A 121,343-nucleotide genomic window follows, 5' to 3' on the forward strand; every position below is an offset into this window, starting at 1 on the left:
GTTTTTCTCACTGTTGAAGGCCGTACTGTGACCTATGGTTGCTAGTTTCAGTGTCATTTGGTCTCTTGTTGAGAGTTGAGTGTGAATGGCAATCATACCACATCTTATTTTTATCAACAACTCACACAGCTTGAAGGACATAGGATCTTCATATTAGTCTTCTTTCCACTAAATACATTTAACCTTTAACTCCTTAAAGAAAAACACAACACAAACTTATGTTTGTTGACTAGCTCGAGTACAGCATATTGTGAGCTGCCAATTTAATAACTTATTAAAGACAAATAATAAATATAAACATACACTATACAATATGAATTCAATAACTTGTACCGGTACTAGAAAAATAATCTCATGTGAACCTTATGCATTTGAATAACTATACAATACAATACAATACAAATATTTTTGTTGGCACCAACTCATTAACAATAAATGGACTATGGCATAACATATAATTATATTAATTGACATGGTAGAATAAAAGGTTACATAACATATGCTAGAATAAAAAGCTACATATTGATGTATCATCTCGGTTCACTATTTTTTATATTTAGACACTCTGCTATGAAAGAGGAAGACAGTCTAAGTAATAATGCTGAGCTATTATTAACCAATAAAGATATTTTTTCATCAGTGGTAATGTTACGATGTATTTGAAATACAAAATGTATAACATTTATTTTATTTTCTAATATTTCTCGTTTTGAAGTAAATCTATTACATTTTAATAAATGTTGTTCACCCTCAATTTCCCCATTTTTACAAACAGGACAGTATCTTTCCTCTCTAGGAATGTTAAGATGTCTTCCCCTATCAATCATTAAAGAATGTGCACTTATGCGTATTTTGCATATTGCTGCTTTATCATTTAAATTGTTTAGTGAATCAACAAAATATGATGGTCTTTGAACAATTTTGTAGACTTGACGAAAGAAGCTGAGCTTAGAAGATTCTTGTATGTTTGCATTTTGATTTTGCAAGCACTGATCATAAATTCTGTGTTTTACTTGGCCCAAGTGCTGCTTTGTTAAACAACTTTTTTTCAGCAAGATATGAATATCATAATTTTTGTAAAATTGCACTTTGTTTTTATGATCCAGAGGTTTGAAAATTTTGTTTCACAGAAAATTTGATTTACAAGTGTATTTTCTGATAAAAAAATTATGCTTGAAAATACAATTTTATATAAGGGTGGAATTCTACCAAGCTCAGCACGACAAGCATCATTTGAAGCCTTGCAATGAACACCAAGTGCTTCTTTGATAAATTTAATGTGTAGTTTTTCAAGGGGTTCAGAGTCCCTTAAGGATGAGTAAATGCCCCAAATTTCACAACAGTACATAAGTATAGGTGATATTAATGTATCAAACAATTTTTATACGACCGCAAATTTTGAAAAAATTTTCGTCGTATATTGCTATCACGTTGGCGTCAGCGTCGTCGTCGTCGTCGTCGTCGTCGTCGTCGTCGTCGTCGTCGTCCGGCGTCCGAATACTTTTAGTTTTCGCACTCTAACTTTAGTAAAAGTGAATGGAAATCTATGAAATTTTAACACAAGGTTTATGACCACAAAAGGAAGGTTGGTATTGGTTTTGGGAGTTTTGGTCCCAACATTTTAGGAATTAGGGGCCAAAAAGGGCCCAAATAAGCATTTTCTTGGTTTTCACACTATAACTTTAGTTTAAGTTAATAGAAATCTATGAAATTTTGACACAAGGTTTATGACCACAAAAGAACGGTTGGGATTGATTTTGGGAGTTTTGGTCTCAACAGTTTAGGAATTAGGGGCCAAAAAAGGGCCCAAATAAGCATTATTCTTGGTTTTCGCACAATAACATTAGTTTAAGTAAATAAAAATCAATGAAATTTAAACACAATGTTAATGACTACAAAAGGAAGGTTGGTATTGATTTTGGGAGTTTAGGTCCCAACAGTTTAGGAATTAGGGGCCAAAAAGGGACCCAAATAAGCATTTTTCTTGGTTTTCGCACCATAACGTTAGTATAAGTAAATAGAAATCTATGAAATTTAAACACAAGGTTTATGACCATAAAAGAAAGGTTGGGTTTGATTTTGGGAGTTTTGGTCCCAACATAATAAGGGGCCCAAAGGGTCCAAAATTAAACTTTTGTTTGATTTCATCAAAATTGAATAATTGGGGTTCTTTGATATGCTGAATCTAACTGTCATGACTGTGTATGTAGATTCTTAACTTTTGGTCCCGTTTTCAAATTGGTCTACATTAAGGTCCAAAGGGTCCAAAATTAAACTTAGTTTGATTTTGACAAAAAATGAATCAGTTAGGTTCTTTGATATGCTGAATCTAAAAATGTACTTAGATTCTTGATTATTGGCCCAGTTTTCAAGTTGGTCCAAATCGGGGTCCAAAATTAAACTTTGTTTGATTTCATCAAAAATTCTTTGATATACCAAATCTAACTGTGTATGTAGATTCTTCATTTTTGGTCCTGTTTTCAAATTGGTCTACACTAAAGTCCAAAGGGTCCAAAATTAAACTTTGTCTGATTTTAACAAAAATTGAAATCTTGAAGTTCTTTGATATGCTGAATCCAAAAATGTACTTAGATTTTTTATTATGGGCCCAGTTTTCAAGTTGGTCCAAATCAGGATCTAAAATTATTATATTAAGTATTGTGCAATAGCAAGTCTTTTCAATTGCACAGTATTGCGCAATGGCAAGAAATATCTAATTGCACAATATTGTGAAATATCAAATTTTTTTTTAATTAGAGTTATCTTTCTTTGTCCAGAATAGTAAGCAAGAAATATCTAATTGCAAAATATTGTGCAATAGCAAGATTTTTTTTTAATTGGAGTTATCTTTCTTTGTCCAGAATCAACTTAAATCTTTGTTATATACAATATACAATGTATATTCACTTTTTACTACCAACTGATAAATTAAAATAATCTTTACCATTCAGTGATAACAAGCAGTTTTTTTTACATCTTAATATTTTATGATGTATTTAAATGAGTAGTTATTGTTGCAAACTCCATTAGAAATTTTAATTGAGATTAGTTTTGGAATAAGGGAAAGGGGGATGTGATTAAAAAAATTGGGTTCAATTTTTCTCATTTGAAATTTCATAAATAAAAAAGAAAATTTCTTCAAACATTTTTTTGAGAGGATTAATATTCAACAGCATAGTGAATTGCTCTAAGAGAAACAAAAATTTTAAGTTCATTAGAACACATTCATTCTGTGTCAGAAACCTATGCTGTGTCAACTATTTAATCACAATCCAAATTTAGAGCTGAATCCAGCTTGAATGTTGTGTCCATACTTGCCCTAACCGTTCAGGGTTCAACCTCTGCGGTCGTATAAAGCTACGCCCTGCGGAGCATCTGGTTCAAGTAGTCTACATGGATTATTGAGACCAACAGTTTTCTTTATTTTGAAATAGGCCTTTCTTGCCTTTTCCATAAGAACATTAATGGCTAAATTGAAATTACCATTACATTTTATAACAATACATAAATAAGAATAATGACTAACAGTTTCAATACAAGAATCATTGTAAGTCAATTCGTCCAAAAAAGTTTTACTATTTGAATTAAATACAATAACTTTTGACTTATCTGTGTTGTGTTAACTTATAGTTTCCAACAATCGCAATTATCATATACAGCATCAATTAGATATAGGAAGATGTGGTGTGGAGTGCCAATGAGACAACTCTCCATCCAAATAACAATTTATAAAGGTAAACCATTATAGGTCAATGTACGGCCTTTAACACGGAGCCTTGGCTCACAGCGAACAAAAAGCTATAAAGGGCCCCAAAATTACTAGTGTAAAACCACTCAAACGGGAAAACCAATGGTCTAATCTATATAAACTAGAGGCTCTCAAGAGCGTGTGTCGCTCACCTGTTACTGTATTTACTGATGTCGGCCATCTTGGTCGGCAGGCAGGGTTATTAGACACTTTTTTAAAATAGATACACTTGTAATGATTGTGGCAAAGTTTGGTTAAATTTGGCCCATAGTTTTAGAAAAGAAGATTTTTGTACAAGTTACAAAAATGACGAAAAGTTGTTCAATATTGACTATAAAGGACAATAACTCCTTAAGGAGTTCTCTGACAATTTTGGTCATTTGACTTATTTGTAGATCTTACTTTGCTGAACATTATTGCTGTTTACAGTTTATCTCTATCTATAATAAAATTCAAGATAATAACCAAAAACAGCAAAATTTCCTTAAAATTACCAATTCAGGGGCAGCAACCCAACAACCAGTTGTCCGATCTATCTGAAAATTTCAGGGCAGATAGATCTTGACCTGATAAACAATTAAACTCTGCCAGATTTGCTCTAAATTCTTTTGTTTTTTAGTTATAAGTCAAAAACTGCATTTTACCCTTATGTTCTATTTTTAGCCGTGGCGGCCATCTTGGTTAAATGGCCGGGTCACCGGACACATTTTTTAAACTAGATACCCCAAAGATGATTGTTGCCAAGTTTGGTTAAATTTGGCCCAGAAGTTTCAGATGAGAAGATTTTTGTAAAAGTTTACGGACGACGGACGCCAAGTGATGAGAAAAGCTCACTTGACCTTTCAGGTCAGGTGAGCTAAAAACAAGAAACGAGAAACACGTATAAATTACATAAACAAACGACAACTACTGCACATCAAATTCCTGACTTAGGACAGGTGTAAAGCATTAGCAGCGGGATTAAAACGTTTTATAAATGGTACCAAACCTTCTCCCTTTTTCTGAAACAATTAAAATCTCAACTCAATCAAAAAACGTAAATTAACACACTATGAACGAATAAATTTGATCTGCGATACCTGAATGCAAATGCACAGTTAATTAAATATTTAGAACAAACATACAAGGCCAAAAAGCAAACAAAAAAGTCCAAACAAAGCCATGGCAAAACACCACTGCGAAATATTTAACCTTTCGGAAATAATCACTTTTGAAAAAACGGTTTTCATAATATCTACAGGTAAATGAAAAATAACTTTGTCGTTTTAGGTATATTACTTCTGTGTATAAAATTCTTCCAATAATTAGGAATACCAAGAAAGTTATGTCATATGAATACATAATTTAACACTAGATACAAATTGGGGTGAATATCAACAATAAAACTATACAATTAGAGCTATTAAGCTAAAACTTCCCTGTACAGATTTAAGAAGAATAATCTTGAGAGGTTCATACAAATGTAGTACGGAGAAGTCAAATTTAGAAGATATTCCAAATAATCAAAGCTGGTATATAGACAAGATCCATATTAATATAAAATAATAAAAAAGCATTATTAAAAGTATCAACAGGTCGAATTAACAAGAAAATATGATTTTCGTAGTTACTGACAGCTAGTTAAAAGCCAAAAACAATTAATAATAAAAAATCATGCATCAGAGACTAAAATCAACTAAAACACATCCCAGGGATTTAGTATTTTAATGTCATGAACAGTGAGAAGACATGACTTGTGCAATGCCAAAAATATAAAATGAATCGACAGGTATAGTAGGATAGTGAGGAGCAACTTCTTTACAGATAAAAATTAACGTGTTTGTGTCTCTATACATCCCGCCTCAAAAGAAGATACAATTTAGTTATGTTTTAATTTGCTAATGACAAAATCAATATTAGTGCCAATGTAAACTATATTCAGAGATCTAATTACAAAATTGGTACGATAACCCTTACTTATAAGTTTGTTTAAAAGGATCACATAGCAATTTCCTCGCTTTATGTACAATATGTGAAATACAATTTTTAATAAGTTTTCTACAGGTACAGCCAAATATACTAATCAAATCTGATTGCAAAACCAAAACATAGTCTCAGCAAATCATACCGTCTTAAAGCAGAAAGAAAGTTAGAATAGATAATAATATTTATTAAAAAATCATTTAATTTTGGCCCTTGAGAAACACTCAGCATACAAACGGAATTTTGAGTTCCTGCCTAAGCAAGTCAGCTTGCAACCTTCAGTGTAAGGAAGAACCTGCCTGCCCGACAATGTGCCAGCCGGGGAATGTGAAGCGAGGGTTCTCCACTTAGGTGATGAGACTAGGCGTCTCATCGGCAGCCAGATAGTGCAAGGTTCTGCCTGGGGGATAGCCCATGTACTAGTGAAGTAGCAGCGGTCTATAAAACTGGCACTGGAATAAATTTGATAAAATTTGCCCCCGAAATGCTTGGGGATGAATGAAATTTTAGAAATGACCAGTGATAAAATTCCATTAAGGTCCAAAAACTCAGATGGAAACTATTTTGTGATGATATTTTGTTCCATTCATATATGTACATTTGAAAATTTAGAGTATGTGTGGTGTCTGTGTCTCATCCAAAATTGTTGGTCGGAGGTCAAAAATATTGTCATCTCACAGTACAATAGTAACCAGATGCTCCGCAGGGCGCAGCTTTATATGACCACAGAGGTTGAACACTGAACGGTTGGGGCAAGTATGGACACAACATTCAAGCTGGATTCAGCTCTAAATTTGGATTGTGATTAAATAGTTGACACAGCAAAGGTTTCTGACACAGAATGAATGTGGTCTAATGAACTTAAAATATTTTTTTTGCCTTTGAGCAATTCGCTATGCTGTTGAATATTAATCCTCTCAAAAAAATGTTTGAAAAAATTTTTCTTTCTATTTATGAAATCTGAAATGAGAAAAATTTAACCCCCCACCTCCCATTTTTTTCAAATCCCCCTTTCTCTTTTTCCAAAACTGATCTCAATTCAAATTTCTAATGGAGTTTGCAACAATAACTATTCATTTAAATACATCATAAAATATTAAAATGTAAAATCAAGTGCTTGTTATCACTGAATGGTAAAGATTGTTTTAATTTATCAGTTGGTAGTAAAAGTGAATATACATTGTATATTGTATAAAACAATGATTTCAGTTCATTCAACTACTATTCTGGACAAAGAAAGATAACTCCAATTGAAAATTTCTTGCTATTGCACAATATTGTGCAATTAGATATTTCTTGCTATTTTGCGATACTGTGCAATTGAAAATATTTGCTATTGCACAATACTGTGCAATTGAAGATTTCTTGCTATTGCGCAATACTGTACAATTGGAAATTTCTTGCTATTACACAATATTGTGCAATTGAAGATTTCTTGCTATTGCTGAATACTGTGCAATTGAAAATTTCTTGCTATTGCACAGTACTTAATATAATAATTTTGGATCCTGATTTGAACCAACTTGAAAACTGGGCCCATAATCAAAAATCTAAGTACATGTTTAGATTCAGCATATCAAAAAAGCCCAAGAATTCAATTTTTGTTAAAATCAAACTTAGTTTAATTTTGGACCCTTTGGACTTTTTAATGTAGACCAATTTGAAAACGGGACCAAAAATCTAAGTACATTTTTATATTCAGCATATCAAAGAACCCCAAGGATTCCATTTTTGTTAAAATCAAACTAAGTTTAATTTTGGACCCTTTGGACCTTAATGTAGACCAATTTGAAAACGGGACCAATAATTAAGAATCCACATACACAGTTAGATTCGGCATATCAAAGAACTCCAATTATTCAATTTTTGATGAAATCAAACAAAGTTCAATTTTGGACCCTTTGGGCCCCTTATTCCTAAACTGTTGAGACCAAAACTCCCAAAATCAAACCCAACCTTTCTTTCATGGTCATAAACCTTGTGTTTAAATTTCATAGATTTCTTTTTACTTATACTAAAGTTATAGTGCGAAAACCAAGAAAATGCTTATTTGGGCCCTTTTTGGCCCCTAATTCCTAAACTGTTGGGACCAAAACTCCCAAAATCAATCCAACCTTCCTTTTGAGGTCATAAACCAATTGTGTTTAAATTTCATAGATTTCTATTTACTTATACTAAAGTTATGGTGCGAAAACCAAGAATAATGCTTATTTGGGCCCCTTTTTGGTCCCTAATTCCTAAACTGTTGGGACCTCAACTCCCAAAATCAATCCCAACCTTCCTTTTGTGGTCATAAACCTTGTGTTAAAATTTCATAGATTTCTATTCACTTTTACTAAAGTTAGAGATAAGTGATACCAATATACGACCAAAAATTTTTCAATTTTTGCGGTCGTATAAAAAGTAAACTTGCACCAATTTTGACTCAATAAATGTGTTTTTTTTTTAATATATTTTTTTTTTTTTATATATTTCACAAATAACAAAAATCCTTCCCCAGGTTGAAGCTGTTTCTCGTTTCTCCTAGTTCTTTACAGCCTTTACAATGAACAAAAAACAGCCAACAGTTTGCACAGAAAAGGGGCAAAAAAGTATTAAACAGGCTTACATACTTTGATAAACTATATATAAAATTGTAAACTTTGAATCCAACTTCTCATCTCTGATCATCTCACATTATAGCTACATGTAGCATTGGCAGTCATATGAAAGCCAATAAAGGTATTTAAAAACATGAAGTATTTTTACATTTGTTTATTTTTTAAGCATATTCACAATTAATGTATCTGTAAAATTGAAAGAGTAAGACTACATTATTAGATGTGTATCTGATTTAGTAGATACTAGATTTCACTTTTTTCTTCATGTCAAGGAACACATTACTGGATCCCACTTTTTTCTAAAAGTATCCCCCCCCCCCCTTCAAATAATTTTAGGGAGACAAAAAAAAAAAGAGAAGAAAAACTCGATCCTCCCTCTTGTATAAAATTATAAAAACAAAGCCTGGCCTCTCATTCAAAAATTTAGGAAATTGTTTAACTAAAAAATTGTAACTATAAATTATTATGTTCTTGAAATGAAGTATATATAAATATAAAACTACTTACATGCACCAATAGGCACTACAAGGCCAGTTGAAGTAAGAATTTTATACATAACATACTTTGTTATTTTTCTGTCTCCTTTTGCTAGACCTTTGTGTGCTGATATTGATGATGGAATGCAACTTTCTTCTGACCCAAGAAAAACGATTTTCTTCTTCTACATACTTTAAATGTTCACCACAAATGGTATACTCCTCTGTTTTGTAGGTGTTTAACAGACCGATTTCAGATAACAGAAGATCTGCATTGTTGGATTTTTGGAAATGCTAGTAGAATAATCTGTCCATCACAGATCTTAATCAGTGAATATTTACTAGGCCTAGCTTTAAATTTACAACTCATGCAAGTCATATATGAACTTACAGATTAATTTTTTTCTACTTTTGTGTCAACAGCTTCTCATATGGCTTTTAACTAGGATCTCTTTTGAAAAATTAACAAATGTTCCAAGACATTAAAACCATTAAATTGCAGGAGTTTCATTCACAAGATATTAAGTAAATTTGAGTTTACAAAAATGTTGTAGTTTGTTGCTATACATATGAATAGCTATAACCTGATGTTCTGTTGTTGTCGTTCATTTGTTTCATGAGTGTTTTTCGTTTTTTAAAAAGATTAGACTTGATTTTCCTATTTGAATGGTTTTACATAAGTCATTTGTAGGGCTCTTTATATCTTGCTATTTAGTGTGAGCCAAGGCTGTGTATTGAAGACCTTACTTGTGACCTATAAAGGTTTACTTTTAAAAAATTGTGACTTGGATGGAGAGTTGTCTCATTGGCACTCATGCCACATCTTCTTAAATCTATATTTAACAATACAAAGTAAAAATATATCATAAAACTGTCAGTTTTATTTGTAAAATGGTTTATAATAAAACAAACTATTACAAAATAAATTACATGTTCTTTGTACAATTTTATCACAGAATTACAAAATAAAATATGCTAATATACTTTTACAGAGTTATAATCATTCATGTCAGAATTATAGAGAATATTCTTTCTCATATAAATTAGTACATAATGGAAACAAAATTTGTTCATTGTTCTTCCCTTAGCCTACTTCACCCTGCTCAGTCACTCTGTAATTCTCATATCTGGGCCTTTTTAAAAAAAATGTGGATTTTCTTGTACAATCAATATTTCTAAAAAAGTGTAAATATTTTTATCCAATTTTTAGATACACAATTTAGTTTTTGGTGTGTGTAACAAGTTCCAGCAAATTCAATATGAAATTTAGCTACAGAAATTGCTTCCAGTGGGTTTCAAAGGGTCCAAAAACCCCAAAATTGCTTGTACGAAATTGAAAAACTAGTCTTTTTTAAAGGCTGGTTTTAATACCCAGCTGAAATTAATATTTTTCTTTTGTTATTATAAATATATAGGTATCACTGCAGGTATGTATACACAAATACAGGGAATTCTTAGATTTTATTAGCATTTTTTTTTAATTTTCATTTCGTACTTAAAAAAATGTCAACTACATAACACAAATGAAATAATGTTGCCAATAAACAACTGATTATATCCCGTGTAACTAAGGAAGTGCTCTCTACTTACTCTTCATCCTCTGATGACGTGCTTAAAGTTACAGGATGACATCATTGATTCATTTCATTATAGATTAGTTTTGGTGAGTACAAATTACTCCGTAATTTTATTCTATGTCAACTTTGTAACGGCAAAAACATTGATAAATTTTGGCATAAATATTTTTTTTTACATAAATTATTCAAAGTCTGTAATACTGACTCTAATTCAATAAAAACCATTTATCTGGTAGTATTAGGGTCAAGAAAAACATCCAAAAACCACAAATAGGTCAACTACATAACGGTCAACTACATAACGCAGTGAATCGTTATGTAGTTGACAAAAAGCATTATGTAGTTGACAATGCTGAATTAAATTCACTTTAAAATATGTTTCTAAAAAGTGTTATTTCAACCATGTTAACTGTTTTGAAAAAAGTGTGATGATTTTTATGGAAATATATATCAAGCAAAATGTAAACATTATTAAAAAAAAATTAGGGACCGAAACTAAATCCGTTATGTAGTTGACATATGTCCCATACTTGTTTCTATGTTATTTTTTAAAATATTTTTGTAGTAGCATTTAAGATTGCATATTTTTATTTCAGGTTGTATTGTTGTTAAACTATTCAATTTCACATATTAATTTGAAAATTGAATATTTTTTTGTATTGTTATTTCACAACTGAAATATCCACATTTTTTGAAAATGACCCATCTAGGCTTTGAGACTAGAGCAGACATTATCAGCCACGTTACAATGTGTTGGGAGTCTTTATCAAGCTTAATTTCGTCAAGTGTATAACTGTCTATGGGACTGGGAAAAACAGTTATAGAATGATAAACAGATGATTGAATTTTCTACGTATAGATTTTTGTAAAATATCCAGCTTCTCTTAATAATGTGAAGCTTTTCCTCATTTGTCGCACACACTCGATTGTGGCTGATATTTTACAATGTCAGTGTAGTTAACTGAATAAAACAGGCTATTATTTGAACTTGGAATTATTTTTAATTATGGAATTTGCATAATTTCTTGTGATGGAAATTTTTACTAAGTTCCATGTTTATTCTGTACTCAAATGTTCTGTGCTGTGCACAACACTTTCTATTACAAAGAAGATAGTACATTTTCAATAGAATGCTCTGTGCCGCGCACAACACTATCTATACAAAATACATTGTATGGAAAGTGTTGTGATCCTCTCAAAACATTATAATACATTTTTTTACTAAATAATCATGGAATTTATTAAAAATTTCCAGCACAAGAAATTATGCAAATTCCATAATTAAAAATAATTCCAAGTTCAAATAATAGCCTGTTATAATCTATACTTATCTGTCAGAAATAAAGGCAATAATAGAAATGATGTTAATCAGACTGAGATCAGGTCTTAAAATATATTTTTCGGTCTTTGAAAAGTCACATACAAGCTTATATATAGGATGCTAATCCCAACAGCACTTACATAATGATATATTATTGTAAAATGGTTTGCATTAAATACAAACAATATTGCTTTTATTTTAGTGCAATCAAAGTAGAATAAATATATTATACAAATACTCATAGTATGGCTTTAGGCATAAGCTGAAAAATTTCTAACATAGTTATTTCATCAATGACTCTTACACAACAAAGTATGATACAGTTCCTGAGATAGAGGCAATCAGGCTTTGCAATCATAAAAATTTCAAGTACAATAACAGCACTCGAACTCAGAAATCAAAATACTGGATTTGCTGATTCGCGAACAAAAGTTGTATTTGTAGTACTTTGAGAACTGAGTTGAGTTTATTCATCTGAAGTCTAGGATTTGAGGTCTATATTTGTTTTACTATTTCTATCATTTTGTCATAAGAATCTGATTCTGTACTCATGTTTATTAGGTGAAATGTTATTTGTTTTATTTTCACATCAGTTTAAAATTGAATGAACAAAAAGTAAAATCAAACTGAGGTTCACATTATCCATATTTGAATTATTTTTTTTGGGTCATGTGAGTTAACCGTTACTTAACGGTCACATATGAAATAAATATTAAACATCTTTGTTTCAATATTACAGTCTTACAAAACTGTTACTTTAAATATATAATTTCATATATAATAGAAGTATAAAGATGACTCTTAGCAATTTTGTTGTAAGAGCTACAATATGAAATGTTGACCAAATTCAACAACATGTATTCAAATCAACCCTAAGACAAATCTGTCTGTGTTGTCAAATCTTTGGTTATCTAACTTCCTGAAATATTGAATAGTTTATAGATCTTTCTTTATAAAGTAAATGCATTATTTACTAGTAATCTCTCTTATAAAGTTTGCTTTGTGTTTTGTTTTCAGAAGGTTACCAATTTAAAATGGTTCAACTGTACTTAAAATGCATTTTGAAACATATCAAACTGATCATGTGTAATTATTTTATATGTTAGGATATGTGTAATTATGACATATGCAAATCACAATTGTAACAAAATTGCTCCTAAATTTTGTTTTTTTGTCAATATACCATGAATTAGAAAATATCTGGTAAGTGTGCCATGATTATAATGAAGAAAAGAAAGGAGATTTTCTGCAAGCTGATCAATAAAAAGCAACAATCACTGCACAGTATACTGTAAAAAAAACCCTGGTTAAAATAAACAAAAGTTCACAGTCAGCATTAAACTGAGCTGTGAGAATACAAAAAGATTAGCAAACACAAGTGTCCTATCCCAGGTAGTGACAAATGGTATGTGCATGGCCTGAATAAACTCATAGCAAATACAAGTGTCCTATCGCAGGTAGTGACAAATGTTAAATGTATGGTCAGCATTAACACATCACACAAACATGTACTTCCACCCTACAGTAAGTACATGGGCCTTATAAAAAGGCAAAATTTACAAATCCATAAAAATAATCACAACTTTGGAAAACAAGTACAAAAAAGAGACAGTTATTCCTTATATTGGATATTCTTTTGTTCAATTTAAAAGCTCCAATTACCATTGGAAAATTTCTTTCCAGTAAATCTCACTGAATTTTAGCAAGCAATGTTAGAAAAGTAATTTTAAACTTTGTTATATACAGTATTTGACCTTGTTTTTAAAATGTCTGACATTTGTGACCTCTTTGATATATCTAGGTGTGACATTAACATGGTTTTTGCAGGAAGATTTGGCTAATCACTTTTGAAGTGATTAATATTGCATCTATTTCTAGATAAACTTAATTCAAACTGTCCTATTTTGGATAAATATCAGTTAAGTGGAATAATTTTCTTAGTAACAGCTGCAAAATGTTTGCTTTACATAATATACAATCTAGTAATCTGTGATTTTGTAATAAATTTATCAATATATATGAACTATAACAACAATCACTTACTAACATTGGGAATTGAACAAAATTTTCATCATGGACTTTAGGTGAAAAATGAGACCAATCGGAATTTATCAATTCTATAAAAAAAAAATATGATGATGAAATAATGCTGATGATGAACAAAATCAAAGAATATATCCAAAATGAAAAATTTAACTAACAAATATTCATTTACAGTTTTCTCTCGTGAGCTCAATTCAGATTAATTTAAGATTCACGAATTTATCTACAGTTATGTATCTGTACAAAGTTAGATTCAACAGGGAATGCATCCAATCATATTACGAGAATTTTTAAAATGTCCATGGTTTACTTCTCCAGCATGGCAAAAACTGTTGGGTGTTCAAGTTTTCACAGCTTTAAACTTGATGGGCAAATATGTTAGTGTTGAAGCTTTAAATTCATTTAACTTCATGTATGATACAAATATGAACAGTAAATTTTCAAATTAAGTCACAATAATGTAATCTACATTTTCAATTCATTTATATTTGGACTCTTAAAGGATTATGGAAAATTTTATTCTGTATACCCAATAATGAAAATAACATTACATTGTGTTGAATTTACATTGTTAAAGACTTTTTGGTGTGTGTTTTTAAAAACATTACCATGAATGCATTAGATTCTGAAAAAATGAATTGATTATTTGGTTAACTCATGAATGAATCTAACTGTTAAGAGCTTCTGAATATGAAATGATTAAAATGATACATGTATGCATATAAAATAATACTGAGGATTATAAAATGATTATTACAACATTAACAACACACATGGTCTGGCATTCAAGCCCTAACTATATAATAAATATCTTCTCTATGGAAAAATAATATATCTATTGCTATCTAAAACTCTGAACTCTTTATTCTAATTGTATAAAAATAAATAAAATTAAGGAATGTCTGCACCATCTATTTGAAAAAAAACTATCTAAATATTTTAAATCACTATCTCCATATCTCCATGAAGCAAGAACATGAGCAAGAATTAAAAAAATAATTTTGTGAGCAAGAATCCACACTTAACGAAAAATATTTTTTTACTTTAACTTAGCAGTTTTTTTTCATCCCCTTAAAAGGTAGCATGGGTTTTAATGATATACAAAAATTCTATCTTGTCTGAAGTTACATCATCAGTTTTCTATCGCATCTGACAGAAAATATAAACCTTGAGAGTGAAATGTAATAACAAGGCAACCAGCATTCTTTTCTGATATAAATAATTTTAAAATATAGCAAGTTTACAAAACCAATAAATGAAATATCCTTTTGACAGGTATTAATTATTTTTTCTTGTTTTTACTGCCACTTATAATAAAAAGAAACAAATACATTTTATTTCACTTTTACAAAATAACTTCTTCAACTTTTTGTTTGCATACTCTAATGCTGAGTTCACACGTAATTCGAATTCGATTCGCATTAACTGATTCCAATTAGTTTAATTCGCATTCGAAACGTTTAACATCTTAACGTCAATTCTAATTCGAATTACAATGCGCATCAAATTCGCTAATACTGTCTAAACGACGTTAACTTTTAATTCATATTAACAAAAACATATTTCTAATTTAAATCATAAAGTTCTTATATCAAATCTATACATAGCCGAAAGAATCTGACAGAATTACCATAATAATACTGATCTACCAAATTGTACTTACAAAAAAAATATCTCTGAATATACTTCAGGTGCTTTTTGTTAATGTCTCATAAAATTTAGAAGATAAGTTTGTTTTATTGTAGGTCAGCATCGCAATGATACGATATATATATTTCTAACTTAACATCAGCTTTGCAATGATAAGATATATATATTTTCAACTGGACAATCAATCCACCAATTTAAGTATGGTATAAAATCAGTAATGAAAGAAGAAGTTTAGATTTCTTATTTCAACCAGGGCGCAGCTTTATACGACCGCAGAGGTTGAACCCCTGAACAGTTGGGGCAAGTATGAACAAAACATTCAAGCGTGATACAGCTCTGAATTTGGATTGTGATCAAATTTTTGACATTATATGGGTTTTTTACACAAAACAAATGTCAAGATTTTACAAATCAATTAAAGATTTCTTCTTCAAACTTATTTGAATCTAAAATTAAATAGTTGACGCAGCATAGGTTTCTGACACAGAATGAATGTGGTCTAATGAACTTAAAATTTTTTTTTGCCTTTGAGCAATTCACTATGCTGTTGAATATTAATCCTCTCAAAAAAATGTTTGAAGAAATTTTCTTTTTATTTATGAAATCTGAAATGAGAAAAATTTACCCCCCCCCTTTTTTTTTTCACATCCCCCTTTCCCTTTTTTCAAAACTGATATTAATTCAAATTTCTAATGGCGTTTGCAACAATAACTACTCTTAAATACATCATAAAATATTAAAATGTAAAATAAAGTGCTTGTTATCACTGAATGGTAAAGATTGGTTGGTAGTAAAAGTGAATATACATTGTATATTGTATAAAACAATGATTTAAGTTGATTCAACTACTATTCTGAACAAAGAAAGATAACTCCAATTGAAAATTTCTTGCTATTGTACAATATTGTGCAATTAGATATTTCTTGCTATTGCGCAATACTGTGCAATTGAAAATATTTGCTATTGAACAATACTGTGCAATTAAAGATTTCTTGCTATTGCGCAATACTGTACTTAATATAATAATTTTGGATCCTGATTTGAACCAACTTGAAAACTGGGTCCATAATCAAAAATGTAAGTACATGTTTAGATTCAGCATATTAAAATAGCCTAAGAATTCATTTTTTGTTAAAATCAAACTTAGTTTAATTTTGGACCCTTTGAACTTTAATGTAGACCAATTTGAAAACAGGACCAAAAGTAAGAATCTACATACACAGTTAGATTTGGCAAATCAAAGAACCCCAATTATTCAATTTTTGATGAAATCAAACAAAGTTTAATTTTGGACCCCGATTTGGACCAACTTGAAAACTGGACCAATAATAAAAAATCTAAGTACATTTTTATATTCAGCATATCAAAGAACCCCAAGGATTCAAGTTTTGTTAAAATCAAACTAAGTTTAATTTTGGACCCTTTGGACCTTAATGTAGACCAATTTGAAAACGGGACTAAAACTTAAGAATCTACATACACAGTTAGATTCGGCATATCAAAGAACCCCAATTATTCATTTTTTGATGAAATCAAACAAAGTTCAATTTTGGACCATTTGGGCCCCTTATTCCTAAACTGTTGAGACCAAAACTCCCAAAATCAAACCCAACCTTCCTTTTATGGTCATAAACCTTGTGTTTAAATTTCATAGATTTCTATTTACTTATACTTAAGTTATGGTGCGAAAACTAAGAATAATGCTTATTTGGACCCCTTTTTGGCCCCTAATTCCTAAACTGTTGGGACCTCAACTCCAAAAATCAATCCCAATCTTCCTTTTGTGGTCATAAACCTTGTGTTCACATTTCATTGACTTTTATTTACTTATACTAAAGTTATTGTGCGAAAACCAAGAAAATGCTTATTTGGCCCCTAATTCCTAAAATATTGGGACCAAAACTCCCAAAATCAATCCCAACCTTCCTTTTGTGGTCATAAACCTTGTGTTAAAATTTTCATAGATTTCTATTCACTTTTACTAAAGTTAGAGTGCGAAAACTAAAAGTATTCGGGCGACGACGATGACGATGCCAACATCATACCAATATACGACCAAAAATTTTTCAATTTTTGCAGTCGTATAAAAAGCTAGTTGAACAGACTAAAACCTTATAGTTACATTTTAAGCATCAAGCAATATTACACTTTATTAAGTTTCAGTGACAAATAACTACCACTGAAAATTTATCCCTGATCACTAAACAACTGTACACACAGGGTTTTGACTTGAACCAGATTATTACTTAATTATTGTAATTTTAGGAAATTCTGCACACAGATGCATACATAAGATTTCGGAATGCTATTTCTATTCATTGCAATACTATCATAGTCACACTATTAACATTAAAAAACTAGAGGCTCTAAAGAGCCTGTGTCGCTCACCTTGGTCTATGTGCATATTAAACAAAGGACACAAATGGATTCATGACAAAATTGTATTTTGGTGATGGTGATGTGTTTGAAGTTCTTACTTTACTGAACGATTTTGCTTCTTACAATTATATCTATAATGAACTTTGCCCATTAGTAACAGAGAACTATATTTGGTAAAAATTTACATATATTTACCAAATTAATGAAAATTGTTAAAAATTTACTATAAAGGGCAATAACTCCTTAAGGGGTCAATTGACCATTTAGTTCATGTTGACTTATTTGTAGATCTTACTTTGCTGAACATTATTGCTGTTTACAGTTTATCGCTATCTATAATAGTATTCAAGATAACCAAAAACAGCAAAATTTCTTTAAAAATTACCAATTGGAGGGCAGCAACCCAACAACCAGTTGTCCAATTCATCTGAAAAATTCAGGGCAGATAGATATTGACTTGATTAACAATTTAACTTCTTGTCAGATTTGCTCTAGATGCTTTGAATTCATAGTTATAAGCCAAAAACTGCATTTTACCCCTATGTTCTATTTTTAGCCGTGGCGGCCATCTTGGTTGAATGGCCAGGTCATCGGACACATTTTTCAAACTAGATACCCCAAAGATGATTGTGGCCTAGTAGTTTCAGTGGAGATTTTGTAAAAGATTACTTAGATTTATGAAAAATGGTTAAAGATTGACTATAAAGGGCAATAACTCCTAAAGGGGTCAACTGACCATTTTGGTCATGCTGACTTATTTGTAGATCTTACTTTGCTGAACATTATTGCTGTTTACAATTTATCTCTATCTATAATAATATTCAAGATAATAACCAAAAACAGCAAAATTTCCTCAAAATTACCAATTCAGGGGCAGCAACCCAACAACCGATTGACCAATTCATCTGAAAATTTCAGGGCAGATAGATCTTGACCTGATAAACATTTTTATCCCACCCATGTCAGATTTCCTCAAAATGCTTTGGTTTTTGAGTTATAAGCCAAAAACTGCATTTTACCCCTATGTTCTATTTTTAGCGGTGGCGGCCATCTTGGTTGGTTGACCAGGTCACGCCACCCTTTTTTTAAACTAGATACCCCAAAGATGATTGTGGCCAAGTTTGGATTAATTTGGCCCAGTAGTTTCAGAGGAGAAGATTTTTGTAAAAGATTAATTTAATTTATGAAAAATGGTTAAAATTGACTATAAAGGGCAATAACTCCTAAACGGGTCAACTGACCATTTTGGTCATGTTGACTTATTTGTAGATCTTACTTTGCTGAACATTATTGCTGTTTACAGTTTATCTCTATCTATAATAATATTCAAGATAATAACCAAAAACAGCCAAATTTCCTCAAAATTACCAATTCAGGGGCAGCAACCCAACAACCGATTGACTGATTCATTTGAAAATTTCAGGGCAGATAGATCTTGACCTGATTAACATTTTTATCCCGTCAGATTTCCTCAAAATGCTTTGGGTTTTGAGTTATAAGCCAAAAACTGCATTTTACCCCTTTGTTCTATTTTTAGCCGTGGCGGCCATCTTGGTTGGATGACCAGGTCACGCCACACATTTTTTAAACTAGATACCCCAAAGATGATTGTGGCCAAGTTTGGATTAATTTGGCCCAGTAGTTTCAGAGGAGAAGATTTTTGTAAAAGATTACTTTAATTAACGAAAAATGGTTAAAAATTGACTATAAAGGGCAATAACTCCTAAACGGGTCAACTGACCATTTTGGTCATGTTGACTTATTTGTAGATCTTACTTTGCTGAACATTATTGCTGTTTACAGTTTATCTCTATCTATAATAATATTCAAGATAATAACCAAAAACAGCAAAATTTCCTCAAAATTACCAATTCAGGGGCAGCAACCCAACAACCGATTGACCGATTCATCTGAAAATTTCAGGGCAGATAGATCTTGACCTGATAAACATTTTTACCCCATGTCAGATTTGCTCTAAATGCTTTGGTTTTTGAGTTATAAGCCAAAAACTGCATTTTACCCCTATGTTCTATTTTTAGCCGTGGCGGCCATCTTGGTTGGTTGACCGGGTCACGCCACACATTTTTTAAACTAGATACCCCAATGATGATTGTGGCCAAGTTTGGTTTGATTTGGCCCAGTAGTTTCAGAGGAGAAGATTTTTGTAAAAGTTAACGACGACGGACGACGACGACGGACGACGGACGCCAAGTGATGAGAAAAGCTCACTTGGCCCTTCGGGCCAGGTGAGCTAAAAATGCGATAAAGGCTGAATTTACAGTTTATGCTATTAATATAAGTTCAACTAGCATCATGTGACTAATGTCCCCAAAAAACACCTTCAGGGTCGGTCAGGGGCATTAGAGACATCCTGGCAACTGTCTGAAAGTAGTACCATAAGTAGTACGAAAAGTAAACAATAAAAATAAATAGGTCTGTGCATGAGTTTAAACATTTGGACTATTGGCAGAGTTCAATTTCGACTGAAAACTGAGTATTTCACTCTATTGATATAAACAGACTATAAAAAAAATCAAATGTAAAAAAAAACAAAAACGAACACAAATAGACATGATTGTCTGCATCCCCAAAATAGCATAAGAAAAATAGGGATAATTACTGAAATTATGACATCAACGTTATGAAAGAAATGAAAATAATATAAATTAGATATGAGTCAATAATAACTGTAAATCAACATGATGTGAAAATGAAAATTAAATAGTAATATAGTTAGTTTAATTCTATTCTCTTGCAACTATGAAGATGAACTTTATAGAAGTCGGGTTGATTCAATCCATAATTTAAATTTTAACACTAAAAATTCTTCAAAACTCACCCTAAAATATCATGAGCTGAAAATATGCAAGAAATTAGACCAAAAAAAATCATTTCTTCAATCCTAGACCTAAAAATGGTAAAGGAATAAGACAAATTTTCATTTAATAAGTTCCAATCATATTAGAAAAACTGTGTTTTGATAGTAACAAATAATGCTGAACATAAGGTTCCAGTATAAAACTACCTGTAGTCCTGTATCAGGAATTAGAGGTACTGTGGATTCATTTATTTTCGTGGGTACTAATTTTTTCGTGGATTGAGGAAAACTTACATGTTCGTAGATATTTGATTTCGTGGTTTTGCCATTGTCTGCATACAAGCCATAAGAAAATTTGTCATTCGTTGAACATTTAATTTCGTGGTTCAACTGTACCCGTGAAATCCACGAAAATTGGTATCCAACGAATAATAATGAATCCACAGTACATATATATATCATTGCATTATTTATTTATAAAGTGCCAAGTGGAATAAATAAAGGCTTGCTGTCTAACTACCCCAAAGCAAACAAAAAAAAATAATAAACTTACAAACAACCATCCCAAATATTTATCAATACAGACTTTGTCTTTTATCATTATGTAAAACCCTCATATCCAAGTCTAAATAGTAAGTACTAATAATACATTTTTAAAACAAAAATTATCCTGGAATCATGCAGTTGATTTACAGTGAATTAATCAATTGATGCAATTTTTAACAAATAAAAAGATAAAATTGATCAAAACAACACAGAATAAGGATAAAATCTTTAACACTTCTGTTGTCATGCTGTGTCTTCCTGTAGCCTGTTTATCAGCTCATCAAAAATTTGGTATCATTGCCACCGTCACAACAAAACCCATGAAAAATGTAAATAACATAAATGGGGTGAAAATACTCCATACTGGCCACAATCCAACTGTTACACTGAAAAATACAATGAGAAAATAATTTTTTTTATACTCTTTGTTAAATAGAACAGTGTGATACTTATTACTTTATTATAGAAAACAATATGTTGACCCTAAGATGTTTGTTTCAACTGTGTGATGTTGTGCTGCTGTCTCACTAGCATTTATCACTTTCATTCTTTAATTACAACACTGCCAACAGCTTATGCAATAGGTTATATCTTGTCACAAAAATTGTCATAAAATATTCACCATATCCTTTTTTATTTGAGTTTATTGGTGGAATGCTGTTTCCTTGATGTTTACTACCAGATATATAACCTTTATTCATATATCAACTTATCAAATATTGTCAAACTTATAATGAAGCTATCTAGTAAACTTATACACAATGACATCCATACTTTTCTGAGTAGAATGTAATTACTGATTTTTCAATTCAATTCCTAATAATAATTTCAACAGCTCCTGTAAAAATACAGATAAAATGAACATTATTTGCCATTATTTATGAAATTTCTTCATTAATTACCAACTACTGTAAGGAACATTCTACATGGTCTAAAAGATGACAAAACAAAAACTAGATGTGTCAAAGCGACGCGAATGGCCCTGTCTCAAAAATTTGAAAAATCTGCAATTTCAATAACACATGTGGACACAAACATGATGGTAGTCTCACATATCAAAAATCAGCTCAAAATCTTGAGGCGTATAGAAAACAAGAGGCTCTCAAGAGCCTGAATCGCTCACCTTAATTCTTTTGGTTAAATCTCTCATCAATGATTATTTTGGCTTTTCAATTTATTTAAATGTTTTTTGGATCGTCCTATTTTCTTCGAAAGCCAAAAAAAATAATCATTTTCTCCTATGTTCTATTTTAGCCATAGGAGCTATGTTTCTTGACATACAAGGAAATAAAATATAAAATTTATACTAGATACTCTGAAACTCATTTAGCCTAAGTTTGGCTGAAATTGATACAGCAGTTTCAAAGGAGAAGATTTTTTAAAGCAAGTCAACATGATGAACAAATTGTGAAAAAAGGTTTTAAAGGGCAATAACTCCTTAAGGGGTCAATTGACAATTTTGGTCAAATTGACTTAATTGAAGATCTTACTTTGCTGAACATTATTGCTGTTTACAGTTTATTTCTATCTATAATCATATTCAAGATAATAAACAAAAACAGCAAAATTTCTTTAAAATTATCAATTCAGGGGCAGCAACCCAACAACAGGTTGTTTGATTCATCTGAAAATTTCAGGGCAGATAGATCTTGACCTGATAAACATTATTACCCAACGTCAGATTTGCTCTAAATGCTTTGGTTTTGAGTTATAAGCCAAAAACTGCATTTGACCCCTATGTTCTATTTTTAGCAATGGCGACCATGTTTGTTGATAGATCATAACTTCGGATACAATTTACAAACTAGATACCCTAAGGAACATTCAGTTAAAGTTTGGAAGTATTTGGCCCAGTAGTTTCAGAGGAGAAGATTTTTGTAAAAGATTACTAAGATTTACGAAAAATGGTTAAAAATTGACTATAAAGACCATTTCCGTCATGTTGACTTATTTGTAAATCTTACTTTGCTGAACATTATTGCTGTTTACAGTTTATCTCTATCTATAATAATATTCAAGATAATAACCAAAAACAGCAAAATTTCTTTAAAATTACCAATTCAGGGGCAGTAACCCAACAACAGGTTGTCTGATTCATCTGAAAATTTCAGGGCAGATAGATCTTGACCTGATAAACAATATTACCCCATGTCAGATTTGCTCTAAATGCTTTGGTTTTTGAGTTATAAGCCAAAAACTGCATTTGACCCCTATGTTCTATTTTTAGCAATGGCGACCATGTTTGTTGATAGATCACAACTTCGGATATAATTTACAAACTAGATACCCTAAGGAACATTCAATTAAAGTTTGGAAGTATTTGGCCCAGTAGTTTCAGAGGAGAAGATTTTTGTAAAAGATTACTAAGATTTACGAAAAATGGTTAAAAATTGACTATAAAGGGCAATAACTCCTAAAGCGGTCAACTGACCATTTTGGTCATGTTGACTTATTTGTAGATCTTACTTTGCTGAACATTATTGCTGTTTACAGTTTATCTCTATCTATAATAATATTCAAGATAATAACCAAAAACAGCAAAATTTCCTTAAAATTACCAATTCAGGGGCAGCAACCCAACAACGGGTTCTGATTCATCTGAAAATTTCAGGGCAGATAGATCTTGACCTGATAAACAATATTACCCCATGTCAGATTTGCTCTAAATGCTTTGGTTTTTTAGTTATAAGCCAAAAACTGCATTTGACCCCTATGTTCTATTTTTAGCAATGGCGACCATGTTTGTTGATAGATCAAAACTTCGGATACAATTTATAAATTAGATACCCTAAGGAACATTCAGTTAAAGTTTGAAAGTATTTGGCCCAGTAGTTTCAGAGGAGAAGATTCAAGAAATAGTTTACGACGACAGACGACGACAGACGATGGACGCCAAGTGATGGCATAAGCTCACTTATCCCTTCGGGACAGGTGAGCTAAAAAGTCTGTACAACTGTGATTTCCAACAATTTTTAAAGTTGCAAACCCTTAATTTTGGTAAAAATTAGCGGAGCAGAACACAACTTAAACTTGATCTGTATCTCATCATGGTTAGCTCACATACCAAAAATCAGCCCAATATCTGAAAGCATTTAGAAACCAGATGCTCCACAGGGCGCAGCTTTATACGACCGTAGAGGTCGAACCCTGAACAGTTGGTGTAAGTATGGACACAACATTTAAGCTTGATACAGCTCTGAATTTGGATTGTGATTAAATAGTTGACACAACATAGGTTTCTGACACAGAATGAATGTGGTCTAAAAACTTAAACTTAAAAATTTAAATTGGACATTTACCTATTATGGTCCAATATTCAAAATCTAAATACATGGTTAGATTCAGCATATCATAGAACCCCAACAATTCAATTTTTGATGAACCAATTTAATAACCGGGCCAAAATATTAACAAGAGGCTGTCAGAACGACAGCAAACCGGATTTATTAACATTTATTTGTGTCCTGGCAATATCACAAGAACCATAACTGATGAATGCTGAAAGTGAAAATCGTCAATATCAAATTTGACCTCCATTTTGTAGTCAGTATCAACATAAATTTGAAAAGCTTAGATTGAATGGTTCATTAGTAAATGCAACAACGTGAATGGAAACACCATTTTACGATCTTTCAAGAACCATAACTCCTGAACGGTAAAAGTCAAAATCGTCATTATTAAACTTGACCTCTATTTTGTCATCAGTAACAACATATAAAAATTTCAAAAGCTTTGGTTGAATGGTTTATGAGAAAATGCACGGACACGACTGGAAACACCATTTTCAATCTTTCAAGAACCATAACTCCTGAACAGTAAAAGTCAAAATCGTTATTATTTTACTTGACCTCCATTTTGTCATCAGTAACAATATATTAAAATTTGGGAAGCTTTGGTAGAACAGTTCATGCGTAAATGCACGGACACGACTGGAAACTCCATTTTTCAATCTTTCAAGAACCATAACTCCTGAACCGTAAAAGTCAAAATCGTCATTATTGAACTTGACCTCCATTTTGTCATCAGTAACAACATATTAAAATTTGGGAAGCTTTGATAGAACAGTTCATGCGTAAATGCACGGACACGACTGGAAACTCCATTTTTCAATCTTTCAAGAACCATAACTCCTGAACGGTAAAAGTCAAAATCGCCATTATTGAACTTGACCTTCATTTAGTTGTCAGTAACAACATATTAAAATTTTAAAAGCTTTGGTTTAACGGTTCATGAGTTAATGCACGGACAACATTTGATTGCCGCCCGCCCGCCCGCCCTACATCCCCAAATCATTTATCGACCTTTTTGTCACAAAAATCCGGTTTAAAAATCTAAATAAATGGTTCGATTCAGCATATTGAAAAACCCCATATATTCAATTTTTGTTAAAATTAAGCTAAGTTTAATTTATTGGACCCTTTGGACCTTAATGTAGACCAATTTGAAAACAGGACCAAAAATCAAGAATCTGAATACACGGTTAGATTTGGCATATCAAAGAACCCGAATAATTCATTTTTTGATGTAATCAAACAAAGTTTAATTTTGGCCCCTTTTTGCCCCTAATTCGTTGGGACCAAAACTCCCAAAATCAATCCCAACCTTCCTTTTGTGGTCACAAGCCTTGTGTCAAAATTTCATAGATTTCTATTTACTTAAACTAAAGTTATACTGCGAAAACCAAGAAAAATGCTTATATGGGCCCTTTTTGACCATTAATTCCTAAACTGTTGGGACTTTTATGGTCATTAACCTTGTGCTTAAATTTCATAGATTTCTATTTAATTTTACTAAAGATAGAGTGCGAAAACCAAATGTCTTCGGTCGACGACGACGCAAACATGAAACCGATATCCTTCCAAAAAATTTTTAATTTTTTGCGGTCGTATAAAAAGATCCGTATAACTGTGATTTTTAAATATTTATAAAAGTCCAAAGCCCCAAATTACAGCAAAAATTAGCGAAGCAGAACGAAACTTAAACTTCATCTGTAACTCATCTTGTTTAACTCACATGCCAAAAACCATCCCAATATCTGAAAGCATTTAGAAAAAAGTCTCTATAACTGTATTTTCAAGAATTTTTGAAAGTCAAAAGCCCGTAATTTCGGTAAAAATTAGCGGAGCGGAAGGAAACTTAAACTTGATCTGTCACTCATCATGGTTAACTCACATACCAAAAATCTGCCAAATATCTGAAGGCATTTAGAAAAAAACTCGGTATAACTGTGATTTTCAACAATTTATCAAAGCCCATAATTTTGGTAAAAATTAGCGGAGCAGAACGAAACTTAAACTTGATCTGTAACTCATCATGGTAAACTCACATACAAAAATCAGCCAAATATCTGAAGGCATTTAGAAAAAAACTCTGTATTATGGTTTGTTGTGGAATGACGGAATGACGGCATTACGGAATTTCAGAATTTAGGAATTACGGACAAGGGTAAAACTATATGGCACCGACAACTTCGTTGCAGGGCTATAACAAGTGCAAAATTATTTATTAATAGTAAACCAAATCTCAATGAGATGACTTACCGGTAAATTATTTCTTTATAAAAAGAAAAAAAATTTGACCTTTAATTCCAAACTACTGTTTAATTTTAGGACAAAAAGCTTTCATTGCAATTCATTAATTGCAAATCTGACATTTTCCAGACCCAAGGGGTCACTGCCCATCAACTTATGATATTGTAGGATATGATTTATGTTGACTTCTTACCACACTCCTCCCATTATAAAAGCTCCTGTAGCTATAGGTATTGCTGCAGGACAAGTCTTTTCCCAATCATCAGAACTCATTTTCTTAATCCAGGATAAATAAACAATTAGGAATCCTGCTATTCCAATATTGATCAAAATCAAAATGGCACCAATGTTGAACCATAATCTATAAAATTATAAAAGAAACTCTAAGGTAATCTCTGGATTCAGTGATTTAGATATCTAACCAATTTAATCTAAGCTATATATATAATTTACATTGATATCCCTTTGATTCAAAACAAAATGAATTAGATATCTGAAAAGTTTCAAAATAAAATCTGCAATATGTTAGATAATATTTAAATATGGAATCTGCTTAATTTTGGACATAACTTATATAGCAGGACCTATATTTTCTCAAGACTTGACACAATGTAGATCCATTTATATCTTAAGAAAATATATACACATCCATTAAGCAACTTGCATGTTCGTATAGATCATATTCTTACGAGGGATTTTTATATTTTTGAAAATAAAAATATAGTGTTCAGTGCAAATACAGGGTTCTCACTAAGCTAAGGCAAATCCATGAGGGTTGGACTCATGACAATCAATCTCGAAATGGTTAGTCCAAAGATGCATCAAGATTGAAAAGTTCGTATAAAATGAATACACATAGTGACACATCATCATTTAATATCAAAAGTTTAAAAGTTATCTGAATTTATTGACACTTCATAGCTCTACTAGGTCATAAGGACTAAATTAATAAATTAAATTGCAAAAAAGTACCTTCTTTTTACTGTTGGGCTAAAAATGATGAGTCCCTTGACTTGCCTTATAAAATCCCTAGTGAGAACCCTGAATATAATGTCGCAAAAATGTAAAACTGGAATATTTGAAGTTTCTTTATTAAACTGTGTCAAGCAAACTTATACATTGCTAAATTATATCACTGTGAGGTGGGTTACAAAAGGCCAAACATGACATAAAGTATCTATGAAAATTAGATGGTTTATAGTATATTTTATGCGTACCTGTTTACCCTGGGATCATACCTCACGGCAACATAGAAATCTGTGTAGTAAAACAATGCAATAGAACCTATGAACCATAAAATATTCTGTATGCTGTATGGATAGTCTTTAGTTCTGTATTTTTCAAACTTTTTCTCAAACTTTTGCTGTGTCTTACTGTCCATATTCTGACTCAAAGTATATTTTTCATTAGGCTTCTCTTTGTCTAGAGCATCTAAAATAAATAAATGCACGACTTAATTGAGTCATATGTCTTCACATAGTCAACAGCCAGGGTAATATACTTTAATTTATTATTTTGATAATCATAGACGTTAAAAACATAAAGGAGTAGGGGCTTTAAGGCCTGGTTTTGGCCCAAGAAAATAAAAGATGTAATAAATGTTTCAAATTGGCACATAATGTTTTGAAATGCATATGGTAAAGAAATATAAAGGAAAATCATCAAGATTTTTATCTGATGACATCACAATTACGTCATAATATGTACTGTTTTCACAAAAACAATGAAAATACAGAATTTATGCAGTTTTCTATCTTTATTTCTGTTGTGGAAACATCGTGCGCAGCCAAGAAACAACAAAATAATTTAACAGAATCCTTATTATAACTATTGACATTATCTCACCAAATATAAAGTTGTTTCTTGGGTGCGCACATACTTTTTCAATCTAAAATATACTTAAAAAATTTGATGAAACCAGATGCTCCACAGGGCGCAGCTTTATACGACCGCAGAGGTTGAACCCAGAACGGTTGGGGCAAGTATGGACACAACATTCAAGCTGGATACAGCTCTAAATTTTGATTGTGATTAAATAGTTGACACAGCATAGGTTTCTGACACAGAATGAATGTGGTCTAATGAACTTAATTTTTTTTTTTTTGCCTTTGAGCAATTCACTATACTGTTGAATATTAATCCTCTCAAAAAAATGTTTGAAGAAATTTTCTTTTTATTTATGAAATCTGAAAAATTTAACCCCCCCCTCCCCCCCCCCCCCATTTTTTTTCAAATCCCCCTTTCCCTTTTTCCAAAACTGATCTCAATTCAAATTTCTAATGGAGTTTGCAACAATAACTACTCATTTAAATACATCATAAAATATTAAAATGTAAAGGTGTTTGTTATCACTGAATGGTAAAGATTGTTTTAATTTATCAGTTGGTAGTAAAAGTGAATATACATTGTAATGGTATAAAACAATGATTTAAGTTGACTCAACTACTATTCTGGACAAAGAAAGATAACTCCAATCAATTGAAAATTTCTTGCTATTGCACAATATTGTGCAATTAGATATTTCTGGCTATTGCGCAATATTGTGCAATTGAAAATATTTGCTATTGCACAATACTGTGCAATTGAAGATTTCTTGCTATTGCGCAATACTGAGCAATTGAAAATTTCTTGCTATTGCACAATACTGTGCAATTGAAGATTTCTTGCTATTGCTGAATACTGTGCAATTGAAAATTTCTTGCTTTTGCACAATACTTAATATAATAATTTTGGATCCTGATTTGAACCAACTTGAAAACTGGGCCAATAATCAAAAATCTAAGTACATGTTTAGATTCAACATATTAAAGAACCCCAATTATTCAATTTTTGATGAAATCAAACAAAGTTCAATTTTGGACCCTTTGTGCCCCTTATTCCTAAACTGTTGGGACCACAACTCCCAAAATCAAACCCAACCTTCCTTTTATGGTCATAAACCTTGTGTTTAAATTTCATAGATTTCTATTTACTTATACTTAAGTTATTGTGCGAAAACCAAGAATAATGCTTATTTGGGCCCTTTTTTGGCCCCTAATTCCTAAACTGTTGGAACCAAAACTCCCAAAATCAATCCCAACCTTCCTTTTGTGGTCATAAACCTTGTGTCAAAATTTTATAGATTTCTATTCACTTAAACTAAAGTTATAGTGCGAAAACCAAGAAAATGCTCATTTGGGCTCTTTTTGGCCCCCAATTCCTAAAATGTTGGGACCAAAACTCCCAAAATCAATCCCAACCTTCCTTTTGTGGTCATAAACCTTGTGTCAAAATTTCATTGATTTCTATTCACTTTTACTAAAGTTAGAGTGCCAAAACTAAAAGTATTCGGACGACGCCAACGTGATAGCAATATATACGACGAAAAATTAAAATTTTTGCGGTCGTATAAAAACAAGGAAAATTTTACAAAATATGCAAATTAAGTCATGATTTGTTGCCATGGTAACTTGTTCAGTGTCAAATTTGTTTTTGTTTATCTGAAAAGCTTGAACCTTAATCAAGTTTTCAATAATTTAGGAGTATGTATGATAACTTCTATATTTGCAGTAATTTTTGGGCCAAATAAGGGCCTTAGCTAATTTGTTTAGCGAAATATTGCGTAGTTCTATTTAACATCTAATAGAACTTTTTAATGTATTAATTAGTGTGTTTAAGTTATATTCTTAGACATTTATATAATTTTAATTCAGTAACTGTATCAGTTTATTTTCACAAACTGATCCACGCTTAAATAGATTGAATGTTGATTGTTGCTATTTTTAGACAATATATATGTTGTGTACAAGTTGCGATTTTGTACAGGTTGTAACATGTACAAAAATATTATACATGTTATAACTTGTATAATGCAAAAATACAAGTTATAACATGTACAAAAGTACCTCATACATGTTATAACCTGTACAAAATATTGCTTAAAAATGGTTTTAACTTGTACAAAATCGAAAAAGGATATTTTTCTATTACCGCAACAGATGATATTGACCTCAAAAACATTTTCATAACTTTTTTATTATTCTTTCATGTTAGTGTGTTTTGTCCTTTTTTGATACAGTTAATGTCCAGGGGTCGGTATTACGAATCATTACCTAAAACCTGTCATAAGATATATCTTAGAACATGCCTTATGATCCTCTTATGACTATCTATGGACATATCTTTATTTGATGAATTATAATTGTGAGTGTCCACTTTGAAGGCAATAGTAAAATACTTTAAATTCATTCTAGTTGACACTAAAAGACATAAGAGGATATACAGGATAGATATGTCTACAACTATTTTTGGAATTGAAATGGGGTATGTGTCTAAAAGACAACAATCCGCTCATGGAGCAGACAACATCTAAAGGCCACAAATTCATGCTTTCATAGTAGAGGATATATATTAAAAACATCAAAATGAAATTCGCCTCATGCAATGATCTTATAGTTAATAAACAAAAATTGAGTTATAAATTTACATAAGTCATGCTGAAGGCCAAAAATGTTGAAGAGTAGATCCAAAGATATCGATAATGAAGCGTGGTACAATGAAAACTATTTCAGCTCTATTGCTTTTACAGAGTAAGCATATAAGACTTTGTTTTAGCTATAAAGTCGAGAGGGAGGAGTATTTCCCAAAATTATAAGGAATCGTTCTTAATTTTTTTGGAAGAATTTAGTTACTAGTATATAATGTAATTGTCATTGAGGAATGCAAGCTTTTAGTAAATAGTTTCACACTTATCTTAGCCATGATGGACTGCATAAAACATACAATTACATGAAAACACATTTTGCCAACATAAGTCATGAACCATATATTTCTGAAACTTTGTGATCATTGTCCTCTACAGAAAAAGACACTTTCTGGCCTATTTATTGTTGTTCTTTATGCATTGGTGAATTTAAATGTATATTTTACTTCATTAAGATTGATTTTAAATTTCGTACAAGTTAAAACCATTTTTAAGCAATATTTTGTACAGGTTATAACATGTATGATGTACTTTTGTACATGTTATAACTTGTATTTTTGCATTATACAAGTTATAACATGTACAATATTTTTGTACATGTTATAACCTGTACAAAATTGCAACTTGTACACGACATATATATACATGTATATACTGATATATATATATCCTTATCTAGCAAAAATTTAAAAAGATTTTGTTTATATCAAAAAGGAAAAGAAAGTCGTTAGATCAATTAAAATTCAATTTAAAATGTACAGTACAGATAGAGATTTATTATTATGGATGCCTTAATCCATCTAGATGTCAGACTGGTCCAACAGTTGTTCCAGTGTAATTATTGCGAACCCAATTGAACCTTTTCATAGATTCACCTGATAACTACCTGTCCATTTAAACTTTTGGCAGTTCTATTGTCCCATTGAACAAATACAACAGGTATTATTATACCTTATGTATATTTCAAACAATTCTATTGGGTGAAACGTAATCACGTGACATGGAATAATTCAGTTAATTTTCATTCAATTCAAGGAAGGACGAATAACCCTAAAGAATTTACACCCGCGGTGAATAACCCTATTATTCACCGGTGAATAACCTTTTGAGTTTGTTTATTTGTACTTGAGTTACCTCCAATAAAAATCACGTCACAAACGTAAATAAACAAAATGGCAGCCTTCACGTTACACTGGAAGCCCATCGAGAGACCAGGAAATACGGCATTGGACATAAATAGAGCTGAGAGTGGCAGCAGCCGATGATGTCACTTATAAACGGTCCTTTTCAGGGCCATCACCATCTTACAAAAAGATTCTACTTTTGTTGTATATTCGAGAAAATCGAACACAAATGTATTTTCAAACGTCAGTCTGTGTTCGAAATGCACTTCCACTGTTAGTTCGGTATAATAAAACAATTGTGGCCCCTTAGAATCGATGAATATCCAAAATTGTCAACCCTGAAAAGTTATTTCTCTTCGGGCTGCGCCCTCAATGAAATAACCTTCTCGTGTTGACAATTTTGGATATTCACCTCTTCAACGGGCCATAATTGTATATTGTTCTCTGTATAGTTTATTCACTCAGACCTTTAAATTTCTTCTAAAAGAAATCTATCATTCATTGATTAATCTACCAGACCAAAACTCCCAAAATCAATCCCAACCTTCCTTTTATAGTCATAAACCTTGTGTTTAAATTTCGTAGATTTCTATTTACTTAAACTAAAGTTATAGAGCCAAAACCAAATGTCTTCGGACGACAATTTTTGAGGTCGTATAAAAATTAAGGATTAAATGAAAATGTATGTACCCTTTTTTTGTTTCAATGTTAAACATATGGAAATTTTATAGAAAATCCACAGCCTTTCCCCTTGTATTCTAATTTTAGTTCATTTATATATTGTGGAGTTTAGAATGACAACCATTGTCACTGAACTAGTACACAATTTTGTTAATGGGCCAGCTGAAGCAGGCCTCCATGTGCTGGAGTTTCACACTGTGTTGAAGACCCATTGGTGGCCTTCAGTTGTTTTCTGCTCTTTGGTCGGGTTGTTGTCTCTTTGACACATTCCCCATTTCCATTCTCAATTTATATTTGACAATTAAGAGCTAGATAGATAAAGGGTTGGTTCTTGAATAAAGTGTTACATGTGTAGCAATGATTTCATTATAACAAGTTTATAAAATAAGATACAAAAATGTATTGGTTAAAATAAATATAAATATGGCCCAATTCAAGTACAGCTTGTAGGATGTGCTCAACTTAAATAATTTAGCACAAGTTTTTTTTTAGAGTGTTTAAGACTATTTGTAAACAACAAACAAACACTAGCACATCTATGTTTAAAACTTTAAAACAAAGATATTTGCAATAAGGTCCATGTATTTTCTGAAAAATAATTGGGTTTATTTGCCACAAAATCCCCATTTTCAATAAAATGCAATAAAACACATTATTGCTTAGAACGAAGTTTCCCTTTGTACCAAATGGCACATCTCTATTATTCATTATTATATATTTGCACTTAAGATATAACAGTCAGGGGTACTAATTGAAGATGTAAAAAAAACATACTTTCATTTTGTACATGTACATAAGTTAATTATAAAGTTTGAATAATCTCCCCTTAATTTTCTCAAAAAATCACTTGTAAGTGATTTTTTTTTACAATCCCACAAATATTCTCAAGTTTCGAAATGTAAAAACATGCTTTTAATGATTTTTCCCAGGTTAGCTAATAATTTTTTATTAGAACTCAATTCATCAAAGAAACTGATTGTGCAAAGATCTTAATATTCTTATAAGTATTGTGCAAGGACTTCAAAAATTGCTCCTTGGGGCTTTGTAAATCAGCAGTGTTCTGAAGATAAAAGACAAATGTGATTTTCATTGTCCATGAAATTAGACTTAAATGATTAATAAAGACGTCTGCAAAGGGCAGACAATTTAAAATTCTATTAGAGCAAATAATTCCTAAGAATTTAAGAAAAGAAGATAGGATGACTTTTCACTTACATGTACATGTATATAAGTAAAAAATCTGAAGGTCTAAGTAACCTTACTAAGCCAATTTTTTTTACCTATACTTATAAGTATCCTAAAAATTTACTTATATGAGTATATTTATATTACTTTTATGAGTATTATAGTAATATTACTTCTTCAAGTAAAAAAAAATAGTACCAGGTCTGATGTATAATTTCACTTTAAAATAAAAAAAAATGTTTTACACATGTCTAAAGAACTGTCAAAAGGAGTCATTATTCAAAAAGAAACCAATGAAAAGGGTGCACACAATGTGGGGCTCAAATGTGAAAGGGGCAAATATGAATGGAATCCGGGTCCATTCGCACCCAATCGTGTTTGCGGCAGGGATGGGGTCGATTACTTTAAAATGTAATCGATTAAATTACAATTACTTTGCTAATAAAATGTAATCGATTACATTACAATTACACCCTTTTTCATATGTAATCGATTACATAAGATTACTTTTCTTTAAAGTAATCATGATTACTTTAGATTACATTGTATATTGCAATATCAAAGTTTTTTTTATAATTTTTTTATCCTCACAAAAAAGCTAATTTTGGACTTGGTGATTTTTTTTAAAGCCTTAAATTATTCATCTTAATTAAAAGAGTTTATAGACAAGTACGTATACAGTGTAACATGTGTAATTTGATAAAATAGCTATTACAGACAAGTGCATGTCCTTTCTCTAAAGATATAAGTTAACTTTATTTTTTTTCTACAAATTTTAACCAACTGCCTAATTAACCTAAAACCTGAACAAATAAGGAAAAATTAATTAAGTATAGTTTTATTGTCTGTTGGGACATAATTGACACATCAATTAATGTTTTTACAGGTGTTAATCACCACTTCCATTTTTTTTAACAAACAATAGGTGAGCTTGGGTATTAAAATTTTATTGTCTTAATAACAATATCAATAAAGTTAAAAGTGGTTGATTGTCATTCTTTTGTTTGAAATTTTTTAATACCTTATCTAATTAATAATTATCGTCAGGTGAAAACACAAAACAGCTTTGTAACTTAGGAAAGTATATACATTTCTCTTTAAATTAAGAAACAGTTTATTTTAATAAAATATATTTTGTACTAATGAAACTTCTGATATGATGTAAGCGGCAAGCAGAAAATAGGGTTAAAACGTCATTTCTTTAGATTGTAACATAATAGCTGGACATTAAAAAAGTTCAGGTGTTCAGTCGAGACTATCAAATCATTCATATTTTGCAGATTATCTTAAACCTCTGGTTATGCACATTTTGAATACCAAGTCATTTTGAAATAAAAAAAATTGCAATTACATATTTTTTCTTGCCGATTCTTCCAATCCGATTATTAGTCCTTCCAAATTACTACTTCTTACACATAACGAAGATAATTCCAAACTTATCTACCATGATCGTTTTTGATTTTTTTTCGATGAATTTCGTGTGATGTCCGAGTCCGAATCCGAACAATTCTGTAATACGAAAATGCAGGGAAATATGTTGAATTTGTATAAGTTTTAGGTCAAAAACTCTAATTTATGCTTATTTAATGTTACAAGTTACACCGTATTTTTGCCGTTTTCTATATGTCCGTTTCATGCTGTATAGATTAAATTTTAATTTAGCTTACTATTAATGTGGATTTTAATGGCATGCATTTATTATTTTATCATAAAAAAATTCTTATTCTTATTTTTATTCAAAAATATTTTAAACACCATTGTTTAGAACTATTTAAAAAGCCCATTTTACAGTTGCCATCAACTTTGTGCAAGCCGTCATGACACAATTCGTAAAATATATATTTATAACAAAAACGCCGGAGATTTTCATGAAAATTTCAGACATGAAAATAGAAAAGCAATATCTTTGTTATAATACAACGAGTGTCAACAATTTGTTTAAAATAAAACTAGAGGGTCTAAGGACCCTGTGTCGCTCACCTGATATTTTTATTTACAATTGATGCATGATAAATGCAACTGTTGTACTGTCTTTAATTTCAGAGATATAATACTAAAAAGTGCGTTTGAAACCTATGTTTTATTTCAGCCATGTGGGCAGGCAGGGTAATCATACACAGTGGTCCCTGGATATCCTAGTGGTGATTTAAACCAAGTTTGTTTTAATTTGACAGTTGTTTCAGGGGAGAATTTTGTAAAATTTATCTAACGAGAAATGCAAAGTAATGAGAAAGTTGTGAAGTTGTTTTGTTGTTGCGCAACCCCCCCGCTCCCTCTTTGCCAAAAAAACCAAAAAGGTAATAAAAAATTATCATATAAGGGCAATCTATCCTATTAATGATTTCTGCAAAATTCAGTTGATTGTGCCAGGGTTGTATAGCCAGCTGATGTCGTAAAAAACCCTCTTTTGTTGTTGCAGATAGATCTTGACCTGTTAAACAATTTTTCCACATGTCAGATTTGCTCTAAATGCTTTGGTTTTTGAGTGATAAACCAAAAACTGCATTTTACCCCTATGTTCTATTTTTAGCCATGGCAGCCATCTTGGTTGGTTGGCCAGGTCACCTGACACAATTTTTAAACTAAATAGTGGTAAATACCCGAATGATGATGTGGCCAAGTTTGGTTTAATTTGGCCCATTAGTTTCAGAGGAGAAGATTTTTGTAAAAGATAACTAAGATTTACGAAAAATGGTTAAAAATTGACTATAAAGGTCAATAACTCCTAAAGGGGTCAACAGACCATTTTGGTCATGTTGACCTTTTTGTAGATCTTACTTTGCTGAACATTTTTGCTGTTTACAGTTTATCTCTATCTATAATAATATTCAAGATAACCAAAAACAGCAAAATTTCCTTAAAATTACCAATTCAGGGGCAGCTACCTATCAACGGGTTGTCCGATTCATCTCAAAATTTCAGGGCAGATAGATCTTGACCTGATAAACAATTTTACCCATGTCAGATTTGCTCTAAATGCTTTGGTTTTTGAGTGATAAGGCATAAACTGATTTTTAACCCTATGTTCTATTTTTAGCCATGGCGGCCATCTTGGTTGGTTGGGCGAGTCACCGGACACATTTTTTAAACTAGATACCCTAATAATGATTTTGGCCAATGTTTGGTTAAATTTGGCCTAGCAGTTTCAGAGGAGAAGATTTTTGTAAAAGTTAACGACGCCGGACGCCAAGTGATGAGAAAAGCTCACTTGGCCCTTTGGGCCAGGTGAGCTAAAAATGGGATCGAAATATGATAAATATTGTTTAAACAAAATGAATTGTTTCAAAGAGACTAACGGGAAATATGTCAAAATATAAAGCACGACCAAATTGTTTTACTTGCGACAAATGATTGACAGGTGTGAATAGATGTAGAGGCTCCAACAGGGAAAGTTGTATCAAAAGGAAAATATAACAGTTTATTCACAATGCCTATACATATTTTATAAATACGATATGTTGGCCTTATTTTTAGAATTGTGTTTCTAATAATAACATATAAAAGAACAGGACGTTAAAAGGGGGAAATACTATAACCATCAACGAAAACTCTTATAATTTACGGGATTGATGTCTCAACAATTTGATTTAAACTTCGACTGAAAACAGTCCTGGTTGTTATAATTTTGAATTAGATGAAATATTTACGGTATACAAATACAAAATAGTTTATTAGCACAAAACTATTACAATAATTGGCAACACAATATATTGTTAAAATCGTCTTTATTTCATTTTCAAGTTATAAAAAAAAATCCCAAATTCATGATATTTAATTTGAATTTGAATTCTTTCTCTTTGAATACAAAACAATATTTTACATTTATCTATCCTCCATAAATACTAATATATCTGTACAGGTAAAATTTAATTCTAATCAAGCTGGAACAGATTGATTTACGACCTTCCACTTGGATATTGCACAGGTTAATATCACAGCAGGTGTTTATTACACTGGGACAACTGTCCGACCAGTCTGACATCTAGACGGATTAAGACATCCATAAAAATAAGTCTTTAACCGTACTGTACATGTATGTGCTAATATTTAAATTTCAAGTGTTATTCGGTCATTACAAGTGTTATTCGGATAATAACAGTGTTATTCAGTCATTCATGTTACCCCTGGCCTTGTTGTAAGCTAACAGGAACAGGTAATAAACGTAACTGGACAAAAAGTTGCATACCCGGATCATCTATAATTTGCCATATCAATTATCATGTTTAATTTTGTGTGCATGACTCAATATATATTGTAACATTCCGCTGTTTTCTTGTCAGGATATACTTATACATGTAATTGCTATGCTTATACCGACTCGAAATAAAGCTTTATGACTTATGAGCCACAAGAAGAAGAGTCACTGTTGAATATTTTTTGTTATGATTTAATTATTGTTAAACAATTCAAAGGGATTTAAACATTTAAGAATTGAAATTAAAGCACCCTAAATAAAATTAACCTGGGTCTATAACTTCTAAATAAGCCCCAGCAATTTTTCTTTGAACCCGATGTCTGATATTTTCCATATTAGTACCATCAGTCACCAACAAATTTTCGGTCTCTGCCATTTTTTATTTTCCAATAAATATTCTACCCTAATCTTCTATGCGTTTGAATAATGACAGAGAGACGAACAAATTTAAGCTTCAAAAAAACTTTGATTTGATATTACCCGACAGACGACTGTCAATATTGACTCAGATTCTGCATTTGTACTTTTCATCTTGTATTTTGTAAGTAAAACTAGTTGAACTCACGACCAAAGGTAATAATAAGATACTTTTTTAGGAAAATACTTACCGGGGTAAGTGAAATTATATATAAAAATCTAACCATAAACATTTTTATGCACTAATAGATGATTCTCTAACGAAGTAAACTTGAAGGTGGATTCATTGACAACCAATCAGCATACCACCCGAAGGACACACCTCCAGTTGCAACATCACAGGTGTAAATACTAGAAAACTTGATATTGATATAAATCAGAGTTCAGGTCAGTATTTAGTACATTTTACATACCTTTAATCTAGTAAATTTATCTGTTTCATTGAACAAGACTGTGACGAATTATTGCATCATTTTATAAACCTTTAACAAATGACATATTTTTTTTTATAATACATGATTTATTTACAATTAAGTGTTAAATTGCCTTTATGCAAATGATTTTTTAAGCTGTGGAGAGAAAGGTATTCATAAAACAAGATTTGTCTACCCTTGCTCAATTTGCCTTTTTTTTTTTGGCACTGGCTACACATAAATGTAACATGAGGGTCTGAAAAAGGGGGGGTGTCTGTTATTCTGTAAACATTTAATTTTCACCCCTTTTTTCTCTAATCTTCAAAAAATTTAATTAACCCCTTTTTTCTCTAATCTTCAAAAAATTAGACCACACATTTCTCTTATCTTCATTTTTTTTGGCCCGTTATTTTTTTTAAGGGCATTATTCTTTAATCATTTAACCCCATCCAAACCCTCTTACATGGAAATGTAACAATAATAAAATAATCATACTGGTAGAGAGGGTTCTGCCTGTGCTTTCGTAACAGGACTTCTGACAGCATACTGACAATACAACGAAACAATAAATTCAATAAATTAATGACAGGTATAAGAAACCTAAAAAATGACTAGTGATGACAATTTGCCAAGCAATGTATAAATTGCTCATATAACAAACGACAAAAATTCATAAAACAGTTTCATATTTAATACATTAATAAACAAAGAGAATATAAATACATAAATATTGCGTTATCTCCATGTGAAAATTTAAACTCTTTAGAATTTCCATACATTTCGAACTTCCCCTGAAAAATACCCATAACAAGTGAACCAATTCAATGAAGCGTTTGGCCTTAGAGCTATCTAATTGAATAAAATAATATGATACTAGAATTTGGAGGTGTCCATTTACTTAAAATATTGAGAGCTGTTCACTAGTCGTCTTTAACTAAAATATTATTCAATCAATCAAGTTATGACGTCAACCTTCCAAGACAAAATAAATATACCCACTGGTTCCCACCGACTTTGTTAGACTAGATCATGAACCTCGTATTTGCATGACAGGAAAAAAATCGATCCATTAAAAAAAAACCATTGCATTAATTCTATTCCCAGAGCAATATTCGAAACACATTTTTCAATATCATTGACCAGTTCCAGACCCAAAAATAAAACATGCAATAAAACAAAATTCTATTCCTGAGTTAGGCACGAACTATTCTGAAGATTGACAACATTTACTAAAAAATATCCTTTGGATTAACCATCTTTCTAAATATCGCTATCAAAATGAACCCCATCTGTTTATAAACCTGAAATCATGAAATATCTAGCTAGTGTACAATTCTTTCTATTTTTTTCTGAAACCGAAACATTAATTAAAATTTTAGAACTGTTTGAATATAAGACAGAAAAGAAATATATCAAATGTTAAGAATTAAATATTTAAGTCAAACGTCGAAATACAAAATAAAATATAATTTTAAAGTACAACATACCAATAAGAAAGTTTTCCTCAATCTAAAGAAATACTGCCCTGATGAGGTTTAAATATATCCAAGTCTGGACATTTAGTCTCAAGCACGAGAAAAACGATCCCCACGAATAAAATGACTGGATAACTATAGTTATAATATCTAAAAATAGAGAAAGGGGAATTTACGATGACCCATAAATGTTACAATATATCCCTTTTTGAAGTTAAGAAACTTTCAATGTCTGTCATTATTATACAAAATACAAATACAAATATTTTATTGGCACAAACTCAATTACAATAATTGGCAACGACCCATACAACTAGTATACTAAAATGTAATAGCAATGATATCGATGCAGCAATTAAACAATACTACATAGCATATCATTGTGCACATTTCGAACAATGAAAATGTGCAGTTATAAATATCAATATATATAGGTTAACTTAATTTGTAAGAATAGACTACTGACATAAGTATATTGTATGTTATAGCTTTAAATTGTTCATATTACTCATTTATAAGTACATTTCAGAGGCGGATTTATTTATGTGAAAACATATTTTTTTAATCTTGCAATGTTTATATCATATTGTGAAGGCAATTCAGTAATGTTAACATTTGCCGAAATGTTGAAACTGATGGAATCAGTGCTTTCATTTTCCAAGTCCAGATATTTATGTGATCGTAATTTCGTTCTTATTGACCAAAAAATTGAGCATCAAAACTATAAAGTTTATGTTTAAGACCACTATCCTGTATGCTTTAAAAATAGAAAAATCAATATAAAGATAAAGAAAGATAATCGTATCGAAATAAAGTATAGGTGTTTCAAAAAATTTAATGAAGGTGCCTTTTGTACAGACTTACATCAAACCCCTTTTTATATTTTTGAAATGGAAGATGCTATTGATATTGCTGTCGACAAATGGACTAAAAGAGTAAAAACATTTAAACAAGCGGAATGGTTCAATGAAGAAATTAAAAATTCCATTCAATATAGGAATATGTATCATTCAAAAAAAGATTGGGTAAACTTTAAAAAGTAGCGTAATAAAACAACGTCGTTAATATTTAATGCAAAAAAGGAAAATTATCAAAACGCTGTAACTAGTTCCAAAAATAGTAAAGAACTTTGGAGTCTTTTTAAAGAGTTAAATCCAAAAGAGGATAATATTTTTCCACCTAAAATGCGGTATGAAAGTCAATCTGTTTATAACAATCAAGATATTGTTAATACTCTTAATGCTCATTTTTCATCCGTAGCTGAAAAACTTGTTGGAAATAATACTTTAGATATGGATTTTTCTATGCTACAAAATTTTACTAGTAAAAAATTAACAAAAGCTGAAAATTTTAATTTAAAACTCATTTCCTTTGGAGAGGTGTGTTCTCAACTAAAACATCTTAATATTAATAAATCTGCAGGTTTAGATGGAATTGGTCCCAAATTTTTAAAGCTAAGTGCAGAAATAATATTGCCATCATTAACTTTTTTAATAAATAAAAATATAATTCAAATCGTTTTCCGCAAAAATTAAAACTTGCAAGAGTTACTGCTATACATAAAGGAGGACCAAGAGATATTCCCTCAAATAATTGTCCGATTTCAATTTTAAATACCATATCTAAAATTTTCGAGAGACATGTATGTACACAGTTATATGAATTCCTAAACAATAAAAAATTGTTACATATCGCCCAGTCAGGTTTCAGACAAGGTCAACAGCGCTAACTAAACTAATTGACGAATGGTTAAAATATTTAGATAATGGAGAAAAAGTTGGTAGTGTTTTTAGATTTCAGTAAGGCTTTTGACCTTGATAACCATGCCATACTTTTATAAAAGTTAAAATTTTATCATGTTGGAGAACATGTTATAGACTGGATAAAATCATATTTGTCTGAAAGACATTAAATCTGATCAATCGTTTGTATAGTATGGAGTAATATATATAAATGATTTACAACTTCATGTTAAACAATCTAACATGGATTTATATGCTGATGATTCAACATTGCATTTTCATGATAAAATCATTGAAAAAATAAACAGCATATTGCAAAATGATTTAAATGCTCTAAAATCTTGGTGTAACATTAACAGTATGAAAATCAATGCAAAAAAAACTAAGTGTATGAAATTGGGTTCAAAACAAAAACTTGCACAACTGTCAGAATTATGTATTACTGTCAACAAAACATGTATTGAGAATGTCCATTCTTTCAAATTACTTGGAATTGACATTGATGAAAATTTAAGCTGGGAAGATCATGTTAATGGTATATGTAAAATTATCTCATCTAAAATATCCCTTTTATATAAAAATTAAACCAAAAGAATAAAATACCAACAATCAATTCTAATGTATAAAATTGTAAATGGACTAACACCTGATTACTTAGCAATGCTAAATATTGATGATGTGCAACACCACAACTTACGATTTGTCTCTAATAATGATCTTTTTGTTCCAAGACCAAATACAAATTTTTATAAAAAATCTTTTCATTATTCTGCAACAAAAGTATGTATAATTTACCACACGAAATAAAAAAATGTTTTATTACATTGGTTGCAATGAATTACATTGATTTCCCAGTCAAATAAAAACCGATAATTTCACATGTGAAATAAACATGGTTATTTCACTCTCTGACGTCATACAAAAATAGGCGTTGTCAAGACGTCGATAACGTCTGATCAAAACATGCGTAGGAAAAACATATAGTTCCTTACATTTTCTACATTAATTTCATAAAAAAAGAGCCATTTGCCAAAGTAATAAAAAGAATACTAATCAAAGAATTCAAATATTGAAAAATATTCAACTCGTGACCGAACAACACTGATAATTAACTCATGCGCTACGCGCATTCGTGAATTAATGTGTTGTTCGGTCACTCGTTGAATATTTTTCTCTATTTGAATTCTTCGATTAGTTATTCTATAAGTAATGTGGAATTATTCAAGAAACATTGTTATAATAATTTTCTTGAAAATTATATGCAAGTCAAATAATTTGATTTCCTTTAACAAAACTTGATCAAATATTGCCATTTATGACCATTTGTATATTTGAATAATTGAATTGTGAATATACTAGTAATATATATTGCAATATATATTGTATTTTAATGTATGAATGTATGAATGCTAACTGTATGCAAGTATTTTGTTTGAGGGCCTCAATGAAAATTAGACTAGTTCTAATTATTATTATTATTATTATTATTATTATTATTATTATTATTATTATTATTATTAGCTCACCTGGCCCAAAGGGCCAAGTGAGCTTTTCCCATCACTTGGCGTCCGTCGTTCGTCGTCTGGCGTCGTTAACTTTTACAAAAATCTTCTCCTCTGAAACTACTGGGCCAAATTACACCAAACTTGGCCAAAATCATCATTGGGGTATCTAGTTTAAAAAATGTGTCCGGTGACCCGGCCAACCATCCAAGATGGCCGCCATGGCTAAAAATAGAACATAGGGGTAAAATGCAGTTTTTGGCTTATAACTCAAAAACCAAAGCATTTAGAGCAAATCTGACGGAAATGGTCAGTTGACCCCTTTAGGAGTTATTGCCCTTTATAGTCAATTTTTAACCATTTTTCGTAAATCTTAGTAATCTTTTACAAAAATCTTCTCCTCTGAAACTACTGGGCCAAATACTTCCAAACTTTAATTGAATGTTCCTTAGGGTATCTAGTTTGTAAATTATATCCGAAGTTGTGATCTATCAACAAACATGGTCGCCATTGCTAAAAATAGAACATATTATTATTATTAATCTAGCGTACATTCGGAAGTGCATAATTAATATGTAAAGATAAAGCAATGTATCCAGCAATTAGTCTCCAATGTAACAATAATTTTATTATTATTGTTACATTTCAATGTAACCATGACCAATGCCTATTTTTTTGTTTTGATTGATGAATATTTGAAATACTTGTTTTTGTTTAAAGAATTTTTAATATGAACAAGAGGCTCTCAAGAGCCTGAATCGCTCACCTTTTTTTGCTTAAATCTTCCATCAATGATTATTTTGGGTTTTCAATTTATATAAATGGTTCTTGGATTTTGTCATATCTTCTTCAAAAGCAAAAACAAGAGTGGACACACTGAAATGTCTCGTTTGTTTCGTGTTCATAATATAATTTATGATGAAAGTATAAAAAAACATTGTATACCCCAAGAATTACATTATTGCTGTTTACAGTTCTATTTTTAGCCATGGCGGCCATGTTTTTTGATGAAATGGGAATTAAAACACAAACTTTATTCTAGATACCCTAGGAATCAGTCAGATGAAGTTTGGTTTGAATTGGTTCAGTAGTTTCAGAGGAGAAGATCTTTGAAATAGTTTACGACAGACGGACGACGACGGACACCAAGTGATGGCAAAAGCTCACATTTCCTTTCGGAAAGGTGAGCTAAAAATGAGGGAAATATATATAAGATCATATACATGTACATGTATATGTCTTTGATAAAATAAAGTGCAGGTATATGAAAAGAACAAACACAATTAATAAAACCCAGAATCCAACAAAATGAATTGGCAAGGATCAAAATGAAGTTGACTACATTTTTGTTGCGCCTTCAACTTTAGTTGAAAAAGCGAGACATAACAATCCTACATTCTGTTAGCGGCTCAGATGGCGTCCACAAATATTATTTCTGTTGTTAAAGTTTTTGAAGTTTTAATAACTTTCTTATGCTACCCTGGATTTCTACCAAACATGGACAGAAGCTTGTTTATGATCATAAGATTGTATCCAGAAGTAAATTTAAAAAAAATAAAATTCCTGTTTTTCTGTATTTATTTATAAATGGACTTGGTTTTTCTGCTGGGAAACATTACATTCACTTTGTGGTTAAAGTTTTTGAAATTTTAATAACTTTCTCAAACAATTCTGGATATGTACCAAACTTGGACAGAAGCTTAATTGTTTATAATTATAAGTTAGTATCCATAAGTAAACTTTGTAAAAAATAAATTCCATTTTTTCTGTATTTTATATATAAATGGACTTAGTTTTTCTGCCAGTTAACATTACATACAGTCTGCAAATAAAGTTTTTAAAACATTTATTAGCTTCATAAACTATCCTGAATTTTTACCAAACTTGGACAGAAGCTGCTTATTTTATAAACAATCAAAAGACAGTATGGAGAAAAAATATCTTTATTAATATTTTTTCCTCATTAGCTCACCTGGCCCAAAGGGCCAAGTGAGCTTTTCTCATCACTTGGCGTCCGTCGTCCGTCGTCCCTAACTTTTACAAAAATCTTCTCCTCTGAAACTACTGGACCAAATTTAACCAAACTTGGCCATAATCATCATTGATGTATCTAGTTTAAAAAATGTGTCCGGTGACCCGGCCAACCAATCAAGATGGCCGTCATGGCTAAAAATAGAACATAGGGGTAAAATGCAGTTTTTGGCTTATAACTCAAAAACCAAAGCATTTAGAGCAAATCTGACATGTTTACATGACATAATATGGTTCATCAGGATAAGATCTATCTGCCCTGAAATTTTCAGATGAATCAGACATTTCATTGTTGGGTTGCTGCCCCTGAAATGGTAATTTTAAGGAAATTTTGCTGTTTTTGGTTATTATCTTGAATATTATTATAGATAGAGATAAACTGTAAAGATCAATAATGTTCAGCAAAGTAAGATCTACAAATAAGTCAACATGACCAAAATGGTCAGTTGACCACTTTAGGAGTAATTGCCCTTTATAGTCAATTTTTAACCATTTTTCGTAAATCTTAGTAATCTTTTAGAAAAATCTTCTCCTCTGAAACAACTGGGCCAAATTTAACCAAACTTGGCCATAATCATCATTGGGGTATCTAGTTTTAAAAATGTGTCCGGTGCCCCGCCCAACCAACCAAGATGGCCGCCATGGCTAAAAATAGAACATAGGGGTAAAATGCAGTTTTTGGCTTATAACTCAAAAACCAAAGCATTTAGAGCAAATCTGACATGAGATAATAATGTTCATCAGGATAAGATCTATCTGCCCTGAAATTTTTCAGATGAATCGGACATTTCGTTGTTGGGTTGCTGCCCCTGAATTGGTAATTTTAAGGAAATTTTGCTGTTTTTATATGACCGCAAAAATTTTAATTTTTCGTCGTATATTGCTATCACGTTGGCGTCGTCGTTGTCTTGCTTCTTGCGTCGTCGTCCGAATACTTTTAGTTTTCGCACTCTAACTTTAGTAAAAGTGAATAGAAATCAATGAAATTTTAACACAAGGTTTATGACCTCAAAAGGAAGGTTGGGATTGATTTTGGGAGTTTTGGTTCCAACATTTTAGGAATTAGGGGCCAAAAAGGGCCCAAATAAGCTAAGCATTTTCTTCGTTTTCGCACTATAAGTTTAGTTTAAGTGAATAGAAATCTATGAAATTTTGACACAAGGTTTATGACCACAAAAGGAAGGTTGGGATTGATTTTGGGAGTTATGGTTCCTACAGTTTAGGAATTAGGGGCCAAAAAAGGGCCTAAATAAGCATTATTCTTGGTTTTCGCACAATAACTTTAGTATAAGTAAATAGAAATCTATGAAATTTAAACACAAGGTTTATGACCATAAAAGGAAGGTTGGGTTTGATTTTGGGATTTTGGGATTTTGGTTCTTACAGTTTAGGATAAAGGGCCCAAAGGGTCCAAAATTGAACTGTTTTTGATTTCATCAAAAATTGAATAATTGGGGTTCTTTGATATGCCGAATTTAACTGTGTAGTAGATTCTTAATTTTTGGTCCCGTTTTCAAATTGGTCTACATTAAGGTCCAAAGTGTCCAAAATTAAACTTAGTTTGATTTTAAGTAAAATTGAATCCTTGGGGTTCTTTGATATGCTGAATCTAAAAATGTACTCAGATTTTTTATTATTGGCCCAGTTTTCAAGTTGGTCCAAATCAGGGTCCAAAATTAAACTTTGTTTGATTTCATCAAAAATTGAATAATTGGGGTTCTTTGATATGCCAAATCTAACTATGTAAGTAGATTCTTAATTTTTGGTCCTGTTATCAAATTGGTCTACATTAAGGTCCAAAGGGTCCAAAATTAAACTAAGTTTGATTTTAACAAAAATTGAATTCTTGGGCTTTTTTGATATGCTGAATCTAAACATGTACTTAGATTTTTGATTATGGGCCCAGTTTTTAAGTTGGTTCAAATCAGGATCCAAAATTATTATATAAAGTATTGTGCAATAGCAAGAAATTTTCAATTGCATAGTATTCAGCAATAGCAAGAAATCTTCAATTGCAGAGTATTGTTCAATAGCAAGAAATTTTCAATTGCACAGTATTGCGCAATAGCAAGAAATCTTCAATTGCACAGTATTGTGCAATAGCAAATATTTTCAATTACTCAGTATTGCGCAATAGCAAGAAATATCTAATTGCAATTTCAATTGGAGTTATCTTTCTTTGTTCAGAATAGTAGTTGAATCAACTTAAATCTTTGTTTTATACTATATATATAATTAATATTTCAATTGGAGTTATCTTTCTTTGTCCAGAATAGTAGTTGAATCAACTTAAATCATTGTTTTATACAATATACAATGTATATTCACTTTTTCTACCAACTGATAAATTAAAACAATCTTTACCATTCAGTGATAACAAGCACTTTATTTTACATTTTAATATTTTATGATGTATTTAAATGAGTAGTTATTGTTGCAAACTCCATTAGAAATTTGAATTGAGATCAGTTTTGGAAAAAGGGAAAGGGGGATGTGAAAACAAATGGGGGTGGGGGGTTAAATTTTTCTCATTTCAGATTTCATAAATAAAAAGAAAATTTCTTCAAACATTTTTTTGAGAGGATTAATATTCAACAGCATAGTGAATTGCTCAAAGGCAAAAAAAATATTTTAAGTTCATTAGACCACATTCATTCTGTGTCAGAAACCTATGCTGTGTCAACTATTTAATCACAATCCAAATTTAGAGCTGAATCCAGCTTGAATGTTGTGTCCATACTTGCCCCAACTGTTCAGGGTTCAACCTCTGCGGTCGTATAAAGCTGCGCCCTGCGGAGCATCTGGTTGGTTATTATCTTGAATATTATTATAGATAGAGATAAACTGTAAACAACAATAATGTTCAGCAAAGTAAGATCTACAAATAAGTCAACATGACTAAAATGGTCAGTTGACCACTTTAGGAGTAATTGCCCTTTATAGTCAATTTTTAACCATTTTTCGTAAATCTTAGTAATCTTTTAGAAAAATCTTCTCCTCTGAAACTACTGGGCCAAATTTAACCAAACTTAGCCATAATCATCATTCGGGTATCTAGTTTAAAAAATGTGTCCGGTGCCCTGCCCAACCAACCAAGATGGCCGCCATGGCTAAAAATAGAACATAGGGGTAAAATGCAGTTTTTGGCTTATAACTCAAAAACCAAAGCATTTAGAGCAAATCTGACATGAGATAAAATTGTTCATCAGGTCAAGATCTATCTGCCCTGTAATTTTCAGATGAATCAGACATTTCGTTGTTGGGTTGCTGCCCCTGAATTGGTAATTTTAAGGAAATTTTGCTGTTTTTGGTTATTATCTTGAATATTATTATAGATAGAGATAAACTGTAAACATCAATAATGTTCAGCAAAGTAAGATCCAGAAATAAGTCAACATGACCAAAATTGTCAGTTGACCACTTTAGGAGTTATTCCCTTTATAGTCAATTTTTAACCATTTTTCGTAAATCTTAGTAATCTTTTAGAAAAATCTTCTCCTCTGAAACTACTGGGCCAAATTTAACCAAACTTGGCCATAATCATCATTGGGGTATCTAGTTTTAAAAATTGTGTCTGATGATTCGGCCAACCAACCAAGATGGCCGCCATGGCTAAAAATAGAACATATGGGGTAAAATGCAGTTTTTGGCTTATAACTCAAAAACCAAAGCATTTAGAGCAAATCTGACATGGGATAATATTGTTCATCAGGTCAAGATCTATCTGCCCTGAAATTGTCAGATGTATCGGACATTGGTTGTTGGGTTGCTGCCCCTGAAATGGTAATTTTAAGGAAATTTTGCTGTTTTTGGTTATTATCTTGAATATTATTATAGATAGAGATAAACTGTAAACATCAATAATGTTCAGCAAAGTAAGATCCAGAAATAAGTCAACATGACCAAAATGGTCAGTTGACCACTTTAGGAGTTATTGCCCTTTATAGTCAATTTTTAACCATTTTTCGTAAATCTTAGTAATCTTTTAGAAAAATCTTCTCCTCTGAAACTACTGGGCCAAATTTAACCAAACTTGGCCATAATCATCATTGGGGTATCTAGTTTTGAAAATTGTGTCTGGTGATTCGGCCAACCAACCAAGATGGCCACCATGGCTAAAAATAGAACATATGGGGTAAAATGCAGTTTTTGGCTTATAACTCAAAAACCAAAGCATTTAGAGCAAATCTGACATGGGGTAATATTGTTCATCAGGTCAAGATCTATCTGCCCTGAAATTGTCAGATGAATCGGACATTGGTTGTTGGGTTGCTGCCCCTGAAATGGTAATTTTAAGGAAATTTTGCTGTTTTTGGTTATTATCTTGAATATTATTATAGATAGAGATAAACTGTAAACAGCAATAATGTTTAGCAAAGTAAGGTCTACAAATAAGTCAACATGACCAAAATGGTCAGTTGACCACTTTAGGAGTTATTTCCCTTTATAGTCAATTTTTAACCATTTTTAGCTCACCTGGCCTGAAGGGCCAAGTGAACTTTTCTCATCACTTGGCGTCTGGCGTCCAGCGTCGTCGTCCGGCGTTAGCTTTTACAAAAATCTTCTCCTCTGAAACTACTGGGCCAATTTTTACCAAGCTTGGCCACAATCATCATTGGGGTATCTTGTTTAAAAATTGTGTCCGGTGACCCGGCCAACCAACCAAGATGGCCGCCATGGCTAAAAATAGAACATAGGGGTAAAATGCAGTTTTTGGCTTATAACTCAAAAAACAAAGCATTTAGAGCAAATATGACATGTGGTAAAATTGTTAATCAGGTCAAGATCTATCTGCCCTGAAATTTTGAGATGAATCGGACAACCCGTTGATAGGTTGCTGCCCCTGAATTGGTAATTTTAAGGAAATTTTGCTGTTTTTGGTTATTATCTTGAATATTATTATAGATAGAGATAAACTGTAACAGCAAAAATGTTCAGCAAAGTAAGATCTACAAATAAGTCAACATGACCAAAATGGTCTGTTAACCCCTTTAGGAGTTATTGACCTTTATAGTCAATTTTTAACCATTTTTCGTAAATCTTAGTTATCTTTTACAGAAATCTTCTCCTCTGAAACTTATGGGCCAAATTAAACCAAACTTGGCCACAATCATCATTCGGGTATTTAGTTTAAAAATTGTGTCCGGTGACCTGGCCAACCAACCAAGATGGCCACCATGGCTAAAAATAGAACATAGGGGTAAAATGCAGTTTTTGGCTTATCACTCAAAAACCAAAGCATTTAGAGCAAATCTGACATGTGGTAAAATTGTTTATCAGGTCAAGATCTATCTGCAACAACAAAAGAGAGTTTTTAACGACCTCAGCTGGCTATACAACCCTTGCACAATCAACTGAATTTTGCAGAAATCATTAATAGGATAGATTGCCCTTATATGATAATTTTTTATTACCTTTTTGTTTTTTTTGGCAAAGGGGGAGCAGGGGGTTGCGCAACAACAAAACAACTTCACAACTTCTCATTACTTTGCATTTCTCGTTAGATAAATTTTACAAAATTCTCTCTTGAAACAACTGTCAAATTTAAACAAACTTGGTTTAAATCACCACTAGGATATCCAGGGACCACTGTGTATGATGACCCTACCTGCCCACATGGCTGAAATAAAACAGGTTTCAAATGCACTTTTTAGTATTATATCTCTGAAACTAAACGACAGTACAACAGTTGCATTTATCATGCATCAATTGTAAATAAAAATATCAGGTGAGCGACACAGGGTCCTTGGACCCTCTAGTTCGTAAATCTTAGTAATCTTTTCGAAAAATCTTCTCCTCTGAAACAACTGGGCCAAATTTAACCAAACTTAGCCATAATCATCATTGGGGTATCTAGTTAAAAAAATGTGTCCAGTAACTAGGCCAACAAACCAAGACGGCCGCCATGGATAAAAATAGAACATGGGGGTAAAATATAGTTTTTGGCTTATACAATGTAACTCAAAAACCAAAGCATTTAGAGCAAATCTGACAGGGAGTAAAATTATTGATCAGGTCACGATCTATCTGCCCTGGAATTTCCAGATGAATCGGATAATTGGTTGTTAGGTTGCTGCCCCTGAATTGGTAATTTTGAGTAAATTTTGCTGTTTTTTTGTTATTATCTTGAATATTATTATAGATAGAGATAAACTGTAAACAGCAATAATGTACAGCAAAGTAAGAACTAAAAATAAGTCAGTATGACCAATATAGTCAATTGACCCTCTAAGGAGTTATTGCCCTTCATAGTCAATTTTTAACAATTTTCTTAAAATTTGAAGATTTTCAATAACATTTTCCACAGAAAGTACTGTTATAGATAGAGATAATTTGTAGGGCCTGCGATTCACAGCAAAAGTAGGCGAGACACTGAGTTAGGCGAAACCCTTTCACATTTTTTCTTTTATGAACCATATTTTTTTTAAGTCATAAAATTTCAGAACCCTAGGCTATATATATAGTACTGCTATATTATCATATTTTGCATAAATAAGAAGACGTGGTATGAGTGCCAATGAGACAACTCTACATAAAAGTCACAATGTGTAAAAAGTTATCAATTATTTTAAACATAGATATGTAAAACCCATCCAGACCCTCAAACATCTTAATCCTAAAGTTTTATTCCATGCACCTAATTCCATGTATAAATAATATTGCCTCAGATCAAGATGATTTATATATGTTTAGTTTAAACATATTTATTTGTAGTGGATTGGGAAGCAAGTTTTGCAACTTATATTAATCCCTTTCCACTTTGCAGGTGCGAGTGCTGCCTTGTCGAGGCATTAGCCTGCTCTTTTTGAAATCTACAAGGGTGTCTTTTATGTACAAGAGATATGGCTCCTGGGGGTCCTAACCCAGGACAAAAGGGGGGGGGGGGGGGAAGGTGGGGGTTCCAACTACATGTCCCCATTCAAATGCATTGATCGTTCAAAAAAGGGGGTCCAACCCCCTCCCTCCTTGGATCTGCCACTGAGCGGGTAGGGTATATAGCTAAATAATACATTTTGTATGGCTTCATCCATCCATAAAGTCTGTTTGTTGCTAATTTTATCACAAAATATACCTCAGAGGTTTTTTATCGTTCGGCTGCTGTCATGTTGACATATGTGAAATATCTCAAATACTTAAAGCCTCTGGATCACAGCGGGTGCCATATTACCTATTATTTTTATTCTTAAACATGCTTTGTATATATATAGAAATAAGAAGATGAGGTATGAGTGCCAAATGAGACATCTTTCCAAAAAAGACATAATCTAGTAAAGTAAGCAGTCATAGGTTAAACAGGGGCGTAGCTAGAAAGAAACGATCTGCAAGCAACTACCGCCGAGCGAAGCGAGGCAAAGCGAGGCGAAAAATTTTTGGGACACTTTTATGCAGAAATTTTATTTGTTTTCGGTTTTCGGTCATTGAACGGTTAAAAGAGGAGCTACATGTTGTGATGTACATAGGACTTATAAACAATTCATGAATGCAAAACTATTTAGAAATCTTGACTTCTGAATAGAGTAAAGCATGATTAATTGAATATTTAAGCAACACATTTTTGTGATACAGAATTAACTCAAAATTGTCCAAAATCTGCTCTTCGGGAACGTCTCTATTACTTTGTCAATATTCACACTGAAATCCCGATGAATTTAATGCAGTAATGCTAGCGATAATAACCTAGCTGTAGTTGTTCATGGTTAATCATACATATGTTTTCAACAGATGTGGTACACTGAACGATCTCTCCGCGGTAGCACTCGTGTTCGCCATCGAGCGACCTCCCGATTGCATTTGACAAATTATATGCCAGGCCAGTTTCGTATGTCTCAAACAATGCAGAGATTTGTTCGTTTGTTGTATTACCGACAACACAAGGAAGCAGATAATGCGCATAGAAGCGATTTCCTGATGATATCAGACGCGACTCCAGTTCCATTATCATGTGGTCTATGAACGCAAAATATAATGAGACTTTCCAATACTGTTTTAGCGAGTTTGCTGGGGGTTTGGCTCTGGTAGTCTGTCGAACACATCGCCCTGGCATACTTTCAACGATATCGAAGGGTAATGATAAATCTAATGTCAATTGGTACATCGCAGTCCAAACAGTGAAACCGTACTCTGTAAAATGTGCCCCGAAACTACTAGAGTATAACAAATTCAAATCTTGTAATAGATGCAAGTTACTGTTTGTCTTTTTATCTCCAATAAAACTTTAATTTTGAAACCAAATGCCGCTATTTAATGACATTACATCATTTAAAAAAGCGATTACATATATGTGTTTCCTTCAAACATTTAATTTATAAATTTTATTTTGCCATTTTTTTTTTGCATGCCGAATTGATGTGCACGCAACTGCGTGTTGGCGTATAGGGAGCTACGCGCCTGTTAAATGCTGAAATGTACACTATAAATGACCCAAAAATTACTTGTGTAAAACAATCCAAAAAAAAAAAAAAAAAAAAACCGATCCAATATAATATATAAAAGGAGAAGAAATCTATCTAATAAATAAAAACGTATAAAGGTTTGTATATATAGGAGCCAGCTGCCTGTATTTCAGTGGTTGTCGTTTGTTTATGTGTTACATGTTTGTTTTTCGTTCATTTTTTTATATAATGAAGGCCGTTAGTTTTCTTGTTTGCATTGTTTTACATATGGTGACCTATAAAATCATTTTATGGTACATAAAAACATTTTTGTCAGGAAATTATTCTTATCAAGAGTAATATGAAACTGTAAATTTGCATGGGGTTGTCTAAATTTTTGATTACAGGCAAAGATCAGTGGGGTCATCTCTAGATCAGGGTCAAGATTAATTACTAAATGATTGTTTAATGATATTTAATTGACCATTGAGGATTAGGGGCATGTTATCTCTTCACATGTGTTTAAGCCAGCATTCTCGCAATTTCACTGATTGCTAGCGGACGCCATTTTAGTTTTCTCAAGAAAAGTGAAGATTTTTAATTTCCCACCCACCTACAGCTTTGATTCTTTAACAGATTTATAATCATAGGTATTATTTTTTAAATCAAAAATTTGAATTTCATATGCTGATGATTTCAATCTTTTATTGTACAATATTTGTTTGCTTATACATTTTGTAAGTTAGTTATTAAGGGTGGCGGTATTTATTTCCCACCTTTGCAAATTATTGTCATTTATTCAGTTTTGGTTTATTACATAATTGTTCATAATATTCAGTTGTATTATGTTTTTATGGTTTCTGAATAAATGACCTTTATCGCAAACCTTGTGTTAGATATTTTGCAAATGAACTCGAATCCTTGACGTATTTCCTTCTCACGTCATCAGTTTAAAAGAAAAATTTGGCTGACAAAAATGTTAATTTCTGTGTCATTTTGGTCTCTTGTGGAGTGTTGTCCCTTTGGCAATCATACCACATCTTCTTTTTTATATTAGATCCAACGCTGCAATTTTCACAAAACTTATCAAAGTTTCCACCTCGTCACACATACATATAAAAAAATGTACAAATGGCATAACATTACATTTTATTTCCTAATGCATGTAGAGCAAAACTTTGGTTAGCTTGCTTGCTTTGTTTGTATATTGTACAATCATATTAGGATAACAACCAATTAAATTCAAATATAAAATATACAATATAATTTATTTACTCACATGAAACAAACCGGGGTGTGGTATTCAGTGCGTAGGAGAAACTGGACGATATTTATCTAAACGCACTCAAGAACATCTGTATCGTTTTAAAAGACCCAATAAATTCAAAAGTATCATTTACCAACACCTTAAGAAGCACAACCATCCTTTTAAATATTTAGCAGTTCAACCTTTAGAAGTAGTAAATAAGCAGCCTAGTGAATCGCATTCAAAGTTTGTAAGATCACGGAAAATAATTGAATTAAATTGGATTAAAAAATTACAGACAGTTTACCCTCTCGGTCTAAATGATAATATCATGGGAATTGGTAATATATCTAGAACCAATTCCGTTAACATTTTGGATATAGTTTCTAAAACTGTTCGTAAAAAACGTTCTCACAGTCGTAGAACAAATCGCAATCAAAGAAAATTTCGGGCCAATCATACCAATATTTCGGACCTAATTTCTATCTCAAAAAACAACGGCAGACATTATCTGTTAACAAAACTCTGTTCGTTACCCGTTAATAAGTTAAATAAAATTTTGGAGGATTGCAACACAATTTCATATAGCAGTCCTAAGTATGAAATTGTTCAAATTATTATGGCATATTGTTATTCTAAATTATTTCCCAAAATGGATCGCCCTGAAGATCATAAAAAACATTTTATTAAAATTAAGTATGTCAATAAAGGCTTTGATTTTGTAAATATTGCCGGTATATTTAACGACCATTCTATTAAAGAACAAATTCCTGGATATTTTGACAATACTGAGCTACCTCTTATTTGTTATATTTACAAGAAATCTACCCGGAAATTTGTGTTTAATTATAGTCAATTGTGTAAAGATGTTAATATCAGTGAAAATACACCTACTTCGTGTAATTGCAGTAATTCCGAATATATTTATGGACCCATTTCCCATGTTATAACAGGAGATCTTAACATCGTTCAAGACCGAGAGTTAAAATCATTCCTCAGTAAAGGACCTAAATATCGCCCCCCGTCAATTATTAATTGGAATGAGTCTCGTAATATCATCTACGACTCACTCCATACTTACTGTCATCTTCGCTAGCCAAGGGTTACGATTCACTCCCGCTCTCTTCACCCTTGGCGGATTGAGCCAACATTTGTGAAAACAATGTTGCGCCATCTGTCGGAAGATTTAAGTCACGCCCATTCCGAATACATTATTCTTGACCAATGGTAGCACTTGAACTCTTCAATTTGGAGGTAAAATCACGGTAGTGTCTAGATTCTACACACTTGGTAAAGCCGGAAACGAAAATATACGCCAACATTCATGCATTTGTGCATGAAACATACACAGGAACTTCTATTAGTTGATTAAAAACATTCAAGTTGTCACTAAATATAGTCGTATGTTTAGGGATGTAAAGACTTGTTGCACAATAAACACGTGGCAATTGTTTACAAACACTTTCTACATTTACACGTGATCATGTTAAAGGCGCTTTTTGATTGGATGCAGCGAGTTTCGACTGCAACCAATAAAAATCCTTACCCTGTGTCTCCGAAATTTTATCTCAATCCGCCAAGGGTGAAGAGAGCGGGAGTGGATCGTAACCCTTGGCTAGCGAAGATGACTTACTGTATAAAATGGATAAAACGGGAAAAAGCTGACAAAAAATCTTTGGACTCTTTTTTTAATTCAGTAATGAAGATAGTTGATATACGTATTCAACATTTTAAAGAACATTTTACTATAAACAATAACCACAATAAACCTATTTCTCGTATCAAACATAAACTAAAAGAACTAGCCAAGGAATTTGTTTTTGTCCCGGCAGATAAAGCTGCTAATAATATTATTATTGTTTGACGTAAATTTTACATTGAGGTTCTGAAAAAGGAAATCACCAATTCACCAACATTCCAACTGACTCTATTTTCAGAAAACGAAATCTGTAACAAACATAAACTTTTAGCCACTGCTTTACAAGCAGAGCCAAATACAATGAAAGTCCCAACTATGTATTGGCTTCCGAAGCTACACAAAACCCCTTACAAATATAGATTTATTTTGTCTTCAAGCCATTGTTCAACTACTAAATTGTCTATTCTTCTTACCAGCACACTTGGTACAATTAAAAACCTGATAATAAATTGTTCAAATAAGGCCTTCGAAAATAGTGGAATAAATTACTTTTGGAGTGTCAAGAACTCGTTGGAAGTACTTGATAAATTGCATGCTTATATTGGTGATTTTGAATCTGTTCAAAGTTTTGATTTTTCTACCCTGTATACCACATTGCCTCACATTCTCATTAAGAAAAAATTCACACACCTAATTAAATGGGCATTCAAAAAATCAGAATGTGAATATATATGTTCAAACTCTTTTAGGTCATTTTTTAGTAGCAATAAACAAAAAAAATATGTTAATTGGACATGCTTTGATACTATATATGCCCTTGAATTTTTACTAGATAACATTTTTGTTCGCTTTGGGGATTCCGTATATCGTCAGATTATCGAAATTCCAATGGGGACTAACTGTGCACCACTTATTGCGGACCTGTTTTTGTATTGTTATGAGTTACAATTTATGACAAAAATAAGCAAAGACCCATCGAAACAACATCTGATAAACAAATTTAATAATACTTTTAGATATTTGGATGATATTTTGGCTCTCAATAATGACGACTTCAGTATGTATATTAATGAAATTTATCCTGTTGAACTTACTTTAAATAAAGCTAATACTAACAATGACCACTGCCCTTTTCTCGATCTTGATATCTATATCACTAATGGAAAGCTGAATACTAAAATTTATGATAAAAGGGATGATTTTTCATTTCCTATCGTTAATTATCCGTTTTTAGATGGTGACGTTCCCTTGTCACCATCTTACGGTGTTTATATATCTCAACTTGTACGATTCGCTCGTGTATGTAACACTGTTTTAGATTTTAATGAGAGAAATTTATGTATTACTGAAAAATTATTACACCAGGGTTTTCGATATCACAAACTAGTCAAAACATTTACTAAATTTTATCATCGGTATAAAGACATCATTCGTAAATAAAGCTCAACATGCAGACTTCTAATACATTCAGGTATTTCACATCCAATTTTTTATGGTAATATTCTTTATAAAGCACAAAGGTGTCAGTATTCACCTCAGAAACTTACAAAACCTTTGAATAGACTTATTAAGAAGGGATATAATTACGATACTGTTGTCAAGTCATTAAAGATTGCATATTTTGGCGTTAATATTGAGTCACTGATAAGGTCTTTGCATCGGAACTAAACACATTTATTCTAAAAACAGTTGTTGGCATGACACGGGTTATGTTCTTTTCATATATGTTATGATGGTATGATACTAAACCCCTAACGGGAAGGATTGTGCCTGATGTTCATATGATGAAATCATAATCTTTCAGTCAGTTTAATTGAAGTCTGGAGCTGGCATGTCAGTTAACTGCTAGTAGTCTGTTGTTATTTATGTATTATTGTCATTTTGTTTATTTTCTTTGGTTACATCTTCTGACATCAGACTCGGATTTCTCTTGAACTGAATTTTAATGTGCGTTTTGTTATGCGTTTACTTTACTACATTGGTTAGAGCTATAGGGGGAGGGTTGAGATCTCACAAACATGTTTAACCCCGCCGCATTTATGCGCCTGTCCCAAGTCAGGAGCCTCTGGCCTTTGTTAGTCTTGTATTATTTTAATTTTAGTTTCTTGTGTACAATTTGGAAATTAGTATGGCGTTCATTATCACTGGACTAGTATATATTTGTTTATGGGCCAGCTGAGGGACGCCTCCGGGTGCGGGAATTTCTCGCTACATTGAAGACCTGTTGGTGACCCTCTGCTGTTGTTTTTTATTTGGTCGGGTTGTTGTCTCTTTGACACATTCCCCATTTCCATTCTCAATTTTATAAGTTAAACTATGCCTATATATGTAGGACTCAAATCCATGGTGAGTTCCAAATCTATGGCAGATTCCTAATCTATGGTAAATGTGACGTCATGCCATTCCAAATCTATGGCAGATTTTTTACAATCCTAATCTATGGCAAGTTTTGTAGTTTCCTAATCTATGGCGGATTTTTATTGTTTCCAAATCTATGGCATTTTTTTTGCAAAAAGAAAACAATGCAGTACATATTCGACCAATGACTTGTCTTACGAAAGAGGAAGTATACAACAACGGGAACATGTCTTTAAACATTTGTGAAATAAGCATTCCATAATGGTAAACCAAAAAATGTCATAAATTGTAAATTCATAAACCTTAATACAGACTTCAAGATGAAATGGTGTGCTCTGTAAAAAATAAACATTTTTTTAAACTGTGCATGGTATCTGTTTAATCCATTCATTAAACCAACTAATAAGTCGTTTAACAAACAAGAAGACCGCTTTTTATAAATAAAAATAAAAATAAATAAAAAAGTAACAAATAAAAACAAAATACAGTTTGAATTTTGAAATAATATTTATTTCAGCGATATCGTTAATTCATCTTTTTTATTTGATGTGGATTTAAATCAAATTTGTATCCGGTAATTTGATCTTTCACATTATAAACTTTGCCAGCCGTAGACCGTAGAATAGTACCAGAACTCCTTTTAAAAATATGCGATACTGAAAATAGCGGTGCCCTTATTCATCGCGGGCATTGACCGGTACAGCACATCTTGTCCCTCTTCGGGAATAGTAGGTCACATTTTCCTTAAAACCACCGGCAAATTTTTGTCAGGAAAATAATTTCATCTTGAATGGTGTTCAAATCTATGGGTTCCGCCATCGTTAGCTGCAGCGAAGATGTAATATGGCGTTATTCAATTGTGACGTTATCTGTTACTCTCTCCCCCAGATCTGCCATAGATTTGGAGGAAACAAAAATCTGCCATAGATTTGAGTTGTTTGGCGTTTGTAACGTCACATTTACCATAGATTAGGAATCTGCCATAGATTTGGAACCCGCCATAGATTTGAGTCCTACATATATATTGTTTAAAGATGTCAATATTACTTTCAAAGCTTGTATAAACAACGATACACACAAAGCAAGCAAGCCAACCAAAGTTTTACTTTGCAAGCATTAGGAAATCAGCTGTAATGATTTTATTCAGTTTGACAAATGTCCGAGCCCGTTAAAAAACGAAAACAAAATGAAAAAACAGTTGCTGACTTCACTACCTTCAAAACAAAGAGAACAGTTTGGAAGTCTAATATTCTGAAATGTGACAAAAATAAATACTTATAGATTTTGTTAACACTGCCATGTATGTAAATATTTCTTTGCCTTTTTTACGAACACAAAATTCAAGGATCACACATTTGCCTTTGATTATCTATACGGAAATTGCTGTACTCGTGAATATTAGCACCGGCTTCTATCAACGGCTTACTTTACACTTGTAAGTTTGTCTCATGGGTAATTGTGTTTTTGGCTGTTGTTTCGTTGCTGTCTGGTGGGCGAATACATGCAATCTCCGTGCCATCATCAAACATATTATTGGCTATATATTGGGTAATTCAAACCCTTTTCTCTTCGCATAGAAACAACTCTTCGTTAATCTGAGCATAGAAGGAATACTTTGTAACAAGAACAATAAATGTAGGATACACAAAATGAAAAACTAAGCGAAATTGTGAATCCTGCATTGCACATAAAATGTGTTGTATTTCAGTAAATAACATGTGTTCTCGGTTGATTGTAAACACGTAGTAGTCCATCATGCATTGTTACTCATTTAGTGGATTGGTCAAAAACCTAGGTAAAAATAAATTGCGTCACATGTAAATAAACAATAACATGTGCCGGAACATTAATTAGTATGCTAATTTATGTTTTTCCATATAAGGTAGTGGTCCAGACCTGTTAAATCACCTGTTGATAATAGCTCTAACAATACCTATTGTACAATTTAAATGGACAAATTGTATTGACAATTTTTTTAACTGGTCTTGCAATAGGTAATTCACAACGGCAAAGGTTATTGGATAAGCACAGTAAAATTTTTGACATCACATTGTTTAATATCATGAACATACACAAATCTAGGAATTAAATTCCGCGAGGTGAACCAACGCCTGTGAAATCGTTTTGGTAGAGTCCCTGAAGTGGATACCTTGGTATGCCGGGTTGTCAAATCATGCAAATAAATGCAATCCTTAAATAATAATTAAAATTGACAACAACACTTCAAAAGATCTGCAATTTTATTATCTATGTCTACATGTTTCGCCTGCAAGGCAGGCTTCATCAGGACAATTTTTATACAGAAATTGAGCCCCTGAAGTACTCAAAGTGGTGCATTAAAATTTAATGCACCACTTTGAGTACTTCAGATTAGATAATAAAATTGCAGATCTTTTGAAGTGTTGTTGTCAATTTTAATTATTATTTAATTATAAATCTAGGAATTGTAGAAACAGTATTAGCAATTTAAAATTTCATGTTTCTCTATACAGAATAATGCAGACTGAGAAAAGAATAAACCTAGAGGAACCTCGGTATGATCAAGGAACATTTACTGGTAGAGCCAGGCATTTTTTTATAACAACCAATCCATTTAATATACTTGCAACCTCACAACAATTGGAGGATGCAAAAGCAGTGGTAGAAAGATATAGGTAGGTATATAGAAAACATAATTTTGATATATATAGAACTACATGTAAAGGTGTCCGATTCCCCCAAACATGTCCATAATATGCAATATTACCGAAACGTATCCATAATATGCAATATTACCCAAACGTGTCCGATTTCATAACCCCAAAACGCGTCTGATAATTGTTATTCGCCCAAATTTGTCCACTTTTAAATTCCAGAATATCTCACGTCTTTTTACATGTATGTCCATAATGACATCAATAACGTTCATGGCAGTTCTATGATGGGGACACAGTTGATTACATGATCATTTATAAGAATTAGTGTGTTCAATGCAGGTTGTTAATGATTATCATAACTGAAAATTTAATCTGTAGCATATGCATGAACTTTTGACTGAAATTGCTTATTGTCCAGTTGCAAGTATTGCATGCTCATTAAGAGCGAACATACAAATAATTTTAGTACAGTTAAATTAATCATTTACTATGTAAATTATTGTGTACTTATTAACTTCAAGAATATTGCACGGCAGGCTTTCAGTAGAATTGACCTCCCTTTTTTTAACAGTTCTGGTATTTTAAAATTAATTTTTGGTAACAAGCATCACTAAAGACACAAGAAGAAGAGACATAACGTCCAGTGTCAAAATATTTTATTTGGTATTTGAACGACATCATGTTAACGATATATACTGTATATAGGTTCTATTATCATACCGGGAATTTAAGACTAGGCTTTAATTTTTTACGGTTATTTGGGATTAACACTAGTAGGGATTTTAATCTAAAAAGAAGAAATGCGAGTAAAAACTAATTTGTTTATGACCTCAGTAAGAAACTACTTCAATTTCTGTTATGGTATAGATACTGTTTAAAATAAAGTTGCTGAAATTTAAAAAAAATGTTGCCTTCCAAAATACAACTGATGGCACATTATAAAAAGTGAATGCTACAAAGCTTTTAATGCTCAGAGAAAAAGGCATAAAGTGATTTATTTTTTTATCTTTTAATGAAATAGTAAAAGATCGTAAAATGAGTATACAATAATAAAAAACAATAACCACATAACCTACATATTTATAATAAACACAAGAATGATAGTTCCAGTAAAAGAAAATGCTTGATGGACATGTTTGGGTGAATAGACACATTTGGGCATTTATACAAATGACGCCTTTTTACAACTAAACATGTTTTGCAGTTCTTTGACGTTGATGTGGACACGTTTGGGGGAATTGGACACGTTTGGGGGAAGGACACATTTCTTAGTGTTGCATATTTATTGACCTTTTTTTATATGATTATTTTAATATTAAGTATTGTACAAGTATTTTTATATTTTAATCTATCACTCTTTCAGAATAGTCCCTTATTCATGTACATATATCATTGTTTGTTGGGAAAGAAGACAACTTTTAGTAAATCTTAATGTACATATATATATTCAATGCGAAAACATTTTTTTTTATTACAACTAGACCTTTTGTGCATTTTTTTAACATCAATAAGGCCGTTTGTTTTCTTGTTTGAATTGTTTTACATTGTCATTTTTGGGCCTTTTATAGCTGACTATGTGGTATGGGCTTTGCTCATTGTTGACGGCCGTACAGTGACCTATAGTTGTCAATTTCTGTGTCATTTGGTTCCTTCTAGAGACTTGTCTCATTGGCAATCATACCATATCTTCTTTTTTATCTTTATAGCTTGCTGTTTGGTGTGAGCCAAGGCTCTGTGTTGAAGACCTTATTTTGACCTAATCCTATAATGGTTAACTTTTTAAAACATATAATGACTTGGATGAAGAGTTGTCACATTGTCACCCATACCATATCTTCTTATATGAGACAATATTGGAAAAAGTCTAATTTCCATGTTCCATCTTTCACCAGCAATTATTTTTTTATTCAACCATCTTTTTGGAAAATTTTAAGTTTCAGTATTAGCTAGAGTATATACCGGTAATGCATCAACTTTTGCCCTTTAAACATTCTTTCTTATATTCTTTCCAATAATATTATAATTTAAACAAGTACACACCCGTGATATCGCGGGTCCGTGACTGAATTAAAGTATATAACTATGCCTAAGCCTTATTTTAGTAATTGGTATTGTCATCTGATAAAGTCATGTCGATTATAAGATACACAGTTTTCTCTGCTTTCAAATCTTTCTGTTTGAACCCGTCGACCTTGAACTTATCAATTATTGGAAATATTAATTATTTGGAAAACAAAATTCCAGGCTATCCAGGAATGGGGTATTTTTTAATCAACAGCATTGTCCTATATTAGTTATCTTAGAAAGTCTTGCAGATTGCTGAATAAAGCTACAATAGGGAACAATTTGACAATGATTGAATTTAGTAGTGTAAGCCCTTTGATTATGACCCATGTATATAGCATAATCCTAAATACACCGTTTGGTGGTGCGCCTGTCAAATACGGAACGTACAGATAAGGTAATAGCTAACAGGTGAATATACTATTGGTATCGGTATCTGATTAGACTGGGAACTTGTTAATTATTGGCAATATTAATAACGTGGAAAACAAAAGGGTCTGGAGTGGTGTAATTTTTAATCTACACCATTGTCCTATATTAGTTATATATAGAGTTGAATTCTTTGATTTGTCGTTTTTTTCCCGATGTCGGCTGACAAATTGGACCTCGTAATTTTAGTATTATAGATGTTCAACCCCTCCCTCCTGTTACCACTGGGTTTTTCACCAGTGGAAATGTTTGAAAGACCAAGATTTGACTTTTTGTAATGCAATGAGAAGAGCATCAATTCCTGAATGTATGACTCCACATGTATAGGCGATTGGCAACCAGTTTGAAAAATCCCAACTCCCCAAAGATTTTAGAGAAGAATACCCTTAATATTGTTGTTCTTTCCTGTTACAGCCTTTTTGTGTACCTTCTGAGAATATTCCGTTGTCAGCACTATAACAGTACATGTGTTTTTATAGTATCTTATTGATATGTAGATGGAAGTAAACTTCAACACAATTTGAATAAAAGGACAAAAAGCACTATGCAAGTCCTTTCTGTTACGTTCTGTCATGTTACCTGATAAAAAGTAACAGCATATCCATAATCAGTAACAGGAAGTATGTTAAGATAATTTCACTGATGAATCACAAAGTCAATCTACTATATGCCAACCATTTCATTTAATATAAGTTATGAAATCATATTAAATAAATCTCAACATAATATATAGTATATTGAATGAAAAAAAAAACAGGTTTTTAACTTTTGATAACAGCAGAGAACATTGTGCAATTCAAGTATAGTAGATGGTAACAGAAAAGAATATTTTAGAATTTTTCATTACCTAGGCAGATTTTCCATCTTGCAAATACAGTTTCAAAAGATAAATGACATTGTTTGCTATTATCTTCCAATTGTGACCAATTTGAAATGATGTATTTTTCTTAAACTATGAAATAATTAAAGCACTTGTTTTGAAAAAAAAAAAATCCTTCCTGTTACCAACACTGTCCTATTACTTGTCCTGTTACTCATGATTCTTTCATGTTACCGACATATCAGACTATATTTTAGTATATTTCTTAACCTTTTGTATTGAAAATGCTAAAATAGATAATTGGCATTTCATTTTTTAATAAGCTATTGCAGGATATACCACAAATAGTATCTTTAACTTATTTCTTATTCCCATTAGAAAATTTATAAAATTTACTTTGGTAGTTCATGAAAGAACTGGAATTTGTTTGTACCATTTTTAAAATTACAATTATTACCTTATTTCACAATTGTTTGAATTACAAACAACAGTTCCTATATCCTTAATGTGTGTACTTTGATTTGAGCTATTAAAATACCGGTTCAAAAGACATTTTTTTTGGAGTTTTCCTATACCAAAAATTAGACATTTTCAGATATTGTCTCATATATCCACTGTGCTTAAACGGCTGTGGGTAACTTAAGTTACCGACAGCCCAAGATGGCGGACTCTAAACTCGTTGATATTTAATTCATACAAAATGTACCTTTTGCGACGTTTTTCATGCAGAATGTAAATATTAATAGGATTATTGAATAAAGAAATGACTAACAATTACCATAAATTTGTTAATATAGAGTTCACTAAAGCGCAAGGTCAACTTTAAAAAATGCATAAGATGTCCGTAACTTTTTGATCGAAACTAAGTAGACTGTCCGTAACTTTATTTTTAGATGTGGGTAACTTTTGATTTAAAATTTTAAGAATTATAATTTCAACAATTAGAAGACAATTAACATCATATTTGTAACCTTCGCGGCCGTTTATACTACTCATTCACCACTAAATGTGATTTTATTAACGCATCATACTTACACCACAGAAGTTTTATGTGGGGTTTGTGGTACTCCATCCTGGTTATGGTTTGAACTTTTTATTTACTGATGTGCGTCTTATCGACGTTTTTCGCTTGTCAGACCAAGGCTTTTCCATACTCTTTAATGTTTTGAATTTAATTATATGTTTGCGGTTTACCTTCACCTCTGTTTCTTTCTATGTGTATTTTGATGAATACTCTTTGACGCGGCTCGGTATTTATACATCCCACCAGTTAGTTATAGTGTTATGATTTTTTGAATATGTTTCCTAGTATGTTTTTTTTCTCTCTTTGTATGTTATCAGGGGTTGTTAGACTATTAAATTACCCTGTTGTCCTACGTAGTTATTTATATTTTTATATACTATGTCGAATTGTTACACTATGTTGACTGCTCTTTTCCTTTTATTGTCACATCCCACCAGTTAGTTATAGTGTTATGATTTTTATACGACCGCAAAATTTGAAAAAATTTTCGTCGTATATTGCTATCACGTTGGCGTCGGCGTCGTCGTCGTCGTCGTCGTCGTCGTCGTCGTCCGAATACTTTTAGTTTTCGCACTCTAACTTTAGTAAAAGTGAATAGAAATCAATGAAATTTTAACACAAGGTTTATGACCACAAAAGGAAGGTTGGGATTGATTTTGGGAGTTTTGGTCCCAACATTTTAGGAATTAGGGGCCAAAAAGGGCCCAAATATGCATTTTCTTGGTTTTCGCACTATAACTTTAGTTTAAGTGAATAGAAATCTATGAAATTTTGACACAAGGTTTATGACCACAAAAGGAAGGTTGGGATTGATTTTGGGAGTTTTGGTTCCAACAGTTGAGGATTTAAGGGCCAAAAAAGGGCCCAAATAAGCATTATTCTTGGTTTTCGCACAATAACTTTAGTATAAGTAAATAGAAATCAATGAAATTTTAACACAAGGTTTATGACCACAAAAGGAAGGTTGGGATTGATTTTTGGAGTTGAGTTCACAACAGTTTATGAATTAGGGGCCAAAAAAGGGGCCCAAATAAGCATTATTTTTGGTTTTTGCACCATAACTTTAGTATAAGTAAATAGAAATCTATGAAATTTAAATACAAGGTTTATGACCATAAAAGGAAGGTTGGGTTTGATTTTGGGAGTTTTGGTCCTTTCAGTTTAGGAATAAGGGGCCCAAAGGGTCCAAAATTGAACTTTGTGTGATTTCATCAAAAATTGAATAATTGGGGTTCTTTGATATGCCGAATCTAACTATATATGTAGATTCTTAATTTTTGGTCCCGTTTTCAAATTGGTCTACATTAAGGTCCAAAGGGTCCAAAATTAAACTTAGTTTGATTTTACCAAAAATTGAATCCTTGGGGTTCTTTGATATGCTGAATTTAAAAATGTACTTAGATTTTTAATTATTGGCCTAGTTTTCAAGTTGGTCCAAATGGGGGTCCAAAATTAAACTTTGTTTGATTTCATCAAAAATTGAATAAATGGGTTCTTTGATATGCCAAATCTAACTGTGTATGTAGATTCTTAATTTTTGGTCCAGTTTTCAAATTGGTCTACATTAAGGTCCAAAGGGTCCAAAATTAAACTAAGTTTGATTTTAACAAAAATTAAATTCTTGGGCTTATTTGATATGCTTTATCTAAATATGTACTTTGATTTTTGATTATGGGCCCAGTTTTCAAGTTGGTCCAAATCAGGATTCCATATCAAGTATTGTCCATAGCAAGAAATTTTCAATTGCACAGTATTGCACAATAGCAAGAAATATCTAATTGCACAATATTGTGCAATAGCAATTAATTTTCAATTGGAGTTATCTTTCTTTGTATAGAATAGAAGTTGATAATATATGTTGGAAATTTGCCAGACATGACTATGATGTCATTTTCTATTTTTATTTGCCAATAACTTTATGTAAATAACTTCATTGGAAATTTGCCAATATAAAATGTTGCTGATGAAGCTTTTTTTCCTTATCTTATCTAAAATGTTTTTAGATAATGTATGTTGGACATTTGCCAGACATGACTATGATGTCATTTTCTATTTTTATTTGCCAATAACTTTATGTAAATAACTTCATTGGAAATTTGCCAATATAAAATGTTGCTGATGAAGTTTTTTTTATTGTTTTATACAATAAACAATGTATATTCACTTTTACTACCAACCAATCTTTACCATTCAGTGATAACAAGCACTTTATTTTACATTTTAATATTTTATGATGTATTTAAAAGAGTAGTTATTGTTGCAAACTCCATTAGAAATTTGAATTGATATCAGTTTTGGAGAAAGGGAAACGGGGATGTGAAAAAAAGGGGGGGGGGGGTTTAAATTTTTCTCATTTCAGATTTCATAAATAAAAAGAAAATTTCTTCAAACATTTTTTTGAGAGGATTAATATTCAACAGCATAGTGAATTGCTCAAAGGCAAAAAAAAACTTTTAAGTTCATTAGACCACATTCATTCTGTGTCAGAAACCTATGCTGTGTCAACTATTTAATTTTAGATTTAAAAAGTTTGAAGAAGAAATCTTTAATTGATTTTTAAAATCTTGACATTTGTTTTGTGTAAAAAAAAACCATGTAATGTCAAAAATTTGATCACAATCCAAATTCAGAGCTGTATCACGCTTGAATGTTTTGTCCATACTTGCCCCAACTGTTCAGGGTTCGACCTCTGCGGTCGTATAAAGCTGCGCCCTGCGGAGCACCTGGTTTGAATATGTTTCCTAGTATGTTTTTTTTCTCTCTTTGTATGTTATCAGGGGTTGTTAGACTATTAAATTACCCTGTTGTCCTACGTAGTTATTTATATTTTTATATACTATGTCGAATTGTTACACTATGTTGACTGCTCTTTTCCTTTTATTGTCACTGACTTTTACCTATTGTGTCTTTTAGTTTTATTCAGTTTAATGAGATTTAATGCAACTTGCATACAAATGGAATATGCAGCTGCTGTAAAACTAGGTTTATTCATTTATACAAAATGTCCTTTTTAAAGTTTTCCCATTTACTGTAAATCTTGGTTTTTGTGGGGATGAGAGAAAAGTGTTTTTGGCTTTTTCAAAAAGACGGAAAAAGTTTGTGCACTTAAGTCTCGTATAGTCTATCCACTGCATGCCTGGGCAATTTGGGTTCCCCTCCAAAATCCAAAATCACGCTACCCTTGTCGTTGCTGGCAGAAAATCAGTAAGTGTATACATGCTACATGTATGTGTAAAAAATACTTGTGTAGTTTACTTGTTCAAAAACAAAAACGAACAATGATATGTTTCAACAGTTTATCATACTGCTATGATCGGAAACAACCCTCCGAACTTGGCGATTCGGATACCCCGACGTTATACAAAATGAGACCAGAGTTTTGCGGATTTATCGTGATTTTTTTCATATTTTTCCCAATTTTGTCTGCCATCGATACAATGAATTATATCATACCAGACATCTACTTCGTTTTGTGAATATGTATTCGATGCAATCTCTATCATCAGTTTAAACATTACATCCGCATATGTCGATTCTTTGAAAGTTACGGACATCTCTATTGGTATGATGAAAAAAGTTACGGACAAGTTGTTTTGAAGTTACGGACAGCCTAAGTGTTTTTTAAAATCGTGCTGTGATCGTTTATTTTGTAGAATTTAATCACCTTTCCAGTTTAGGGGTTTCCCTAAACGATTTATACAACTTTTAAATTCAGTTGTTTAATTGATGCATTCGTGGTATTGTTATTCTATAGAAAAAAAGAATCTAACCGACGCAAGGCGACTCCATTTTGGGCTGTGGGTAACTTAAGTTACCCACAGCCGTTTAAGCACAGTGATATCTATAGACTATAATATGATAAGGACTTTGTACATGAAGTGCTAGCATACTACATTGTAGTAATATTTTTATTTTGGTCTATTTATTTGTATTACAAGATTTAAGTCTGAGGAACATAAGCCGATAAAAAATTGTGCCACCAAGCTTATCCTTTTCAATGGTAATATGCAGATCATAGACTATGGATGAAGTCTCTTTTCAAATATTTTACTAAAACATATACAGTTATGCTACAATTTCATGCTTTTTCAATGTATTATTTACTTTTAGAAAAGGGGACACATTAGGTGCACTCAATGTATCACCTGATCAGTTGTGGCAGGCAAAACATTTATATGATTCTGCTTACCATCCGGATACAAAGGAGAAAATGTTCTGGGCAGGAAGGATGTCAGCTCAGGTTCCCATGAATATGATCATCACTGGATGTATGATGACTTTTCACAAGTAAGTTAGATTAGATTTTTATACTACTGATAACGTGGATTCATTTTTATTTGGGATTTTGTGGATACATTTGAACCATGAATTTAAATGTTCAAAAAGTAAAAAAAATTGGCTAGTATTTACTTTCAGGTGTCTGATGTTAACAGGTTTAACTGGTGTTTATACAAAATTCTCAGAAATGATCCTGAATATGTTTAATTGTCATTTGTTCCATGTTTGCATTGTGTTCTGATTCTTTGTAAATATTTTTCGGGTAAATTTATTTCTGTTTGATGTGATGCTGTTCTAATCTTATTTTAATTGTCTGTTGTTTATACTGTATCTTTTCTTTGGTAATCTGTTATGTAATAGGGAATTTCCCGGAAATGTGTGTTAACACCTGAGCAAACATCCAACCTCATATCTTTTTGCAAATTCTTTGACCTGACAATTAAACCATCCTAATGTAACTTTCTGCCCTATATTTCAATTTTGCAAATAAATGTGTCAGTGAACAAGATCCCCAAAGTCACACATAATGAGTTCATAGTAATTCATAGTAATTTAAATAATTTAATTACCCCTGATTTCTTTCAGAACACACCATTTGAACTCATGATATGTAAAATTAAGGATTTAGTGCTCACATTATTATCGACCTAATTTTTCCTGCTATGACCTATCTTGTAAATAAACTCCTGGGAAATACTGTGTAGCAATGCCATTGGTATCCATGTTTGAATTAAACATAAATCATAATTTAATTACAACTTTTATTTATATATATATACATCACAATTATAATTTGGCCCTTGGGGAAACTACTCAGCTAAAAAATTTAATTTTTTGCTCCATGCCTAAACCAAGAGCCTAGCTATGTGCATACTGAAAGTAGCAAAGTATAGACCCCTGGCTTGACATCACACCAATCCAATTGGAACGATGGTTCAAAATAAATGCATGAGGCTATGAGGAAGCCTATGAGGCTATCATTCCTAGAGGCTATCATGCCTATGAGGCTATGAGGAAGCCTATAATGAGACAATCAGGAAGCCTATAAGGAGGCTATGAGGAAGCCTAGAAGGATTGATGTTGAATTGGTGTTGGAATGAATTTGTATGTAATTTGACAGTTTTCCCCAGAAATTCTTGGGGGATGAGTGAAATTTTTGAAACAACCAGTGATAAAATTTCATAAATGTCCATAACACAGATGGTAACAGCTGATGACATGATTTGGTGGATTTTATTGATATTTAATGAATGGCTATTATCTATTTTGAATTTATTGAACCATAAAACTAATTTTTGACTCTTCACATTGAATAATCCGCGAAGCGGATTATGTAAAATGTGAAGAGTCAAAAATTAGTTCTATGGTTCAATAAAATCAAAATAAATTATTGCCATTCATTATAAATAAATTTCTATCAAAAATAAGGCTCAACGAACTTTTTATATTATGTATATTAACAATAACAACGTACACACATGTTGGCGTATGAATACACAACGTCAGAGTGGGCGTGTCGCCATCAAAATTGACAACATTGAAAATAAAACTAATAATTTTAACCAATCAGAAGACAGTAAAAATACCAAATTTATTTATTTGGTAATGAATAGAAACCATAAATAAATTCCATATATACAATATTTTGTTTTTGGTAAAAAGATATGAAAAATTCATGTAACTTATCTATTTCTCAATTATGTGAATGCTAAGTCTGACTTGTTGCATTAAATTGATTTAAAAAAAGAGAAACTGGTCTTATGCTTTCTAGTTTTTTATGCCCCACCTACGATAGTAGAGGGGCATTATGTTTTCTGGTCTGTGCGTCTGTGCGTCCGTCCGTTCGTCCGTCCGTCTGTCTGTTCGTTCGTCTGTCCCCCTTCAGGTTAAAGTTTTTGGTCAAGGTAGTTTTTGATGAAGCTGAAGTCCGATCAATTTCAAACTTAGTACACATGTTCCTTATGATATGATCTTTCTAATTTTACAGCCAAATTAAACTTTTGACCCCAATTTCACTGTCCACTGAACATAGAAAATGAAAGTGTGATTTTCAGGTTAAAGTTTTTGGTCAAGGTAGTTTCTGATGAAGCTGATCAAGTCCAATCAACTTGAAACTTAGTACACATGTTCCTTATGATATGATCTTTCTTATTTTAGTCAAGTTAAATTGTTGACCCCAATTTCACGGTCCACTGAACATAGAAAATGAAAGTGTGAGTTTCAGGTTAAAGTTTTTGGTCAAGGTAGTTTTTGATGAAGTTGAAGTCCAATCAACTTGAAACTTAGTACACATGTTCCCTATGGTGTGATCTTTCTAATTTAATGCCAAATTAGATTTTTTACCCAATTTCACGGTCCATTGAACATGTAAAATAATAGTGCGAGTGGGGCATCCGTGTACTTTGGACACATTCTTGTTCTCACATAAAATATATTATCTCATAAGAGATATTCAAATCATTAAAAATTCATGTAATTTCTTCTGAAGTACAGGTGTATTGTAAATGTAAGATATGCAAACACACAACTATAATGTCACGTTCATTGGAGCTTATTTTCTCTAACCAGAAAGTCACTGGCAAATTGTTTCTTTCTATTTGTTGATATAATGAGAAAATTGGACAATATTTTTATCATTTATTGTACAATCTTTAAAATTGTTATCATCGAGGGCACAAAACTTACATAACAAAAGCAATAAAAAAAAAATTAAAATACCAAAAAAGAACATCTAAACAGACAGAGTGACATCTACTCACCACAAGGATAACCTTGATATTAAGAAGTAAATCTGATATATTGCAGGTCCCCACAAGGCATCATATTTTGGCAATGGTTTAATCAGAGTTTTAATGCTGTAGTAAATTACACAAACAGAAGTGGAGATGAGCCTATATCTAAAAAGTAAGTTACAATACGTCATACTTTTTTTGGTTTGATTCATAATACAAATGTTTTTTTCTTTATCATTGAATGAAGATAATCAATGCTTAGGATATAACTGTATTGTATTTTAAGCTCCGACGGCATCAATTGTGGATTTGATGGCCGCAAATTAAGTTTACTGGCGACGCGTTAGCGGAGACAGTAAACGGGTATTTGTGACTATCAAATCCCCAATTGATGCCATCAGAGCTTAAAATACAATATTGTTATCTCCATTCTAATGAAACTGACAGAAAACAACGTTAAAACATGTTTTTAAAATCTGTCATATGCCGTCTTGCGCGTACATCCCATAGCATCAATAGTCAATTGATGCCATGTAAATAAGTGACGTTATCCAATCAAAATGAACGTTACAAACGTTGTTGCATTAGAATTTAAAATATTCTAATGAAAAAATACTTCTTACGTTTGAGAATTCAGAATTCTACCTAAGTTCATATGAATGAAAGTTGAATTTAAAGGCTTTTTATGTTTTGGGAGGCGACTTTCCTGATATGGAACTTGCGCCCTATTTAATGGTTTTTTATGTCCACTGGCAAATTTAAATGCATATTCAAAATCAAGATGATAATTTTGTTACTGTAATGTGAATATAAGCCGTGCTTTGCACTAGGCTGACATACCAACATGCTGGTGCACAAGGTAACAGTAATTGCGAACCCTATGATAGTTTTCCATAGATTCACCTGCAAGTTACCTCTTGATTTAAACTTTTGCAAGTTCTATTGTCCCATCTAACAAATACAATAGCTTTTGTTCTCTGTGAAGTTTATTCAACAGGACCTTTAAATTTTTTCCAAGAGAAATCTATCACTCATTGATTAATTTACCTGAACAAAAAATTGAACTGTCAATGATGAAAATACATGTACAAATAAGGAATTACAAAACTGCATGTGATGTTGTATTTATTCAATATCAATAACACATTTTCAATTTGTTTGATATAAACACTGATATAAAAATTAAAAGTTGATTTCTGATCAAATTTCAATATTTTACCTATAAAAATTTGCTTTTTTAGTGTGTTCACAATTAAAATTTGAAAATGATAATGTTTGAATTAAGATCTTCATAAATGTATTCTTTATGCATTTACATGCGAGTACATATGTTCAAACTCTTTTAGATCATTTTTTAGTAGCAATAAACAAAAGAACTATGTCAATTGGACATGCTTTGATACTATTTATGCACTTGAATTTTTACTTGATAACATTTTTGTTCGCTTTGGAGATTCCGTATATCGTCAAGTTATTGGAATTCCAATGGGGACTAACTGTGCACCACTTATTGCGGACCTGTTTTTGTATTGTTATGAGTTACAATTTATGACTAAAATTAGCAAAGACCCATCAAAACTACATTTGATACAAAAATTTAACAATACTTTTAGATATTTGGATGATATATTGGCTCTAAATAATGACGACTTCAGTATGTATACTAAAGAAATTTATCCTGTAGAACTTACTTTAAATAAAGCTAATGATAACAATGACCACTGCCCTTTCCTCGATCTTGATATCTATATCATAAACGGGAAGCTTAATACAAAAATTTATGATAAAAGAGATGATTTTTCATTTCCTATTGTTAATTATCCATTTTTAGATGGTGACGTTCCCTTGTCACCATCTTATGGTGTTTATATATCTCAACTTGTACGATTCGCTCGTGTATGTAACAATGTATTAGATTTTAGCGAGAGAAATTTATGTATTACTGAAAAATTATTACACCAGGGTTTTCGATATCACAAACTGGTCAAAACATTTACTAAATTTTATCATCGGTATAAGGAAATAATTCGTAAATATAACTCAACATGCAGACATCTTATACGTTCAGGTATTTCACATCCAAAATTTTATGGAAATATTCTTTATAAAGCACAAAAATGTCAGTATTCTCCTCAGAAACTAACAAAACCTTTAAATAGACTTATTAAAAGGGGATATAGTTACGATACTGTTGTCAGGTCATTAAAGATTGCATATTTTGGCTTTAACATTGATTCACTGATAGGGTCTTTGCATCGGAACTAAACACATTTATTTCTAAAAAAACAGTTGTTGGCATGACACGGGTTATGTTCTTCTCATATATTTTATGATAGTATGATACTAAACCCCTAACGGGAGGGATTGTACCTGATATTCATATGATGAAGACATAATCTTTCAATCAGTTTAATAGAGGTCTGGAGCTGGCATGTCAGTTAACTGCTAGTAGTCTGTTGTTATTTATGTATTATTGTCATTTTATTTATTTTCTTTTGTTACATCTTTTGACATCAGACTCGGACTTCTCTTGAACTGAATTTTAATGTGCGTATTGTTATTGTTTTACTTTTCTACATTGGCTAGAGGTATAGGGGGAGGGTTGAGATCTCATAAACATGTTTAACCCCGCCGCAATTTTGCGCCTGTCCCAAGTCAGGAGCCTCTGGCCTTTGTTAGTCTTGTATGATTTTAAATTTTAGTTTCTTGTGTATAATTCGGAGTTTAGTATGACGTCCATTATCACTGTACTATTATGCATATTTTAGGGGCCAGCTGAAGGACACCTACGGGTGCGGGAATTCTCGCTACATTGAAGACCCATTGGTTGCCTTCGGCTGTTGTTTGCTCTATGGTCGGGTGGTTGTCGCTTTGACATATTCACCATTTCCTTTCTCAATTTTATTTATAACTGAATAACCACAAAAAACATGCATATTCTTTGGAACAGTAGTAAAAAAAAAATCAGAAATAAACTTTTTATAATTGAATCAGTGTTTATATTGAACAGATTGAAAATATATTATTGATATTGAATAAATACTGTATCACATGCAGTTGATGCGAGTTTATACATGTTTTTCAATCAACAAAGAGGATATTATTTTGGTCAGGTAAATTAATCAATGAGTGATAGATTTCTCTTAGAAGAAATTTAAAGGCCCCAAATGAATAAACTACACAGAGAACAATAGCTTTTGTATTGATTCAATGGGACAGGTAAACTTTCAAAAGTTTAAATACCTTGGTCAAGAGCAGACCGCTCTGTAGTAAACTTCGTTTTGGTCTGAATAACAGGAGAAATGTCACTCAGCACAATATTCTAACTTCAAACAAGCCTGTCTTTGCTTTAATCTGGAATGCTGTTTGTTAAGAATGAAAGCAGCAAATCCTAATTTTCGTGTTTGGTTTGACCACTTGGAGAATTGAGAACTGAACCCAAATATGATGAGTTGATAACAAGCATCTGGGCAGTAGGAAGGTTTTGTCAAGAGGGGGTGCAAAGGGGGTGGATGTGGGAGGGGTAATGGATAATCCAATTTCAGGGTTTTATGTGTTTTCAGAACGTTAAATACATGATTATCCATACTCTTCCAATAAGCTTTTAAACGGTTAATAGGCTGATATTTAATTGAAGAAAACGTAGACACCATTGATCGCACAGAAGGTACTTTTCATTTTAACATGTTAAATATATATATAACAGTGGTACCTTTCAAAGTTAACATTACAATTTCATATATATGATAAAAACAATGCACACATCACTTTTGTTCCGTAATTATTTTGGATAAAATATATTATTCTTATATACACATAAACCTACTGGCATTTTATCATGATCTATTTGGAGATTTTAAAGACAACATGATTTCATATGTCTTTCAAGTTTACTTTTATTATGCACACATAATGTGTTCATAATTAAAGTAAACTTAATAAGACGAATTCCATGAATGACGTACGTGTATCTTATTACAATATGATGGATTATAAAAAAAACAAGCATCTTTTAAAATCCTTAAAAAAAAACATAGTTGATTCTCTCTGAAAATTTCTCAATTTAAGATTTTGTCCTTTGACGGATACATGATAAGCTTGGCAAGGGGCGATTCTAATCCCACAAATCTCATTTTAACACCCTCCTCGGTCGCCTTTATATTCGCCTGTCCCAAGTCAGTAGTATTTTGGTCATTGGCGAAGCATTTAATTTTTTATAAGTTTTGGAAAAGGAATACCAACGATACAAGAAGCGTTTTTTTAATAAGAATTTGGGAAATTATGCTGTGCTTTAAGGTTAAGGCTTTTGGGTTTAACTTTTGTTTTATTTGACCTACAGAACTGTAAGTAAGAAGTTCTTGTTCTTTTGAGAAGTAGTTTACGTTGCCAGTTCTAAATAACTTTTTTGTGTTACATTTAGTAGATAGGGGATTGTGACTGTCTTCGTGTCATATTGGGTCTTTTTTCAACATGTTCTATGTGATAGAAAAAAAGATTAAGCTATTAAATTGTATGTCAATGTCACATCTATTACAAGTAGTTATTTAACCCTTACCAGAATACGGCGTATTGGTGCAATTTTGACGCATTACTTAAAATTTCCAACATATTAAATGAAAAAAAAATATCATTTACATTGTACTAATTACATTTAGCATTCGTAATTTAAACGAAACTGTAGAAAAATATTTCTTCTTTAAAATTATATCCCATTTTCTCGCTTTGTTCTTTCTGCTTTCCAATATTTAAAATAAATTGTATTACACTCCCAAATTGAAAGACATGTTTTGACAGAATAATAAAATTAAAAACTGAAATTTCGAAAAATCGTAGAAAATTCAGAAATGTTACCAGAAACTAAAAAAAAGTGCTTAATGCTTAGTATAAGGTTTCAGCTTCATAATGAGGAATCAACTATTTTGTTTTGCACTTCGTAGTTGTCGAGCTTTAAGAGAAAAATCAAAACACTGTATTTTTTGTTTTGCAATCCGGATGGAACTCAATCAAGTTTCAAGACCGAGGTCTATATTAATAAGAATTTGTATGATAAATATTACAAACATATGTTCGATGAGGCATTAAAATGATTCCTAAGTCCTTGCCGTTTCACGGAATAGTCTCTTGATTTTGGGCTTCTCACTCCTTTATATCTTCTCAAGCAAGATGACCCCGTGAATTTAAAAGATCGATCTATATAACAGGAAATGGACCTCCATCATGATTCTTTATATAACGAGTCAGACATGGATTATAGGTGTATTCCTCGAATGCCAACATTTTATATGTTACCTATTCCTTGAATGCCAACAAAAATATTTCAATAGATGTTTATATAATAACAATAGGTGTTTTTATAAGTATTTAACTGTTAAAAATAACTAATGAACTTTATAGAAATGCAACATTTTATCACTTTCTCATAAGGAAAAATAGTAGATTTTAGGGGTAAAATTATAATGAATTTTAAAGAAATAAAGAAAATTAAAACGTTTTATTACTTTTTATCAAAAAAATATGTTTGGAATGAATATGTTAATATCATAAGAAATATTAAAATTTTTAATGAAATTTTAGTTTAATACAATTTTTTCAAACTAAAAAAAGGATATAAGAGAATTGTTTAGTTCCATATCATTTTAAATATTTTATTAGTTAATATAAACTATATGAAGATTGCAGTTGTACAATTAATTAAATTTAAAAAATAACTAATATAAAAAAAGAAGATGTGGTATGATTGCCAATGAGACAACTATCCACCATAGACCAAAATGACACAGACATGAACAACTATAGGTCACTGTACGGCCTTCAACAATGAGCAAAGCCCATACCACATAGTCAGCTATAATAGGCCCCGATAAGACAATGTAAAACAATTCAAACGAGAAAACTAATGGCCTTATTTATATAAAAAAAATAAACGAAAAACAAATATGTAACACATAAACAACCGACAACCACTGAATTACAGTCTCCTGACTTGGGACAGGCACATACATGAAAAATGTGGCGGGGTTAAACATGTTAGCGGGATCCCAACCCTCCCCTAACCTGGGACAGTGGTATAACAGTACAACAAACTATAAAAATCAGTTGAAAAAGGCTTAACACATCAGATGGACAAAATACAAGTGGACGTGGCTGGGTACTTATACATCCCGACACAAAAAGACGCAATGAACAGATCTGAGAGTACTCGCAGTTATCTGACAGCTAGTTCAAAGCCAGTTAATTTGATAACTTCTAAGCTGGAAACTCTACAATAGTTTCAAGAAAATTCATGAAATATGGTAAAAAGAATTCAGATGAGTTGCGAACATGACAAACAACTAAACAATGTTATTTTACGAATCACTTACAATAAAAAAGGGTGTAATTATATAACCAAGAAAAATATCCTGAACAAACTGAAATAAACAAAATAGTAATCGAACACGAGCTACAAAGTTTCAAGAAATTTAATCAGTCATATGGTAGGATATTACAGCACACACAACTATAAAAATATTGAAAACAAACCTTCAAAGTCCAAAGAGTCTATTGTAAAATGTGTGCAAACTGGAATTCCTTACAGTCCTGACAATATGCACATATTGACTTTGTGATGCAACACTTTTGACAGTTTCATTTTAAGAGAATCCATTCTGTTCAAGCAGGAGCAGCAAAATATGATTTTTAACAACTTCACAAACATGAACTAGATTTAGCTAACTGTATTTACCTATCTGTTTAATTAGTATGATTGTTTTGATAAGCATGCACTTTTGTTGTGATAACTACTTGCACATATATTCCTTGAACGCCAACATAATTTTAAAGGTAAATTGTCGGTAGATAAAAGGATGTTGGCATTCAACGAATAAACCGGATTATTATCTGGTATCCCGTGTGATCTCGAGCCGCGTTTCCATTCCTTTTAAATATACAATTCCTTGACCCCAATAAACAATTTTGAGATTAGGAGAATCTTTACTACAAGGCTACCATAGGTACTTCTTTGTATAGATTGCAAATATGAGTTGGCAGATCTAATGTAATTTCTAGATAATAAAATTGAGAATGGAAATAGGGAATGTGTCAAAGAAACAACAACCCGACCATAGAACAGACAACAGTAGAAGGCCAGCCATAGGCCTTCAATGCAGCGAGAAATTCCCTCACCCAGAAACGTCCTTCAGCTGGCCCATAAACAAATGTATATGTTTGTCAGTCAGTAATAATGGACGTCATACTAAAGATGATCTCTCAAACTGTATCATTATTCTGTGACAGAAAGATCACGGTAACCCGTCAGCGTCGAGGACAACTGCTCATCCATGCCTGAAAATTCTTCCAATGTTTTTTTTTTTTTTTTTGAAAGAGGGGGTGCAATCACACCCGACGGCCTTGAGCATGCTGTTAAAAATTGCATTGCTTAAAAAAAGTAATTGTCACATCTTTAGCCAGAAAATGGATTTTAGCAGTGTATTACAAATAAGTATTTATAACCATTATTTCAGACAGTTGGGCTTATCTTATGTAGGAGCTTCAGCAGGTGCTATTGGTACAGCTATGACTATTAAGAGTCTTGTAAAGGTACTTATACATTTCTAACAAATAACAATCAAACATACATTCATAACTTCATACAATTATCTGAAAAAACTGAACATCTTTTCCATCCTTGGATCACAACCATTGTGCCATTTACTCATCAACCTCATTACAATCTAATGTATTTAATACAACTTTGAATTTATTTGAAATGGGTTAAAACAAATAAACTCAGAACCTCTCAGTATTCATTGATATGTCTAAAATTAATACTTGAGCTTATATCAGAATGACATTGAATATTTATTAGCAATTTTATCTACATTAACTTACCACCTCTCTAATTTGTATATTTTATAAGTAAAGAAATGTTTTGTTGATACTAATTTTTAGCTGACTATTCCGAAGGAAATGTGAGCTTTTGCCATCACTTCTTGTCCGTAATCTTCCATCGTCATCGTCCTTAAGGTGTAAAATATTTCAAACATCTTCTTCTCTGAAACTACTGAACCAATTCCAACTAAACTTAAGCTGAATGATCCTTAGGGTAACTAGAATAAAGAATGTGTTTATTTTCTGTTTTGCCAAAAAACATGGCAACTATGGCTAAAAATCGGGTATAATGCAGTTTTTTTGCATATCTCAAAAACAAAAGCATTTAGAGCAAGTCTGACAAGGAGTAAAAGTGTTCCTATTGTTAAGTTCTATCAACCAGAAATAATCTATTAATCCATTGTTAGAATTGGTAATTTTATGGAAATTTTGCAGTTTTTGGTTATCTTGAATATTATTATAGATAAAGGTAAACTGTTAACAGTAAAAATGTTCAGCAAAGTAAGATCTACAAATAAGTTTTATATAATCAAAATTATCAATTGACCCCTAAAGGAGTTATTGCCCTTTTACACAATTTTCTTTTACTTACAGAGATTTCCACCAATTGTTGCCAGATTTGTTCCTTTTATTGCTGTGGCATCTGCTAATTGTATTAATATACCAATGATGAGAAGTAGGTAAGTCAATGGCATATGATAACTCCTGCTAACAGAATACCTATTCCTATGATTTGAATTAGGTAAGTCACGGGCAATAACTGTTGATTTCAGTCTACCTATACCTATGACATGAAGTAGGTAATTCAAGGTCAATAACTGCTGCTAACAGTAAAGCAATGATGTGAAGTAGATAAGTCTAGGGCAATAACTGCTGCTTACTATATACCTATTCCTATACCTATGATGTGAAGTAGGTTTGTCAAGGGCAATCAATAACTGCTGCCAACTGGTTATACATACCAATGATCAGAAGGAGATGAATACTTATAGATTATAACATGGCATTTTCCATATTGGCCCTGTTTCAGCCCTAGACTCCCATATTAAGCCAGAGGGCTTTAGCCTGAGGGTTTGATATGGGTTGAAGACTAATACCAGGGCACATATGGAAAATGACATGTCATAATCTATTTATGACATATTTTCAAGCTGTAGAAAAAAGAGAGCTAATATCAAATTATGTTTAATAATAAATAAATATTTGAAGAAAAAGAATTCTTGGCACGATATGGGTTTTGACCCAGAGGGCAAATAACCAACTTATAAATAGTTTTTAATTGACAGGTTACAAGAATTCAAAGTTTGGGGATTAATATGGATTTTCGAGGGCTGATATTGATATTGGCCCCAAGGGTAAATAACCAACCTTGATTTCCGGCTATTATTGGGCATGCAAAAACGTACATGTGAGAACAAAATGTTTGATAAAGGACAATAACTGCTGCTAATATACAAGTTTACCAATGATGAAAAGTAGGTTAATGTACAGCTTGTAAGAAGAACAATCTTTGAAACAGGTGACCACCATTCTTTATTTTAAAAGCAACACCTCAGCTTCAATACTACAAGAACTAACTACCATTCAATTGCTCAAACTAAGAATAGATGATAGATGGTCAGATATAAAAATGAATAATGCCACACTGTAGTAAGGTAAAGAACTTACATTGCAGAGCTGTTAATCGTGACAATGAAACTGCTTAGGCATACGTTTTGGATGTTTGGTAAAAAGAAACCAACATTTTAATTTACAGTGCTTTGTCACTGAGACTAACCATTGCTAGTTGCTCTGTATATTTCCAGTATTTGTCTATTCATTTTTGGTTATAACCTTAAAACATATCTGACTATTAATTTTTGGTTATAACCTTAAAACATTTTCCTAGGAACATGCAATTCGTAAGTATAATGCATATGGGTAGTGGAGTAGCAATTTTATAGTTAAAGTTCAATCAACACTAAAAGTAGACTGTTGAAAGGAGTGAATACAGTCATAGATTTCATTAGTAGAAATAATATCTGGTTTAAATGTTCATCAGATGGTGGTTTCAGAAATTAAAAAAATTACGAAATTTCATTAAGGTGAAGTACCACAAATAACTACCTGGCAGGTAAACATACTGTTTTGGGGCATAGTGATTTTATTTTCTTACTGAAGATTTTAAAATTTTGACATAGTAAAAAATATGTGTTGATGATACTTAAGGGTATTAATTATACATGCATGACTTGTATTTATTACAGGGAATTATTAGAAGGTATACCTGTGTATGATGCTGATGGCAACAGAGTTGGAGAATCTAAAAAGGCAGCAGAAAAGGCCATAGCATTAGTTCTGTTTTCTAGAATTTGTATGGCAGCTCCTGGAATGTGTAAGTGTATTACATTTTAATATTGAAACAAATTTTATTATTCCAGTAATTGTTATAAAACATGTGACATGTAGGGGCCTTGGTGGCCAAGTAGTCTAAGTAGTTTTTTATTCGCTAGTCAGTCAACACTGAAGTTGTTAGTTCAAACCACGCTCTTGTGGTTGCACTTGACTCAAATCTTAATTGACTCAGATTGTCAGTTTTCCTATAGAAGGTCAGGTTTTCTCCGGCACTCCGGCTCCCTCCAACCATAAAAACTGACTGCCACAAAAAAGCCAAAAAGTGGCGCTTAAAAGTGACATAAAACATCAACAATCAATCAATCAATGTGTCATTTAAGAATGATACTAACAAAATATAAAATATATGACATAATTGACATTAAAAAAAAATCATCTCTTTAACAATAGTCATGAGTGCAGTGACACATGCAGGTGAATGAGGCATAGGAGAAGTTTTAAAAGTTCTGTTTATGATGCCCTGGAAAAGGTTATCACAATTAATTGTTTCTATAGATTTGATGAAGTAATTTGGTGTTTTACAGGATCATATGTTAAACTGTAGTAAAGAAGACTGAATCTTTGTCCTGGTCATTTAAATGATCACATAGTGTATTATGACAATGAAGCTTTTATTTGTAAATCTCATAACTGTATTGTGAAATTGTGATAAAATAGATATGTAGAAATATTTTTTTATTTTACAGTAACCCCACCATTTATAATGCATGCTCTGGAAAGCAAAGCTTTCATGAAGGTAAGTTAATATGACTTTTATATGTGATAAAAAAGCGTTTTTCATAAATTATGTGAACCAACACTAACTTACTCCACAGACTAGTTTGACATCTTTTTTCATCTGCTCTTCAAAAAAGTACAATTTGTTAAGCTCAGTCAATTATTGAAATAGCATCATGTGCAATATCATTTTCATATTCTATTTATAGTTGTGTTTCTCATTTGAGGTGCATAATAGTCCATTTGCCAATTTGATTCTGTTATTACACACTTTTTACACGAATTATCTCCCTTTGTCACCTGTAGACTGGTTCTATACCGGACAAAATTGGCTATTGCCAATGCAAAGCATGATGAATTGAAAGTGATGTATCGGCGGTTTACTCACTTTTCATGAAAAGTAATTTCTGATGTCAAAAGTATTAAGCTGAACAACAAATTAATGTAATTAAAAGATTTGAAAACATTAAAGATTACTCACATTACGCACAGGTAAATTTTCTCTTTCTGCTAGCTCTCCATTGTAAATAAAAATTAGTGTCTCTCATAAGGGAGACAACATTTAAAATAGGGATCTCTAAACACAGGGTTAATAACAGTAATTGGCAAATGGAGTATAAGGGATATTGGCCAATATAATTTTCTCTGAAGTTGGGAATATTTTTTAAAGTTATAACTAGAATGACTATGAAGTACTGATAGCATGATAACAGCTCCAGAATATGAGCTGCATAGATTTTAATTTAGTATTTGACCTTCAAATTAGAGCATGTTTTTCGTTCAGATATTATTGCAAAGCTGTTATATTGTAAATGGCTAAATCTCTTTTAGCTGATCCATATATATTTTAAATTCAAAAAAATAAATTAAATACAAATTACTCCATCTATGTGTATGCATATTTCATCTATTTATATGTAAATGCTTATATAATAAACTGCAGTCAAATTTTTAAGGTGCTTATCATATTCTTGCAATTGTAAAAAAATATATATACATAAATATCTAGAAATTGGTTGCGGTGGGAGTTAACTACCCTTATATCTAATCAGTTGGTGCTGCATTTCATTTTATGCAGCTAGAAACACCATGTCTATTTAAAGGGGAATAATCCTTACATAAATTGATTGTCTCCCATATTAATTTCTCTTCCATGTGTTCAGTGTTCTATTGTGATGTATTTTATTTTATTATTTCATTGTTATAATACAAATCATTGTAATCATTGTATGAAATTTATAACCCACAAGGGTCCATAATTGGATTATTAAAGTATTCTTATTCTTATTCATATTCTTTAATATTGTGATTCAACTGATTCAATATAAGAGCAACGAAATGTTTATAAAATATAATTTTGATTGTTCTGTAATGATGACAATTATATGTACTACAGATTTATGAAGTAAGAAAAGGGAAACTTATGTAAAAAATCAAATAAACACATGAATTTTCAGTCATATTATTTTGTTTTCTTTACAGCCATGGTTGAATGCTCCAGTGCAAATTGGACTTGTAGGATTTTTGTAAGTTATTGCGAACCCTATGATAGTTTTCCATAGATTCACCTGCAAGTAACCTCTTGATTCAATCTTTTGCAAGTTCTATTGTCCCATCTAACAAATACAATAGCTTTTGTTCTCTGTGAAGTTTATTCAACAGGACCTTTAAATTTTTTCCAAGAGAAATCTATCACTCATTGATTAATTTACCTGAACAAAAAATTGAACTGTCAATGATGAAAATACATGTACAAATAAGGAATTACAAAACTGCATGTGATGTTGTATTTATTCAATATCAATAACACATTTTCAATTTGTTTGATATAAACACTGATTTAAAAATTAAAAGTTGATTTCTGATCAAATTTCAATATTTTACCTATTAAAATTAGCTTTTTTAGTGTGTTCACAATTAAAATTTGAAAACTATAATGTTTAAATTAAGATCTTCATAAATGTATTCTTTATAACTGAACAACCACAAAAAAAACATGCATATTCTTTGGAACAGTAGTAAAAAAAAATCAGAAATAAACTTTTTATAATTGAATCAGTGTTTATATTGAACAGATTGAAAATATCTATACTATTAAACGAGAAGACCTCATTTTGGGTGTCGCTTCTCTTCTTTCCACAATACATTAATCAACACGCCTCTGTTTCATATAGGTACAGTGCATAGTCGCATTTGTCATCCATTTATGTGATTATTCAGATTGAGTTATTTTGGGAGAAAAACGAGAAAAAAGGCATCCGGATATTGTCCCGTCATTGGACGAAATTTTAAGTCAGATTAGACTTCCGGTTTGCGTTTTTCTGTACACTTTGAACATACATATACTACGAATAAAGTGTATTTTAATTCTATCTGCTATCATTTTCAAGTTAACTATCCACGGCGGTCACAGAGTTTATTAAATGGAGAGGGTCTGTATACTATATCAACTGACCACCATGGATCGATTAGTAAACTTGGAATTGAAAGTAAATACACTTTATTTATATAGCAATGAATGTTCATAATATACAGATAAGCGCTAAAATTATTCATGTGAACTTTTGATACCTTTTTTGAAATTCTCCAGTCATTAAATCTTTTACAAAATTCATTTATTACAACAACAAAAAAAAGATGTAGTATGATTGCCATGTTGAGACAACTCTCCACAAGAGACCAAAATGACACAGAAATTAATAACTATAGGTCACCGAACGGCCTCCAACAACGAACAAAGCCCATACCGAATACTCAGCTTTTAAAGGCCCCGAAATGACGATGTAAAACAATTCAAACGAGAAAACTAGCGGCCATATTTATGTACAAAAAATGAACGAAAAACAAATATGTAACACATAAACAAACGACAACCACTGAATTACAGGTTCCTTACTTAAATGTTCATAACATACTAAATGTATGTTCATATTGAAATTGATAGAAAACCAAAAATTGGGAATTTTGGAAATGAAGAAGGAGGGATAAAAAAAAACATTTTCCTGTCCCCAATAACCTATGACTTATGATACATTTGCTGAAATTCTCCAGTCATTCAATATTTTACAAAATTCTTCCAACAGCACTTTACATACTTTAAACTACGGTCTGAATGCCCGCGATTTCGCGGGTGTGTTCTAGTATTATTTAAAATTGAATAAATACTGTATCACATGCAGTTGATGCAAGTTTATACATGTTTTTCAATCATCAAAGAGGATATTATTTTGGTCAGGTAAATTAATCAATGAGTGATAGATTTCTCCTAGAAGAAATTTAAAGGTCCCAAATGAATAAACTACACAGAGAACTAGGTCTTTCCTGTAAAAGTGATGTTTTCGTAATGTACTTTGTACGACCTTTCGTTCGATATACGACAAGCATACCTTCTGAAACTTTTTCGCTTTTAACACTTAATGACCTCATCCGCCTACATTTTTGTGATCGGAATTATGATATATGTAACATAGAGTAGATGAGCTTTCATTTGATATGCGACAACGCCATGTTTAAGAAAGTTTGATTTTTGCACTTAATAACCCTATCCAACTAATTTTTGGAGGTCGGGAATTTGAAATATGAAATGTACGCTTTATGTTCTTTCATTTGATATGCGACAACCTTACCATCTGAGAAATCTGAATTTTGCACTAAATGACCCCACCCTTCCACCTGGGATGAAAAAGAGGTTTAAAATTTTCATTTTTAAATAGAGTTTATTGAGACCTTCAATTTGATATATCAGATGACCCCATTTGACAAAGTGCCAAAAATGATGCAATATCAACGATATAAATAGAAGTTATGAAACTTATAAAGTCAATGCAAAACATGAAAATTTCAAATTGATTTTTTTGGGTGTTTTTTTCAATGGAATGTTTTTGGTATTTGTTCAAACATATAACTATGTTAACTTCTTTAATTTCTTTAACATTTTAAGTGGTAAGCTTTTGTTGATTCAGAAATACATGCCGCTGCTTGCAAAATTTCAAACTGCATTATCTCTAAAACGACAATAGATATCTCAAATCTGTTAAATGATAAATGATCTACAGTTAAAGGACAACATTATAGAAAAAGAATTTGGACAATTTCAAAGTTTACCAAGGTTGCAATTAATTATCAAATAAATGATGCAATACCAAACTTGAGAACCGAAAGTCGTAGAGACATGGGACTATCACCATTCAACTCAGGACCACTTGACCTTTCAAATATCATAAGGTCAAGGTCATAGTATAATGTGAAGGTCAAGGTGAAATGTCGACATGACCTGACATTGACCTCAAATTGAAGGTCTTGAATTACTGATCATCTTTGCAGTTTATAGTAGGTTAATATCTGTTACTTTTAAAAAGATATACACACAATACTATACTTTTACAAATCATCCCGTTGTAACTTTTGAACAGACAGTCGGACACTTTTGACCTCAGTGTATAAAATGTAGAGCTCGTCGAGAGGAACATTTTATACGCTGTAAGTATGCAGCAAACTCTTATCGTTTTCTTAATATGCAAGCTTGAAATTGCAGCGTAATTTTTTTTTGCACTTAGTGACCTTTGACCTTGGGTGCAAATTAAAGGTCACATGAACTTAAGATTATTGGTGTAGGTCCCAAGTCTTTACAACTTCCGGTTCTTGAGATACAATTTTTCAAAAATTGTGTATATTTTTTCAAGGGAAATAGCTCCTTATAAGGGTTAACAACAAAATGATTGTATATGTTTATTATCATTGCCATCTGGTCTTGTACATGTTGCCGTTTTCAAATCGATTCTATCTTGAACACTTTTTGAGAAAAATGTAAAAGAAAGAAATTGCTTCAAGGGGACGTAACTCTCATAGGGAATGATGAAATCCTTAGCAGCCTCATATGGTAACACATCATGATGAGATCTAACTATTGTCCAAATAAGGTCATGATATCTTTAAAAACAATGAGGGGGGGGGGGGGGGGGGCCATGTCGAAAAAAAACAATAAAATGGAGATAACTTCTTAAGGGGATGTTGAAATCCTACACAGCCTCATCTGGTAATACTTCATGATGAGGTCTACCGATGGTCCATATTTGGTCTTGATAACTCCAATAGAAACGAGGGGAGGCCATGTCAAACAAATGCTGGATGAAAAAAAAAAAAAACTAGTATCTCAATTGTTAGTAAAACAATTGAAAGGTCTTTCCTGTAAAAGTGATGTTTTCGTAATGTACTTTGTATGACCTTTCGTTTGATATACGACAAGCATACCTTCTGAAACTTTTTGCTTTTTACACTTAATGACCTCATCCGCCTACATTTTTGAGATTTGAAGTATGATATATGTAACACAGGGTAGATGAGCTTTCATTTGATATGCGACAACACCATGTTCTAAAAAGTTTGATTTTTGCACTAAATAACCCCATCCAACTTATTTTTGGAGGTCGGGAATTTGATATTTCAAATGTACACATCATGACCTTTCATTTGATATACAACAACCCTATCGTAAAAGAAAATTTATTTTTTGCACTCAATGACCCCATCCAACCTATTTTGGGGGGACGTCAATTTGAAATTTGAAATGTACACTTTATTTTCTTTCATTTGATATGGGACAACCTTACCATCTGAGAAATTTGAATGTTTGCACTAAATGACCCCACCCTTCCACCTGGGATGAAAAAGAGGTTTAAAATTTTCATTTTTAAGTAGAGTTTATTGAGACCTTCAATTTGATATATCAGATGACCCCATTTGACAAAGTGCCAAAAATGATGCAATATCAACGATATAAATAGAAGTTATGAAATTTACAAAGTCAATGCAAAACATGAAAATTTCAAAATGATTTTTTGGTGTTTTTTTAAATGGAATGTTTTTGGTATTTGGTCAAACATATAACTATGTTAACCTCTTCAATTTCTTAAACATTTTAAGTGGTAAGCTCTTGTTGATTCAGAAATACATGCCGCTGCTTGCAAAATTTCAAACTGCATTATCTCTAAAACGACAATAGATATCTCAAATCTGTTAAATGGTAAATGATTTACAGTTAAAGGACAACATTATAGAAAAGAATTGGGACAATTTCAAAGTTCACCAAGGTCACAATTAATCATCAAATATATGATTTAATACCAATCTTCAGAACCGGAAGTCGTTGAGACATGGGACTATCACCATTCAACTCAGGACCACTTGACCTTTCAAATTTCATAAGGTCAAGGTCATAGTATAATGTGAAGGTCAAGGTGAAATTTCATCATGACCTGACATTGACCTCAAATTGAAGGTCTTGAATTACTGATCATCTTTGCAGTTTATAGTAGGTTGATATCTGTTACCTTGGGCTTATTATATAAAATGTAGAGCTCGTCGAGAGGAACATTTTATACGCTGTATGTATGCAGCAAAGTTTTATCGTTTTCCTAATATGTAAGCTTGAAATTGCAGCGTAATTTTTTTTTGCACTCTGTGACCTTTGACCTTGGGTGCATATTAAAGGTCACATGAATTAAAGATTATTGGTGAAGGTCCAAAGTCTCTACGACTTCCGGTTCTGGAAATACAATTTTTCTAAAATTATGTACAATTTTTTAAGGGGAATAACTCTTTATAAGGGTTAATAACAAAATGATTGTACATGTTCATTAACATTGCCATCTGTTCCTGTACATGTTGCCGTTTTTAAATTGATTCTATCTCTTATACGTTTTGAGAAAAATGCAAAGGAAAGAAATTGTTTCAAGGGGATATAACTCTCATAGGGGACGATGAAATCCTATTCAGCCTCACATGGTAATAAATCATGATAAGATCTACATTTTGTCCAATTAAGGTCATGATATCTTTAAAACCAACGAGGGAGGGCCATGTTGAAAAAAATCAATAAAAGGGAGATAACTCATAAAGGGGATGATGAAATCCTTAACAGAGTCATTTGGTAATACATCTTGGTGAGGTCTATCGATGGTCCATATTTGGTCTTAATAACTTCAACAGAAACAAGAAGCGGGCATGTCAAAAAAATGTTGGAAGAAAAAAAAGAAAAAAAAGAAAAAAAAACATTAGGAAAACAATAAGGTCTTTCCCATGTAGGGGAAAGACCTTAAAAAACAGGAGAAAAACAATAAGGTCTTTCCTCGTGGAGAGGAAAGACCTTAAAAAAACATTAGAAAAACAATAAGGTTTTTCCCATGTAGGGGAAAGACCTTAAAAAAAAAAACAGGAGAAAAACAATAAGGTCTTTCCTCGCGGAGAGGAAAGACCTTAAAAATAGCTATTGTATTGATTCAATGGGACAGGTAAACTTACAAAAGTTTAAATACCTTGGTCAAGAGCAGACCATTCTGTGGTAAGTTTCCATTTGGTTCGCAATAAATCTGAACTAATTCTTTATATGAATAAATCATCTGCTCGATATATATGATACTTTTTTTTCAAACTTTTTTGTTTAAAATATGTGATCAATCTTTATATTTTGACTGACAGCTGATAATGTAAAGTAACAGTTAGCATAAATCCTGATAATCAGTATATATTGAGTACACAACTAGTCATTACAATTTCATTTTATATTTGTTTTGCTGTTAGATAAAAACTAGATACTTTATTTTTGTTTATTTTTAGTTTGTTGTTTGCCACTCCATTGTGTTGTGCATTGTTTCCACAGAAAAGGTATGTTATTTTGTCACATCTGACATTTATTTAAATCTTATATTATTTATTATGACACACTGATAATTTATTTTCTAATTGAAAGATGGTTATGACAGTTATGTAAAATTTCACTCAATCAACTTAGCAAATATATAAATAAATAACATAAAGATTATACTCCAAATATGTAAAAGCATTTTTGTTTTTGTTTTCAAACTTTTTGTCTTTGTTTTAAAATAAGAAGCTGTAATAACACGATTTTCTATACCTATTCAGTTTACTTATGGTGAGTTATCTCCCTTACATATAATTGATTCCTTTAAAAAGGGACATTTATAAACATCAATCTGGGGAAAATGAAGAAAATGAAGTAACCTGACCATGCAGATACAATGTTGCTGAATGAAGAGAAACATTGAATATTTTGTCCCATATTTTTTATATATTTTTGTATTGCCTGATTTCTAAAATAGGAAGTGTATAGCAAATGGAAAGTCTCTCTGTCTCTATTTTGTATGTGCAACTGCTGCTACTTCATATTTTATTTCTTCATTCAAATGACTTTGGTCCAATTTTGACATGACATGGACATTGTCATACACACAATGTATACAGTACACATTTATAACCAACTCCTAAACCTGTGAAAATATTCCTGATTTTTCTCTCGAAATCTTTTAACTTTTTATGCCATTCGTCTTTGCTAGCCAAGGATAGCAGGAATATATATTTATGAGGTACCGATTTCCGTGTCCCAGATGTAACTGCTTCCATTCAATCAAAAAGGTGCCTATAAGATAGTCATGTGTGAATGTAGAAAATGTAAACACTAGTCTTTACTTCAAAAGATATGGTAATATATAGTGACTCTTTTAGAATACTTTATCGACCAATTGAAGTTCTGGGTAAATTGATTTGCTATATAAATACAGAACAGAACAGAACATATTTTATTTCCAATTAAGGGCCCACAAGGGGCATACAGAGTATACATGAATAAGGCAAAAGAATATTGATTTGCATAGATACATAGATACAAACATTTTTTTTTACATACAGTTACAATACAATTACTAACTCATATTCACTTTAATAAATTTACCAACAGCATTAAGGACCTGATTGTCTTCACAGTTTAATAAATAAATAAATTTATGCTGATTATCAAGTATAAAAAAATTTGGAATTCTTTGGCAAACAAAGTCAAAGAGAGCATCTCTATCTGATTTAAAATTTTCACAGTTAGTTAAAAAATGGATTTCATCTTCAACACAGCCAGAGGAGCATTTTTTGCAAATTCTTTCATTTCGTGGAATATTTGAAAAACGACCAACTTCAATTTGAAGCTTATGAGCAGAAATACATAATTTGCATATAGATCTTCTAAAATCAAAGTTCTTAATTAAAGAAAGATAATTTTCATAACCAAAATTCTTAAATTTCACATAGTTAAACAGTTTTCCATCAGAAGCTTTATTTTGGCTAGCATACCAATTGCTAATATATTAGTGTGAATTAATTTACTAGATATGTTTAAAAATTTATATTGTCCGAAATGTTTTACTTCTTGTTTAATTTCAAAAACTTCTAATACTTTTTTAACAAATGAGAACCAAGAAGTTATGTTAGATTTGTGAAGCTCTTGGCTGCATTTATAAGCATCTTTCAATAGACTGAATTCAGTCGTAAGATTTTCAAATCTATACCAGTATTTTACAATTGACTTTACAATATCATAATGTAAGGGAAAATGTCCCAGTTCTGATAATACAGCAAAATTGACACTCCTTTTGTGTACACCAAGTATAAATTTAGAAAATTTAACATGGAGATTCTCACACTTAAGATTTTTAAAAATATTTTCAAGATTAAATAAGGAAGACTGTAATTTATTACAAGAGACATTATAACCTCCCCATACCTCTGAATTATATAACAGAATGGGTTTAAGGGTATGATCAAAAATATGAACACAAGATTTTATTCCAGGAGACAAATTGATCCTTTCTAAGTTTATAGTAGGCCTTAAGAGCCTTATTATAAAGTTCAGTTTTAGCTAGATGAAAACTTCCAGATGCAGTAAAGTGAACACCTAAATATTTGTAATGAGCGACACAGTCAATAAAGTTATTCTGCAGTCGAAAATTCTCCTGAATTTTCCTTCCAGCCTTATTAAAAATTATGACTTTAGTCTTTCTAATATTAACTTTCAGGCACCAGTCAGCACAATATTTTTCTAGCTGATCAAGTCTACTTTGAAGCCCTGTGGCTGATGTTGACATAATCACAATATCATCCGCATACATCAAACAATTTAATTTCTCTGAGTTTAGGGAAACTGCATCCAGACAGGAGTCAAGATAAGATGGGAAGTCATTTATAAAAATTTTAAATAATGAAGGACTCAAGTTGTCTCCTTGTCTTACACCTAATTTAATGCTAAAAGGGTCAGTGAGAGAAGCTCCAACTCTTACACATGCTTTACTATTATTATACATATCTGATATAGTATTATAAAATAGAGTACCAACTTTCATATTAATAAGCTTCAGTTTAAGACCTATATGAATTACACTGTCGAATGCTTTGCGAAAGTCTACAAAACAAGTATATAGTCTACCCTCTTTACTGTGACAGTATTTGTCTATCAGTGTTTTCAAAATAAATATATGATCTGAAGTTCTGGCATTTTTTGTAAAGCCAATCTGAGAATTATGAATTAAGTTGTTTTGGTACAAAAATTTGTCAAGTCTTGTATTCAAAATATTGTTAAAAAGTTTACCAATTGTACTAGTAATTGTTATACCTCTATAGTTAGATGGATCACAAGGATCATCTGATTTAAAAATTGGCGAAATAAAACCATCAGCCCAAATCTTTGGGTACACACTATTCTTGAGGCACAAATTAAATAATTTATATAAGCAACCTATCAAATATGACTGACTATATTTTTTACATTTCATTTGAAATCAAATCAGGTCCACAGGCCTTGCCTGATTTTAAGCTCGCAATAGCATTAGAAATTTCTTTTTTACTAATATCATTATCTAAATCATTAAAAACTAAAAAAAAATCTTTGTCATTCAGGATCATTTCCAACTGGTTAAGTCGTGAATAAAATGTGTTATCAATTGCAGTGTGAAGATTACAGAAGTGATTGGCCCATGTATCAGAATCAATTTGTGAAGAGCAGTTTTCGTTTTTGCTATCCTGAATGTCATTTATTAATTTCCAATACTGCTTAGGGTTTTCTACTCTAAGAGTATCAATTTTTTGTAGCATGGAATTGATAAATTGCTTATATTTATCTTTTCTACATTTATTATAGATTCTAAAATATTTATAGTATCTGCCTTTAATAACAGGATTTGAATGCTTGATTATAAATGTAATAAGTATATGAACTTTTCTTTTACAGTTCCATGCGTATAAACCATATTGAAAAAGAACTGCAAGAAAAACTTTCCGCATCAAGTCCACATGATTGTGTCTACTTCAACAAAGGGCTTTAATAACAATTTTAGACTTATTGTTTATAAAATAGCTGAGTTACAACTGAAGCATAATGTGTGATAACTGATATGCCAAAATGATATTTTGATGTTGATTGTTGAAACTGAGTACTAGGAGATGTGACTGTCATTTAAATAGCTTAGTACATGAATAGTTTTTGTCTTGGTACAAAATGTATAATGATTAACATGCTTTTTTGTAATACCAAGAGAGTAAATTAATGATTTTCAGTCTTTTAATTCAATTTTCTTGCATTTTGATTCATCTGTCATTATCAGTTTTAAAAATATTTAAATTTAACCAAAAAAAATCAAAATCTCAATGCTCTAAATAAAATTGCATTGCTTTAGATGAATATAAAAAAGGTAGTGATTCAGGGTTTGTGTTTGTTGTGGCTTTAATCATACTTACAAAGATGCAGTTATAACTGTTATTAAGAAAATGAGCATGATATTTAAGAATAGATAATCATTAATTTACATTCTCTTCTTGCCAAGATTTGTTTTTATTTTCAAGATTGTTATTTGCAATCAATTGAATCTGACAGAACAAACTTCAAAATTTTTAACAAATACTGGAGGTCTGGCATCTCAAGAAATTTTTCTACCAAAATATCTGGTAAAGAAATGTTAGTTTGTAGTTTATAATTACTGGTACTCTCAATATGCATTTGCAATATATTTCAATTGCAGTTTTACAATTAAAATCATACATGTATATACAAATTCGAGTTTAGATATGAGAATATACTGCAAAAAATCCTTTCCACATCGTACTGGTACCTTCTTTTTATAATTTTGCAAACATCAAATAGACATACAATTATAAATTTATGGTTTTGGTTTTCCGCAATGTCTAATCTGACAAAGACATGCAATCTACACAAATTATTTCAACCTATTCACAGCTTATATGCCAACTTATGCTTGATGTTCTGTAACTGTTAAATATTACATACATAAACTCAATATCCTGTAACTATTATATTAACAGAATTATGATAAAATAATAGCCATTGATGAAATTTATTTAGCCTTCATTTTTTGGAAGGAGAAATAGATCTAGTCTTAAAAATTTCATAAGATGTCTTAGAAAATTATATTTGAGACGAAATATGGAGGAACAGATTTATATTGTCTTATTTTGTAAAAATTTTACTGTATTTATGTTTTTGATAGTTTGCATTGGTATATATATATATTATATTTTGATTTTTAAATTTAAGGTTGAGGGAACTGACTGAAAAAAATTTAAATACTGCACAAGAAGACCTCTAGAACATAAAGTCATAAATTTACTATATAAAAAGAGTCAGTTATCAAGCGATTGTCAATCATACCATTCTTTTTTTATATTCAAATTTCTGAATTATTTTTTAAAGATAATTCTTATTAAAGATTGATGTGCTTGATTCACAAATTTTCAAATGTCATTCTTTTAGTTTACATTAAAGGAAATCAGTTATTGTAAATATGAAGGTTTTTTTTCTTGATGAAAGCAGCAAGACTACTCAGTGTTCCCATTTACAATCATTACGAAACTGGTGTTCCTTGTCAATTTTAAGATTGAACTCAAACACACCTTGCCAAGAACTGGATTCAAACTTACAACATAAATTGACAGGTTTAATATCTCTGAAGATGAACTACTTAGACCATTTGATAACCATGCTCCCCAGTGAATGATGTTTTTTCATTAAATTTTGTAATGTTTTTAACACTATTTTTTATATGACCGCAAACATTTTTTTGGGATCGTATAATGGTATGATGTCGTCGTCTGCGTCGTTGTCCAAAGACAAATTTGGTTTCCGGACAATAACTTTAGTTTAAGTGAATGGATCTCTTGAAATTCAATAAGAAGGTTCAATACCACAAATGGAAGGTTGGGATTGATTTTGGAAATTATGGTCCCAAGGGTTTATGAATTAAGGCCCAAAAGGGGCCCAAAACAAGCATTTTTCTTCTTTCTAAATAAAAACTAGTGTATAAGTATTTCTATTGCTGTGACATTGTACCACAGTGTTAAATACCACAAGTAGAAGGTTTGGATTCATTTTGGGGGTTATGGTGCCAACAGTTTAGGAATTAAGGGCCAAAAAGGGGCCAAAATCAAGCTTTTTTGTAGTTTCTGTACAATACCTTGTGTGTAAGTGTATGGATCTTTCTGACATTGTACCACAAGGTTTCATATCACAAAAGGAAGGCTGACATTAGTTTGGGAGTAATTTTCCCATTTATGCAAAAATTAGGGGCCAAAAAAGGACCAAAAACAAGCATTTTTCTAGTTTCAAGACAATAACTTGTGTTTAAGTGTATGGATCTCTCTGAAATTGTACTACAAGATTCCATACTACACAGGAAAGGCTGGGAGTAAGTGTGGGGGTAATTGCTCCAAGGGGGGGGTCAACCCCTCAAAAAAATTTTCTCAAAAATTTGTCAAATTCAAACTTTTGAAAAGTTTCAAGAAGATATCTTTAATTGCACATTATTGTACAATAGATTCGTAAGAACAGGAAATATGTTTTGTGTCAGAAACCTATATTATGTCAAAAATTTGATCACAATCCAAATTCAGAGCTGTATCAAGCTTGAATGTTGTGTCTATACTTGCCCCAACTGTTCAGTGTTGGAATTTTGCGGTCGTATAAAGCTGCACCCTGCAGAGCATCTGGTTGAATTTGTTACTATTAGGATTTAAAGCATTGCAGTTTTAGACTTGTATTTAATTCATTAGAATTCATCATTACAGTATTAGCAATTATTATTGTTCAAGCATATTAAATTTTTATTTGTGTTAAATTAAGAGCTTTCAATTTGACTGTATAGTCCTGGAACTAGATCTGAATTGTGAAGCTCTGTGCTCATTTAAAGTACTTGACTTTTTATCAGAATGCTATTTCTAATTTAAACATGAATGTGAAATTCTGATTGTTTTCATCATTGCTTGGTGGAAAAATTTGTAGAAAAATCTTGTTTGATAAATCAGTATTGGTTCCATTCATGTAATCTTATGAATTGTATTAAGCAACAAAAGAAGTCTGAAATGTTCAAAAAATTATTATATTTTTCATATGATAAATGGAACATTGTTTTTTTTCATTAAAAAATTGAAAATAATCAGATAGAAAATCATGCTAGTCTTGTGACCATATTACGATTTCTGTTCAGAATATTATTCAGAAAGTCTGAATTTGTATGACATTTATTTTGATAAATAATATGAAAAATCTTTGAATTTTTATCTACAATTCATATTTAGACAGAAAATATACACTTTTCAACACTCACACTTATGTATGAAACACTTTTCATGTTTGATAATAATTGATATCTTCACTGATACAGTTGTTGCTGTTGATAAATAAAATTGTTTTAATTTACATTAGTTTTTTAAAAATCCATGAAATGAGGTCAAGGTCAGGTGAACTTTGTCTGATTGCCATGTAGACCTTGCAAGGAAGCGTTATACCAAATAAGGGAGCTACCATTTGATTTTTATGGGGGGGCTAGGATGAAAAATTTTGTCCTGCATTTTTTTTTAGTTGTAATCTCTGTCCTGCCTTTTTATTTTTCACTCTATTCGGTCCTGCCTTTTTTTTATAAGTTTATCCTGACTTTTTTTTACCTAAATTCTCATCCTGCCTTTTTTTTTACTCAAAACTCCTGTCCTGCCTATTTTTTTCAAATTTCATCCTAGCCCCCCCATAAAAATCAAATGGTAGCTCCCTAAGTTATCTTATAAATCATAATAAGTAGTGTTGTCAAATAGCATACTTTTGCCTTACTGTTTACTCGGATAATTGTTCAACGATTAACCGGTTAACCGGTAGTTTAAGTTGATGTTTGAAGGCCTTATCTATAGTACCCTACACATAGATATAAAAAGATGTGGTGTAAGTGTCAATGTGACAACTCTCCATCCAAGTCATAAATTTACATTTTTATAGTATGATGAATTGAAGCTTGTCCTTTGGCATTATAAGGCTTGTCTGTGAGGATTCCTGGCGACGTTTTACTATTAATAATACTATACATCGTATCAACTATGACGTTTGTACTTACTTTTTGTATTAAATTCAGATTGAAAAATTAAAAAAAACTTCTTGATTGTGTAGAATTGAATATGTCTGAAACAAATGATTCTTTTATTTTCACTTGTTGTCTCCGAAAATAATGTGGAGTGTTTCAATTTAAAATATTTAATATAAAAAAGAAGATGTGGTATGATTTCCAATGAGACAACTGTCCACAAGAGACCAAAATGACACAGAAATTAACAACTATAGGTCACTGTACGGCCTTCAACAATGAGCAAAGCCCATACCGCATAGTCAGCTATAAAAGGCCCAAAAATGACAATGTTAAACAATTCAAACAAGTAAACTAACGGCATTATTTATGTAAAAAAATGAACGAAAAACAAATATGTAACACATAAACAAATGACAACCACTGAATTACAGGCTCCTGACTTGGGACAGACACATACATACATAATGTGGCAGGGTTAAACATGTTAAAGGGATCCAAACCCTCCCCTTACCTGGGACAGTGGTATAACAGTACAACATAAGAATGAACTTTTAAAATCAGTTGAAAAAGGCTTTACTCATCAGATGGACAAAAATACAAGTAGACTTGGCGGGGTACTTAAGCATGTTCCTTGTACTATCAAGTATACATTGATTACATTCACAATTATTTAGTTAGCTTTTCATTTAAAGTATGACAAAGCCTTGCACGACGAAAGTTGCATTTTCAGATGTAGGTCTACACAATATTCGATCAAAATTGAAATAATGAAGTAAATCGTAAAATTCTATCAAATTATTGATTTAAAGTTACTGTTAAAAAACATGTATACTAATTATGTTTCCTTAAGATCTTGCCCAGACTGATAAACATGTTCTAATTAATTTTATATTTTTGAAATTAACAAATCAAATCAAATCAAATATTTTATTGTCATATAAACTTTACAGTTTGTGACTAACATATATTAACACAATAAACACAATAAACATATATACATATTAAACATACACAATAACAACAGCATCAAAATTTATAACAACAAACAAGCTGTTAACCCTTTCCTCCATAATGACGCCTTTGACGCCACCCCCTTTACTCCATAATGACGCCTTTTGACGCCTGTGTAGTGCCTCAGTTAAAACATTCTCCTACGAAAAGTCTGTATTAGACCTAATAAAAATTTGTATCTAATTTAAAAAGGATATTCATGAGAATATACGACTGAAATTTCATTAATGAAATATTTGTTTTCCCAATGCATTAAGACTTTAAACCTGACGAATTTTTTTATATTGAAAAAATCCTATGCAAATCAAGTATGTTAAAAAAAATCTATGGAGGAAAGGCATTTTTATTGGTACAAATATTACACAAAGTATAAAAAAAAATTAAAAGGACCATAGAACATGTAGAATCTGAGATGTCAACGTTTTTTCTTGGTAGAAAACCAATATCTTATTATTCTAAGTCAATTTGCACTTTCAAAAGGCAGAGATTATGAATAACTATTGAAAAACACTTCAATAAAATTGAGAATGGAAATGGGGAATGTGTCAAAGAGACAACAACCCGACCATAGAAAAAACAACAGCAGAAGGTCACCAACAGGTCTTCAATGTAGCGAGACATTTCCGCACCCGGAGGCGTCCTTCAGCTGGCCCCTAAACAAATATATATTAGTTCAGTGATAATGAACGCCATACTAATTTCCGAATTGTACACAAGAGACTAAAATTAAAAGAATACAAGACTAACAAAGGCCAGAGGCTCCTGACTTGGGACAGGCGCAAAAATGCGGCGGGGTTAAACATGTTTATGAGATCTCAACCCTCCCCCTATACCTCTAGCCAATGTAGAAAAGTAAATGCATAACAATACGCACATTTAAAATTCAATTCAAGAGAAGTCCGAGTCTGATGTCAGAAGATGCAACCAAAGAAAATAAACAAAATGACAATAATACATAAATAACAACAAACTACTAGCAGTTAACTGACATGCCAGCTCCAGACTTCAATCAAACTGATTGAAAGATTATGATTTCATCATATGAATATATCAGGCACAATCCTTCCCGTTAGGGGTTTAGTATCATACTATCATAACATATATGAGAAGAACATAACCCGTGTCATGCCAACAACTGTTTTTTTAATAAATGTGTTTAGTTCCGATGCAAAGACCCTATAAGTGAATCAATATTAACGCCAAAATAAGCAATCTTTAGTGACCTGACAACAGTATCGTAACTATATCCCTTCTTGGTAAGTCTATTTTAAAAAGGTTTTGTTAGTTTCTGAGGTGAATACTGACATTTTTGTGCTTTATAAAGAATATTTCCATAAAAAATTGGATGTGAAATACCTGAACGTATAAGAAGTCTGCATGTTGAGCTATATTTACAAATGATGTCCTTATACCGATGATAATATTTAGTAAATGTTTTGACTAGTTTGTGATATCGAAAACCCTGGTGTAATAATTTTTCAGTAATACATAAATTTCTCTCGTTAAAATCTAAAACATTGTTACATACACGAGCGAATCGTACAAGTTGAGATATATAAACACCGTAAGATGGTGACAATGGAATGTCACCATCTAAAAATGGATAATTAACGATAGGAAATGAAAAATCATCTCTTTTATCATAAATTTAGTATTAAGCTTTCCGTTAGTGATATAGATATCAAGATCGAGAAAAGGGCAGTGGTCATTGTTAGTATTAGCTTTATTTAAAGTAAGTTCAACAGGATAAATTTCTTTAGTATACATACTGAAGTCGTCATTATTGAGAGCCAAAATGTCATCCAAATATCTAAAAGTATTATTAAATTTGTTTATGAGATGTTGTTTCGATGGGTCTTTGCTGATTTTTGTCATAAATTGTAACTCATAGCAATACAAAAACAGGTCCGCAATAAGTGGTGCACAGTTAGTCCCCATTGGAATTCCAATAACCTGACGATATACGGAATCTCCAAAGCGAACAAAAATGTTATCTAGTAAAAATTCAAGGGCATATATAGTATCAAAGCATGTCCAATTGACATAGTTTTTTTGTTTATTGCTACTAAAAAATGACCTAAAAGAGTTTGAACATATATATTCACATTCTGACTTTTTAAATGCTAATTTAATTAGGTGGGTGATTTTTTTCTTAATGAGAATGTGAGGCAATGTGGTATACAGGGTAGAAAAATCAAAACTTTGAACAGATTCAAAATCACCAATATAAGCATGCAATTTATCAAGTACTTCCAAGGAGTTCTTGACACTCCAAAAGTAATTAATTAACAACTAAAAGTACGCAAAAATGTGTCAAATCTAATATTTTCCCCATGAACTTGAACGTGGATATGTCCACTTTTTAAATTTCCTACCGTTTTAACCATTGCATACGGTAGAATTATTGATGGTGCAAAGGAGTCAGTATGTTCGATAAGGTCCTAAAATGGCCCACTTTTTTAGCGTAAATTTCAAATTCGGATTTATTGACCAATATCACGATAAATTATAGCTAATACATTGACTAGATAGGATATATAAAGCCATTTTGTTTAAAATTTTACGTTTCTGCGTTTCATTATGACGTCACAAGTTATACTCATATTGATTTTTCACGAAAAAATCAATGAAAATGGGTAAATTTCCAAAGATTTTTTGACAGGAAACATAGAGCGCATACGTCGACAACAAAGATCTTTTAAAATTAAAAACCAATTGTTCAGAGAACAATTGAAGGTCTTTCCACTGAAAACAATGTATTTTAATATGAAAGTTGTAAAATTAAGTTTAAAATGTCATTTCAATCGTCAACTGATAGGTTATTGTACGCTGATTTCAGAAATATATGGTTTCTATACAATATTTTTTAAATAAGGGAGATAATTTGTTACTTTCGGTTTGAAAAATGTTACTTCCGATAATATTTGAATATTTAATTGACACTGATTCCAAAAAGATCTGGTTCTATATACTTTTTTATTAATAAAGTAAAAAAATAGCTACTTCCGGTTTACACAAGGTCACTTCCGGTTGTTTTTTTCAAGGTTCAATGGTTTGATACCTTTCGCCAAAAGTTTCATGGATATATCATGTATAAATATGAGCTGAAAGCAAAGGTCAAAAACTAGAACGTCAAATTAATCTATGACCTTGAGATCAATTTCAAGGTCATAAACCAAGGACCTCAAATCAAAAGACCATAGGACTTAATTATATTTGGTTAATCAGTTATATCACCATACACGTATTTTTAAATACAAGAGGGGAGAAAACTCACTTTTACGTTCAACGTACCCTTGCAATCAAAATTTACGTGTTACGACATGTTGCAACTAACAATTTAGAAAAAATAATTTGTCGATATCTTATACAGTTTCTGGAAATTAGTGGAAATAAGCCAAATTCAAAAATTGGAATATGACCTTGACCTTTGACCTTGACCTAATTTTTATTTTTTTGGACCAAGGACCTCAAATCAAAAGATCCTTGGTCTTTAGCACTTATGGTTTACAAGATAGAAATGCATATCACTTATATCAAATGCATAAGGGGAAATAACTCTCATATGGAGCGTTCATATCACTTCGGTCAAAATAGGACAAATCATGCGAAGGATATAACGAGCAATTTTGTAAAATAAATTTGTCATAATATTTTACGGTTGCGAAGGAGATGCGCTAACAAGGAAAACAGTGTTTGGGGAGATAACTCCTACAAAGAAAAGTATTCGTTTACGCAGGGTAAATTTCAAAAGCGCATAAACTGTTCGATATCATATACCAAATATCTAAGCGACATATTGCGAAACAAATGTTTATCGCAAGAACAAAATTAGGCGGAAGAAAAAAAAAAAAAAATCAGAAGAAAAACAATAGGTCTTTCCACAGAAAGATTATTTGAATTTTAAGCTTGTTTGAATTTTATTTGAATTTTAAGCTTGTCGACGCCTGCGCTCTACGTTTCCTGGTCCTTTATTTGGTTGAAATCCCGCTGATTTTGTCAAATTTCACCAAAATCCCTTAACTTGACCGTTTTGGAATGTAAAAATCGTTGTGTTAGAATTAAACTTTGACAAAAACAGCTCTGTTCAGGGCCGTAACTAGCTCCTTTTAATACTGAGGCAAAATATATGTTTGGCGAGGTGTCTGCGGGCCGCTTAAGGCCACCAGAAGCTCTGAGAAAAATAACGCAAAATCGTGCATTCTGAGCGTTTCCCGGACTCTTTCTTACATAGAAACGCAAATCATTTTTAGCTATTTTTCGACAATATTCTAGTCTCAAAGCAAAAACATAGATTCATTGTTATTTAAGACATTAAAGTTTTAGGGAAATTCAAAACATTAAAAGACCGATATGTAGGGTGGTCGGTAAAAGTGGTAACCCGAACCCGGACCCGAACCGGAATTTGCCGGAAATTTGCCGAACCGGAATTCTATTTTACATATATTATGATCTTTGCGTTGCGATTTTTTCTACTAACGTTTATGCATTTGATGTATAATTTAATTCTATCTCACGTATGAAAAGATTTTTGTCCAAACATCACTAACAAACAAAAAATTAAGGTTTATTAATTTCCACCTTGGTAAAAGTGGTAACCCGAACTCGGCAACCTATTTTTCTTTATATCTCTGTATTATATAAATTCTTGAATGGACACTCAGACTTCGTTTGAAGAAAATCATCTTTCATATTAAAACACAAAGTTTTTTCCAAGCTGTATAAAACATAACGATTTATTTCATTTCTAAGCGAATAGGTGGAAAACCGAACCCGAAAGGGAGACCACTCGTTTTTTTAATAGAATGCGCAGGAAAATGACGAAATAAAACTGTATCGGATTCCGGATGGACTTTGGTATAAACCCGGGCTCTTGAAAAATTTTAACAACGTCGGTGGTAATAGGACTATTGTCCGAAAAAAACAGTAAAAATAACAAAAAGACAAACAATTAAACTTTTAAATATATAATCAAACAAACAAACAATTAAATAAATAAATAAATAAATAAATAAATAAATAAATAAATAAATAAATAAATAAATAAATAAATAAATAATTTAATTAATTAATTAATTAATTAATTAATTAATTAATTAATTAATTAATTAATTAATTAATTAATTAATTAATTAATAAATAATAAATAAGTAAATTAATAAATAAATATTTATGATAAATATTCCGCCGAATTGTATATTGTGTATAATTATGAATTACTGGAATTACTGGAAATAACAATATAAGAAAAAAAGTTTAAAGAAATTCATAACGGAAAGCTTTCCACCCCTAAACTATTTTATTTTACTTTTTTATCCTACATCGATCTCAGTTTGGTGTTGTCCCTAACGGAAAGTATAAGCATGCATATCGAGGCTATCTTATGATTATATAAGCTGTGATTTAAAAATTGTCACTATGGCAAAACAAAACAGTAAAGCTATACAGAAAAAAAGAAATAATAATTCAGAAAACACAATAATCAACATAGGCCGAAGTTATGGTCCGAATTCGGCATAGGCCGAGTTAACGAGTAGCATCATAATCGCCCCAAAAATTCAAATCAAAATGGAGTTGTCTCCCTTTCGGGTTCGGGTGAACATTTTTTTTAATATCCACGATAAAAAGTTTTCGGCAAAGTTGTAAAAACAATTTTAAGTAAAATATGGAAGATTATTACATTCAGGACATAAAATAATAAAGCGAATTTAAAACACTTAGGTAGAGAAGGTTTGGTTAAAGAAAAACTTTCAGGCTCGGGTTACCACTTTTACCGAGGTGGAAATGAATAAACCTTAATTTTATCTTTGTTAGTGATGTTTTGACAAAAATCTTTTCACACATGAGATAGAATTTAATTATACATCAAATGCATAAAAGTTAGTAGAAAAAATCGAAACACAAAGAGCATAAAATTCGTAAAATAGATTTCCGGTTCGGCAAATTTCCGGCAAATTCCGGTTCGGGTCCGGGTTCGGGTTACCACTTTTACCGACTACCTTATTAAAGTATATTATTCCAAATGTCAAAATAAAGATCACCGTGGGACCTAACTTTAGTTTGTAAATCACTGCATTCTAATTTTGCATCTAGGGTCAGTTTCACAACAAATTTTACGACTAAAGCTGGTTGTAAGTCATGAATAGTTCAGTTTACTTACGATTAATATAGTCTTAAGTTTTTTTGTGAAACAGACTTCTGTGTCTGAAGTTTGGTAAACCTTAGTTTTGCTGCTATATATGTCACGGGCAGGATTCCATTATGATTGGATCCATATCATAGTGACCTGATTTAGTTTATGACCATCCCCTATTATATGATGTATATGAATACTTAGAGTTTGAAAGCCCATGTGCAACGGTTCAAAAGATATGGACCGGACACAAAGCAGACAAGCACAAATCAAACAATGTATTGTTTGAAAACTTGACAGCTCAAATGTCAATGTCAAAATGAACTGATTTAATTTATAAAAAACCACTTGCCATTCAATCATACATCTCGGAACTAAGTGTGTTTAACATCAGTTCTAAAGTTCAAAGCAATGCGTTTTATATTTGAAATCATTGGTTTTTGGATGAACTGTATATATGTATACATGTATAAGTTACCTGATTTAATTCGACACGGTCAACAAACAAGTTGGGACTGATGGACAGACAGACTTAAAATGTGATTCATATATCCTCTTTAACTTTGCTTGTGGTTGTATTAAACATGTAACATAGTGATTTCCAATCTTGACAAAGTTTGTAGGCTGTTAACAAACAGGAGACTATTGTCACTGTTAATGTGACAAAGACGTATACTTTTTACTCTTTATTGTGTTGTTTTCTCTCCCTTTTACTCGTCGAACTTACAAATATTTCATCATATTTTTTTATTTTGCATGGCACACCATCAATTATAGTAAATATTAACACATTAAAGGTCAAATATTTGTTATTATACGTCGACCGTTTTTGTAGAAAGTACCATTTTATCTATAGCAGAGTGAAGACGTCAAAATGACGTCAATTATCGCCAAACCATAAACGATATGCAACTAAGAATCAGAGAGAAGTTATCATAGTATCGTGTAAAAAAAAAATTTGAATTAACTATATTACCAGCTGCTTCAAATAAGATAATAATAATACAAAAGTGTTATTCTTTCAATTTTTTATGAATGACCTGTGACCCAAATCTAAAAAAAATTGCACCATATTTCACTTTTATGACCGGGAAAAATGGAATCTACACATGTTTTTCCTTCGAATGATATATAATATAGCTGTGTGTTAGATAGGTGTATTAAAATATTTTTTTTTTAGGTCTGAATGTCACTCGCCTATATAATAGCATTAAGGCTTAAATATACACAGAAAAAGTCCCATAAAATCTAACTTGAGGAAAACTCAAAATCAGCATTTACAGAAATTAACATTGGAAGTGGAGATAACTCTGCAACAAATTAGTCTTTTTTTTGGGTCAGTTTTTGGTTGATTTTCTTAAAATTCTTGTAAAGTATGATACTTTGATGGGGTTATACGTTCATAATTGACTATATCATATAATCTTCTACTCTTGAAATGTACAAAACTGAAGTGTTATGGGTATTTTTTTTTTGTGCACTTTTCATTAAAGAAATTGCAAATTTGTGGCTATGTGACCATTTTGAAAAACATAATGTGAAAATTTGGTATTGGTTATATCTGTAAATTATATTTGTTCAGCATCTACCTTGTTGATAGAAACTTTAAACCACAAAAAGAAGAATTTATGATTAATAATTTTTATTAAATTTGAGATTCTTTACCTTGACTTGTTAAAAAATCCATAATGGGTCAACTAATGAATTATGGAATCTATGTTGTACACGCCTGGTAAACCATCTAATCTCAACCAAAATGTTGAGACGGAAAAAAGTATTCTGGCACTTCCTGTTGAGTCTTTCTGGTTCAAAATATCCAAAATAAACACAGGGTATGTCGATTTTTCGTCAATTTACTGAAAATCAATGACTTTTTTGTAAAATAGGAGAATGTCATGCCATAGATAAATGATAATTGTAGCTAATATGTCTCTGTTTGGTTCAAAATATCTGAAATTGAAGTCACAATCACTTTTCTCCTACGGATTATCATATTTACTTTCTTTGAATCCGATAAAACTGCTATGATATTAATGACCTAGCAAGAAAATATGTCAATTATTTGTGTTTTTTTTTTATGCTTTACGATAACCACGTCTGTAAATTGCAAAAACATTTTTTGTCAAGCCTATTCTAAGCAGAAAAATGAAAAATTCTAAATGGTTGAGATATAAAGGTACTGGTTGAGTCTTTCTGTCACAATGTTGAGACTTTCTGGTAACTTTGTGTCATAAAGTATATTATTGTTAAAATATTGGCGCTGAGGTTTCAAAGTTCAAATTAACTACGACTAGCAATCCTAAACGCATGCAATATTACTATATAAAGACAAAAACTGCTAAAATAGCTATGCTAAAGTTTAATTTAAATAATTAAATGTAATTTCTGTTGTAAAAATAAAGTTATTTCCCAAAATGAACAACGAAACTTTATCAGTGAGCGGTACTATTCGAGTTTACCTTTTTGCGGTTAACTGATATATATGTTTTTTGTCTGTGGTAAGTTAAAAATCTAAATACTGATACAATTTCAAGAATTGCCGATAGAAAAATGCATGCTTTACAAGTATAAATAAGATTATTTTACAATATTTATTTATTATTATGTTTTAGATGATTTCGATTCCTAAAAGACTTTATTTAATGTCGAAAATGCTTACATTTATAAAGAAATAAAATAGTTAAAAACTATTCAATCGAACAGACCCCCTTTTCTAGGTTTAATTTTTCATACAGGATGACTTCTTAATGGTGGTGATAATCTATTTGTTAGTAAAATATGTCATTTTTGTCATTATATTATTTATCACAAAAAAAATTATCGATTTTTAAACTGCCGCTTTATGCAGTCCAACTTAGCGTAATAACACGTGTTGTATTGAAATGATTATAACTTAGATTGTTTGTTTACAACTGTATTCAGGGCACATCCTTAATATTTGGTAATATTCAGCAACATTTATAGTATACCCAGAGCTCCAGATAAGAATTCACAAATTGGGGTTTTTACCCACCATTTTCTTATGTAATTGGGTGATTAAGTTTTTTATTGCATTATCAATTCAAATTCACCCCTCAAGTTAATATAAAATTGGGTTTTCACCACCAAGATCCTTAATGTATTGGGTTTTTACATCAACACAATATTGAATATTTAGGCAATTTCAACCACAGATGTTTTTCCATCTTAAATATGTTTCTTTCTTTGTATACTGCTAGCTATTTTATTTGGTTTATTCACTGAAGAGCAATTGTAGGTTTAATTTGTGTCCAGTTTCAAACCTTCTGCTAGTTTTGTATTTTCTCACAACTTATATAAACTGTAAACCAGATGCTCTGCAGGGTGCAGCTTTATACGACCGCAGAGGTTGAACCCTGAACGGTTGGGGTAAGTATGGACACAACATTCAAGCTGGATTCAGCTCTAAATTTGGATTGTGATTAAATAGTTGACACAGCATAAGTTTCTGACACAGAAATTTTTAACTTCATTAGACCACATTCATTCTAAGAATGAATGCGGTCTAATGAAGTTAAAACATTTTTTTTGCCTTTGTGCAATTTACTATGCTGTTAAATATTAATCCTCTCAAAAAAATGTTTGAAGAAATTTTCTTTTTATTTATGAAATCTGAAATGAGAAAAAATTACCCCCCCATTTTTTTTCACATCCCCCTTTCCCTTATCCCAAAACTGATCTCAATTCAAATTTCTAATGGAGTTTGCAACAATAACTACTCATTTAAATACATCATAAAATATTAAAATGTAAAATAAAGTGCTTGTTATCACTGAATGGTAAAGATTGTTTTAATTTATCAGTTGGTAGTAAAAGTGAATATACATTGTATATTGTATAAAACAATGATTTAAGTTGATTCAACTACTATTCTGGACAAAGAAAGATAACTCCAATTGAAAATATCTTGCTATTGCACAATACTTTGCAATTGAAAATATTTGCTATTGCACAATAATGTGCAATTGAAGATTTCTTGCTATTGCGCAATACTGTGCAATTGAAAACTTCTTGCTACTGCACAATACAGTGCAATTGAAGATTTCTTGCTATTGCTGAATACTGTGCAATTGAAAATTTCTTGCTATTGCACAATACTTAATATAATAATTTTGGATCCTGATATGAACCAACTTGAAAACTGGGTCCATAATCAAAAATCTAAGTACATGTTTATATTCAGCATATCAAAAAAGCCCAAGAATTCAATTTTTGTTAAAATCAAACTTAGTTAATTTTGGACCCTTTGGACTTTAATGTAGACCAATTTAAAAACGGGACCAAAAATAAGAATCTACATACACATTTAAATTTGGCATATCAAAGAACCCCAATTATTCAATTTTTGATGAAATCAAACAAATAGACTTATTAAAAGGGGATATAGTTATGATACTGTTGTCAGGTCATTAAAGATTGCATATTTTGGATTTAACATTGATTCACTGATAGGGTCTTTGCATCGGAACTAAACACATTTATTTCTAAAAAAACAGTTGTTGGCATGACACGGGTTATGTTCTTCTCATATATTTTATGATAGTATGATACTAAACCCCTAACGGGAGGGATTGTACCTGATATTCATATGATGAAGACATAATCTTTCAATCAGTTTAATTGAGGTCTGGAGCTGGCATGTCAGTTAACTGCTAGTAGTCTGTTGTTATTTATGTATTATTGTCATTTTATTTATTTTCTTTTGTTACATCTTTTGACATCAGACTCGGACTTCTCTTGAACTGAATTTTAATGTGCGTATTGTTATTCTTTTACTTTTCTACATTGGCTAGAGGTATAGGGGGAGGGTTGAGATCTCATAAACATGTTTAACCCCGCCGCAATTTTGCGCCTGTCCCAAGTCAGGAGCCTCTGGCCTTTGTTAGTCTTGTATGATTTTAAATTTTAGTTTCTTGTGTATAATTCGGAGTTTAGTATGACGTCCATTATCACTGTACTATTATGCATATTTTAGGGGCCAGCTGAAGGACACCTACGGGTGCGGGAATTCTCGCTACATTGAAGACCCATTGGTTGCCTTCGGCTGTTGTTTGCTCTATGGTCGGGTGGTTGTCGCTTTGACATATTCACCATTTCCTTTCTCAATTTTAAAGTTTAATTTTTGATCCAGATTTGGACCAACTTGAAAACTGGGCCAATAATCAAAAATCTAAGTACATTTTTAGAATCAGCATATCAAAGAACCCCAAGGATTCAATTTTTGTTAAAATCAAACTAAGTTTAATTTTGGACCCTTTGGACCTTAATGTAGACCAATTTGAAAACGGGACCAAAAATTAAGAATCTACATACACAATTAGATGCGGCATATCAAAGAACCCCAATTCTTCAATTTTTGATGAAATCAAACAAAGTTTAATTTTGGACCCTTTGGACCCCTTATTCCTAAACTGTTGGGACCCAAAATCAAACCCAACCTTCCTTTTATGGTCATAAACCTTGTGTGTAAATTTCATACATTGTAGCTTTCTATTTACTTATACTAAAGTTATGGTGCGAAAACAAAAAATAATGCTTACTTTGGCCCCTTTTTGGCCCCTAATTCCTAAACTGTTGTTACCTCAACTCCCAAAATCAAACCCAACCTTTCTTTTGTGGTCAAATTTCATTGATTTCTATTTGCTTATACTTAAGTTATTATGCCAAAACCAAGAATAATGCTTATTTGGGCCTTATTTTGGCCCCTAATTCCTAAACTGTTGAAACCAAAACTCCCAAAATCAATCCCAACCTTCCTTTTGTGGTCATAAACCTTGTGTCAAAATTTCATAGATTTCTATTCACTTAAACTAAAGTTATAGTGCGAAAACCAAGAAAATGCTTATTTGGGCCCTTTTTGGCCCCTAATTCCTAAAATGTTGGGACCGAAACTCCCAAAATCAATCCCAACCTTCCTTTTGTGGTCATAAACCTCTATTCACTTTTACTATTAAAAGTTAGAGTGCGAAAACTAAAAGTATGCGGACGACGACGACGCAGACGACGACGCCAACGTGATACCAATATACGACGAAAAATTTTCAATTTTTTCGGTCGTATAAAAATGGATATGTGTTTTCACAGGCACTCATCTCAGAATTTTTTATCACTCATTAACCGTAAAATGAAAAAAAATAGTATATAAATTTTAACTATACTTGAATGTTTTTGTTTTCAATTTACATAAATCTGGGTTTAGTGATCCCTTATTAGAACTTTTGGTTTCCGATGCTTTCCAACTACATATCATGCTTTGGCCTTTCACTTTTTCCAACTGTGTTTGTTTTTGACGAAACCCCGTGTTTATAAGCAATGTTCTCGTTAAGTTACACAAACACGCCCGTGCGTTAGATGGACGCTTCCTAAAATCACTGGCTGAGTCTTGTTATCATCATAACTTTCCCTCAGCTATTCAAAAGAAGCTGAAAACATGCTTCCATTCAATATTTTTACTGGACATTCACTTTCGTTTTAATTCAATGTATGTTATGATAAATCCGGAGCAATTTGAAAAAAATATGTCAAAATGACACACGCTAATTGGATAAACGCCGAGAAGATCTAAATGTTTTCAAAAACATGTGTACCTTTGGGCAACGGAAAATTCCTGCAGGGACCCATTTCAGCTGCTTGATGCAGGGATCTATTTACTATACTATATATAAAAATATTAATTTTCGCGAACCATTTAGGTCACGGAAATTCCAAAATATGGCATCAGTAAGGAGAGTTGTGCAAATAATGTGAATACACAGAACCCCCATCCAAATTATCTCCAGCTAAAAGTATTCATCTTTTTCTATTTTATATGTACTAACAATGTTCCATTTTTCTATAATTTCGATTAAAATATTCCAAAATCTGAGTAAAATTAGATAGAATGCCCCAAATAAACATTGTCTGATTGGTTGAAGTACTGTGGCGTCGATGCTTAGCATAATAAGCCTCGATGTAAAGCACACGCTTCACAGGAAGAAGGAGAGTTTTACAAATAATGTGAATACACAGATCCTCCATCCTATTTTTATTTTGATGGAAATGTTGCAGTGTTCATCATTTCTGTTTTGATTCTGCTCACAAAATTCCATTTTTTCTATAATTCCGATTTAGATATGTGGAACCCGCAATAAAAATAGATGGCCTCAATCACGTGGTTTCAATGATTTAATAGCAACGCAAAAAATTCCATTAATCATGTTGTACTTTGTTACCAATCGGAACTACTCGGCCTTTCTGGTTGCACGAAGTGAATAGCCGAGTAGTTCCGATTGACGATTGTTACATAAGCCGAATCACACATACGATCTTTGCGCTCAAATGTAGTTCTTGGTGAAGTATACAGGTAACTTCGTTTACGAAAATTTATACACACTTTTTCATTAACATATTATCAGACTTTTGCATATTCACGTTTTTTTTATGCTGAACTGTAGTCGAATTCAATTCTATACATTTTTTTTTACGTGAAGCAGTAGGAGTAAGAATATTTTTTCGCGCCAATTTAAGCAGTTTCATCACGAAGAACAAAATTATTTATTGTTATTTTCGTGAAATTTTAGTCATATAGTTTATCAATTTGAGAATTTTTTGTAAGTATTACTTATTCATGTTAAGGTTCTACTGATGTGCTTCTCTAGACCTTTTTGACGGTCCGTTTTATCCCATTTATCTCAATACTATCTCCGATGACAGAAAATTATGTCAACTCGACCTATTCGTGTCGAAAGTGAAAATCCATCTATTTGATGAAATAATTTTTTCTTCAACGGTTCATGCATTATTTTTGTATTATTTGATAACCAATCACATTCACGTTGCATGTTTGCATGAAAATGGTTATGTATTGGTGAATTGTAAGGGCGATGCAACATGCGAGGTCAGTGCGCGATCACGTGACATTATTATTTGTAAACAAACATGCTCCCCGTGTAACACGTGTCTGGATTATCCTTTCAAAGTGTTGTGAATTTTTCAATCACTATTTTATGATATATTTCTTTTTGTTTTTAGGTTTGCATATTAGTAGTCCAAGTGAATTAGACATAGTTCTGAGTCGTGTGTGGTTTTTTTTTTTTATTGAATTAGAAGGTAAGTCTACATAAGTTATATTTAACTTAAGTTTAAAAAGATGACTCCACTTTCACTCTATATTTAAAACCCGCATACTAATTTAAACAGCATTTGCTCTGCTTGAATGTTAATTTGCCCCTTCCCCGTCAATTCCCAGTGACGGATCCAGGAATTTTCATATGTGGGGGCCCACTGACTGACCTAAGAGGGGGCCCGCTCCAGTCACGCTTCAGTGATTCCTTATATAAGCAACCAAATTTTTTCCCAAAAAGGGGGGGCCGGGCCCCCCTCTAAATCCGCCTCTGTTTCCCTTTTAAATTTGCGCAAAAGTCATACTTTCAGTCCATTTCGTTAACGGCTGATTTGTGATTTTACCATCTTAACTGCAATTTTCATATAGAACACATTTGACCATTCAGTATGAGTTCCCAAGTTTTTGACTTATATGAAGGAGGCTTTAGGTCATGTTTTCCTAAACACCTTATTGCTATTTGTCTGTCTGGATTGTTATACCCATAAAATCAGATAGTGATGAATATGCAAGTTTTCAACAATCCCAGAAAATACACCTTATTGCTATTTAGTCCAATCTGGCAAAACCAGTCACATGTAAAACTTCCTGTTTGGGTCATGCGGCTGAAAATAGAGGTTTTTCAATAGAGAGCTGAGGGAGGAAAAACTTTAGAAAGCGATTATCAAGAAACTTTAATATAGTATGATCCACTTTTTTCGAAATTAAATTGAAGTAAAAATTATTTTGTTTTAAGTATTTACGGTAAGTTAAAAGGGTTTTCATTAAAAAGTATTGTGCATGGTGAATTGTTTCAACGGCCCCCAGATAGCTTCAACTGGATGAAAAAGTTGTGTAATGTTAGAACTTATCCGGTATGGAATAAATAGCGATTAGGTGTATTGACATCCACGGAAAAAAATAGGAAGTAAGGTGCATGTACACATGTATCTCCCCTTTAGGTTTTGATAAATATTGGATATGACATTAAGAAGTTATAAAACTGTATTCTTTGAATATGTTTCTAGCGTAACATGCACGCTTAGTACTGCTTTTTATCAGATATTTTATAACTTATGTCTTAACATTCGGGTTTTATCCATTCCAATAGGTGGATTTAAGTTAATGAGAAAAATGCTCTGTTCACTAACTCAGCAATGCTTTAACTGTTGTGAATGTGAGCTCCCTTTTGCTATTATTAGAATCTAGATTTACATCATTCATTTTCAACTTATGAGTTCTCCTTTCATTCAAAAGGTAGATTTCAATGTCTGCTGGTCACTTGACAAGAAAATGCACTCAATGATATTATTTGCCTCAATTTACACCTGGAATGCAGATTTTTCACTAAAATAAATGTCGTTTACTTAGTAATAAATAGTTTTGTATATTACTATCATATTCATGTTTTCATTTGACATTACGAAAGTGCTTTTGAGATCCAGGATTCTGACTTGAATAAACAGTGTTTGTAACACACATGGTTTCAACCGTTTCTTTCCCTTCCCTTAAAAGTATCTTTCAGTTTTAAAACTACCTGATAATAATACAGAGTTCACACCTAATTTGAATTGGATTGACATTAACTAATTTGAATTAGTTTAATTCACATTTGAAAAGGTTTACATCCTACCATCAATTGTAATTTGAATTGCAATGCGCCTCAAATGAGCTTAGCTGTCTGAATGACGTTTACTTTTAATTTGTATTAACAAAAACATAGTTCAAATGCGAATGTAAGTGAATTGTTTGTCTATCTATGGTCAATTTTTAGCCACATTGTTGAATTTTATTTATGGAGCTTACTTTCCATTTACATAAATTTAAGATTAATATTTCTGAGTGGTACGTTACTTATAAAGGGGGTGGATTCCCAGATATTTAATGAAATTGTATTCAGTTTATGGTTTGTGGGCCTCTTATTTGGGGTTATTGATATCAATTGAGGTGTAAGAGGGAAACCAAAATAGTGAAAGATCATTGAAAACCTGATCTATTAAAGTTCATTGATACATGTGTATGTTTAATCAGCCAGTCAATTTAGGTATTTAGAAATCCAAGATTCAATAAAAAATGAATTCTTGGGAATATGTAGAATTATTCACTCAAGGTGCAATCAAACTTATTTATTTCACTTTTTGATTTCTCTTTATTTCTTGGTCTCTTAGTAGGTGTTGCAGATTAGAAGTATTTTCGTACCATAGTATTGTTAGTGTTCCGGATCCTGTTCAGTAGTTAATAGTGAAAATTTAGGTAAGTTTACATTATGTTTATAAATAAACTAAGCCCATGCTAAACTAACTCTAATCTTGCTGTATTTTCCTCAAAATTTTTGAAATACACTTGCATAATATAATAAGAGATTGGCATAAGCTTTCTTCTTCACACTGCCCTCAAAACTCAGTGGCAAAATGACTAGTCGTTAATAGACAAAAAAATAGTATATGTTTGTTTACCGTTACCTGATGACCTACCCTAATTTTAGCGCTAACCCTAAGTCATTTATTTTCCTCTTAAAAGTGAAAAATAAATAGAACTTGTGTCACGAGGGTAATAAGGGTTGCCAATAAATAATATAATAAGAGATTGGCATATATAATTATAACAAGCTTGCTTCTTCACACCACCCTCAAAACTCATTTTAGAATTGATAACAATACAGTTTTTGTGTCTTTTATTAAACTTAACATTTATACGTTATTCACACACTTTAACAGTGCTTATTGAAAATTGTACCAAAAAAAACGTTAAGTAGGCGGTACTAAGACTGGAAGAAAATTAAGACGCTTAACATATTTTTATGTGACCAGAACAATTTCTTTGCGTTGTATATAATGCTATCATGTTGTCTGCGTCTTCGTACTGAGACTTATTTAGTTTGCTGCAGTAACTTTAGTTCTGGTGAATGGATCTCTGAAAATTTTATTTATAATAAAAAAATCATATGAAAATTGTATGTTTTTCGAATATCATAAAAACAGTTGTAAAAATGAATAATCAGTCCCTTGCTTTAATGAAAAATCTTGCTTCACTAGTGCAGAAAATGAATAATTTGTCCTCTTAGATTACAAAAATAAATAACCGATCAAAAACAAATCCACCTGCCCCTCCCCCAGAATATCAAATGGTCGACCTAAGTCTATAGGATTTTTTTCTGCGACAAGTGCCTCAAACCATGTATTAAGATTTTTGGATAAAGGACCACAATAGGTAAAAGTCCAATTTAATATTAAATGTTTTAAGTTTTTAGACTACATTCATTCTGTGTCAGAAACCTATTCTGTTTTGACTATTTGATCACAATCCAAATTCAGAGCTGTATCAGGCTTTAATGTTGTGTCCATACTTGCCCCAACTGTTCAGGGTTCGGCCTCTGCTGTAGTATCAAGCTGCGCCCTGTGGAGCATCTGGTTTATTTGAAGGGAAGATGTTCCCGACCTGTTTATTAGTGGAATTGTGAATCAGGCCATTTCTCTTCTCAATTGTATTAATGTATACTTTTCATGTTGGGACAGTTTCCCTCATTTTTGAAGGCTGTATGGTTGCCTATAATTGCTTTGTCATTTGAACATTTGTGGGTAGTTGTCTTATTGTCAATCTTATTACATATTTTAATTTTTATACGTATCCATCCTTCAGAAAAGTTGTTCCAAATGTAATGAATCCCCTCCAGGCTTGCCTTTATCTTCATTGGAACAATTTTTGGGATACGATTGCTTTCAAGCAATCTGTAGACTTATACTGGTGGCTCAGAGCATTGCCCTCACGTCAATCGTTTTATTCTAAACATTAAGGAACATCTCAGATTCTTATGATTGTCTTGCTTTAAAGGTAAAAACAAACAAAGGGATTGAACTTTAACAACTTTCCTATAATGTTCTTTTCATAATCTTCATGTTTGATAATTCCCTTGACTTATATGCGTGTTTTTAACAACACGGAAAATCAGAATTACGCAGTATTTATATTTAGTGTTTTTCTAAATTTAGAAACACGTTAGAGGGAATTCCCAGTTTGATAAAATGCGAGAGTTCTCTGAATTCCGATAAATCTATTTCTGTCATATAAGAACTGAAGTGGAGTTTTTCTTATATTTTACCTTTATGAAACTGATATTTGAGATTGTACTTCCATAAAGAAATAGAGAACTATCTAGGTCGTTTAATAAACATTTAATATACGTTCTTGCTCCAGGTTTTTTTTGGAAATTATGCGCATGTGTATAGTTTTCTGGACTTTGAGGGGTTTTCGATTGAATGGTTGCTCTGGATTCCCCACTCAATTAATTAATTTTAAACTCATGGGATCTTTTCTATGTACAAACATGTATGTCTGCTATTGAAGGTTATTATTGTTGCATAATTTTAAATCATATGCATCATTTAAATGAAAATAAATATAGTCCACATCGTAGAACACCCCTTCAGGCAAAATGGAGTCTTCCATATTATTATTTCCAATTGTCTCCCTTCTGGAAGTAACTTCCGTGAATTCTAAATTAAAACAATACGTCGAGTATTAGCTCGTTCTGTCAATAAAGTGTATTATATTAAAAATGATCGAAATTTAAACCGATAAATGTGTACGGAAAGGAGTCATGATCACTGACCGAAAGGAAATTAAATATTTAAAGAGTTAGGAATGGGGTTCCTCCTAGAATTAACGTAGGAAAATAGGTGATAAGATACGAAGTGAAATACCTTCTCTCACTCTGAGTCTCAGTGACTGCTGTGGAAAGTAAACTTGGAATTGATAGTACAAAAATAAAACACAATAGGCCTAATCGCATTGTTCATACACTTTTATCCGGGATTGGGCTTAAATTAAAATATTGTTTGTTTGCCCTTTACCGACCGACCCTATCAATTCGTTCCGCCTGAAATCTTTTATTTGTATTTACCAGAAAGATTTTATTTTATTTTATTTTTTCGTTCCTACCAAAAATCTTATATTTGTATTTCCCGCTCAAAACTTTTTTACCGGAATCCTCGGGTTTTATCTTTACGTATAAGGTCCAGTCCGTTTGGTATCACCTGAGAGTTTAACATGAACACTTGCATTTGAAGTTTCAAAGCATTTGTTTGAAATCGATGTTGAACGCTTTCTGAAATCATGATATGAAGTACGTTACTCTGTACCTTTAAACTTAAAGAGCAGGGTTCATTATTATAAAAGTTCGTTTGATACAAAAGTATTTACGTGTGTACAAACTAATTTGTAAACGGACGTTGTATTCTATGTAGGGATGGCCTTTTGTGATCCGCATATCAGAATGATTATGTTAACGATGCCGCTAAGGGGTCATCCATAATTGTCAACCATTTTCCAAAGTGTACAAAACGTACACTTGGGGGGAGGGGGTTAAAAAATCAACATTTTTACCGTACGCTTTTTTTTTTTTATTTCCAGAATTTATTTCGTTTCTGTAGGGAAGGTCGATGTATAAAATCGAGAATTGGCTTGGGTGTATTTCTCTTCTTATTTCTTCTTTGTTATTTTCACTTGAGGATATTTATTTCGATATCATAAACTCCTCAATCCGGATTGAACGATTAAAAGATCAAATCATATGAAAACTAAATCTTTCAAAAATGTAAACTTGTAAAAAAATTTAAACAAAAAGTTTGCAAGCATTTCTCAGTACCCCCGATTGTCAATTTCACCTGCTTTATTATAGATCGTTATCGTTTCACTCTGTTTAATAAACAAAACTGATGGAAACACTAAATTCTTTGAATGTTTTGATTTTGACCAGACGGCATTTTGTGAAAAGATTTTAAACTGGTCCTTCGATTAATTTCCTTGAAATGTATTCCTAAACAGTAAACCGAAGTAAACTTATTTTTCTTAGTATAAGCCTCCTTTAATTACGAGCCCCTCAATATGAAGTTTAACATTAACCTTAAAAATTATCCAATATATGTACACGTTACAGTATATATACATAAACTATAATAGTGCCAAGAATGGCATATTTACAGGGACCTTTTAAATAGAAATACAGGCGGGAAATTTAAAACTTAAAATGTTTTAAAACATTACACTTTTATTGATTGCTGTCTTGAGCTCTGATTCCATCAACAACTGTCAGTCCATACTTTACCAATGCAATATAACCATGCATTTCCCTTTCTTTGATTCTTAGCATAGTTTATGTGCCCCTTTGTTAATCTTTTGCATGCTCTAGGTGCCCTTTTTCATTGGAGTTCCCACTGTGTGATAGGGGAAACACTTATCTTTGAACTCTTTATTCTAACAAAACACAAGCATCACAGATAGATGTCATCAAATAAAACAGTCAGATATGTTTTAGTTTATTTCAAAGCAAATTTCTATATTAAACTAAAATATAATAAACAGGATCTTCTTTTTATTAAGAATGATTGATTCCTCTCTTGAAATCTGAAAATGGTTGATGTACACTTTTTGAGGGAGGGTGGGGGGTCTGAAA

At 31.7% G+C, this 121,343-nt stretch overlaps 2 protein-coding genes across 4 annotated transcripts; one reads left to right on the forward strand and one right to left on the reverse strand.

Moving 5' to 3' along the window:
- Positions 1 to 21,251: 21,251 nt before the first annotated feature.
- Positions 21,252 to 38,702, reverse strand: LOC139521927 (transmembrane protein 128-like). Of its 2 annotated transcripts, none has more exons than XM_071315687.1 (4): positions 38,566 to 38,702; positions 27,869 to 28,082; positions 26,845 to 27,012; positions 21,252 to 21,506 (listed from the first exon to the last, which is right to left on the reverse strand). In XM_071315687.1, the coding sequence occupies exons 1-4, from the start codon at positions 38,672 to 38,674 to the stop codon at positions 21,401 to 21,403; spliced, it is 597 nt and encodes a 198-aa protein (XP_071171788.1). In that variant the 5' UTR covers positions 38,675 to 38,702; the 3' UTR covers positions 21,252 to 21,400. The 2 variants fall into 2 exon arrangements, with proteins under 2 accessions (XP_071171788.1, XP_071171789.1); XM_071315688.1 differs by having other exon boundaries at positions 38,641 to 38,688.
- A 42-nt stretch (positions 38,703 to 38,744) lies between these two features.
- LOC139521924 (sideroflexin-1-like) lies at positions 38,745 to 98,998 on the forward strand. Of its 2 annotated transcripts, none has more exons than XM_071315685.1 (11): positions 38,745 to 38,839; positions 61,986 to 62,147; positions 70,577 to 70,753; positions 73,550 to 73,648; positions 80,979 to 81,054; positions 81,940 to 82,025; positions 83,592 to 83,719; positions 84,426 to 84,475; positions 85,939 to 85,982; positions 92,071 to 92,118; positions 95,522 to 95,754. In XM_071315685.1, exons 2-11 carry the CDS (start codon positions 61,990 to 61,992, stop codon positions 95,613 to 95,615), a joined length of 960 nt encoding a protein of 319 aa, XP_071171786.1. In that variant the 5' UTR covers positions 38,745 to 38,839; positions 61,986 to 61,989; the 3' UTR covers positions 95,616 to 95,754. The 2 variants fall into 2 exon arrangements, with proteins under 2 accessions (XP_071171786.1, XP_071171785.1); XM_071315684.1 differs by lacking the exon at positions 38,745 to 38,839 and adding an exon at positions 38,987 to 39,102 and having other exon boundaries at positions 95,522 to 98,998.
- Positions 98,999 to 121,343: the final 22,345 nt, after the last annotated feature.

This window comes from Mytilus edulis, chromosome 4 (assembly GCF_963676685.1).
Source record: "Mytilus edulis chromosome 4, xbMytEdul2.2, whole genome shotgun sequence".
Classification (NCBI taxonomy): domain Eukaryota; kingdom Metazoa; phylum Mollusca; class Bivalvia; order Mytilida; family Mytilidae; genus Mytilus; species Mytilus edulis.

Excerpts from the sequence above, each read along its gene's own strand:
- LOC139521927 (XM_071315687.1), bottom strand. The coding sequence starts at position 38,674 with ATGGCAGAGACCGAAAATTTGTTGGTGACTGATGGTACTAATATGGAA. Across the intron at positions 28,083-38,565 it reads TTTAGAAGTTATAGACCCAG|ATGCTCTAGACAAAGAGAAG; the intron begins GTTAATTTTATT and ends TATTTATTTTAG. Across the intron at positions 27,013-27,868 it reads TATGATCCCAGGGTAAACAG|ATTATGGTTCAACATTGGTG; the intron begins GTACGCATAAAA and ends ATAATTTTATAG.
- LOC139521924 (XM_071315685.1), top strand. The coding sequence starts at position 61,990 with ATGCAGACTGAGAAAAGAATAAACCTAGAGGAACCTCGGTATGATCAA. Across the intron at positions 62,148-70,576 it reads GCAGTGGTAGAAAGATATAG|AAAAGGGGACACATTAGGTG; the intron begins GTAGGTATATAG and ends ATTTACTTTTAG. Across the intron at positions 92,119-95,521 it reads GCATTGTTTCCACAGAAAAG|TTCCATGCGTATAAACCATA; the intron begins GTATGTTATTTT and ends TTTCTTTTACAG.